The sequence below is a fragment of the Rhododendron vialii genome, chromosome 10a (genome assembly GCF_030253575.1).
Source record: "Rhododendron vialii isolate Sample 1 chromosome 10a, ASM3025357v1".
Lineage (NCBI taxonomy): Eukaryota > Viridiplantae > Streptophyta > Magnoliopsida > Ericales > Ericaceae > Rhododendron > Rhododendron vialii.
The window spans coordinates 13,373,963-13,516,995 of record NC_080566.1 but is presented as its reverse complement, the minus strand read 5'-3'; the positions used below and the strand labels follow the sequence as shown (position 1 = coordinate 13,516,995).

The 143,033-nt window shown below is 38.8% G+C and overlaps 9 protein-coding genes, 1 long non-coding RNA gene and 1 other non-coding gene across 16 annotated transcripts; 6 read left to right on the top strand and 5 right to left on the bottom strand.

Moving 5' to 3' along the window:
* The first annotated feature begins 38,515 nt into the window (after positions 1–38,515).
* Positions 38,516–39,724, top strand: LOC131304096 (probable protein phosphatase 2C 78). The gene is made up of 2 exons (XM_058331200.1): positions 38,516–39,373; positions 39,653–39,724. Exons 1-2 carry the CDS (start codon positions 38,873–38,875, stop codon positions 39,683–39,685), a joined length of 534 nt encoding a protein of 177 aa, XP_058187183.1. The 5' UTR covers positions 38,516–38,872; the 3' UTR covers positions 39,686–39,724.
* An 11,670-nt stretch (positions 39,725–51,394) lies between these two features.
* On the top strand, positions 51,395–55,999 carry LOC131303560 (GPN-loop GTPase QQT2-like). 3 transcript variants are annotated; one of them, XM_058330489.1, is made up of 7 exons: positions 51,395–51,519; positions 52,064–52,259; positions 52,350–52,449; positions 52,538–52,764; positions 53,090–53,380; positions 54,960–55,165; positions 55,384–55,999. In XM_058330489.1, exons 2-7 carry the CDS (start codon positions 52,161–52,163, stop codon positions 55,664–55,666), a joined length of 1,206 nt encoding a protein of 401 aa, XP_058186472.1. In that variant the 5' UTR covers positions 51,395–51,519; positions 52,064–52,160; the 3' UTR covers positions 55,667–55,999. The 3 variants fall into 3 exon arrangements, with proteins under 3 accessions (XP_058186472.1, XP_058186469.1, XP_058186470.1); XM_058330486.1 differs by lacking the exon at positions 51,395–51,519 and adding an exon at positions 51,604–51,740 and having other exon boundaries at positions 52,118–52,259; XM_058330487.1 differs by lacking the exon at positions 51,395–51,519 and adding an exon at positions 51,719–51,930 and having other exon boundaries at positions 52,118–52,259.
* Positions 56,000–57,719: 1,720 nt separating this feature from the next.
* Positions 57,720–62,880, bottom strand: LOC131303561 (probable protein phosphatase 2C 78). The gene is made up of 4 exons (XM_058330490.1): positions 62,355–62,880; positions 60,686–61,068; positions 58,901–59,137; positions 57,720–58,272 (listed from the first exon to the last, which is right to left on the bottom strand). The coding sequence occupies exons 1-4, from the start codon at positions 62,617–62,619 to the stop codon at positions 58,015–58,017; spliced, it is 1,143 nt and encodes a 380-aa protein (XP_058186473.1). The 5' UTR covers positions 62,620–62,880; the 3' UTR covers positions 57,720–58,014.
* A 96-nt stretch (positions 62,881–62,976) lies between these two features.
* LOC131302905 (uncharacterized) lies at positions 62,977–69,158 on the top strand. Its single transcript, XM_058329695.1, has 6 exons — positions 62,977–63,035; positions 65,304–65,355; positions 66,771–66,918; positions 67,045–67,182; positions 68,387–68,471; positions 68,839–69,158. Exons 1-5 carry the CDS (start codon positions 62,977–62,979, stop codon positions 68,431–68,433), a joined length of 444 nt encoding a protein of 147 aa, XP_058185678.1. The 3' UTR covers positions 68,434–68,471; positions 68,839–69,158.
* Positions 69,159–84,435: 15,277 nt separating this feature from the next.
* On the bottom strand, positions 84,436–84,945 carry LOC131304728 (uncharacterized). Its single transcript, XM_058332069.1, has one exon. The coding sequence runs from the start codon at positions 84,897–84,899 to the stop codon at positions 84,618–84,620; it is 282 nt and encodes a 93-aa protein (XP_058188052.1). The 5' UTR covers positions 84,900–84,945; the 3' UTR covers positions 84,436–84,617.
* Positions 84,946–87,522: 2,577 nt separating this feature from the next.
* On the bottom strand, positions 87,523–92,407 carry LOC131304725 (protein CONSERVED IN THE GREEN LINEAGE AND DIATOMS 27, chloroplastic). 3 transcript variants are annotated; one of them, XM_058332065.1, is made up of 7 exons: positions 91,980–92,407; positions 90,880–91,032; positions 90,044–90,121; positions 89,155–89,250; positions 88,574–88,609; positions 88,149–88,312; positions 87,523–88,060 (listed from the first exon to the last, which is right to left on the bottom strand). In XM_058332065.1, exons 1-7 carry the CDS (start codon positions 92,214–92,216, stop codon positions 87,898–87,900), a joined length of 927 nt encoding a protein of 308 aa, XP_058188048.1. In that variant the 5' UTR covers positions 92,217–92,407; the 3' UTR covers positions 87,523–87,897. The 3 variants fall into 3 exon arrangements, with proteins under 3 accessions (XP_058188048.1, XP_058188049.1, XP_058188050.1); XM_058332066.1 differs by lacking the exon at positions 88,574–88,609 and having other exon boundaries at positions 91,980–92,366; XM_058332067.1 differs by lacking the exon at positions 89,155–89,250 and having other exon boundaries at positions 91,980–92,366.
* Positions 92,408–94,722: 2,315 nt separating this feature from the next.
* Positions 94,723–104,313, top strand: LOC131304726 (probable prolyl 4-hydroxylase 9). Of its 2 annotated transcripts, none has more exons than XR_009192457.1 (8): positions 94,723–95,098; positions 95,228–95,353; positions 99,153–99,310; positions 99,465–99,567; positions 101,470–101,565; positions 102,936–103,001; positions 103,083–103,225; positions 103,946–104,313. XR_009192457.1 is itself a non-coding variant. In XM_058332068.1 (8 exons), the coding sequence occupies exons 1-8, from the start codon at positions 94,964–94,966 to the stop codon at positions 104,030–104,032; spliced, it is 891 nt and encodes a 296-aa protein (XP_058188051.1). In that variant the 5' UTR covers positions 94,723–94,963; the 3' UTR covers positions 104,033–104,313. The 2 variants fall into 2 exon arrangements, 1 of the variants encoding a protein (XP_058188051.1); XM_058332068.1 differs by having other exon boundaries at positions 103,106–103,225.
* LOC131304724 (uncharacterized) lies at positions 104,101–111,585 on the bottom strand. Its single transcript, XM_058332064.1, has 9 exons — positions 111,314–111,585; positions 110,106–110,250; positions 109,310–109,478; positions 108,833–109,091; positions 108,170–108,258; positions 105,978–106,160; positions 105,773–105,858; positions 105,550–105,634; positions 104,101–105,060 (listed from the first exon to the last, which is right to left on the bottom strand). The coding sequence occupies exons 1-9, from the start codon at positions 111,525–111,527 to the stop codon at positions 104,926–104,928; spliced, it is 1,365 nt and encodes a 454-aa protein (XP_058188047.1). The 5' UTR covers positions 111,528–111,585; the 3' UTR covers positions 104,101–104,925.
* A 1,349-nt stretch (positions 111,586–112,934) lies between these two features.
* Positions 112,935–130,891, bottom strand: LOC131304723 (casein kinase II subunit alpha-2-like). The gene is made up of 10 exons (XM_058332062.1): positions 130,411–130,891; positions 126,608–126,737; positions 124,546–124,740; positions 123,260–123,417; positions 115,842–115,932; positions 115,614–115,679; positions 114,572–114,654; positions 114,311–114,374; positions 114,116–114,184; positions 112,935–113,303 (listed from the first exon to the last, which is right to left on the bottom strand). The coding sequence occupies exons 1-10, from the start codon at positions 130,662–130,664 to the stop codon at positions 113,244–113,246; spliced, it is 1,170 nt and encodes a 389-aa protein (XP_058188045.1). The 5' UTR covers positions 130,665–130,891; the 3' UTR covers positions 112,935–113,243.
* LOC131305833 (small nucleolar RNA snoR100) lies at positions 127,683–127,790 on the top strand. The gene has a single exon (XR_009193390.1). It is a non-coding gene; the product is annotated as a small nucleolar RNA snoR100 (small nucleolar RNA).
* Positions 130,892–137,159: 6,268 nt separating the features above from the next.
* LOC131303964 (uncharacterized) lies at positions 137,160–139,425 on the top strand. The gene is made up of 3 exons (XR_009192270.1): positions 137,160–137,294; positions 138,488–138,554; positions 139,175–139,425. It is a non-coding gene; the product is annotated as an uncharacterized LOC131303964 (long non-coding RNA).
* Positions 139,426–143,033: the final 3,608 nt, after the last annotated feature.

Genomic DNA, 143,033 nt, shown 5'->3' with positions numbered 1-143,033 from the left:
GGACCTTTGGGGCTCTTTTAATGATGGAGATTAAACATTGTTGGGCCACTTTCTGATTGCCTCTAAGTACCTCAACCCCATTCGATCCTGGGAACTTCACCATCTGGTGATAAGTTGAAGAGACTACCCTCATCTTGTGCAACCACGTCCTTCCTATAATCGCGTTATAGGAAGAAGGAACATCGACGACTAAAAAGTCTGTACTCAAAACCACTGACCCAACCCGAACAGGTAGTGTTACCTTCCCAAGAGGCCAGACTGCTCCTGCACCAAACCCGATTAGAGGTGTTGTAGATTGCTCTAAGTCCGTTTGGGCCAGTCCCAGCTTCTTGAATGCATCGTAGTACATTACCTCTATACAACTTCCTGAGTCAACTAAAATCCTCTCAATGTCATATTCCCCAACTCGTAGGGTTATGACCAAAGCATCATTGTGGGGTATTTGGACCTTTCCCAGGTCATCATCACTGAATGATATGCTCTTATTGCACACATCAATTTCTCGCCCTCTCTTGTTTCCTAATCGCATCACATGCTGATCGTGCTTGACTTGCCTTTGTAACAGCCTAACCTCATATCTCGTATAAGGTGTGGCCAACCCATGTATCATATGGATTACTCCTTTAGGGTTTTGCTCGTAACCCAATTCCATAGCTTTCCCTTTCTCCTTTGGATCCTCATGAATAAATTCCTTGAGATAGCCTCGAGAGACCAAATCATTAAGGTGTCTCTTGTACATCTCACAATCCTCAGTCATGTGGCCCCAATCTTTATGGTAACTACAGTGCTGATTCGTAGCACGTTTTGCATCCTTGTCTCCGCCTAGACTCGGGGGCCACTTAAAATATGGCTGATTCTTTATTCAATAAAGAATCCTGTATATTGGTTCCTTCCAAACCGTAGTGATAGAAAAGAAAGATTTGGGGTCAGGAGCTTGCTTATCCTTGTACGGCTCTTTTTTAGCCTACCCATATTCCCTTCTCTCTCTATATGTTTTGGGTTCTGGCTTATCCACCTTTTTGGCAGGTGCCTTCGGCTGTTCGGCGACAGTCCTGCCATCCTCACGAAGTATGTCATCCTCCATTCTGACGTGTTGCTCTATCCGTTCCATCAATTTAGCCAATGTGGCTACCGGATGTTTATTCAATGAGCGACGCAGTTCTCCCCGAACAGGCAAACCAGTCTTGAAGGTGGCAATTGCATACTCCTTACTGCAACTTTCAATCTCGCTGAAAGTTTCCCAGTACTTCTTTGCATAATCCCTGATCTGCTCGTTCTCCTCCTGTTTCATGGTGGATAGACTCTCTCAAAGGTCTTAGGGGCCTTTCTGCTCGTCAGGAACCGAGCAGTGAATTCCTGGGCCAACTGCCTCCATCCTCGTATGTATCGCGGGCCCAGTTTATGAAACCAGGCTAGAGCCACCTTACCAAGGCTGGAGGGGAACATCTTGCATAAGATGGTATCATCTCCCTCGTGCATGAACATAGCCTGTTGGTAATGATGGATGTGAGCTACGGGATCCGTATTTGTCTCGTAAAGTACGAACGTACCGTGCTTCACTCTGCTCGGCAACCTAGCCTCTTGTAGCCTCTTTGCAAAAGGGGAGGCTGCAATATTACTTAGGGCCTTTCGTGCTGCTTCTCGTGCAGTCACTGTCCCATCCTCATGTTCCTTCGATTTGTGAGCCGTAGCCTCGACCCAATCAGCATCAGGTCTCTCGTACCTATTTCGATGATGCTTCCTTTTTTCCTCCTCTTCTGGGGTGGAACTTCGGTCTCTGCTCCTCCTTTTTTGTGAAGAAGTCCTTCTCACCGGTGTTCGGCTTCTACTTCTGCTTCTCCTTTTTCGTGGAGAAGCTTCGTATCTCCCTTTGTTAGGACTCCTGCTCGTTCTCCTTCGTGAATGAGCCAGCTTATGGATTACCAAAGTCCGTCCATCCTTCTGGGAATTCCTTCGAGAAAGTCCAGAATCTTCTAGGTGCTCTCGTACCCGTTGCAATTCCTGTATCTCGTATTCTCGTTTTCTGATTAAACGAGCATACTCCTCAATTTCCCTTCTCTGGAGTTATCCCCGTTATGTCTACCAGTGGGCTTTCTCGGAGCACCTGGTGGGGATTTATCTCTTCCCCCACCCAACTGATCCTTCGGACTAAACGGAGTAACTGGATCTTCTTCCATCATAATTATTTTTCTAAAAAGCTTGGTTCGATTCCCACAGACGGCGCCAATTGTAGGGGGATGAAAACAATTGATGCTTCGGATCACCTTGGATTGCAAAGGCTTATTCGTGCCTTTTCACCGGAACCTTAATTCGTCGTCTGAACCATAATCTGCAAAATAGACAGGGGGTGAGCGCACCTTTGCCTCTTGTGGCAAAGGCCCTCCGATGGCAAAGTTAGTATCACGTACTAAGGAAACCCTAATTATCAGTAGGAAATATCGATTAATGCAATGTATTGCGTACCTTTTGCCTCTAGGTTTACCTCATATTTATAGATTTGCGAATGCTTGTTGCCCAAGCATTCCTGTTGCCATAGGATTCCTAACTCGTATAGGAAACCTAGGATATCAAGGATTCTCGTTTCCTTTATCAGTTTATTAGAAAAGAGTTCTCTTCGGATTCTTTTCCATAAAGAACCGAACATCCCATACTCGTTGGGTATCCTTCTCAGATCCTATATTCTTGGGATCTCATCCCTTAACGGAGTACCACTGTCTCTGGACCCTTCCAGAGTGTTCCCTTTACTCCAACATCTGATTGGATCTCTTTCTTTGTTTGGCTGTCTCATCGCCGAACAGACTGCCTGGACCAATCACTTCTCATGTCATTGGTCCATATTGCCGAACTTTGTCTAGCACGATGACTGTCCCGTCTGTATTCAAATTATGGTCCTACGTACCATTTGTTCGGATATCAATTGCATTGCTTTCAACCCGTCATCCCTTGTATCACGTGCTTGGTTCTTACTTCATCTGTTCGGCTGTATCATAACCGAACAGTCTGCTTGGACCAGCTGCTTCACGTGTAACTTGGTCCAATGTAATCGGAACGTCTCTATCTGCCGAACAGTCAGTTTATACCCATGACTTCTCATGTCACTGGCCCTTATCGCTGTTCAATGCACTGACCGACGATCAGTCATGTTCAATTTCTCACGTGTTCTTATACACCACGTGTTCGGCAACTAGATGTACCTGTTCGGGAATACCTCCCTACATGACCCTGACATCTTGTGCCAGACTTAGAAGGCGAATAGAAGGCATACTATAATCTGAAGCAATATGGAGCTGAACAAAATATCACTGAAGAAGACAATCACCATGAGGAGTAGAAATTCCCATAGCACCTCTCCCTATCCTTAAATAAATGTAATATTGATTTGAGAATAAGTTGGGATGTAATGATTGAATATTCTACTTTTATTTATTAAATGTTAAGTTGGAATAAAATAGTTATAAATAATGTTTCCAAAAAATTTGGGGCGTTACACTCTGTAGATGGATCCGTACTAGCGATCCGCCCTTTGCCTAAAACATTTGTTGGGTTGGCTATGCTCTTAAAATTAACATAATCCCCCACCTAGCATCAATCAATAAGAAAATATCATATTGAAATTTTGCAATATCAAATTTATGCTAACAAATTATCCATGCCTGCGGCATTCACCATCCATTTTAGCTACTCGTATCCTTATGGAATTCACACTATAAGCTTAATGCACTATTTAGTTCACTACAATTCCAGTTCATGGAAAACAAAATATGCATAAGACTGCCTCAAACTCTAGTAGTGGGAATAACTTAAACCCAGACATATGCGAGCTCGTCCCCCCTCCCACCCCATCAAACAAAAAGAGGAGGAGAATGATGCCACATATTTTTAAGTTCAAGCTAATATCAGCACGTCTAGCGTAGGTGTTCTACAATCAATTATCATTGTAAGTGCTAAAAGAATGAGCTACACTTAACGCAATATCAGATTCTACAATTAAGCATGCATGTTTAAAATGTTAAATGCCATCCAACCAGGGAAACTGGATTTTCATTTGATAACCCATAGACTATTTTTGTTTCCCCGATGATGAAATGGAAGAAAAACACCCCAGGAATGATAAGTGGTTAAGCTGTAAGTGTTTTTGAAACCCCAATAAACTTTTCAGAACCCTACTGCCACGCGTTAGTTGAGAATCAGGGCACGCGGGTCAAAGTGCCAGGTGCTGGTCAACAGTCAAAATTTGACTGTTTACCCACGCGTGTTGGTTTGGCTTGCGTCCGCCAATCTGTGGCCTGCGCGCTCGTTAACGTTGCAGCTGACCTTACTTTCCATTTCTGGAAGGTTTCCATTAATGGAATATTTCTAGAAGGTTTCCATTAATGGAGGGTTTCCATTAATGGAAGGAGTTCTCCCTATAAATACCCCCTTCACTCTTTCTTCCAAAGGGTTGAAAAAAAAGAAAAAAAAAGTTACAAGCTTACAATCATCCAATCAACCCATCCATTCAAAGCTCAATCCACTCTTTCAAGCCTAAAACCAAAGGTATAACACCTTTATATTACTTTGTTCGGATCCCTGAGGGGGGCTGGCAGGGTCAAGCCTGGTAATCAATACCAGTCCTTACCCTAAGGTTAGCAGGTTTAAAAAAACCGTGTGGACAAGAGACCAGAGCGCGCCAGTCGTTAGTACTTGTGCGCCACTCTGTGGCTACGCGTGCAGATCTTGCATGGGGACTGGGACCTATTTGGGGCCTTTCTGGGACATATCTGGAACCTGCGTGCATGGGTCTGGGATCTGCATGCGCGGATTTATAAACCTGCGCGCGCGGGTTTGAACACACGCGCTCCACTTTTGGACTAGCGCACATATCCAGTGTGGGGTCAAGATACCTGTTTTATGATTTATTTCTTGTGTATTCATCACTGTGAGCATGTTTTATGATTTTTTCTTGTCTATTCATCACTGTGAGAATGATTAGTAACCAATTTACTTCTTTCCTATGTGAAAACTGCTAACTTGTCTTTCAATACTTATTACTGTTCTATTGGAACACCAACTGGGGTATATTTGGACATGTCCCAGAGCCTCAGTCATGCGAGAACAAGTACTGGAAACAGCTTGGATGGGCGTGAGCAAGTTACCATCCCGCGCGCGTAGGTGTTCTTGATCCAGTGGCTTTCCATTGCGTTGCTTTTGTATAAGTGACTTGGCCTTAGGCCACTGTTTTGTCCCCACATTGTTTATGGGGTGTTTTGTTCATTTGTTGGGCTTTTCAGCTTTTAAAACTGTGTAGTGTAAATACTATAAACTGTTTAGTTTGTTCTAGGTGTGCACTGGTCCTTCCAAAGCCCAGATGGGGATAAAAACCAAAGCCTGTTGGCTCAAGCGAACACGCGCGCGCTGGTCTGGGTTCGGGTGCGCAGGTCTGATTGCATGCAGTGATCCACGTGAAATGGGTCAGTGCATGCAAGCTTTCCCTGTTCATGCCAACTCCCAGTAATGCACTGTGTTGGCTCTTTCATGCTGTATTTGGCTTTTATCTCGTTTATTACTTATTATAACATGCAATCCTGCAAATCTGTTACAGTTTAAATCTCCTTTAAACTATTCTTCCCCCCTTAATTGGCTAAAAATTGATTAATAAAGAAGAATCTCAAATATTTTCATAAAATGCTTAAGTAGAGACCGATCTCCAGATTAGGCGAGAGGGGTGCTTTAAAATCCTTCCCCTCTCGTAACTTGGCTCCCGAACCCAGATTTGGTTATGACGGACTGATGCCTTCACTTTTTCAAATCAAACAGTGTAGAAAGCATTTCAAGTTTGGTTCCTTGGGTGTTGGACCTTCAAACCCAAGTAGCAACTCTGAATTGAGCACTCGTCCCGCTAGCGCTCCCTCGATCCAGCCTCTTTAAACTGGAATTTTTAGGGCATGTTGCCCACAGTGGCAACTCTGCTGGGGATGTAACCAATATTGATCTATACTTAGAGATTAATAGACTTAAGAATAATCCTTTAAAAGTCTATCAAAATGGTGAGCTTCGCAGTGCCGAAGAGTGAAATGGTAATTTAACAGGATCTTTAAGTCCGGCCAATCCAATCTGGGACTTTTTCGATTATTCAATTGTGTAGTTTCCTCTAAAGATTTATTAAATAAATTGAGCCAAATTTGAAAAGGTATTTTTCGAATTTGCGATTCTTCTTCATCAATCAAACTTTTTAGCATTTGTCATTTGCATCGATGTGAATAGCCGCGTTAGAGCGTTTTGGCAAGCCAACATGGTTTACCAGAGCTCGGGGACCCCGAATGCCCAATAACCTTCGACAATGATAAGTCATTTTACCGTTTGACTATTGCTCTGCGGTTACGCGGGCAGCGAGAGGTATATCTTGGCTTTAAACTGAGGAACCCCTTTAAACCAAAACTGGCCTTTACATATACAAAGCTCTAGAACCCTCCAAAACTAAGACAGGTACCCGTAGGGTAAGATTATGTGCATCTAACCCCCATATATTGTCTATGTGTTACCGCTTTCCCTATCGCATGTACTGTACATACATACTTTCAATCTTCCGTGTAGGAGCATGCTTAGGGCAACTTTTAGGGAGTCAGTCTTTCTTTCAAGTATGTCTCACGCTTATTAGGATGTTGCTAGGCCCGATGAAGAGTCGTACATCTTGATGGTGCACGTTATCAATTTTCATAGTCCTTGGATCAATGGGACTTCGAGAAATCAAACCTTATTAAGTCCTTGACTCATGCCCAATTGAGGATTCAACCAAAAATAAGGAACCACAAAGTAATGATGCCTTGACACTGATATCATTTAGGTTACAAGTGCGAAGTCACTTACAGGCGCCCCGGCTAAAGCGCATAGTCACTCACGCCACCCTGGTTAAGGTGCCACGAATCAATACCGAGTAGTTCCAAGTTCAAAGTTGAAACTTCGAAAAGGAAAAGTTGAAGATTTAGTCTGTTTTGACATCTCTTAGGATTAGTCGATCTATTCAAGGATACACCCTCGAAAAGATTTCCAAGGATTCTGGCAGCATTCGAACATCAAGAGACATACTCATCTTTAGCAGTAGAGTCGAGGCTCCTCTGTTCCATGAGACTTAGGGTATGTTTGTATCTAAGTTCTAACAACCTCCTTGCATTGTCTCGGATGGTCTATGATAAGGAGATTGGCTCTAATCCTACAAAAGGAATTTAACCTACCTGACGCGGCTTACCCGTGGTTGTTGGAGCCCTTGGTACAAGCATGTTCCGAGTGAGATTTGGGGCTGAGGTTGGTTTTGTAGAGTCTAGTTCGACACCGACGGCGACAAGTACACTTGCACTTCCTTCTTTCTTTCAAAATAAACTATTGCAGGGACACTTTTTGAGCCTCCAATTGCTTTACTGTCTAGCTTTGAGCCATTGCACCGTCCAAGAAAGTACCAAAAAGAAGAGAGCCAAACTTGCTTGGGAACATCCACCGGGTCCGTATAGAAGAAGACTTGCTAGGCTTACTCCTTAATCAGTTGCAATAGAGGCTACTTGAATGATCTGATCACTACTTGACTTCCGCCAGCACCCAAAGAGGAAAGTGTGGACTCGGAGGATGAGGACATCCATGTGGAGCCTATTTTGGTTCCGGATCCAAACCGTGAAGGGTGCCTCATTGTGAAGCGTTTACCTAGAGAGGCTCTTGTGCCTGTCCCAAACCCGAATCTTGTTGGTGGTAGACCTATTTAAAATCCTGAAATGGCTGCTCTGATAGCCAAGATGGCCAAGCTTTAGGAGACTGTCTCCAAATCTGAAAAACTAGGGGCTAGCGGTTTGGACATGGATCAGCTCTGCCTCTATCCTAATGCAAGGCTCCTTGAGAGGTTTAAAACGCTAGACTTATCCAAGTTCGATGAGACTAGTGACCTGAAGTCTCATCTGTTGGGTTATCATGCTGCTATGAAGCTGCTTGGCATCGAGGATGATGCAATGGCCCAGATGTTCCCTCAAACACTCTCTGGCCTGGTTTTTCAATGGTTTCTGTCTATCAACATCTCCAAAAGAAAAACTTGGAAAGATATAGGGACTGCCTTTGTCTTGCAGTATAACTACAACTCGCAGCTCAAGATAACTACTTGAGAGTTGGAGTCGACCAAGATGGATGCAAAGGAGTCCTTTACTGATTTTATCAAAAGGTGGAGGGGCAGGTCCCCCTAATGACTGATCGCCCGAGCGAGAGGGATCAGATTCGTATCATCTCCCGCAACCTGCAACTCAACTATGCCAGGCATCTCGTGCTGGTTCAAGCATCTGCAAACTTTGAGACTTTCTTTGAGTCTGGATTGGCTATTGGAGATGCACTGTAGAGTGGAATTTTGCCTAAGGGAGAGTCCTCCACACAGAAAGCAAAGCCGCGGCCTTATTCTGGGAATATAATGCGCTGTTTGGTAACAGTAACTACTCCAATACAGCTACAAGTGGGAGTGATGCTTCGGCTTTCAACTCCAATCGCACTGCCGATATCAACCAAGTTCAAAAAAGCCGACACCGAACCCAACCTCAGAGTTTCTCTATCTTCGAGACACCTATATCCGTAATGATGGAGAAACTTTTCCAATCCGGGCATCTCAAGCTTTTGACCCTAACTCCCTTACCCAAATTTCTCCCTGCCAACTACAATGCCAACCATTTATGTGCCTTCCATCAAATGCATGGCCATGTCACTGATAATTGTTTGCGTCTCCACCACGAGATATAAGATCTCATTGACAAGGCACTGTTCAAACTCCACCAAAGCCCAATGTCATCTCCAACTCCTTGCCTCAACACATGTCTAGCCCTCTAGTTGGTCAGATATCTATCACTTCCACTCAAATCAACCCAAGCTCCACCATATTCAACCCTAGCTTCTATATCGTCCCTCAAAACCAACCCAAACCAACTATGTTTATCCCGTCAGAACCTGAGGTTAGCATGATAGCTGTAGGTTGAAGAGTAGAAGATGGGGCTGAAAGTTTGAAAGCACTGGCTGATGATTTGATCGATCAAGCAAAGGAAGGGACTAACGGGCTGAGGTCCATTGATCATGGGAGCACTGAGTAGGTTTGGTTGAAGAAGCTGATGAGGCAGAAATGTTGTTGCTTGGGCCTGACGTCCTCTAGATCCTACCCCTTTTTGTGAGGAAGCCAAGGGTAACTTCAAAAGTTGCATTTTCAAGTCGTGTCTATTTTGCATTAACACTTTTGAGTGGCAGTCTGACTCAGTGTCTGTCAAGTCGTCTAAGTCTAGCTCTGAGTCGGAGTTTGTGTATATTTTATTTTCAATTCGAGTTTTTTGCTGTACTTGGCAACCGCAAGGGGCTTTCTATTTGAATGAATTATCTTGCTTCTAAGTACTTCGCTAGCTTTTGAATAAACTATGTCGACCCTGACAATGAAGGGATAGATTTCGATGGGAATATTCCCAAGGAAATGTGTTCTCTCGCCGAAAGGGAAGACAAAAGGCATGCTCAGCCTATTAAAAGAAGAAGTAGTTTTAATAAACTTGAAAGATGAAGTAGACCCTCGGAATGTCAAAATTGGTTCAACATTGTCCCCAGAAGAGCAACGCGCCCATTCAGACAGGTTAGAAGAATTCATTAATGTCTTGGTATGGTCCGACAAAGACGCGCCTGGCGTTGATCAGGAGATAAAAAAAGAAAAAGCATCGAATCCCTTTGCTACAGGGGGTCGAACCATGTAAAGCAAAACTCAGAAGGCTCCAGGCCTCGTACCATGTTCAAAACAACAACGGCGTTCCACCAAGCACAAGTTAGAAAGTGTAAAAATGGCCCGAAGCGAGACATTTCCAACCGAAGTAGTCTAGACCCTGCGTTATCAAAACCATTTTATCTGGCGTTGCAGCCATGTCATCGACCTCGATGGCAACGAATTCAAACACCTTGGTCAACCTAGATCAACGCAAGTGTTGCTTTTCCCTGAGAGAAGCTCATTGGGCTGAAAACCCCAAGGGTGGGCAATTCCAAACAAAAGTTAGAGCAACCTGCTAGATCGAGAACCTATGAAAGCGGTCTAGGCAAAAGTAAATAGGCAATATTTGAAAGCTTGCTAGACCGAAGACCCGAATGGGCGATACTAGGCAAAAGTTAGAGCGTAAAAGGTGAGGTAAACACACGAGTGAACCTTGGCCTGAACTACATTTTGACCTGATTCCTTGAAATGGGATACGTAAGCAATCTCTCTTTGAGACTCGGTCATAATCAATCAATTTGATCCAAGGCTTTGGTGCATCGCCATAGTTGAGAAGAAGGCAAGCTTCGTTGGAGAATCAGAAGGGGGAAACCTTTCGTCTTTCAAGTTTAATGCAAACTATTATTTCAATTACAAAAGCTGAGAATAAGGCCTTAAAACATTTGAAGTATGAAAAACAGAACAAAATGATGGCGAGGCCTAATGGCTCACAATTTATTCTAAGTTCAGCAAAGTCTGGTGTGAGCAGCTGCAGCAGGCTTGTAGTCACGCGCGCTAGTTTGAGGTTCATGCGCGCTTGTTAAAAGTGATGCGCGTTGGTCTCAAACCTTCGCGCAGTTCTTCAATTCTAGCAGCAGTTAGAAGCAGTTAGCTAATGCCTCTGACTTATCTTTTTTCCATTTCAAGTTTACAACACCTTGAATGTCATTCAAGGGTTTCTGCCAAGTTTTGTCATGCCATGCAAGTCATATGGACCTAATGTGATTGCACGGGGGTGTCGGTTTCAGTCCGGGCCTATATGAATCATCATTTGCGTCCCATGTCCGTCTTTGTGATATTTTTCCAGTTTTTCAATACATTGTTATATCGAGATGCTTTTCTCGATTCGTACATGTTGTACATTTGTTCGACCATACGCAAGTGTCAATTTCATCTGTCTAAGGGAGATTTGAGTTTTGGCTCATTAATGCCAAAAATTTCATTATTTTCCATGTGTCTAAGAGTCCGTGTCGTATTTTGGGACTCTTTTTCCTTTATCGCCTAAGCTAGGCAAGTCTATACGTGTGCATGTGTCTGTGTGTCACCTCAGTTCGCTTGTCAATGCAAGTTGGATATTAGTGGTTGGTTTATACTCTCTTTCAAATGATTTCATACAGGGTCAATAAACTGAAGGTAATGCAACTTTTACAGCGCCTCTATGGCATCCATAGTCAAAGCAGCAAGACATCAAGCACAAAGGGATACATTGGCCCAATGCAAAAGCAAATCAAGCAAGTCAAAGGGTGCGCTGACTAGTGTAGGTGGATAAATTCAAGTAGTGCTTTGAACAGCACTGGAATGCAGCGGCTCCACGTGCCTCTTGAACGTAACCCTAATTCGTCAGAGAAACCCTTATCCTGCAAAACAGACAAGGAGTGAGCGCACCTTTGCCTCTCGTGGCAAAGGCCCTCCGATGCCTTTGTTAGTATTTCGTACTAATGATCAAACCCTAATTATCAGTAGGAAAGCAATAAGATTGCAGTGTATTGCGTACCTTTTACCTCTAGGCTTGCTCTGTTTATATAGACATTCGGATGCTTGGTGCCCAAGCATCCCTATTGCCATAGGATTCCCAACTCGTATAGGAAACCCAGGATATCAAGGATTCTCGTTTCCTTTATCAATTTATGGAAAAGAGTCCTTTTAGGATTCTTTTCCATTACTGACCGAACATCCCATTCTTATTGGGTATCTTTCTCAGACCCTATATTCTCGGGATCTTATTCCTTAACGGAATACCACTGTTTCTGGACTCTTCCGGAATGTTCCCTCAAATAGTACTTCTCTCTCTGTTCGGCCATCGCATGGTCGAACAGATGGCCTGGACCAATTACCTCACGTGTTACTGGTCCTAAGGAAACAATTTGAACCATATCCTTTGTAAGGAACTCTCCACTTGTTCGGCTCTCTCTTGCCGAACAAGTTTCTATGAATAGTGGCATCTCATGTCATTTTCCTTGTATCTGGTCCAATAACGTCTCATGTTATTGTACCGAGAATCGTACAACCTCTCTGGACCATTGACTTCTCATATCAGTGGTCCACAGTGCGTTGACCCTTTGTTGACCGTGCTCGGGCTCATTTTGCACCTGTTCGGGAATACCTCCCTACAATTGCTCCCCAGCTTTGCTCGTTTATATTTTACTCAGATGACGAGTAAAGCTTTTAACCGAACAAATTCACTTTGTTTCTGCACCCTGTTTCACATATTGGTGCAATGTTTCATCACTTTGCTTAAGAAAAAATCATCTTTTCTTGTGGCCGTCACAGGCTTTTAGCCCTAACCTTTACACGCGTCGATCATCGTATTGCGTTTCATTAAATACGAACAGACGTGTTTATGGGAAAACGGAACGCTCAAACGGCGTCTGGGATGACGTTTCACGTACGCCACCCACTTTTGGGGTATTTTTGGGTTTTCGTCCCATTTTCAAAAATCTCAATCTCTCTCTTAGACTTCCTCAGCAGAAAGAGGCGATTTCAAGGTTTACCCGCCATTGAAGCTCTGTTCATCATTTCAAGACCTCCTCCTTTCTGCTTTTAGGGATTCAATCGACTATTTTTCGTAAGTCATCATTCCTCTCCTTACTGCTCTTTTTCTCTTGGTCGATTGTTCACAATCTTTCGTTAGGGTTTCATCGTCCCCATTGCTTTACACTTTGTAGAATTCCAAAATCCTATCTGGTAATGGGTAGATTTCGAAGGCACTGTAATACTCCTCAAGCCATGGCTAGTTTCAGATCTCGATATGGGATTCCTAACGATGTAGCCACTGTATTGGCTCCTGAGGATGCCCTTTGTGAGAGTTTCGATTTCGACACTCTTCACATTCCTGTAGTAGCCATTGTTGAGGGTGGGGTTAGATTCCCCTTGGCTCCTCTGCTTCGCCAAGTTTTGGCGTATTATAGACTTTCCCCAATGCAAGTCTCTGCCAACTTCTTCCGAGTAGTTATGGGCATCAACACCATAAATAAGATGTTAGGGACCTCTTTAGGTTTATACGACATTCATCACCTATACAGTATCTCTAGAACCGGGGATACCCTCACATATTATTTAAAGAGTAGGGATTCTAGGAAGAAGCTTGTCCTTGAACTCCCTGACTCTGCTCGAGGGGATGACGACGACTTCCTGATTGTCACGGGCAACTTCGAACCCAGAGATGAGGACGGCCAAGTGATTGGTTTTCACGCTCCTCATGTATTCGGGAGCCCACGTTAGTGCTTTCCCCTAATTTCAAATCCTTGTCCTTTTTCATAGGAAAAGCTTTTTCGTGCTTTCTAATTATTTATGCTTTGCTCGGCTGCAGCTTCGAACATTAACCGGGGTTATAATATCATAACCCCTCAAGTGCACGTAGCTGATATCAAGCGAGCACTTGCTTTCAACGGCGAAGGGACTTACCTTGCTGGCCGAGCAAGAGCGGCTCAGGTTCTGCTGAGTTACAAAGCGTCATACGAGGGGTTTATTGATCGGCGTACCCGAGCAGCAGACAACCTTGCAGCGGCTGGTCCTTCAAGACCTGTTCCCGAAGAAAGGCGTTCTCGGACACCTCCAATCTCCGACGAACCAATTCCCTTTGCCGAAGAAGCCTCCAGTCCCACATCAAGTTCTTCTTCCAGCGGTTACACGCCTTCACCTCCAGCAATGAACCAGCCAATTGATTTAGGGAGTCTTCTCACCATACCTGGTCGAGGTCGTGGCCGCCGTACTCAGACTCAGACTGATGCTCCTCCTGGCTTTTCCCCAGAAGAAATCGAGGCCATCCACAGAGAGAAACGTCAACGGGTGGAACAGCCTCAAGAAAGACCCCCACCTTCCTCCTCGTCTCCTGCTCCAATATGGGCTCCCTCCTTCTCTCATGGGAACCGAGCTATCACTGCTCGGGACATTGTCGAGACCGAAGGGACTGCCCTTGCACTGTCCCAGGCCTTTTTGTTGCCTGGGGACATGCAAAAAGAAGTTGCAATGTCTCCAGACAATCTTCTCAGTTCCTTCATGTCCCACAACGCCAAGGTAAAATTTCTTTTTGTGATCATAGTGTACACAGAACTTAACAGTTATGTTTATCACAATTGTTTTGAATGTTTCCAGGTGATGCAAAAAATGGTGGCCATGGCTCAAAAACTTAGCCAATCAGAGCCCCAACGAGCAAGACTTGTCAGTGAAAACTCCAAGCTCCAACGTACCATCATCAGGCTTGAGAGAGAAAGGAACCAGGCCCAGGGGGTTGCAGATGGCCTGAAAGGACAGTTGAAGGGGACTGAGGACAGTCTTGCCCAGACTTTGAAGGAGCTCGAGACGTCCCAGAGTGAAGCCAAGGCTGCCTTTGAAAAGGGATATAACGAAGGAATCAAAGTTGCCACAGAGAGCTACACAAACCAGATGCCTGGAATTCAGGATCAAGTTTGGGTGGCGTCTTGGAGGGCCTGCCTTGAAAAAGCAGAGATTCCTGAGTCATCTCCACTTTGGACCAACATTGAGCTTCCAAACGCAGCAGCTGGTGATCAGGAGGAAATTGTTGAAGAGGGAGATGAAGAACAGGTCTTGCAGACAGCGGAGCCTCCTGTTACCGAAGTGGAGCCTCAGAGTGATATGACCAACTCTGGCCAAAAGGAAGCCAGTGGTGGTCAACTTGAAGATGAGAATCTAACTGCAGCTGAAGCTCCTCCAACTGTTCCTACAACCGTTCAAGACCTGACTGAAGATGAGTGAATATGTGTTTGTATTGTGACAATATGTTTGGCTTTCTGTTTCTGGGCCTAGCCAAAGTGTTTAAAACATTCTAACAGTATTTCGTACTTGTCTTTAAGTATTTCGTACTTATGCATATATTTGAATGCTTCTAAGTCTGTGCACATTCGTTGTATGATTTGAACAGTTTTGTGCATATTCTCGTATGCTTATGCATGTATTCATATGCTTTGCATAGTCTCGTAGAGTTTAAGTTTCACGTACTTTAAACTTTTAAGTTTCACGTACTTAAATGTTTGAAATTTACACAAGTATTTCGAACTTGTGTTCAATTTACACAAGTATTTCGAACTTGTGTTCAAGTGTCACGTACTTTAAATGGATGTCATATACCCTGCTCCCCAATACGAATGAGGGAATTTTACTTCGTAATTCGTATTTAAAACAAATACCAGAAACAACAATAGTTATAAAAAAAGGCGACTTTATTCATAAGCTATAGAGCTCAAGAGGGCGTTTATTCGTACCCCGTGCAGCTAAAATAACAGAACTAGAACATAAGAGAGTTTTATTTGTAACTCTCACACAATCACGATGTGTACAAAGAAAAAGTATTTTTCATATAAAAAACTTCCTCAAATTATGGACATTCCAAGGCCTTGGCACCATGTTCCCATCCAGGTCTGCCAGTCGATAAGCCCCAATGCCTACAATCTCAGTAACTCGATATGGGCCTTCCCAATTTGCCCCTAGCTTTCCCTCATTAGCCACTTTAGTATTGCCGAGCACTTTTCGTAGCACAAGGTCTCCAACACCAAACTCTCGTGGGTGTACATTCTTGTTATAACTTTTGATGAGCTGCTCTTGGTATGAGGCCAAGTGCACCAAGGCCCGTTCTCGTCGTTCCTCGGCAAAGTCTAACTCAATCTCCAAGGCTCTGTCATTTCCTCCACTTTCAACCAAAGTGGTCCTGTTGGTCGGCAGACCTATTTCCAATGGAATAACAGCCTCCGTTCCATATGCCAATGAATAGGGGGTCTCTCCCGTAGACCTCCTAGGCGTTGTTCGGTATGCCCATAGGACCAATGGCAATTCATCGGGCCATTTCCCCTTTGCTTTATCCAAACGTTTCTTAATCCCATCAAGGATTGTTTTATTCGAAGCCTCTGCTTGTCCGTTGCTTTGAGGGTAGGCTGGAGTCGAGTAATAATTTCTTATCCCATACTGGGCACAGAAAGTTTTGAATTTCTTCTGAAATTGCGACCCATTGTCTGTAATCAACGAATAGGGTACCCCAAAGCGAGTTATGATGCTTTTCCACACAAACCTTTCTATCATAGGTTCAGTAATCTTGGCCAACGGCTCAGCCTCAATCCATTTAGTGAAGTAATCTGTTGCAACTAATAGGAATTTTCGATTCCCAGTTGCTTTGTGTAGTGGACCCACTATGTCCATTCCCCATTGAGCAAACGGCCAGGGACTTGTCAGTGGCACCAGGTCCTCGACTGGTGTTCGAATCATTGGTGAAAATTTCTGACACTTCTCACAAATTTTTACGTACACCTTAGCATCTTCTTGCATGTACGGCCACCAATACCCTTGGGTGATTGCTCGGTGGGCTATGGACCGACCACCAGCATGGCTTCCACAAGTCCCCTCGTGAATTTCGTGGAGGAACTTTTGCACCATCTCAGGATGCACACAAAGCAAGTAGGGTCCTGTAAAAGACTTCCTATATAGTTTTCCCTCTGGGGATAACCAGAACCGAGCAGATTTTGTCCTGATTTTATGTGCCTCCTTTTTGTCCAAAGGGAGTACTTCATCTCGTAAAAACTCCACTATTGGGTCCATCCAACTTGGTCCTTGGTTCACGTCCAAGACCATCTCTACACTTCTGCCAATGCTCGGCTCAGTTAAATACTCTACGGCTATTTTTCTTTTAAACTCAGATGGCATAGCTGCAGCTAACCATGCCAATGAATCTGCATGAGCATTCTTCCCAGAACTTATCTGTTCAATATACACCCTTTCGAAGGTATCAAGTAGATCTCTGGTCACCTGCACATATGCCGCCATCTTCTCGCTCCGGGTTTCATATTGCCCGGACAGTTGATGGACCACGAGCTGTGAATCAGAATACACCCTAACTCGTTCAGCTTTTAGGGTTTTTGCACTTCTCAAACCAGCTAAGAGTGCCTCATACTCTGCCACATTATTTGATGCATTGAACCCTAGCCGAACAGATAATTCTAACATTGACCCTTCAGGGGGTAAAAGCACAACTCCAATACCCGAACCGGTGTTGCAAGCTGACCCATCAACAAACAGCTTCCATTCCAGGGGATCTTGTTCGGCTAACGCCTGTTTCTTCGTTATAGGAGACTTTGCTTCACACTCCTTTCTCGTAGGAGGCAGAGGTGCAACCGCAGGTGAGAATTCTGCCACAAAATCCGCCAACACCTGGCCTTTGATTGCTGTGCGCGGCTGATAGTCGATGTCATATTGGCTCAACTCAACGGACCAAGTTGAGATCCTTCCCGAGAAATCTGCCTTTCGGAGCAGTGATTTTAATGGGAACTCGGTGTAGACCACAACCTTATGGCTCTGGAAATAATGTGGCAATTTTCTAGTTGCTGTCCTTAGTGCTAGGACCAATTTCTCGAGGGGCAAATACCTTGTTTCGGCATCTAACAAAGTTTTGCTCACATAATAAACTGGGATTTGCTCGGATCCCTTATCTCTTAAAAGTACTGCACTTACAGCATGCTCAGAAACAGCTAAGTATAAAATCAGAGACTCACCTGTTTCTGGAGTCGAAAGAAGGGGAGGAGAGGCCAAATATCCCTTTAGATCCTGAAAGGCTTGTTCACATTCTGCTCCCCATTCGAACCCTTCCCTTTTCTTCAATAACTGAAAGAAAGGTCTGCACTTGTCACTTGATCGGCTAATAAATCGATTAAGAGCTGCTGCCATCCCAGTTAATCGTTGGACTTCTTTCGTTGTCCGAGGACTTTCCAGATTTTGTAAGGCTTTTATCTGGTCGGGATTTGCCTCTATTCCCCTTAGAGTTACAAGATGGCCCAAAAACTTTCCAGAGCCGACTCCAAACGCACACTTCGAGGCGTTGAGTTTCAACTTGTATTTCCTCAAAATCTCGAAAGCTTCTCTCAAATCTGCAATATGGCCTTGCCCAGATTTACTCTTTACCACCATGTCATCTATGTAGACCTCCATAGTTTTGCCGAGCAATTTTCTAAACATGATGGTCGCCAGTCTCTGATACGTTGCCCCTGCATTCTTCAATCCAAAAGGCATGACATTATAACAGTACAACCCTCGTGGTGTAATAAAAGACGTCTTCTCCTGATCTGGCCCAAACATTGCAATTTGATGGTATCCTCGATATGCATCGAGAAAACTCATCCGTCCATATCCCGCTGTTGCATCAACCAACTGGTCAATCCTTGGAAGAGGAAAACTGTCTTTAGGACACGCCCTGTTTAAATCTGTGAAGTCAACACATACGCGCCATTTTTCGTTCTTTTTCTTGACGACAACAGTATTTGATAGCCACTCTGGATAATAAACTTCCCTTATTGCCTTGGCTTCCAACAAGTGATCCACTTCTTCGATTACAGCGTCAACGTGCTGTACGGCTGCCCTTCGTTTCTTTTGAATGACCGGTTTATGCTGTGGATCTATATTCAAGTGATGGCAAATAACATCTGCATTTACCCCAGGCATCTCCTCTGGTGTCCAAGCAAATACATCGACATAAGTTTTCAAAAAACTAATCAGTTCATTTTCTTCCTCTTCTGGCAGTGATTCCCCAATTAGAAAATACCTATCTGGATCAGTCTCGTTGATCTGTGTTTTCTTCAAATCCTCAACCACCCTCTCGGTTGGGTCTTTTCCGATATCCTCAATGGTCGGCAGATCCGGAGTTTCCACAGTATTAATATGGTGGGCATTATGGACTCTTTTAATGATGGATACCAAACATTGTTGAGCTATCTTTTGGTTACCTTTGATGTGCTCAATCCCATTAGACCCTGGGAACTTTACCATCTGATGGAAAGTTGAAGAGACTGCCCTCATCTTGTGCAACCATGTCCTTCCTATAATCACGTTATAGGAAGACGGTACATCCACCACCAAGAAGTCGGTTCGTAGCACCACTGTCCCAGCCCGAACAGGCAGAGTTACTTTGCCTAACGGCCAAACTGCTCCTGCTCCAAATCCGACCAATGGAGTTGCTGATTGTACCAAATCTTCTTGTGTGAGCCCCAGTTTCTTGAACGCATCGTAGTATAGCACTTCGGTGCAACTCCCTGAATCTACCAGGATTCTCTCCATATCATATTCCCCAACTCGTAGGGTTATGACCAAAGCATCATTGTGAGGTACCTGGACTCCTCCCAGATCTTCATCAGTAAAAACTATGCCCTCGTTGCTTGCCCCTTCGTTGCGACCTCTTTTCTTCCCCAACTGCATTACATGCTGGTCATGTTTCACTCGTCTCTGAAGCAATCTCACCTCATTTCTCGTATAAGGTTCGGCCAATCCATGTATCATATGGATTATCCCTTTTGGATTTTGTTCGTAATCCAATTCCATTGCCTTGTCTTTATCCTTGGAATCCTCTTGGATAAATTCTTTGAGGTAACCTCGTGAGACCAAATCATCAAGATGTCGTTTAAACATCTCACAGTCCTCTGTCATGTGACCCCAATCCTTATGGTAACTGCAGTGTTGGTTCGTAGCACGTTTTGCATCTTTATTCCCACCAAGAGTTGGGGGCCATTTGAAGTATGGTTGATTCTTTATTCGATAAAGAATCCTGTAAATGGGCTCTTTCCAAACCGTGTTTATTGAAAAGAATGACTTGGGATCCGGGGCTTGTTTATCCTTGTACTGCTCTTTCTTCGCCTGCCCATAATCTTTCCTTTCACGATAAGTTTTGGGCTCTGGCTTGTCAACTTTCTTTATAGGCCCCTTTACTTGCTCGGCGGCCAACTTTCCATCCTCTCGTAGGATGTCATCCTCGTTCCTGGCGTGCTGCTCAATCCTCTCCATTAATTTTGCCAATGTCTGCACGGGACTCATGTTTAGAGACTTACGCAGTTCCCCCCGAACAGGTAAACCCGTTTTGAACGTGGCTATTGCGTACTCTTCACTACATCCTTCAATTTCGTTGAAGGTTTCCCAGTACTTCTTTGCATAAGTCCTGATCGGCTCGTCCTCTCCTTGTTTCATAAAAGAAAGACTCTCAAAGGTTTTGGGAGCTTTCCTGCTCGTCAAGAACCGTGCAGTGAATTCCTCGGCCAATTGCACCCATGTTCGGATGGAGCGCGAGCCCAGTTTGTGGAACCAGGACAGAGCAACCTTCCCCAAACTCGACGGGAACATCTTGCACATGATTGCATCATCCCCTTCATGCATAAACATCGCTTGTTGGTAATGCTGTATATGGGCCACGGGATCAGCATCTGTCTCGTAGAGGATGAATGTCCCGTGCTTTACCCTGGTCGGCAATCTAGCCTCCTGTAACTTTCTTGCAAAAGGGGAAGATGCTATATTCTGCAGTGCTTTCCGTGCTGCTTCCCGTGCAGTCATGGCTTCATCCTCTGGTCCTTTCTTGGACCTAATTCGTTCCCAATCGGAATCAGGTCTCTCGTACCTGTCCCTATGATGTTTTCTACTCCTTTCTTCTTCGGGGGTAGAACTCCGACCTCTGCTTCTCCTCTTTCTTGGAGATATCCTCCTTCGCTCGGGTGTTCGGATCCTGCTCCTCCCTTTTCGTGGAGAAGTCTTATGTCGCCTCGGGGTCAGACTTCTGCTTCTGCTCCTCCTTCCTCGCGAAGGAGCCTTTTGATACTGCACCAGAGCGTATTCACTACCTCTAGAATTTCTTTGAGATAGTCCAGAGTCCTCCGGATGTTCTCTGATTTTCTCTAATTCTCTGATCTCATGTTCTCGTTTTTTGATCAAACGAGCATACTCCTCGATTTCTTGTCTCTTCTTATCAAGAACGTCTTCGCTACGGTATATACTCCTGGAGTGTGCAATCGATTCATCCCCTCGATGGGATTTAGTCCTTCTCGTGGACTTCGATGCCGTCTCTCCATCTCTATTTCTGGAGTTGCCATGGATAGTAAGGGGGTGGCCCTTACTCGTGGTCCTTCTGTGTCCTCCTTCGGGCTTTCTCGGAGCCCCGGGTGGAGACTTATCCCCTCCTCCAATTAGCACATCCTTCGGGTCGTGTGGCATTACTGGCTCTACTTCCACCATGGTCGTATTTCAAAGGGAACTCTTTCGTTTCCCACAGACGGCGCCAATTGTAGGTGGATAAATTCAAGTAGTGCTTTGAACAGCACTGGAATGCAGCGGCTCCACGTGCCTCTTGAACGTAACCCTAATTCGTCAGAGAAACCCTTATCCTGCAAAACAGACAAGGAGTGAGCGCACCTTTGCCTCTCGTGGCAAAGGCCCTCCGATGCCTTTGTTAGTATTTCGTACTAATGATCAAACCCTAATTATCAGTAGGAAAGCAATAAGATTGCAGTGTATTGCGTACCTTTTACCTCTAGGCTTGCTCTGTTTATATAGACATTCGGATGCTTGGTGCCCAAGCATCCCTATTGCCATAGGATTCCCAACTCGTATAGGAAACCCAGGATATCAAGGATTCTCGTTTCCTTTATCAATTTATGGAAAAGAGTCCTTTTAGGATTCTTTTCCATTACTGACCGAACATCCCATTCTTATTGGGTATCTTTCTCAGACCCTATATTCTCGGGATCTTATTCCTTAACGGAATACCACTGTTTCTGGACTCTTCCGGAATGTTCCCTCAAATAGTACTTCTCTCTCTGTTCGGCCATCTCATGGCCGAACAGATGGCCTGGACCAATTACCTCACGTGTTACTGGTCCTAAGGAAACAATTTGAACCATATCCTTTGTAAGGAACTCTCCACTTGTTCGGCTCTCTCTTGCCGAACAAGTTTCTATGAATAGTGGCATCTCATGTCATTTTCCTTGTATCTGGTCCAATAACGTCTCATGTTATTGTACCGAGAATCGTACAACCTCTCTGGACCATTGACTTCTCATATCAGTGGTCCACAGTGCGTTGACCCTTTGTTGACCGTGCTCGGGCTCATTTTGCACCTATTCGGGAATACCTCCCTACAACTAGCTCAAAATTTATCTACTGGGGCACGTAGGCCCGGATCTAAATTCAAAGTAGTAAAGCAAAAGTGTGGCTCAGTGGTAGCCCTCAATCGGCAAGTTTGTCCTGGTCGACATTTATGTCATCCTTTCCCTAGGAGCCACCCTCCTATACGCTTGCATTTTCAATTTGTACATGTGTTTAACATACATTATCGTTGCATATTGTATATCAAATGTCAAAAGCAGGAAATCAAATCAACGTTGAGGCGTTCTACCGTTAGTTTGAGGCATTGGCAAATTCAAGAGGCATTGAGGCGTTCTACCGTCAGTGTTATGGCATTGTCAAATCAAATCAACGTTGAGGCATTCTACCGTCAGTGTTGAGGCATTGGCAAATCAAATCAGCGTTGAGGCATTCTACTGTCAGTGTTGTGGCATTGGCAAATCAAATCAACATTGAGGCGTTCTACCGTCAGTGTTGAGGCATTGACAAATCCAATCAGCGTTGAGGCATTCTACCGTCAGTGTTGTGGCATTGACAAATCAAATCAGTGTTGAGGCATTCTACTGTCAATATTGGGGCATTGGCAAGTTGATTCAAGTATTCCAACGGAGGAGATGAAAATGTTCTGTGGAGTTATTACCTGTGTTAGTAGAGGCGATAGAAATCTCCCTAACTTCTGAAGGAGGCGATGGAAATCTTCTTCGGAGTTGTTACCAGTGTTAGCAAAGGCGAAAGAAATCTCCCTAACTTCCGAAGGAGGCGATGAAAATCTTCTCCGGAGGCCTGTGATAGTGGAGGCAATGGAAATACCCCTAACTTCAATTTGTTTTGCCAAAGGAAGCATTGGGAATCTTTTTGGTTGCGCTTATCTTTCCCCTAGCTGGTCTGACAACATCCACAGCACTTGCAAGGTCATCTTCAATAGCTTGAGAGGCAATGGGAATCTCTCATACCACCCCAACAATGGTCTGCTCGTCCTTGTCTGTTTGTTAATCGATATTCTATTTTACATGTCTACTTTTCTAGCATGCTTTATTCTGGATTGCCTTGAGGAGGTGTCTAGGATCTTTGACGTTACCCGTACCAAGTTCAATGGTGCTCCGAATTCCGTCGAAGATGGGCTACTGTAGACACCTCAATCTGGGCTTCCAAATTGCTTTTACTTTATTTTTGGTTTTTGTTTCCCCAATGATGAAATGGATCAAGAACACCCCGGGAATGATAAGTGGTTGAGCTTTGAGTGTTTTTGAAACCCCAATAAACTTCCTAGAACCCTACTGGCACACGCTGGTTAAGAACCAGCGCACGGGTCAAAGTGCCAGGTTTTAGTCAACAGTCCAAGTTTGACAAGTGACTCACGCGTGTTGGTTTGGCTCACGTGCACCAGTCTGCATCCTGCGCGCTCTAGTTAAAGTTGCAGCCGACCTTACTTTCCATTTCTGGAAGATTTCTGGAATGTTTCCATTTTTGGAAGGTTTCCATTAATGGAAGGAGTTTTCCCTATAAATACCCTCCTCACTCTTTCTTCTAAAGGGTCAGAAAAAAAAGAAAAAAAAAAGGTTACAAGCATATAATCATCCAATTAACCCATCCAGTCAAAACTCAATCCACTCTTTCAAGCCTAAAACCAAAGGTATAACACCTTTGTATTACTTTGTTCTGATTCCTGAGGGGGGCTAGTAGGGTTAAGGCTAGTAATCAATACCAGTCCTGGCCCTGTGGTTAGCAGGTTTCAAAAATCTTGTGGACAAGAGACCAACGTGCGCCACTCTGTGGCTACGCGCGCAAATCTTGCATGAGTATTAGGACCTGTCTAGGGCCTTTTTGGAACCTATCTGGAACCTGCGCGCACGGGTCTGGGATCTCCGTGCGTGGGTTTATAAACCTGCGCGCATGGGTTTGGAACCTGCGCGCGCGGGTTTGAACACGCACGCTCCACTTTTGGAATAGTGCGCAGATCCAGCGTGGGGTCAAGATCCCTATTTTATGATTTTTTCTTTTCTTTTTTATTCATCACTGTGAGCAGTGAGCATGCTTCATAACCAATTTACTTCTTTCCTATGTCAAAACTGCTAGCTTGCCTTTCAATGCTTATTACTGTTCTGGTATATTTGGATATGTCCCAGAGCCCCAATCATGTGAGAACAAGTACTAGAAACAGCCTAGATGGGCGCTCGCAATTTACCAACCCGTGCGCGTAGTTGTTCTTTATCCAGTGGCTTTCCATTGCGTTGCTCTTGCTTGGGTGACTTGGCCTTAGGCCACTGTTTTGTCCCCACACTGTTTACGAGGTGTTTTGTTCATTTGTTGGGCTTTTCAGCTTTAAAACTATGTAGTGTAGATACTATAAACTTTTTGGTTTATTTTGGGTGTGCACTGGTCCTTACAAAGCCCATAGGGAGATAAAAACCAAAGCTTGTCGGGTCTAGCGAACACAAGCGTGCTGATCTGGGGTTCTTGTGCGCAGGTCTGCTTGTATGCAGTGAACCACGTGAAATAGGTCAATACATGCAAGCTTCCCTTGTTCATGCCAACTTCCAGTAATGCACTATGTTGGCTCTTTCGAGTAGTATTTGGCCTTTTTGCTTATCATTACATGCCATCCATTCTATTGTTCACACCCTATAAATCTGTTACAGTTTAAATCTCCTTTAAACTGTCCAACCCCCCCCCCCCCCCCCCCCCCCCCCCCCCAATTGGCTAAAAATTGATTAATAAAGAAGAATCTCAAATATTTTCACAAAATGCCTAAGTAGAGACCGATCTTTGGATTGGGTAAGAGGGGTGCCTTAAAACCCTTCCCCTCTCTTAACCTGGCTCCCGAACCCAGATTTGGTTATGACGGACTGGTGCCTTCACTTTTTCAAACCAAACAGCGAAAGCATTTCAAGTTCAGTTCATTGGGTATCAGACCTTCAAACCCAAGTGGCGACTCTAAATTGAGCGCTTGTCCCGCTAGTGCTCCCTCGATCTGGCCTCTTAAAACTGGAATTTTAAGGGCATGTTGCCCACACTAATACACTTATATGACTTTAACAATAGAATAACCATCTAAGTCTTAGTATGCTTAGTTGCATTTAGAAACTCAGGTTACATCAGTGCATGGGCTAGCTCCAATAAATTTGACTTTAATTGCAAAATAATCTCTACCATGAAAATAGTTTTACCTTAACTCATCCTCATTGAGAAAAAGATGTAGAAGAACCAATCTGTTGGTTTGGAGATGTGATTGGAATGTTTGGAGATGTGACTGGAATGTTTGAGGTGTTACCCGATTTTTACGACTCTACAAATATAAATTCATTAGCTCTTCCAACGTTTTGTTTGTTTTATCTAGCTCAGTCTTCCACTCCATTGACATCCTATAAGATATGCCACTGATTGGCACTTTACCCCAAACATCAGATGGGCAAACCCCTAGCCCATGCATGCGCACACTTCCAGATTTCTCTTTGCCCATAGCTTGGGGAAATACATCAATTCGACCAGAAGAATCAAGTTCACCCTCTGGAACTTGTTTGGATAACTCTTTCATTTTTTCCTAGTACAAAATAATTTACGTTATTATTTGAATCTAAGGACATAAGTTTATGTATGAAAGAAGTTTGAGAAACACACTATTTTTTTTCACAATTCCTCATTTGAGATATTGCCATTGTCTGTGAAGCAAGTAAGGAATAAATGCGCACGCGATGGATCATGACTGAGGTTTTTTGCCTGTGAGCATACCAAAAGTAAAATATCATACTACTTATAAAGTTTTTTATTCTAGTACAAATAGTCAACAAATTTATAAGATTACGTACCTCAGCCTCTCTTACTATGGCTAGCGGAGTTTTGACCATCCTATAAATGGTAGATTGCCCTGCTCAACTATCCTTATTTTTATCACTAACTTTTTGAAACAAAAAAAGTTTTCATGAAGTAAGGAAAAATTTTAAGATTACTTAAATTGGTAAAGATCAAAGGTCTCGTACCTTCACATCACCATGCCAATACTTAACAAGTTCTTTCCATTGGTTTGCTTGCACTCGATCCAGAGGACTATGTATTTGCTCCTCAATGGGTAGGTCATAATGAAAGTTGTCCCTCTTCACTGTAGCCTACTAGTTTCTCCACTTTTTCGAAAGTGATCTTACGATCCACCTCTTGTGACAAGCAGAGAAATCAAATTTTTGCTACAAATCCACGACATTTTTAAGATCATTTAGCAAGCTAACAAGTCCAAAATTTTCAAGATGTAATGCACTCTAAATTCATAACGTTGGTGATGGCATTTCACATACAAAGACATCTCTCACCATATGCTTCCAAATAAATGATGCTATAATTATCAAACTTACCAATACCAATGCAAACATATCGTCCTTGTAAACTTGAGGCATCTTGGGCCAACTCTCGTAGTGGAGAGGTGCATATTTCCATTTCTTGCTATAGTTCCTAAGAGGTGGCTCAAGATGCTATTATTGAAAATCGGTTGTCCTTTGTCGTTGAATGAAACTTTCATACGTTCATCTTCTTGCTGGCCCCAAACTTTACACATAAAAGTGGGACCTCAAACTCTATTGCATTTTTTCCTACTACCTGCAATTTCTTCAATTCCAATTTCTAATTGAGGGCAAGATAGTGAGTTAGTAACAAAAAAGAAAAGAAAAAGGATAGCTCTATGCACTTGTGAGTTTATCATTTACCTGGTTCGTTAAGAGGCTGAACAACGGCAGCATCATCCATAGCGGCTTGGTGTGGCAGAGAGAAATTAGGCTATACATGGACTCGTCCAGTATTACGAGTCATTAGGGCCATGACCTAAAAACATATTAATGAATAAAGCATAACACAAAGTTGAGGTCTAAGAATATTCCCAAAAAAAACAAAAAGGAATTAGTATTAATCAAGTTATAGAAATCACAGAACTCAATCATTTGAAGCTGCAAGAGAAGCTGCACTGCTACACAACTATCTACTTCAGTTAAACAGTTACTACCACCTAAGCTCTATGGGTATGCATACTATTTCTGGTCCTCCAATTCTCTGTCATTCTCAAAAACCCACTTTATATCATTTTCCAACGAAGATTAATGGTTATTATGTTCCCGTATTTTTATCATATCACATATAAAACCAAGAGTTTTAGTGAGTGGAAACAATTTCTATGCCTTCCAACTTCTGGATCCAAAGGGAGAAAGGATGTTGTGGATTGAATGGGGACACCCTAACATGCAATGGGATAAATCAAACAAAGGCATAAAAAATTTAGCCACCAACCCACGAAGGCATAAAAAATTGGTGAAGTTCATATTTAATCCCATGGAATAAGAATAAAGAAATACCCCCAGGTTTAAGAAATCAAAAAGAATGCAAACCCATTCCCCAAACATGATACGACAAGAGGTATAAAACAAAAAGAAACATTAAAATCTAATTAATCGTTTACATTAGCTATCTTTCAATCAGCAAACCCATTCTCAACATAAACAGAAAGAAAGGCTAAAACACTAAAAGAATGCAAACCCAAAAACATCCAAAAAAACATATTGCATCCTAATCAAGGAGCTTTCTAAACCCCATCAAACCAGATTTCTACAATAATGATTTAATCACAGCAAGAGAAATGCAGTCATCTACTCTTGAGCAACAAAGGTCCACAGAAGATTCAAAACTTGATTAAAGACTCATAGGCCTCTTAGCACATCCAAACAGAATGGACAGCTTCCAATCACAGTCTAACTTCATCCTTCCATTCCAGATAGAGACACATCATGAATGTTATCCCATTAAGAGTGACACAGCAGTAGAAGCTCCAAATATAACAAACCAAACTCAGATTAGGCTTATCATACAGCAGCCCCAAATACATCAAATGCCACCTTTAGCAAACAGCCATACAGCTTGAGGGAAAAACGTCAAAACCATTACTATTTTAGCATCTCTTAGCCTTCTACTGCAGCAATCTCAGTCAAACAAGAGCTCAACCTTTTATATCTTTTAGCCCTCCCAAACATTAGGAGTTGAAAAGAGAAGATTGGGGATGTGCCCCAATAGAAAATATCTAGCAACCTCACCTCAAAATGGTCACTGCATCAAACGCATAAAACACCAACTTCCAAGCATATTCTTTCCAAATTTGACCAAACATGTAAAAAAAAATTGGTAAACAGACATGCATAGTCCACTTATAAAGCTCTTAGCCCTCCAGGAATAGGAGTTGACAAGAACCATCCAAAAAACTCCAGAAATTCACGCATAAGAAAGAAACTCTTTAACCCTCCAAGTCTTGGGAGATGCTAAGAGTAACTTGAACATTCCTCGAGTGAACTAATTGCTGATGGGATTATAGAAAGTTACGGTAAGACCTTTAGTCTAATTCTTGATCTGTCTGCAACAACAAAACGAACAGTGCAGAATTTTACAACTAAACTTAAACAAGAAAATAATCTAAACTTTCCAGTATCCACTCAGTCATAATTTAAAACAAGAAAATAAGGAATCATACCATCACATAAAAAAGAAGGTGCATGCCACCTGCTCAAGAGATACAAAAGAGAAAGAAAATGTATGCCACCTGCTCAAGAGCTTTCACTATAGTTGCCATTTTTTTGCTTGAGAATCTGAGTTCAAATATATTTATGATTAGACACAGTGAAATAAATCAAGAAAGCTGAAGAAACTCAGCTACATATTCTTTGTATTCAAGGAAGAAAAAAATCTTCATAAAACTCAATCGTTTGAAGCTGCAAGAGAAGCTGCACAATTAATTAATGGCAATAATGTAACCATGCATCAGTGTTTAACAAAAGCAGAGAAAACAAGTATCTATTTCAGCTAAACAGTTCTGCAAAAACTAGAGAAGTAAAACACTATGCTACTGAAATGAAATTCAAGGTCTTCGAAATAACATCTACTTTCAAGAATAAAAAGAAAAGGTAAGGCAACATATTCCTTGAAAACATCATATAAGCATTTAGAAATGGATTCTAAATCCCCTCGACTCCATCACCTTCTACCACTTAAGTTGTTGTTGCATCAATCTGCCGTTGCATCAATCGTGTCTACAGTTGTTCCCTGCACATCTTCTCTAACCAAACTGATATCACCTTGATCATTTTGCAATTGACCATCACATGACTCACTCTGCAAATACGTCTCCACATCATCGATACATGACTCTGTGTTCATATTAAAACCGTCTCTAGCAGTTGTCCTTATCACAACATGCCACCCTTTGTCAAGGGGATCTTCAACATAAAATGCTTGTTGTACTTGAGAAGCAAGAACAAAAGGCTCATTGACATGTACTAATCGTGCAAAATTGACAAGAGTGAAACCATGTTTATTTGGCCTTTTGTTTTTGCCTTCTGACATCTAGTCGCACTTAAACAACACAACCTTCCTCCCTCTGAAGTAACTCAGCTCAATAACATCTATCAAAACGCCATAGTAAGCTATATCACCAACTACTGGATTACTGTCACTAGCACTTGAAAAACTTCTTGTTGTTGCAGTAACAACTACCCCACTATTCTGAAATTTTATTTTCCTCTCAACTTCTCGTGTGTGGAACCTAAAACCATTTATATGATATTCTCTTTATCTCTTCCCTCCATCATCTGGACCCTAAGCTAGAGCTCTAAGCTTTTCAGAAAGTTGTTCATCCTCTGCAAGTTGCAAGTCTTGAACTTATTTCGAACAACTAATAGATATTTAAAAAAATGCTTATCTATAAGGAATGAAAAAAAGGAAATACTTATCATCAATATACTTATGTGGTTGTCAAACCATGATGCAAACTTTTCATTATGCATACATTGGATTTCCCATAAACGCAGATGAGGATTTTGTTCTCTTATCATGGTCTGGTGTTGATTGCACGTTCAAGTTAATTATATGAGTAATAAAAATACAACTTTACTATGATACAACTAAAAATAAATTACTTTTGGTGAGTCTCTTACTTGGAAAATTTGTCTACCGCGTCACAATTGAACAACACATATTGATGTGCCTTCACTAACGTTTCTTGATCCAAGGTTTCTATCACTACTTTTTCAAACGGCTGTCCTTATGTTGAGAAAATAGGCAACCTTACAGCAACAGCACTACACTCATCATCATTTCTACCCACTCGACTAAACCTCATTCCAACATCCTCCAAGTACCTATAGCAAAACCTCAAACACTCCTTTGCCAATATCCTTCCGCAATGGAACCCTTAGGACAATTTTTATTTCGCACGTCTGACTTCAATGTTGTTAAATACCTATTATTAGCAAAAGTTGGCAATACTAAGTGAAAACTAAATGAGATATCATGAATAAACGAAATTGAAAATAGTCTATAAGATAAAACATACCTCTCTATGGGATACATCCAACGATAATGAACTGGCCCCTCAAGTTAGGCCTCAGTATGCACCATGATATCAAAAAATAATGGGGGGGGGGGGGGGGGAAAGGAGTAATCCTTTCTTACTCACATAAGGTTAAGATTATTGCAATTTGCTTCTCCAAACAATTCAAGTCACGAGCATGAAGAACCTTACTGTACAATTCTCTAAAAAAATTGCACAATTTAATCAAAGGGGGCCGCACTTGCTTAGGCAATACTCTTCACAATGCTAATGGGAGCAATCGCTGCATCAGAATATGATTGTCATGACTCTTCATCCCAGAAACTTTATGTTCTTTGTCCTGGAAAGACCTTGAAATATTTGAAGTATACCCATCTGGAACTTTTATATTTTTTAAGACTTTGTAAAAGATATCTTTCTCCTTTTTAGTCATTGAAAAGCATGTAACAGGCAAGTATGTTTGACCTGATTCATCTTCCATGGGATGAAGTTCACTTCTAATGCCCATATCTTTTAAATCTTCGCGTGCCTTCCAATGATCCTTTGATTTCCCAATCAAATTTAACAATGTCGTAAGCACACCGTCGCAAACATTTTTTTCTATATGCATCACATCTAGATTGTGTCGCAATAAATTATCTTTCCAATATGCTAATTCGAAGAATATACTAGGCTTCTTCCAGTTGAATGGCAACTTAGGATTATCCTTAACTAGCTTTCCAAACTTAAATTGAACACCTTTTAGCTGATCTTGTATCATAGTTGATCTTGTATCATAGACCCAGTTAAGCGACAAGGTGCCTTCCGGCGTTCTTCCTTTCCATTAAACGACCTTTTATCTCGTCTAAACATATGCTATCCTCCAAGAATCGTTGATGGTCCATGTAAATGTGCTTCCCACTATACTTCAACCAAGAAGAACATGTTTTTTTATGGCATGATAGACATGCAAGACGCCCTTTAGTGCTCCACCCAGACAAATTTGCATATGCAGGAAAATCATTGATAGTCCACATTAAGGCAGCATGCATCTTAAAATTTTGATTGGTTGAAGCATCAAGTGTATCTACTCCGACCCCCCATAACTCTTTCAACCCCTCTATCAATGGTTGCAAATAAACATCAATGTTATTTCCAGGTGCTGAACAACCGGGTATAAGCAACGACATTATGAAGTACGGTTGTTTCATACACATCCAAGGTGGCATGTTGTATGCATCAAGATGACAGGCCATGTACTATAAACATTATTCATCATCCGAAAAAGATTAAATCCATGGACGCTAATCCAAGTCTAACATTATGTGAATCTGTAGCAAATTCCATATGTTGGAAATCAAAAGTCTGCCAAGCAAGGGAATCGGCAGGATGACGCATGCAACCATCTTTGGTGCGACTTTTATCATGCTACTTCATAAAAGATTCAATTTTTTACGACATTTCAATGAAAAATGGCATAAAACCTTTATGGGGACCTTTTTACACTTTTTTGCTGACATTCCTTCTGCTCCTTCATGATTGTCAATAATTTTGTACCTCTGTTCATGACATACATGACATTTTGTATCATCAATATGTTCTTTCCAGTACAACATGCAATCATTAGGGCAAGCATGAATCTTTTCTTACTCACATAAGGTTAAGGTTATTGCAATTTGCTTCTCCAAACAATTCAAGTCACGAGCATGAAGAACTTTACTGTACAATTCTCTAAAAAAATTGCACAATTTAATCAAAGGGGGCCGCACTTGCTTAGGCAATACTCTTCACAATGCTAATGGGAGCAATCGCTGCATCAGAATATGATTGTCATGACTCTTCATCCCAGAAACTTTATGTTCTTTGTCCTGGAAAGACCTTGAAATATTTGAAGTATACCCATCTGGAACTTTTATATTTTTTAAGACTTTGTAAAAGATATCTTTCTCCTTTTTAGTCATTGAAAAGCATGTAACAGGCAAGTATGTTTGACCTGATTCATCTTCCATGGGATGAAGTTCACTTCTAATGCCCATATCTTTTAAATCTTCGCGTGCCTTCCAATGATCCTTTGATTTCCCAATCAAATTTAACAATGTCGTAAGCACACCGTCGCAAACATTTTTTTCTATATGCATCACATCTAGATTGTGTCGCAATAAATTATCTTTCCAATATGCTAATTCGAAGAATATGCTAGGCTTCTTCCAGTTGAATGGCAACTTAGGATTATCCTTAACTAGCTTTCCAAACTTAAATTGAACACCTTTTAGCTGATCTTGTATCATAGTTGATCTTGTATCATAGACCCAGTTAAGCGACAAGGTGCCTTCCGGCGTTCTTCCTTTCCATTAAACGACCTTTTATCTCGTCTAAACATATGCTATCCTCCAAGAATCGTTGATGGTCCATGTAAATGTGCTTCCCACTATATTTCAACCAAGAAGAACATGTGTTTTTATGGCATGATAGACATGCAAGACGCCATTTAGTGCTCCACCCAGACAAATTTGCATATGCAGGAAAATCATTGATAGTCCACATTAAGGCAGCATGCATCTTAAAATTTTGATTGGTTGAAGCATCAAGTGTATCTACTCCGACCCCCCATAACTCTTTCAACCCCTCTATCAATGATTGCAAATAAACATCAATGTTATTTCCAGGTGCTGAACAACCGGGTATAAGCAACGACATTATGAAGTACGGTTGTTTCATACACATCCAAGGTGGCATGTTGTATGCATCAAGATGACAGGCCATGTACTATAAACATTATTCATCATCCGAAAAAGATTAAATCCATGGACGCTAATCCAAGTCTAACATTATGTGAATCTGTAGCAAATTCCATATGTTGGAAATCAAAAGTCTGCCAAGCAAGGGAATCGGCAGGATGACGCATGCAACCATCTTTGGTGCGACTTTTATCATGCTACTTCATAAAAGATTCAATTTTTTACGACATTTCAATGAAAAATGGCATAAAACCTTTATGGGGACCTTTTTACACTTTTTTGCTGACATTCCTTCTGCTCCTTCATGATTGTCAATAATTTTGTACCTCTGTTCATGACATACATGACATTTTGTATCATCAATATGTTCTTTCCAGTACAACATGCAATCATTAGGGCAAGCATGAATCTTTTCTTACTCACATAAGGTTAAGGTTATTGCAATTTGCTTCTCCAAACAATTCAAGTCACGAGCATGAAGAACTTTACTGTACAATTCTCTAAAAAAATTGCACAATTTAATCAAAGGGGGCCACACTTGCTTAGGCAATACTCTTCACAATGCTAATGGGAGCAATCGCTGCATCAGAATATGATTGTCATGACTCTTCATCCCAGAAACTTTATGTTCTTTGTCCTGGAAAGACCTTGAAATATTTGAAGTATACCCATCTGGAACTTTTATATTTTTTAAGACTTTGTAAAAGATATCTTTCTCCTTTTTAGTCATTGAAAAGCATGTAACAGGCAAGTATGTTTGACCTGATTCATCTTCCATGGGATGAAGTTCACTTCTAATGCCCATATCTTTTAAATCTTCGCGTGCCTTCCAATGATCCTTTGATTTCCCAATCAAATTTAACAATGTCGTAAGCACACCGTCGCAAACATTTTTTTCTATATGCATCACATCTAGATTGTGTCGCAATAAATTATCTTTCCAATATGCTAATTCGAAGAATATGCTAGGCTTCTTCCAGTTGAATGGCAACTTAGGATTATCCTTAACTAGCTTTCCAAACTTAAATTGAACACCTTTTAGCTGATCTTGTATCATAGTTGATCTTGTATCATAGACCCAGTTAAGCGACAAGGTGCCTTCCGGCGTTCTTCCTTTCCATTAAACGACCTTTTATCTCGTCTAAACTTATGCTATCCTCCAAGAATCGTTGATGGTCCATGTAAATGTGCTTCCCACTATATTTCAACCAAGAAGAACATGTGTTTTTATGGCATGATAGACATGCAAGACGCCATTTAGTGCTCCACCCAGACAAATTTGCATATGCAGGAAAATCATTGATAGTCCACATTAAGGCAGCATGCATCTTAAAATTTTGATTGGTTGAAGCATCAAGTGTATCTACTCCGACCCCCCATAACTCTTTCAACCCCTCTATCAATGGTTGCAAATAAACATCAATGTTATTTCTAGGTGCTGAACAACCGGGTATAAGCAACGACATTATGAAGTACGGTTGTTTCATACACATCCAAGGTGGCATGTTGTATGCATCAAGATGACAGGCCATGTACTATAAACATTATTCATCATCTGAAAAGGATTAAATCCATGGACGCTAATCCAAGTCTAACATTATGTGAATCTGTAGCAAATTCCATATGTTGGAAATCAAAAGTCTGCCAAGCAAGGGAATCGGCAGGATGACGCATGCAACCATCTTTGGTGCGACTTTTATCATGCTACTTCATAAAAGATTCAATTTTTTACGACATTTCAATGAAAAATGGCATAAAACCTTTATGGGGACCTTTTTACACTTTTTTGCTGACATTCCTTCTGCTCCTTCATGATTGTCAATAATTTTGTACCTCTGTTCATGACATACATGACATTTTGTATCATCAATATGTTCTTTCCAGTACAACATGCAATCATTAGGGCAAGTATGAATCTTTTTGTACGAGAGCCTAATTCCACCAACACTTTTTTTGCTTCATAGTATGAATTGGGCAATTTCTCACTCTCTGGAAGTGCCCTGTTTAACATCCGAAGTAGCCGGGTAAATGAGTCGTTAGTCCATTTTCCAAGGCACTTATTGTGAAATAGTTCAACGAGCAATGAAAGTTTTGAAAACTTTTTACACCCAAGGTACAAAGGTTTTTGGGCATCAGTTACCAACTTTTAAAAAAATTTAGCATCTGCGTTCGACAACTCTACATTATTTGGCACGTCATCCATGCTAATATCTCTATTTGAGATCCCGAATGTATCATACAGCATCTCCCGCATGCTATTATTTGTGCCCAAGGTATTACCAGAATTATTGGGAATCGGAGCAGTTGTAGTAGATGACAAAGCTTCTCCATGAGCTATCCATTTTGTGTAACCTTTGATAAAACCATCACATATGGTCTACTGTCTCAGATCGTGTCACCCATCTGCAATTTTCACACTTTACTCATGGACGAACAATTTTCCCATCGATACTTGCGTTTTGGAATGCGAAATTCAAGAATCCCTTTACTCCGTTTAAATACTCATTGGTCAACCGAGATTGATACATCCAACTCCTATCCATTACGTTTCTTCGTAAACTGGTATCAGAACTCTGTAGGAAGGCAACATCATTAAGCAACAGAATAAATAGATATTTATACAATAAGGAAAAATGGCTGTCATGTATCATGTATAAGAACACAAAACCATCGTGCTACAAATCCCTAAAAGATAACATAAAATTATAGAACATAGTTAAACTTCATAATCTATGTAAGGGCTTTCATATGAAACTGGAATGTATTTTTTATACGGAGGATAGCTTCTTATGCCTCATGTTAGGTGGACTTAAGCACGACAAATTGATGAAGTTTTACATGTAACGCCCCTAATTTTGGGATTTTGGGAACGTTAAATAAACAATTTTATTAAATATCTAAATAAAGTCTGGCTCATATTTACAACATAACTCTCACAAGAGTACTTTTATTCAAACATGGAAGGAAAACTAGGGTTCCTATCTACAGCTCCGCCTGCTCTTCCATCCTAGCCAACTCTTCAGCTCCAAAGGCCTCCAAGGTGCACAGCTCACCCTGTTCATCTACAAAGTCTGACACATTATACCAGCGTTGCCACCAGTATAATATGTTAAGGTCACCAAAAGTAACACCAGGAGTTACGATAGCTCAATAGAATAATCCATACCCACTAACCCTTAACTTACAAACATTAGATCATAATATTAACGATTTCCACATAGTACATGCGTATCTAACAAAACAGTTAACAATGACACATCCACATTCACTTATCCAATCTAACATTGGTGTCCTTGATTTTTTAAGTTTCTCTTACGCGACATTTCGTAGACCGTGTCACTGGTTTCTCCTTTCATTTACCAAATCAACATTTTCAAAATTATTTTTAACACACCCAACCTCGGTTCCGTCACACCGGGTTCCCATTGGCACGCAAAAACATTGAATTTGGCATTGGCTCCTATCCACGGATAACCAATCCACAATTCAAAACCCTCGGTTCCGTCGCTCCGGGTTCCCGAGTATCCCACAATGGTTCCGTCACTCCGGGTTCCCATGTGGGTTTTCGAAAATCATTAAACCAATTGTGTTGGCTCCTCTCCGCAGATAACCAAACCACAATTCATCCCTCGGTTCCGCCCGCTCTAGGTTCCCGAGTATACCACAATGGTTCCGCCGCTCCGGGCTCCCATTGGTTTTTCGAAAATACTTTACACACGCACTCCTCACAATGGGCTACAAAGTTCGGCCACATTACAATTTCTAAAATATTTCTCTTTTGCAAATCACACCATTCCATTAACCACAACCTAGGTGTCATGTTTCTACTTTCTCAATTTTTGTGTCGCGTTTTCATTCAACAACTCTGCGGTAGGACTTTTCACATACGTAATCATAAATCATTCATTGTAATCTTGAAACTAAACTAGCAAGATCATTCCACTTTATATTACTACTCATGCTCAAATCACCACTTAAAGCATAACGCTATATGTACGGACGCCTTTGGAGTGAAGCTCATTTATGCTTTACAACAAGACAAATAATACAAGTAATTCAAGTATACATGTTCATAACCATCCTAAATATCAAAAAACTCACTTTATTACTTAAGATAGTCATTTTTACAATGTTCACCGCATCAGACTCTTTACTCTTACTCTCTTCTCAAATAAATATTCTTATATAGGATAAAATGATAAAAAAATAAGATATTCGTACCGATTCAAACGAATTGAAAATTGGGTAACTTAATTTTTTACATTGTTTATATATTAAAAAATATGGTTAAAAAATTACATGTTTTCAATTTTTAATATGTTTGAACCGGTGCAAATATCTTATTTTTCTAATCTTTTTGCCCTAAATAATCATAATGAATTTTTGGCTTTAAGGTTTTCAACGAGCTCCTTAAGAGAACCCTAAAACCAAATATGAAAAGTTTGAATTGAAAACATTAAATTAATATTTAATTTGTGAACAGTTCATCTTCATTTTCCAGGATGAACCGTAGCAAATGTTAGTTTGATGCCAAGAGAGGACAGACTGATGCAAGGCCAATTTCCTCTTTTGGCTGGTTACTATAGTAGCATTAGGGAAGTAGCGTCCCTGATACGAATTCTCTAAGGGCACAGCTCGTTTACAACTGGGCCGGGCTTAGTAAACAAGCCGAGTTCGAATACTACGAAGCTCGGCTCGTTTACATCCCCTAGCTGAGACAAAGCCCGTATGGACAAGTCCCAAAAGAGTTAGACAGCACTCAGGGTCGGTCCAAGAATTTTTAGTACCCAAGGCCTAATAAAAAAAAGTGTATCATTAAAGATTTAATACTTAACAATTTCTACGACAACAATCACATATTTAAATGGTGAATTTAGTGATCTAGAGCGATATCAGGGTCTTTCTTTAGAAATTAGAGCGAGTAGAGTTTTAGCGAGCTAAAACATAAGAAATTAGAGCTAGTGGAGCTTTAGCTCTCTCACACATGCAGAATGTGAGGATATCATCAATTAGAATTGGTATGTAATCTGTTTGGATTTTTGGTGTATTTGTTAAAATCTTGTGGTTGTTTTGTCTGCTAGTTACAAAAAAAATTTCTACCATAAATGACAAATGCACCTTAGTGGGCTTGTAAATGTGGCTAGACACAAGGGGAAGTCTAGCGCGCTCGGGGAAATGGGCCAAGACCGAGGCAATTTGAAAAAATTGATCCAGAAACCAATTAACCGAATGCACGTCACGAGTTACTCACACTCAGGGGGGTGCAAGTCCGGGATTTGAGCCTTGCGCATATTTGAGTGCTCTTAAAACTTGGAATTTTGGAGATGCCCAAGGCCCGGGCCTCTTGGGCCTTGGGGGTGGGCCGGCACTAATAGCACCTGAGAATTGTTGAGACCTAGCAAGGTCTTAGGAGGAGCAAATCCCAAGTCCAAGGCCTTGACTACCAACTCAACTCCTTAGGTTATCTCTCTCTAATGGTTTGTGGGGCTGTTTTGTTTTTTCTGTTTATCTGTATCTTTTGGGTACAATTTTCCGTTGTTTTTTTTGGTTGTTTGAGGTCTGTTAGGTCTTGCCTGTGGCCTGTGGGGCTATGTTGTTTTGCCACTACTAGCTTTGTTGGCTCTGACCTCAAATGTTATTCCTCCTGGGTTTGGTGCAATGAAATCCTAAATTACCACCCACAAAAAAGGGCTCAACAGTTAACGATCAATTTTTTATTTATTTTTTAATTACCGCAACCTAAATCTGAAGCCTATTGTAACCATCCTTTTCCTGAAAGAATGAAGAATTTCACTCTTATCCTGAAAAGCTTCTTTTACTAAGTATTGGAATAAACTTGGTTCTTCCTTGATTTGATATCAATCTTTTGAAATGGTCGGAGCACATGTTTAGTCTTTCATGGAGATGCTTAGTTAGGGTATTGAGGATTCAAACTTTATAAGCTGCATGTTGTGTGATTGCAGGGAAAACAGAGGACGTGAGGAAGCTACAGTCTTGATTATTGTACTTGTTATAGGGAATTTAAATTCGGAATTTTATACATTTTTTGATTTTGGTTTCCCAGGGTTTGCTTTAGAACAAGGAGGATTATCAGCTGAGGTGATAAGGCGGGCGTTTGACACTACTGAAGAGGATTTTGTGCATTTGGTGACGCGATCATGGGTAGCTCGACCTCAAATTGCATCAGTTGGGTCTTGTGGTCTTGTTGGGGCGATTACGGATGACATGTTGTACTTGGCGAATCTAGGGGATTCAAGGGTGGTGCTTGGACGAAGAGTGTCTAATGGGCGGATGAGTAACTCCACTGCTGTGGTAGCGGAGCGCTTATCAACAGATCATAATGTCGGGGTTGAAGAGGTGAGGAAGGAAGTTGAAGCGCTTCATCCTGATGATGCCCATATTGTGGTGCATACTCGTGGAGTTTGGAGAATTAAGGGCATTATTCAGGTAGCAGTTACGGTTTTCTTTTGTTTGCTGTAATGATTGTTATAGTTCAACATCTTCTACAAGTGGTATTCTGTTGACCTTTCATTTTCCTGTTATGCCTTATTTCTGTGCTTTCATTTAGAAGGGATAAACTAGTGTTGGCTGGGATTAAGTTGCTATTGTACTTTTTTTTGAGGGAGGGCAAGAGGGTAATTTCACCTACCAAACTTACCTAGGCAATTGCTGACTAGGAAGAGGTAGCAATTAAGTTGCTATTGTACTTTGTTGAGATCATAGGAGGATAAATCTTGTTTCGAAGCTGACATCGAGTGAGGATAATATGATTAAAATGACGCTCTTCATATCCTTTTAAGTGTCATGCGATGCACATCAACGCCAAAAAAGTGTAGTATTGTTCCGTGTCGACACTAGTGGAAATATTTCATTTTCCTCTTTTAAGTCTGGGTGATTTGCTCTTAACTTGCCTTTGGAATGTGCGATGCATTTTCTTATTGTTTTTCTTTTCCAAAGAACATATTTTGGGATTGATCCTCCTGGTGCAATAACCTTGATAATAAGTTGTTCAACTTTATTCTCCAGATAGACAACAATAACACCAGGAAGAAATTTAATTTCTTTTTTCATCGCATCAAGGGTACTACTCATTACGATGGAGGATTAACCTGCACGGAAAATACGTACTGTTCCTATGTTAGTGCTCCTTTAACTTTCTCTTTTCGACTATTTAGAAGTCCATCATCTTCCTTATCATAAACAGTGATCTGCATTTGGAGAGAATCTGATAATAGTTTCTTTCCCCATTAGCATTGATTTATTTCTGTATACATGGCATGCGCTGCCGTGTGGGCCACCTTTCCCCATCAAAGTTGAAGTGTGGTAGGTTGATGAGGCTAAAAAGTGGTTCCACATTCCAAAAAAAATACTTAGAAAATAAAAAACTTATTTTCAAACTTAAAAATAATGAATTTATGAAAATAATTTTTTAATTTTTTTTTTTGCAGGGTTTGATAGATCTTAAAACTAAACCTATTATAAAATTTAAAAATTATAAATAAATATTTATTTTTTAAAGGATAAACCGAAACGGGGCCTAAACGTGTTTTGAGATGCACATCAAGACCTAAAAAGTGGAACATTAATCATGCTACTGGTACTAACACTACTTGAGTGTTCTTTTCCTCATGTGTCTTTGTCCTAGTGATTTGCTAAAAGTGTGCTGATAATGTTGTATTACCTTTCCGTACAGGAGATGCACGTTTGTACAATACTTTACTATTTTGGTATCATTAGATGAATCCATTGAAATGATGCTATAACATTGATAAGTTGTTCAAGCTATCCTTAAACATGAAAATAACAGGTTGACAATAAATTCCCTTTTTTCATCTGTGAATAGTGGCAGCAAAGTACTCATGGTGTGTGTTCGACGGTTCAGATTGAAACATTCTTTCTTCTTTTTTTCTCTTCAAATCCGAGCCGTCCAAAGCTAAAATGGAGGCCGGATGCGTGCTCGGGCATCACGTGATACTCACTCGACACCCAAAAATTTCTCAAAACTCCTATCTGTTTCGGCATTCTCATCTCATTGTAAAATCAATTTGGCTTGCTAAGTTGCTATTAGTATGAATTATTTAAAAAGGTTACGAAGTCTCTCGAGGTGAATGTTAGGAATTGTTATAATGCAATTATAAAAAATAAAATAAAAAAGTCGTCAGAAACTTTTGGAAATACTTTATACAGTGTCTATTTGTATTACGGAAATGCTGCTGGTACAACAGTTGGAGCACAGACAACGCGTACAACACGCGCTTGGATCCGTCTCGTGTCCAACAAGGATAATTAGAGCCGCTCATTTTGTTTAATATATTTTACTTAAGTTCCCCGTAAAAAAATTCAGCTCCATCGGACATCGATAAGGGCATTTACGAAGCGTCCAAAATCGCTTTAGAATATATTGAACAAAATAAGTAGCTCCGATTATCTTTGTTGGACCAGAGACGGGCCCAAATATGCGATGTACACTCTGTCTGTGCCCCACTGCTATACCAATAGCAGCACTCTTTGTATTATGACATCATGACACTTATTATAAGATTGTTTTGAAACTTTTTTAACAATGTTTTAAATACAGTTTAAATATAGAATTTGGGTCTCGTTTTTGGCCAAAAGATTCGCAACATGATCTTAGTCTCATAATTCTTCAACATGGCATTTGTTTTCACTCTTAAATAATTGTCGCTATGCTACTGCCCTCGCTATCTCAATCTTCATACACAAAATTTGTTTTTGAAAGAAACTTTCAAGTTCGCGCTCTCGCACCCGCCTGCGCTTTATGTGAGTGATTCACTTCATTTTACCCAACAGTCAACTCAAGATGATCGAAACTCATTCACGAGCGAGAGGCATTCCTGCGATAATCGATGTAGATGTTCACGGTGAATGATTCTGGAAAAAACACACTAAATATTGAATACAATTGGAGTGATCCTTAAAAGGATCATAGAACAACCTGTGTGATCCTTGAAAATGAGAAATTTTTGGGTGCCGAGCAGGTACCACGAGCTTTAGGGCTGTTACGAACCCGACCGGACCGAAAAAGACCGAAAAAACCGACCGATCGGTTCGGTCTTCGGTCGGTCCAAGGGAGTTTTTTTTCGGTTCGGGGTGGACCGAACCGAACCGAACCTAGGTCGGTTCGGTCTCGGTTTTCTGGAAATCTATACCGACCGAACCGAACCGAACCGAATGCGGACCGAACCGACCGAACCGACCGAGGCCGAACCGACCGAATTATATATTTTATATATTTATATAAATTATTTTAATTTTCTGGCTCTTATTGTTTTAATTTGTTAACTTCCAACAAAATTTTGAATGGTTAACTTTTGGCTCTTACTTTTTTTTTTTGGAATTTCATTGCTTGATTTATTTACTTTGTTACTCTCATTGGTCAGATCAAGTATAGTTTTTAGGACTTGACTTGAAAGAGGGGGCCTAGGGGTGATATTACTTACCAATCCAATTTCTTCTGCCTGGATTGGGAATGCTGTTCCACACATTGGCTCAATTTTACACCTTAAATAACCGTGGCTTTTTCTTTTCCTTTTGAATAAAGCGGAGTTGGGCGAAGATGGGGACGTTTTTGCAAAATTTTCCAATCGATTGCTCTCTGTGTTCTAAATTACTTTAAGTCCTCCAAGTTATATATAGTAGTGTAGAAGATATTTCCAATCGATTGGAAAAAAAAAAAAAAAAGGTGAAAGAGTACTTGTGAAAGTTGTAATTGTTTGAGCATACTTGTTGACCACTTAAATAGGAACTTGCACAGGTATTAAATAGGTTATGCACTATTGAACTAGGAGAAAATTTTGTTTCTAGTTAGATGACCCTTTTACTCTTCTATGCTTTCTTTTCAAGTTTCAAGTGCCTTTTATTTTCCTAGGTCTTTCAATTCCAACGAGTTAAGCAAAAAAAAAAAAAAAATCTCCCATGGCTACTCCATACGATACCAGTAAGCTTTCTGAAGGTTGGAAAAACAAATGGATGTTAGTATTGTAGCACTTCTTTTTATACTCTCCCTGTTGTTGTATGTTAATTTTTTTTTCAATTGGTGTTTGAAAAAAAAGAAAGAAGGTACAAACCGTACAATGGCCCAAATATGGGTGAAAAAATGGCCCAAACATGGGTGATTGACTTAAGGTTGAAAATTGCCCAAATATGGGTGAGAAACATGTGAAAATGGCCCAAATATGGGTGAAAAAATGGCCCAAATATAGCCCGTAGTCTATTGTTAGTATTTAGAATGGCCCAACTAAGGCCCATTTCGGGCGGACCGAACGCCCCGAACGCCCCGACCGAACCGAACCGAACCGAACCGAACCGAAATTAATACCGGTCGGGATCGGTCTCCGGACTATGTACCCCGAACCCGATCGGGGTGCGGGAAATCCACCCCGAACCGAACCGAACCGACCGAATAACACTCCTAACGAGCTTGTACTTGTCGGCGATCTTAACCGTCCAAACATATTTTGGACGGTCCAGATCTATTCATTCTTTCTCCCCTCACCCCATCACTCTAGTTCTCTCCTAGCCTCTTTTTCTTTCTCTAAAATCTGAAACGTCCAAAACACGTGTGGATGACTGTGATCGCCAACGAGATACCATATGTGTCGTACCCGGCACCCAAAAACTTCTCAAAACCCAAAACCATGAAAACCAGGATTTATTAACATCTTTTTAATCACAAAAGATAAGGGAATGTCACACTTGACATTATGTCATGTGAATAAAATGTGGGAGGTGGAAGCGTACAACGGGGTTGTCAAAACTTGTCATTTTTTTAAAAATAATTTTGGCGCTCCTCTTTTTTATAAATGCACTCCATAATTTATTTATTTTTAAGTGCTTCTGTTGTGTGTAATTCTAAGTACTAAAAAAAGAAAACATTTGGAGTACTGCATTTATAAAAAGGTGAAATTACACGGACGCCCCATCATCTATCTGGTTTGGATACGGATACCCCCTAATATTTAAAAATGCCCATACATACCCTCTCATCTACTAAAAAGGAAAAAACACCTCAATGCCGTTAACAGAATGAACGAAATGTCAAATATACCCTTGGTGAAATTATACGAACACCCCCTCATCTATCTGGTTTGGACACGAACACCCCCTAACCTTTAAAAACGCTCATACACACCCCCTCATCTATTGAAAAGGAAAAAAAAAAACCTCAACGCCGTTAACGGAATGAACGAAATGTCAAATATACCCTTTGTTATGAAATGGAGCAACAAGCATACGCCACACTTCACTTGATCAAAAAATTCTCTCCACTCTACTCGATCATGGCGCCTCTGTCTCTCTTCCTCTCCTTCTTCAACTTGCATTGTAGATCATGGCTAACCCTAGATCGTGAAGAAAACCTAAGTTTCGAAGAACATCGGATCGTGTACACTGTAGAAAAGCTGTAGATTGTGGCAAACCCTACTTTAGAAGGTATGTTTTATATGTAAAAAAATCCTAAATTTTCTTACTAAATGGTGCAAATGTAGATGTATATGTTCATATTATATGATATATGAATACATTAGGGTTTTTGTTTGGGAATAATAAGGTTTTTTGAAAGGTGTGGTACAGTGGTGATTTCGATAACCTTTAAAAATTGGGGCTCTTGTTGTTTTGCATTTACTTGTCATCCATTTTGTATTTGAAGTCCTCTAGGGGGCTTTTTCTCCACAACGGCAGTAGGAATCGACCCAATTTTGGGTTTGGTTGGAGTTGTAGCTCTAACTGCAGCTATTAGATCTGTTGTTGGTGTGGCTATGGTGGCTACTATAGCTATTGTTGCCACTTGCTACCTTCCACGGCTGCCGTAGGAGAGAGAGAGAGAGAGAGAGAGAGAGAGAGAGAGAGAGAGAGAGAGAGAGAGAGAGAGAGAGAGAGAGAGAGAGAGAGAGAGAGAGAGAGAGAATCTCTGATATAAAATGAGAATGAGGAATGAGGTATGAAAGACAACTGGGTATATATTGCCGTTAAAGGGCATTTTTGTCTAAAATTTGGCAAAAGTATTGACATTTGCCGTGCAACAAACGGTACTCAAATGGAAGGGTGCTCCTTGGGTAACGGTAGAAGATGAGGGGGTGTCCATGGGCGTTTTTAAAGATTAGGGGGTGTCCGTGTCTAAACCGAATAGATGAGGGGATGTTCGTGTAATTTCACCTTATAAAAAAAGTTGAGTGCTCTTTTCTTTTTCTCTTGAGAAAATTAAGAAATGTGGAGACAGAATAAATACCGCTCCAGCGGTCCAAAGTATGGAATAACATGATGACATGGCCTGACCATTTTAGAAAATAAATTTAATTTTATTTAACATCATAGAAAAAAATTATATATAAAAAATTAAATGCATAGAACAATTATAATTATGGATGTCAATGAATTGATTTTTTCAGTGAAAACTAGACTAAAACAAATATTATATATCCTTAAAAGACTGCTCGGTATCTGATAAAAAATTGCTGAAGAAAAACATGGATATAAATAGCGGCTTAAAATTTAAAAACTGTTTACAAGCAACGTTAATGAGTACTTGTCCTTTCAAAAGCCAAAAATAATTGAAAACAAATACTCCTTCCATTCTAAATCATTAGTCCATTATGAAATATCGTGTATATATTTTAATGCGTAATATGTTTATGTTTTTCAAGAAATTAAAGATCTCAATTATTTATTTAAATAAATGCTTAAAGATATGAAGAAAAATAGTTTATACTTTCAGTCGAATATTACACAAAATTTCACATGTAGAACGGAGGATTAATTAGACCCTCTCTGGCCTCGGTTTTTGAACTTATTTACAGAATATTTTTTAGTTGTTTTCTCAATTGTCTCGACGAAAAGAATTTAAAAGGTGTGAAATATATAGACTAAAATTGACAAAAATTCAGTTAAAATGACTTTAAAGACACTAAAATACTGAATTTTTTTTTCAGACTTTCATCGTATTGTTTGAACTTTTTTCAACTTTTGCATATATTTTGATACTTTTCTAATTCTCTTATTCGAGAAAAATGCTGTGACATAAACTTTATAATGAAATTCTAATAGAAGATAATAATTAATAACTAAATAATACCAACCATGTTACAGCCAGCTCTTATGAGCGGCTTAAAAGGTTGTACACCCTCCGTTTCTAATTGTCGACACGTACAACAAAATGGGGATTTACGGGCACTTTCAAAATGGCATTTTTTCTACACTGCCTTATCAAGTTATTAACGAGGCACCACCTCCTAAAGTGCTCCATTTGATTCTCCCAATTGCGGCAGTCAGCCTAGACACCAAATTTAACATTTTTTATTATTTTAATTTAATACGATAGGGCAGTTGAAAGTGCCTCAAAAACTGGATTTAATAGGACACTTATTTGGAGATATAAAACTACGCCATTTTTTTGTAATAAACTTCTTTGTTTCGAATTTAACATTTTTTATTATTTTAATTTAATATGATAGGACAGTTGAAAGTGTCTCGAAAAAGATAGGGTTAATAGGACACTTATTTGGAGACATAAAACTACGCTGTTTTTACAATGAACTTGTTTTATTTAAAATCAACATTTCTAATAGGGCATCTTTGCCCACAACGTCCTTCACAATCTGCCAATCTGGACTCCAGATCGATACAGCTTCCTCCAAAGTTTCCAGCTACGTACTCAAAGGAGTCTTGATGATTGGAAGAAAACGGCACCACTCTTCCATCTCTATCCGCAACTCGTTTCTATTTGAAGCTTTCTCTCAAGCTCAATTTGTCGCCGCAGGATATGAGGTATTTCATAGATTTTGGTCATATTTTTGCAAATAATGTAGGTAAATCACTATTCCCTGTTAATTGATTGCCGATCGAAAGCTCTTTCCATCTGTTTACGTTTAATTAGGTTTTTTAGTGTTTACGATCTGTTTACTCCCCTCTCCTGTTGACGCAGTGGAATTCACGAGAGAGATTAGTTGCGTACTAATTAAACGAATGATAGGTACTCGATCGTAGCCACGAACAGTTCTTGAACCCTTAAGAGAAAAAGACAAAAGTCTGAATATTATTAATAAAAAGCTGCTTAGACATTAGGTTAGAACCCCTTTTATAGGAAAAAGGCGTAACCCTAGCAAAACCCTAACTCAAAAAAGAAAATTCCCAAAATTTGGGAAAAATAATAAAATTGGAAAAAGGAAAGAAAAACATGACTTTCCCAAAAAGAATCAACTTCTATAAATTATACGCTAAAAGTTATTAACAAAACAAATATTTTCTAAAACGGCAAAAACGTCCAATTTGAGGCCTAATCGAAGGAATTAGGCCCAAAAACACCATTGATCATCAACTAGGGTTATGCGTATTGACCGCAACGCGAAAATAAGTCAGCCCACCAAGTTTGGGCCCGATCCGAGCTCGTTCGAAAGTTGCCATATTGGGTAATTTGCAATTAAACAACATTTGGGTTTCCGAGGCTTCGACCGGTCTAATTGATCATGAAATTGGGCCTCCACGTGTTCTACATCACCTGTTGTGTGTTTGGCGGTAGAAGATTGGAACTCTTGTTCTTTGATACTGCTCTCTCCCTCTGATCATGTAGTCCGGTACTGTGATTTATGAGTTTCATGCCCAAAGGTAATACTCATCCATGGTGTCGCTGATGTATGAAGATTGATGGATAGTTTTTGCAAGTGTCATTCCTGCTATATCATGTGTTTACTGAATATTTGATGAGGTTGCCGTCCAATATTCCAATAAAGCACCTGGATTGGATGAGGTTTTGAAGTTCACAAAGTCATCAACAATGATCAATTCTCAAATTTTCAAATTGTATCTGGCAATATGGACTGATGTTGGTTTGTTTTGCGTTCCCCTGTCTATTTTGGGGTTTATATGTTCTGCTGGTTTTTCGATCTTTTTCTGGTGGTTGGCTTCTTGCCAACTTTCCTTTCTTGGGTGACAGGTGGCATATGATTATCCGCGATCTAGGTGCCAACATAGTTGGGATGTAGGTCGATGATTGTGATGTCTTTTTCCCGTTTCCTATTAATCTTTGTACCTTCGGTTCGTGGATTAATAAAAAAAATTGTGCCGATCAAAAAAAAAAAAGGTTTTTGTGTTTCCTTTTGTTTTATACCTACCCCATGGTCAATCCCCGGAAAAATATTTTCCCAAACACAAACAAAGCGTTAGTGAACTTGGCTCTAAAATGTACTAATATTTTCCTTGACACGAGGACGACATTCTCACAATTATCGTATGCTTGATCTTCTTGTGTTGCCTTTCCCTTGCCTTTGTGATTCATATGTTATTGTAACTAATGGTGTATTCATAGATGAGAATTCTGTATTTCTAATCAGCCTTCTGGCTTGCAATTTTAATTTTGATTTTGAAGCTAGCTTTCATATAGAACATTCAAATAATTTGCATAGCTAAGTTCATACCTTTCTAGCCCATTTTAGTGGTTGTTTAGCTGCCAAATTAGATTAGCACACACATGTTATAAAATATTATCACATGGGCAAACTCATCGCCAGAGATAGTTGACTCTCCAACCAAACTCTGGAACTCTCTTTTTGGATGAATTGTAGGGCTATTTTCTTAGTTTTTGTGAGAGGGGCTGTATTTAAACTCTCTTTTTTTGTCGTGTCATGCTTGAGGAATGTGTTTGCATTATTTTTTATTTCTTAAACCTAGGGGTATTTCTTTATCCATACTCCATGGGAATATAATATGAACTTCACCAATTTTTTATGCCTATGTGCTTAGCTCGGTTAAAGTTATTCATTTATCTGTTGGTTTTTTAACCCAAGACACAACTCCCATAGTCTCTACAAAATTACTCTATAGCATATGTTATCATACCCTTCGAACGTATCCCATCTCGTAATTTTTTGTATAGAAATCCGTATGTATTCTATAGTTAGTATCGCTTCCTTCGAAAAGCTATGAAAGGTTTGGGGATCTTTGTTTGTGGGAGAAGAGGAGATTCTATTTTTCCCACTTAATTAGTTTCCTATGTACAAAACCTTGCCGTTTAATGAAATTCTTGACCACAAGAGGAACTTAACATATGTTGTTTCTGTCCATCAACTCCACAAGAATATATACAATTTTTTTTTTGCTTTACTGAATCTTATTGTTGTGAAGCTTGTAATGTAACGACCCTGATTTTTGGTAAACAAAACTTTCGTTATATATTTAAATTTTATTTTAATTACTTGAATTTTTGCTCTTAAAATTTTCTTTTAACTTTAATAATCTGTCATAATTAGATTTGAGACTTACAAAATTTTATCTTTTCGCACCGAATAATTTAGTCATTTTCTAAAGACAAGTATTCTTATAAAAGCACTTGTATATTTTTCTAGCGAGTTAAATAAAATCTTTAAATTACATTTCTTGACTAGAAATCCTACTTGGCTAGTAGAATTAGTTTCCAACCAGAGAAACCTAATTACCATTTAACCTAGTTACATTCTCCTAACTTTAGATGGACCTTTTTGACCATCTTTGAGCCTTATGAACCCCTCCAACCCTTATGAACCTTCTAGGCTTAGGAAGGTCATCATCATGCTTACTTGGTCAAGTCACTTTCCTAGAAAGTGCTTTGTCCTTTCTCTCAATTGAAAGGTCACTTTCAAAAGAATATTCCTTCCAAGAATATATTCATTCCCATCATTTTCCTCTTTGCCCATTGAACAATAGTTGTTAGGGTAATTTTTGTCCTTTGAGTAATAGGAGAAGAACTTGCCATAATGAGAACTTAGATTTGATTAGACATATTAAAGTCATACCTATCATCATTATCCCTTGGTTAGTAAATGCTAGGAAAAATATTATCTCTTGGATAATAGCAACTATACTTACCAAAGTGTATATATATTTGATAAGACAAGTCATACCAAAAGAAGTCATTATTTTGGTTCTAAAAGAAGCAACTTTAGCCTTGCCATACATACAAACCTAAGACTTATAGCCCTAACTCTAAAATTACCCACCAAAGTTACTTTTCTAGATTCTCTAAGTACACATATATGGTTATACTACATATATATATATATATGTAGTACAAGAGAGAGAGAGAGAGAGAGAGAGAGAGAGGGAGGCCGAGAGAGTGAGAGAAAGAGTGAAGTGTGTGCATGTGTTTGGTCACTCAAGCAAGCTATCTCTTTTACCATCTTCACACTCAAGCCTAAGTACAATGTGACAACCTATTTCTAGTATTTTTCAAGCACACAATCCTAGCCTTAATATCCTAGATTTGCTTCCAACCTAGACCTAAGATTGACTAGACATGGGAAGACTACTCTTTAGCCTAAATATCATTTTATCCTTTCTTGCAAGAAAGCTTTCTTAGGACAAGACAATACCATACCTATCATAATTGCCCTTTTAACCATTGGACAATAATTATTAGGGAAAATTTTATTCATTGGGTAATAGAATTTAGTTTTGCTATAAATAGAACCTCTCACTTACCATTCAACTCACACCTTGAAACCTTACAACTTCTCTCTCTAGAAATCTTGTATTCTTACTTTGTTCTTCCTTGTTCTTGGTGTTCTTGAGTTTCTTCTTGAGTTATTCAAGAAACTCATCCTAAGCCGCCACTAAACAGCTACTCGACCACCCTTTCGATCCAAAAAGTTTAGTAGCTTAGCCAAGATCTAGTTTCGAGAGAAACCTTTCTCTTTCGAAGCCACCTGAAGCTTACCGTAGGAAGTCACTCAGCCCGATCATCAACTCATTTTCCGTAGCCGCCCTACTGCCAAGAAGAACGGTAGATATTTTTCGTTCTCATTATCTCTAAGTATAAGTAGAATGCCCTTACTCTCTAGTTGAAAGTATAATATAGAATATCCTTAATCGCTTTCTCTAAGTATATAAGGTTATCTATCACTTATAATGTTTGGAATGCATGATAATTAACAAACTTATTTTGCTAATGGAAGTATGAGTATGTTTAATAAACGACTTTTACTCTAGTAAACACATGTTGTTTTGAATTTCCCACAAAGGAAGAAAGAACGGCTTTCGAAAGATAAGACTTTGCCATTTGATAAAGTATAACTTGGTCAAAAATTTAAAGAGTCCTGTGCGGATGCCCTTAACGAGCCAAGTCAGACTAATTTACTTAATAAGTCTCTTTAAACCAACTGAGCCTACACAAACAAGCCAATCTTTTGCGACATAAGCCAAGCTTTAAAGTATTGAGCTTGAATCGTTTAGTAAACGAGCTAAAAACTTGAGCTCAATTTAATTACTAAATGAGCCGAGCCAAGAACTGCTCACGTGAAGCTTGGTTCTTGGTTCGTTTGCAGGCTTTAATTAGGGCTCCGCTAGCGGAGTTCGATTAGTTCGTACACGTAAGCGCCGGACTCCTGAGCTATTAAAAAAAAAAGGACTTTCTATGGGAAATTGCATCCAAAGTTGAAAGAATTGATGGCGGTATAACACAGTGAACAACCATACAAGATATACATATAATCATTGTAACGGAAAATTGAGGAGGAAATTAGGGTTCGGTGGTTACTGTGTGGAGGTAAGGGAAGAGGTGGGAGTTGATGAACCGAGACGCCTTGGGGCCGTCGTAAACGCCGACGTAGGTGGCGGAAGGGGAGGTGAACACCTGCCCCTGGTCCTCCAGCGAAGAATTAGCTTGAACTACCGCGATCGAGTAGTCGCCGGAGGCGTGCGGCTTCAAGTCCATGTGCCAAGGAAGTCCGTCTCCGTCGCCGCCGCCACCGAAGCACCGCTCTAGCGGCCTGTAACACGACTCCAACATCTTCAACATACTCTCTGTCTCTCTCTCCGTCCGAGAATTGCAGTTACTCTCTCTCTCTCTCTCTTTGTGAGATCAGTGGCGTGTCTGTAGTTGTTGAAAGCAGGGTTGAGGTGAAGTGGAAGGGAAGACCTGGAATTGAAACTGAGAGTTCCTCTTCGTAGATCTCATTGAAACTGAGAGTTCCACTGTTTGATTCTGCCGCAAACTTTTATTTTTTTAACATTCATTGAAGGTTGTTAGGCTTGGCAGTTTGATTTCATCATTGTCTCGTTGTGATCTTTTTATTTCTTCTCGCTTCAGCAAAAAAATAAAAGAAAAAAGGGAACAACAAATTAGCATTATCATCTTTTTTTAATACCTTTTAGGTTTAGGGTTTGTGCGTGTTGTCTAAAGTGTTCCAAACATATTCCGTTGTTTAGGTATCCAAGGACTGAACGCAACACGCAAAAACCGTCGCTTTAAATGGATATTGATTCTGATACCGTTAATAAGAACTCGAAAACCCCCGAGGAAGCTGCGTCAACTATGCAAATGGATTCCGGGGGATCATCCAGCACTGCAGTAAGCAACTCACCCTTGCTCCAAAACCCTCTATTATGTCCCCTATTTTTGTGACTGACATCATTTTGGTGATTTTTGGTTGGTGAAAAGAAAGACGATATTTCCAAGTCAATGGAGAATTTGGGCATCGGGAATTCATCATGCAGTTTCAAAAGAAAGCCAGTTATTATTATAGTGGTTGGAATGGCAGGTATTGTGTATTTCTGGTATAGCGATACAACTTGTCTAAGTTTTCTAAGTGGGTTATAATGGTCTGAGTACTACGTCATGTTTCTTAGGGAGTGGAAAAACAACATTCTTAAATCGTCTGGTGTGTCATACCCAAGCTTCGAATATCAGGGGCTATGTAATGAACCTCGACCCTGCTGTTCTTACCCTCCCGTTTGGTGCCAACATCGATATAAGAGACACTGTAAAATACAAGGAAGTGATGAAGCAATTTAACCTTGGTCCGAATGGTGGAATTCTGACGTCACTAAACTTGTTTGCTACGAAGTTTGACGAGGTAAAACTTTTGTTCGAGAAGTTTCTAGCTTGAAAATTGCTGTTTGAATTGGTTGTGTTCTGTTTCTACGTATGTTAAAATCTAAGGCAGTCCTACTGTGGTTTTATGATAGGTCGAATTGCTGATTGAAAACGGGACAAGAATGCTTAACTTGTTTGCACTTTTTAGAACAAATTACTAGTTAAGACAGGAAAGAGTTGTGCTAACTTATGAAGATTAGTTTGTACTTCATCATTTCTGGTGATCAAGATTTGCGCAAATGTGTCCTTGTCATACTTTCATTGCCTCGTCAATGTATACTAATTGTTAGTAATGTACATTTCAGGTCATCTCAGTCATTGAGAAACGGGCAGATCAACTTGATTATGTTTTTGTTGACACTCCTGGTCAGATTGAGATCTTCACCTGGTCTGCTTCTGGAGCAATAATAACAGAGGCCTTTGCTTCGACCTTTCCCACCATAGTTACGTACGTAGTCGATACGCCCCGTTCTGCCAGTCCGCAAACTTTTATGAGCAATATGCTTTATGCTTGTAGCATCCTTTACAAGACGCGATTGCCTTTGGTGTTGGCATTCAACAAGACTGATGTGGCTCAGCACCAATTTGCTTTAGAGGTACCGTTTTGCCTGACTACGTGTCTGATGTGTATAATTTTTTCAGTTATGGTAGTTTGCATTCTCTTTCACTTGAGCTGTTAGGTACACATTCTGGTATTCTAATCTTTTTTCACTTATTCAAATAGCATATTTGGTAAAAGATCAGAGAGTTGTAATCGTGATTCATTGGCGATACATGCATTGATGCAAAAAGTCAAGCCGGCTCTCTTAAAATCCCAATTCCAACTAATTAATCTCCTTTGAAGTCTTGTATTGGTCTGGCTAATGTTCCATGGTCACTCGGTTACGTAATAACTCCGATGATGGATGGATACATGGAACATGGATATTTACGGTTCCTGCTATATATGATACTGTCACTATGTGACTTCAAAAGTTAGATTTTCTCATGTGCCTATAAGGCCACGCTTGGTTAATTAGAAGGATGTTTGGGTTCCAAGAAAACAAAATATCCTTCTAGATGGCAAAATGTCAATTCGGAGAGTATGTGGATTGAAAGGAGTAGTGTATGAGGAAAGGGGAGTAGTATGTGTGTTTGTGACATGAATAGCATGACTTGAGGATAGGATGGGGAAATTGAATGTGTACTGGCCTTCTAGGCTGAGTTATGCTCGGTTATTCTGTTTGTCAAAGGCTGAAAACCCTCCATCAAAGATCAATATCTTGGTGAGAAGTTGAAGGTATCAATGAATGGATTTATTGAAGCCAAAGAGGCTGATGGGTGATGACATATGAGAAAGTAGGAACTGACTAATTCTTTGATAGCCTGCTTTATATGATGCTAAATGTGGTTGAAATTTGAATAGCAACATGTGAAATAGTTGGTCTTGTGAATTGAAGAATGAAGACCCATAACTGTGAAAGCAAGTTGCAAGCACTACAAGGTTACGTGGAAGGCAGAAAGCCAATAGGCCAGGATTCACGGGAACTTAAATGTAGATGTAATAGTGGCTGATGAACAATACCATTAGACACCTTTTAGCTGGATAAAGCATTATCCATTTCAATTCCTTACTGCCATGCAATACGTTGAAAATTTAGAATTCCTGGTAGTTGCTGCTCCATTTGTGGATGCCATACATTCTCTTAAACTGTTCAATAATGTATGTCAAATGGTTGTGGAGACGTAATGACGAAACATTCCATAATATGATGGTACCATGCTCAGTCTCAATGTTGGTTAAATCTACTTCCCTCGTGATTACAGCCCAAAGGATGCACATTTTGAGATATTTGGTATGCACTGGACGGAGGCAGAAGTTTTATAATCTCTAAATAAAAGACATGCAATAAGTATATGGAGATCATTATTTTTCTTCATATCAGAATCAGAAATGCTGCCCAGTGCCATACCTAGTAATAATGTGGATGAGTCCCGAGTTTCTTTATTTGTATTTTGTTCCGAATTTTTAAATTTTTTTTCAACAAAACGACTATCGGAACTGATGCTTCAAAGTGAAGTTGAACGTGCTTCGGTACTGTGCATGTGGCTTTCTCTCTCCCTCATTTTTGGTGGATTCCTTTAGTTCCTTCGTTCTCTGTTTGCCTATGTATTATTACTTTGCCTGCGATGCAGTGGATGGAAGATTTTGAGGTATTTCATGCGGCGCTAGATTCAGATCAGTCATACTCATCAACCCTTACTAGAAGCCTCTCTCTTGCACTGGAGGAGTTCTATAAGAATCTAAGATCCGTAGGAGTGTCAGCCGTTTCTGGGGCAGGAATGGATGCTTTCTTCAAGGCCATTGAAGCAAGTGCAGAAGAGTACATGGACACATACAAGTATAGCCTGCACTCGATACTTTTTCCTACTATTTTCCTCAAGTGTAGGGTGAAGCCATGTTGAGCAATAAATGTTCACTTTTAATATGGTTAATTTTTTATTTTTTTTATGTAATTGTCCCTGAAAGGCGTTTTAATGAATTGTTTCCCACTAACGACATTTATGTTTCTGAATACGTGATCAAATACCGTTGTGTTGTAACTGTTTGATATTGTAGGGCTGATCTTGACAAGAGATGGTCAGAGAAGCAGCGTTTGGAGGAAGAGCGGAGACGAGAGAACATGGAAAAGCTGAGGAAAGATATGGAGAAGTCGAGGGGGGAGACTGTGGTCTTGAGCACCGGTTTGAAGGACAGAGAAACCAGTAGCAAGGCCATGATGGAGGAAGATGGCGAAGTGGAAGACGAAGAAGACGATGATGAGAGGTTGACAGAGGAAGAAGATTATGGTATAGATGAGGATGAGGATGAAGATGAAGAGGTTGCCAGTTTTCGATTTTGACCTTTTATTTTAGGATTAAATGAATCAAAACTATGTAGGACTTCAGTTCAGTTCCAGAAGCGTTGAGTTTTATCGCAGGACTCGCAAGCAAGTCACTGTCAGTTCAGTAAATCGTATAACTAAATCTGTATTCCGGGGGGGTATTATAGGTTGGCTTTGGATCATGTTAGGGAAAGGAAATTTTCCTGGATGTCTGGTTTGGATGCCTTTATGAACAACTTTTTTTTTTGACAAGACTGTGAAAGCTGCAAATGCTGGTAGTTAAAATGCTCTTTAAGAACCTCTTCACCACAATAAGGAATAACTTATGCTTTGCTATTTTGTGACAACGAAGTTGGGCAATAATGAATCATCACCTTTACTCCTATTTCATTTCATCACGCGCTATGAATTGTTAGTTAAAATTTCCTGTGTATCTCATTTCTTTTGTGTATCTTTTCTTGTAATTATGCTGCCCAGAATTCGAAGAACTTGTAAAAGTTAGTCGTGATAATGGAGCTCTTGGGGCGGATGGGCTGGTGGTGCAGTTGCCTTGGTTAAAGAGTCTTTAGTACTTGGTTCATCCATCCTTAACCAGGTTATTAGGGTGGAACCCTAAATAAGATCACCAGAGATACCACCAGATGTTTCTAGCTCGGGCGGTTAAACGAACCAAGCTACTCAAGTTTGAGTTTGTATTCGTTCGTTAAAAGCTTGTTCAAGATTCTTTTGTTACATAAATAAACCAAGCTTGAACATAGTTTTAAAGTTCGGTAATATATTTCAAGCCAACCTTGAACAAGCTAGTACTCGGCTTGTTCAGCTTATTATGTATAAAAAATTCAAACTACTTGATATCAATTCATGTTTGGCTTGATTAAAGCCCGTTTGAGATCGATTTGTCTCCATAATAAGCTAAGCTAAAATATATATTTTAAAACTCGTTAAGTTATCAAACCAAGCTTCAACTACTTGCTTGACTCATTTATGTTCGTTCTTTCCTAAATAATACAAGTCAATTTCACTCTCTACCATGAACTTTGACTCCATTGTCACTTAGGAGAAAACTTTCAATGCAATGGTTATTTTTTAATGGTTCTCTCACATGGTATGAAACTTTGGGATCCATATCATGTAAGAGAGCATTACAAACAACTCTTGCATTGAAGACCCTTATTTTTCAAAATGTCACACTCTAAACCCTACGCCTCGGATCAAACTCCACTTCACCACTTCCGTTAGATTCCTTCCAAAAGATAACGGAAGCAAAGACATTTATGGGGGAAAGTGAAGAAACGCCAATGCGATCACCAAACAGGTGCCATGTGTGTTTTTCGGTTCTTTGGTGATTCCAATCACCAGTGAAAGCAGATTAATCCATCACCTTGATGGCTATATATGAACATGAAAATCATAGGACAACTTTGTCCAATTTTTCCAATCAAGTCCCTCAATTTGGTACACGTCACCTATTTCCATAGGCATCCACGTCATTTCACGCATTTTTTAGGATTCCTAATATGCCTTTCCAGACTTTAATACTTTTTCCCTGTGTTCTCTCCACTCTTCAGTATTCTTATTTTTATTTATTTATTTTCTAGCCGGGGGTACTATTGGTTTTGTGTATGATGTCGCTATCCTTGAGAGGGTTGGAGTTGAAGGAGACTTTGACGTTTCATTTTAATGCAACCATGTTCAACCATGGGGTAAATGCAACTACAATCAACCACAACACCATTGAGGTGTTGCCTTAAATTCGACCCCATTATGATCGATGCATTCTATAAATACCAATGGAGAGAGATGTGTTTCTACCAACGGTTTTCTTTGATTTCCGTGTTTTGTTGGTCTTCCTTGTTGGGTAAGTGATGTTGAATGTGATTTTGAATTTAGTTTTGATTGCCAAAGGTGTTTTCTGTTTCGATTTAAATTTTGATGCGCAAACGTGTATACAAATATGTCAAGAATCATCCGAGACATGTGGCTCCATCCCAAAAATAAGACCCACTTACCGGATCTGTGCTTCCAAATCTATGTGCTAGCATTGTGCTTCCGGATAAGAGGATCAAACGCCTAAACCACCAATAATGGTTACTAATATACAAATAAATGCTCAGATACAGAGGGAACTTTTCCAATTGTGCCAAATGTGAAAGATTCTGATACAATCTCACTTGAGAAATACATACAAAAGAACAATAAACAAAGCAACGAGGTCAAAACCCAAGCTGGGGAAACCAGCAGCTTCAATCTATCATATCCCTCCACATAGTTAGTTACAACACCTCCTTCCTCTAATTATCCCCCCGCTTTGAGAGCCGGTGGGCGTGAATTTTTTCATTATCTATAGGGCAACGCCAAAGGATTTTTTAGTAAGTAGTGAGTGGTGTATCATCTGCTTCATCTGAATTAAGCGAGAAAATATCAATAGGGGCACTAGTGCAATCAACCGTGCATTTCCCATTTGCTGAACTGCGTTCACGATCCAGATATACCACCACTACTGTGATATCGTCGTGGAAATGCCGCCTTACCCCTTTTTTTATTCTTTTGATGTCGTCGTAGCTCATTTCTCTTTTCCTTGCCGCCTCCCCAAGGGCAGCTCTAACCAATTTCTTGGCTATTCCCTAAAAAGGACAGCCGAAAAGGAAAAACATCAGTATTCCACCGAGAGGTGCTAGGGGCACATCACCTAAGAGGCACATCAACCACACTCCTCTCACATATTGGTGGGTCCCGTTGGTGGATTCCGTCAACGGGACCCACCAGTATGTGAGAGGAGTGCGGTTGATGTGCCTCTAGCATTTTTGCCACCGGAAACATTAGGAATGTAACTATCTATGCTATTTCAAAAGGAAACCTCAATTGGTATCCTGAAGCGTCCTGTCCTTTTTCTTTCTTTCTTTTTAATGCCCTTGCCACGGTACTTGCAAAGTTTTAAAATAAAAGGACAGAAGGGTCATTCAACTCAAGATTATGCCTATCCACTACTTTTACTTACTACCCCACAAGAGAGACTTTTAATTTCTCATAACTACTGCAAGAATTTAGGCACATGCATGGCATGGACTCAAATATCTGCTGGATTACTGTTATAATCCGTTTCTTTTTGTTGGTAGATAATAGATATAGCTCTTGAGAGTTGAGAACATGAGTTGAGAACATGAAAGGGTAATCCCAGTTCTCAGCTAGCAACAAATTATCTCAATGCAGAAATGAAAAGAGAGAATAAGAAAAAGCAGTGACAGGACTTACAACTCTCGGATTTTTCACGACAATTTCAACAGCTAAGTCATCACTCAGTTGCTCCCAGAGGCCATCTGAAGCAAATATCAAGAACAAATCTTGTGGCCTCAGCTTTCTAATCAATATAGAAGGCTCTGCGGACATCACAGCTCGTTTTAAAGGAACGGGTGATCCAAATTGCTGGAAACGCGGATCTCTATGAAACTCGGGTTTCTTCAGATATACATCTCCTATTGATCTGGATACCTATAAAAGGGGAAAGAATTAAAAGAAAAATCCAAAAGATGTTTGGCCAAGTGTGATTTCTATTAATTGCAAAACATCAACATACGGTTGAACTAGCAGCTCTCAATCTAAAGAACATCGGATGCGTTTATTAAAAGTTCTCTTGCACAAGAAATATCATGTGACCTTCAAAAGTCAAATCCAATGGCAGAGAAACTAAAACCATTAGAGTCATGTAACAACTTTTATTTCTGCTTAGCTGCAACAATTATACTATAGCACCCTGATAGGAAAAGGAAAAACATGCATCTCATGGTTGGAAGGTGAAGATATCATCAGCAGTAGACCAAGCAATCACCTGGACTTAAAGTAGAAACAGAAATACATCAACTACCTAGGATAAGGAAGATGAAGACTTCCAAATAGTCATAAAGAGACAAAACCGATGACAAAGCACGAATAATGTTCCATGACAATGAGTACTGGCGTACTGCTGCCACTATTCACAGAAGAAAAAGGAAATTTCTTGTCAACCTGTTATTTTCATGTTTGAGGATATCTTGAACAACTTATCAATGTTATAGGCCCATGTCGTCCTCAAATAGATTCATCTTTTCATACCAAAATTAAGTATTACAAACGTGCATCTCATAAATGGAAAGGGAATACAACATTATCAGCATACTTAGCAAATCACTATGACAAAGACACGGGAAAAAAATACTCAAGTATTGTTAGTACCAGTAGCATGATTGTTCCACTTTTTAGGTCTTGATGTGCATCTCAAAATATGTTAGCCTCATGAACCTACCACACTTCTACTTTGATGGGGAAAGGTGGCCCACATGGCAGCGCATGCCAATGGGGAAAGAAGCCATTATCAAATTCTCCAATGCAGATCACTATTTATGATAAGGAAGATGATGATTTCCAAATAGTCAAAAAGAGAAAGTTAAAGGAGCACTAACATAGGAACACTATTTTCCGTGCAGGTTAATCCTCCATCATAATTAGTAGTCTTGATGTGATGAAAAAAGAAAATTTCTTCCTTGTGTTATTGTCTTTCTGGAGAATAAGTTGAACAACTTATCAAGGTTATTGCACCAGGATCAATCCCAAAATAGGTTACTTTGAAAAAGAAAACAATAAGAAAATGCATCTCACATTCCAACGGCAAAGAGCAAATCACCTGGACTTAAAGAGGAAAACGAAATATTTCCATTAGTGTCACAGCACAATACTATGCTTTTTTGGCCTTGATGTGCATCGCATGACACTTAAGAAACAATAAGAATAGAAATGACTGAACTTTCTTATTCTACTGAGCAATGCATATCAGTATTTCAAGCTAAAAGGATATGAAGAGCGTCATTTTAATGATATTATCCTCACTGAATGTCAACTTCCAACTTCCAAACAAGATTTATCCTGTTATGATCACAACAAAGTACAATAACAACTTAATCACATCCAACACTAGTTTATCCCATCTAAACAAAAGCACAGATTGTAGAAGATGTTGAACTATAACAATCATTACAGCAAACAAAAGAAAACCGTAACTGCTACCTGAATAATGCCCTTAATTCTCCAAACTCCACGAGTATGCACCACAATATGGGCATCATCGGGATGAAGCGCTTCAACTTCCTTCCTCACCTCTTCAACCCCAACATTATGATCCGTTGATAAGCGCTCCGCTACCACAGCAGTGGAGTTACTCATCCGCCCATTAGACACTCTTCGTCCAAGCACCGCCCTTGAATCCCCTAGATTCGCCACGTACAACATGTCATCCGTAATCGCCCCAACAAGACAACAAGACCCAACTGATGCAATTTGAGGCCGAGCTACCCATGATCGCGTCACCAAATGCACAAAATCCTCTTCAGTTGCGTCAAACGCCCTCCTTATCACCTCAGCTGATAATCCTCCTTGTTCTAAAGCAAACCCTGGGAAACCAAAATCGAAAAATGTTTAAAATTCCGATTTTAACTTTCCTATAACAAGTGAAAAACAAGTACAATAGTCAAGAGTATAGCTTCCTCACGTCCTCTGTTTTCCCTGCAATCACACAACAAGCATCTTATAAAGTTTGAATCCTCAATACCTAACTGAGCATCTCCATGAAAGACTAAACATGGGCTCCAACCATTTCAAAAGATTGAAATCAAATCAAGGGAGAACCAAGTTTTTCCCAATACTTAGTAGTTAGTAAAAGAAGCTTTCGAGGATAAGAGTCAAGTTCTTCATTCTTTCAGGAAAAGAATGGTTACAATAGGCTTCAGATTTAGGTTGCGGTATTTTAAAAAAAAAAAAAAAAAATTGATCGTTAACTGTCGAGCCCTCTTTTGTGGGTGGTAATTTAAGATTTCATTGCACCAAACCTAAAAGGAATAACATCTAAGGTCAGAGCCAACAAAGCTAATAGAGGCAAAACAACATAGCCCCACAGGCCACAGGCAAGACCTAACAGACCTCAAACAACCACAAAAAAAAAACAACGGAAAATTGTACCTAAAAGATACAGATAAACAGAAAAAACAAAACAGCCCACACAAACCTTTAGAGTGCTCTATATCAAATAAACTTTCGAGTAGAACTAACCCTAAGGAGTTGAGTTGGTAGTCAAGGCCTTGGACTTAGGGTTTGCTCCTCCTAAGACCCTCCTAAGGTTTCAACACTTCTCAGGTGCCATCTAACTCTTTCAGGGCTTGTCCATACGGGCTTTGTCCTAGCTAGGGGTGTAAAAGAGTTGAGCCGAGCTTCATAGTGTTCGAGCTCGGTGAGCCTAAAACTCGAGCTTGGCTGTAAACAAGCCACAGCCCTTAACAAGCCAAGCCTGGCTAATTTACTTAACGAGCCCCTTTAAACCAGCCAAGCCTATACAAACGAGCCGAGCTTTTGCTACCTGAGCCAAGCTTTTGAGTGCCGAGCTCAGCTCGTTTAGTAAACAAGCCAAAAACTCGAAATCGGCTCGATTACTAAACGAGCAAAGCCACGAGCAGCTCACGTGCAGCTTGGTTCTTGGTTCGTTTGCAGGCTTTAATTAGGTCTCCGCTAGCGGACGGTTGGATTGGTTCACGTACACGTAAGCGCCGGACTCCTGAGGGTAATTGCATCCAAAGTTGTAATAATTAATGGCGGTCTAGTCTATAACACAGAGCACAACCATACAAGATATACATATAATCATTGTAACGGAAAATTGAGGAGGAAATTAGGGTTCGGTGGTTACTGTGGAGGTAAGGGAAGAGGTGGGAGTTGATGAAGCGAGACGCCTCGGGGCCGCCGTGGCCGTCGTAAACGCCGACGTATGTGGCGGAAGGGGAGGTGAACACCTGCCCCTGGTCCTCCAGCGAAGAATTGGCTTGAACTACCGCGATCGAGTAGTCGCCGGAGGCGTGCGGCTTCAAGTCCATGTGCCAGAGAAGTCCGTCGCCGCCGCCGCCGCCGCCGCCACCGAAGCACCGCTCTAGCGGCCTGTAACACGACTCCAACATCTTCAATATACTCTCTCTCTCTCTCTCTCTCTCTCTCTCTCTCTGATGTCAGTGGCGTGTCTGTAGTTGTTGAAAACTGGGTTGAGGTGAAGTGGAAGGGAGGAACTGGAATTGGGAGTTTTCTAAAAACTAGTGGGAGTTTTGTTTTTTCTAAAAGCACTTGATTAAGAAATGGGAAGTGTGTGTGTGTGTGTGTGTGGGGAGAGAGAGAGAGAGAGAGAGGAGGAGGAGGAGGAGGAGGAGACGGAAAGCCGTGGGAAAGCCCCGTGAGAGGTAGAAGAAGTGGGTTGTTTTTGGTTGAAACCGGGCCTCTCTGGAGGGAGAGACTATTTACTGCAAGTCGAGTCTGCTCCAGTTATGGGCCGTTGTGGGCCCACCATAACAATCGGAATCGTTCATTTTGTGGAGCTCGTCGAGTATGTTATTCACGCCAAAAAATTAGGTTGATTGAATATCAATAGGTACATGAACGAAATATATTTGTACAAGAAAAAAATGGACAATTTTGAGTTTGGACTTATTTTTTGTCATCGCATTTTTTCCGTACAAATCTGTTTTGTTTATGTACCTATTGATGCTCGATTAACCTAATTTTTTGAGTGAATGACATACTCGACGAACTTTACAACATGAACGATTACGATCGTCGTTACGGGCCCAAGAGGGGCCCACAACAACTCAAAATTGAAACTAAATAAAACTAGACCTTGACCCAAGTTGTGCTGAGTTATTTCATTTGAAATTCATCTGTGCCAATATAACAAAAATCATGCGGATCAATATATATATATAACAAAAGTCTTGAGGATTGAGTTTTGATAATATAATTAAGATGTGATTTTGACACTCCACTTTTAGCCTGTGGCACTCCATTTTTTATTTTGCAATCTCACATAATCAAGGCACAAAGTAGAGTGCCAATGGTTAAAATTGAAGTGCCAAAACTAATTTCCATATAATTTCGGAATACATTTATCTTTAAAAAATATATATAAACTCATCATCTATTTTAAGTAGGGCGCAAACGAGTCAAGCTAGAGCTTAAGTTTTAGGATTAATTGCTCGAGCATTACAAAATTTGACTCTTTACTTAACGAGCTAGCCTTAAACTCGAGCTCAAACTTGACTTATTTGTAAACGAGTCTACATAAACGAGTCTACTTTTAAAGTGTTGAACTTATCTCATTTACTGAAAAAGTCAAAAACTCGGCACATTTACCAAGCAAGTTGAACCGAGCTAAGCCTCAAGCGCGAGAATCTCATTTCGTTTGCAACCCCTACTTTAAAATAAAAGTCCCATGTTCTCCCTCCGTCTAAAGTGTCTCCAATATTTTTTATTTTCGGATGTACGTACCAAAATATTTGTACTTTTAGAGTCAAAAGAACAAATGCAAGTTGTGACAAACTTGTTAAAGTAGATATGCATTAGGCCCCGTTCAGAAAAGCCCCTTAAAAAATGAATATTTATTTATAAATTTTAAGGTTAAAAATAATTGGTTTATTGAAATAAAAAAATATGTAATATGGATCTTGTTTGATAGTTCTGTTTCCCGCAGAAACTTGAAATATTTTGCACAAACTAAGTAATGTATGACGGAGAGAGTTTGCACAAAATTACTTTTTACTTTATTACCATCTAAGTTTTTGATGTCTTAATATTAATATTGATGAGCGCAAATGAATGGCTGCCTCAATAGTGAGGCCTTATGCCCCATTCTTCTGGATAGAATTCGATTCTCGTAAGCTCTATTCTCCTTCCTAAGTTTCCCAGGATATCATAGATTAGGTTTGGTTTAAATAATGAAAAAAAATGTTATTGATGAGCTATGAGAAATTAATGAACAAATTCCGCTATCAAAACGGGTCCAATAAGAGCTTCAACAGATCGAACGGTCTAGGCCGCTAATGGACTTGGAAGTTAGAATATTGGTCCAACCGGAACGGTTCAAAGTACACGGTCGGGTCACATGCAGAGCAGAGGTGGCGTTGACGTGGACGGAGAAAGTTGCCCCTTCCTTAAGCTTTCCTTTGTCAAGGGAAAAATTTTCAGTGCCCTTTTTGGTGCATCAAAGTTGTTTATTGCGTTTTTTGAGGACTCGAATTTGGAGGGAGAAAAAGAAAAAAAAAAGTGTTGTGGTGAGAGTAGAAAGAGGGTCTCAATCCGAGCCATCCAAAAGTATATTAGACAGCTTAGATGTGCCTAACAAATACCACTCGGCAATGAAAAATTTCTCTCTCTCAAGGGTGCCATGGAATCTTTGTTACATTGACCAGCATTTTCCACCTCAACATTTTCTGTTTTCTAATGGAGAGGTATTGTTCACGAAATTACAACGATTTTTTAATTAAAAAAATAAAACTTGTTTAGTACTCCTAGAGTGGACGGGAAGTTATCTTGCAAGTGTATAATTTCTTATGAATCAGGGGTATTTTCTTTTTTTTTTTAAAAAACACAAAAAATTTGACACATTTTACTATTTTGCTTCCATCATTATTCACCACCAAAAACAACTTGACATTTCTCATCAACTTATTTACTACCGAAAACACCTAACAACTTATCAACCACAAATAAAAATCTACAAATTTTTCACTACCGGAAACACCCCCTCGATCATACTCTTATCTTTTCGAATTCATGACAATTGTTTCTATTCAAAATGAGGCTAATCCTTGTTTTGCAGGTTTAGTTGTATCTTCGGCGTTGAGGGGATGTTTGTGTTTCTATTGACTTTGGTGAGGGTGTTGTTCGATCGAACCCTGTTTCTCTGAACTTTTTGAGTTTTTTCTTGTTTTGTCCGTGTTTGTATTTTATTCTAAATTTTTAGTTTTGCGTCAATTTTTTTTTAACTTTTTGATTCATTTTTCGACTTTTTGAGCTTAAAAGTGGTCCTTATTCAAAATATTGGGGTAAAAGTAAAATTTTTTTTTTTTTTACTTTTCTGGTTCGTCAAATCGGAAAGTCAAAAGAATTGGCACATAACGAACAAGCATGAAAAAAAGTTAAATAAAGACAAAAATGTTAACTTTTAAAAAAAGTTAACCAGAATGGGTAGTTTGTTGGGTCTTTGTTTGATTGTCGGGTCGTTTTTAGCTAGTGTTTTTTGTATATGGTCTTGTTTGTATGGACAAGTATGGTTGTACTTTCTTGTTTGATATAATGGGTGATTTTGTTCGTCGAAAAAAATGAGGCTAAGTTCCGCTGAGGAATTTTTAGGCTTTTTTTGTTTTGTCGTTATTCAAATTTTTTCCGCGTTTGTTCGTTTTGCCAAAAACTTTTTATCTCTATTTATTGTCTTGACGAGAGAAATCGGGAAAAAAAATCTATGACTTTTACCCAAATACTTTTGGAAATATCTAAGATAAAACCAAAAAATTGGCTTTTTGAGTTTTATCTTGGATATAAGTACAATAAAAATTTGGGTAAAAGAAAAAAAAATAGTTTTCCGATTCCTCTAGTCGGAATAAATCAATAGAGGTAGAAAATTGGTCGCAAAACGAAACAATGCGAACAAAATTTGAGTAAGGACAAAACGAAAAAGACCAAAAATTCCTTAGCGGAACTACATTTGATTTTTTTTTTTTTTTTCATTTTTGTTTGACAGCACTTCCATGAGTCGGCCAGACAAAAACAGAAAACAGGTATTTGATACGATTGCAGACTCGTTTATTTATTTATTACGTACTTTTAGCTCAACTCGAGCTTCTTTTTTTCAAGACAATATAAGGTCGGTAAGTTAAATTAGCACGAAGGGCCGATCAGTATTATTTGGTACCTTGCTGACAGATTTTTGTTGCGCAATCTTGGTCAAGAATTTTTTGCAGGATTATCAAGGTCAAACGTAAAGACACCCCACCAGGCTCACTGTCTTGCGAAGCGGGCTCTTAAGTCTTGGATGTAGCCACCAGTTGCAGGAGGAGATCGGCTGTTTCGGAATAGAGCTAATGTTGAATGTACAACTAATTCTTGCACTTTCCTTGTAAACTGTTTATCTATATATGCATTTCTTGCACTTTCAATATATCCTACTCCTCTTAAATAAGAATCAGTTTTGGTGTGGTTTCGCTTGGCTTTTTTAAGGGTTGCGTGGCAGAAAGGGGGGGTGGACATTTGTTTGTTTTTGGGTGAAGTTTTGTATCTACTATAACAGATGGCGACAACCACGAAGAAAACCCTCCTCCTCTTCACATCTTCCCTGCTATTTCTCTCTCCTCCGCCTCCGCCCAACTTCCTCCGGTTCGCTCCGGACTCCGGAGACCACCTTCTACGGCCTCCCCTTGAGACGATACTGCTCGATGGTATTGATTTCAATCACTGGCTTCTTTGTGATGCCTTTTAGGGTTTTGAATCGATTTCTCGAAATGTGTAGACGATTATCCTTGATTGTGTGCCTATTGGTTAATTTTGGGTTGTTCTTTTTGCAGGAAAGGATCACGGATCACTAGCTTGTGCAGGTAAGGTGAGAGGCCAAATCCCGAAGGTGGCCAAACAGGACAAGACGAAGAAGCCAAGTGGCAGGGCTCACAAGCGCATGCAGTACGACCGCTGCTTCGTTACCGCCAGTAATCATAATCTTTTAATATTTTAGTTTCTGATGTTTTTCCCCTTCTTGATTTCTAATGCATGTTAGTATTGATGGTTTCATTGTTTCGAAATCATAGAGTACTTTTGATTTGTTGATTTTGTGCCAGTTTTTTCAGAAATTCCTCTGTTTGTTATGCTTTGCTGGTTTTGATGTTTTTTTCCTTCTTCATTTCTATTGCATGTTTGCTTTTTCCCCCTTCCTAATTTCTGTTGCATGTTAGTATTGAGGGTCTTCATGTAGGGTTTTCCAGAAATCTCACTGTTTGCTATACTTGATTGGTTTGGTAGGAAATTCTTTAAAACTTTCTAAACATGCTCAATAAAACTTGGTAGATGGGCTATGCCAAGAAATAACTTGTTCTTTAACTCTAATTGGAAGGGATAATATGTTCTTGAAGTTACTGTTCAGGTTCCCACAACATTAACTGTGTTGTGTAGACTATGTGTATCAGACTTATTACGATACAATTGTACAATGTGGTTATGTTGAATGTGAATTATTCTGGCAGGACTTCTCAAAGCTGAATAGATATCCTTCAAGATTCTCAAAGCTGAATAGAATCCAGCCTCCAGCCGGAGAATTGTGTTCCTGTCAAGCCGTGGAATCTTGAAGCAGATGATACTGCACTCGTGGATCTTATTCCATTTCTCGAGTGTAAGCATTGTTGTAATATGGTTTGATCAGTATGCTTTGCTTCTGCAGATTATTGTACTCTTTATATTTTTTTGTATTCTGCATAATGCTGATAGATTATTGAATTTGATTTTGACGAAGTTGTGCCCGCCATCCACGAGTTGATATAAGACCAGTGGATGGATTCGAAACAACTAGACCTAGGGCTCTTTCAATTGCAAAGCTCTGATTCCTATCTCACCCACCACCCTCCACTCTGATGAAAAAATACATGTACTTAAGTTCTTTTGAATTGATCTCATTCTTTTTTGTGTTAATTTTTTTTTTAAATTGTACTTTTGAGTGGATTTGGTTACTCTGAGTTGAGGAATGTATTTGTCACTGAACAAGGGTTTTCTAGCCGCGGAAGATCCATCGAAGCATACCTCGAATCTTCGGTTAGATGTTCTTGCAAAAAAACAAATCAACAAAAAAAAAAAACTCTCTTCCTCCCAAAATCTCTTTTATTCTGCATTTAATCTTTGCATGTATGTTTTTCTTGGCTGTAGAGAGGTTAGGAAGTGCTGGAAGCCATCCGCATCTTGTGGAGAAGTAGAATCGTCTCTCCGACCATATTAGCAAACATAATTATAGGTAAGTGTATCTCTTTTGTTTGCTGGCAGAATTAATTGTTTCATCTATAAGTAATTTTTATTATTTTAATTCATAAAAAATTGTAGATCTCCCACTGATGGTAGGACAGTAATTCATCTGATAGTAACTTAGAAGTTAATGTTGTAGCGATTGATGCACCAGGGGGATTTCTCTTTGAATGGTGGTCTGTCTTTTGGGACATCTTCATTGCAAGAATGAATGTCAAACATTCTGAGAATCTGATTCAGTAGCAGCTCATATAGAGGTGACTCTTTTATATATTTTTGGTTCAATGCTCATTTATATTATATGTATGCTAACTTATGTAGATATTATTTACCTTAATTATTCTTAAAATAAAATTCAGACTCAACACATGAAAGCAAGAGAGCACCAGCAACAACTATAAATGCAGCAGCAGTTGCATCTCATGCAACAGTGTAATGTCAAGTTGCAGCGAATGGACCCTGACCATCCTGCCCATGGTGGCCCTATCAATGGTATGAACTGAAGGAATGATAGGGCAGCCATCAGCCATCTCTACTTGCTATAAGAATGTACGAAGAAAGAATTGAACACCCTCAACCGATGGATTCAAGGAATTCTTCAGGTCTTATGAGTGCCAATGGGATGGCCGTACTTAAGTCAGCAACGAATAATCAAGGGTGAGGTGTTTGAACATTTTTGTCAACTTCAATATTGTTCTTTATGAGCTCAATATATTTGACTACCTTTTATGTAGTTTGAGGTCATTTTTATCCTGTTTCTTTTGATTTAGTTAGTTAGCCCAAGGCAACTCTGAGACCATGTTTGGCTTTACAGCAAATGCAAGTACGACCTCAAATGACCACTGTAATTACTCTGACCATACTCCTGTGCACTTAGTCATTCGTTCTGGTACAAACATGTCCTGCACCAATCTCATCCTGTTTCATGCTTGGAATTAGCAAGACATCATTCAAGAAGTTAATATGGGTGCATCCCAGAAATCTATGGCAATGGATCCTTCGTCAGTTTACGGACAAGCAACTTTACAATCAAAAGCTAGACTAGGTGGTGCAGGTAGATTACCAAACCCTTGGGAATGAAAGTATTATGTTATAGTATGACATTTGTGCATGACTTATGAGAAATTATGACTTATGAGAATATTATGGTTTTCATTTTTTTATCCTATCGGAATGACGATTCGAGTTTAAGTTTGTACTCTCATCCTCCCAAATTTTGCAATGTGACTGATATGTAGGTAGATGTGAGCATGTGTAGCATAGTACGATGGATTTTCTTTTAAAGTAGTTCCCTTCAGTTGGTTTGGGTGGGTGGGTGGGTTGTAGAGTTTGAGTGTGCGTGTGTGTTTTAATGGTACGTGGTGTGTGTCTATGATCGATTGGATGAATCATAGGGTGATCCTGTGGATGAATCTGCTGCTTCTAAGTAGAAGAAAGAAAAAGGAAATTGTGTGACATGGGGAGGGATCCCCTGTGATTGACACACACATGGGAGAAAAACCCAACTCCGTTCCTCGGAGAAACAATGGCATTTACGGTATTAATTAGGTTAAAAGTTCAATTCTTATGCTACTATGTTTTTGCTGCACAACAAGGAAGATCAGTGTTCTAGAGTTATTCCAAGATCGGAATGTACATTAGAGCACACCAGTGGTTCAGAGCACCAAGGAGGCGATCCAATCAGTGTTCATGTGGTGGTAGATGGTGCATGGTTGAAGGATAACAAACAAAGTGGTGTTGCTTGGGTAATCAGACATGGTAATGGCAACTTAATATTATCATCTGTAGCAATGAAAATTTGTCTTTAAGTTTTATCTTTTTTGCTTAATGCTTTTTCTTAGCCAATTCAGTGTTGTCCTTGGAATATATGCATGTGGGATGTAAATTGACCATGCTGTTAAGTGACTAAGTTGGGAGATTAAACGTGAATTAGTAGACGATTACAAGTGAAAATTGTGGTGCAGAGAAGTAAAGATTTGGACACTCCAGAATTGCTTGAGTATTTACTAGCTTAGCAGTAGCTTTTATTTCGTGTTGTGCTACTTGCTTTTCTCTTAGTTTCATAATTGATCTCTCTTCTTCTTTCTTTCAGGAAAATATCTTGCGGCAGAGGATTGATGGGTTATCTTGGAAATAAGGTATATATCTTTTTGATTGGTTGTTGCTTTAAGCTGTGAAATAAAGTTTCGAAATAGGAAGTTAAGGAAATGAAGGAATTCATGGTTTGTTTTGCAGGGATTCGTTTCAGTCAGCATGTTGTTACATGAAACGAGCTTTTGCTTCAGTCGGCATGTTGTTACATGAAACGAGCTTTTGCTTTGTGTGTAGTCAGCTTCTTCCATTAGCTTCAAAACTCTAACTTTGATGCTAGCCCTTTGCAATTGTATAGATAAACCTATAGCCAAAGTCGTGTAGTTAGTCATAAATAGCAGCGACTTATGTATAACAAAATTATTGCAGACAGCTACATATGATCAAACTTATGCATACAATTTTTGCTACGTTTATCCACATTTATAATTTCAGAAACAATCAAAATCGATCCCCACAACGGGCATGATGGACGTGCAATGCACGTCGCAATGCACCTAGTATATATATATGTTTTATCTTTGTCACGCCAAATATTACCTATAGCTTTTTGTGTAACGCTATTTTTTTGCAAATGTGGATTTATGATCTAGTGAAATTAATACTTCCATAGATTCGAACATGGTTAATTTACAATTATAGTTTCCATCCCTATTTTTTTAATTGGGGATCATGTCTCGTGGATAAAGAAAGAGTCGAAGAAAAGCAATGAATCAAATCAAGATTTCTCTAGTATTCTACTGTATGTCATATCACCAAATTAATGAATTTACATCTATAAGTGTGACATATACTTCACATACATCATATAGCATTTCTGATGACATGGTCTAGGGGTGCTACCGTCGTAACGAATCGGTACTAGTAATGGGAGGCATATCTTCATTCTCATGGAAATGAAGAGAGAGTTATTTGAAAGTGTGGTTAATTACACATATCTTCTTTTACTCCCTCCGTCCCATAAAGTTGATTCTCTACAGAATTATGTGTAATTTTTAAACTTAAATGGATACTGGGTCATTGAAGTGGTTGCCCCTCGGCCTTAGGATTGGGGTCAAGCTATGTCTAGCTTGCTCTTCACTCCAATAGTTGGTACAAGACTGATTCCATGTGTTCCACGCTCTGCGTAGACCTACGCATTCTAAGAACGAATGTCTTCTTGTCAATTTTTAAGTAGATGAAATTTACCAATGACTTTAGGACTTGACCCATCAATTTGATGTTTTGGTCGTTGGAAAAAGCTTTAGAAATGACATAAAAAAAAAAGGGCAAAAGAATGATCCATTAACTTCTAATTATGGAGCGAGGGAGACAAAGAAAGTTAAATCAGGGCCTAGTTTTCTATGAGGCGGGACAATAATATTGACAAGGATTGGTCAATTTTTTGGAGCAAAGCTTTTGGCTTTTGACCCTAAAAGCATTTTGGCCAGAACCATCGAAAATGATAGGATTTATGACACTGGATCCAATAAATTGTTCATGACAAAAACTAGATGACTTAAATTCACTTAAAATCTAGACGGTCCAGTTTGTGTCATGTACAAGTTTATGAATCTAGCGTCATAAACTGTACCAAGCCTGTAAAACCATTGCTATAGGAGCCAACTTCAATGACATTTGGCAGTCCTCGGTTCTCCTCTTGACTCTACGAGGTCGTATAGTTTTCTGGCCTCCATCGATTGCCACTCCCTTTTAGTGTGCCCATGCACATAATTCATGATTGTATGATGTCATGAATATATCATCGAAGCATGTAGTCATGACGACCCTCTTCGTTTTGTGTTTTGAAGAAGATTTTTAAGACTAATGAGTGGATATGCCTCTCCCTAGTCAGCAATTGCCTAGGTGAGTTGGTATGTGGAATTATCTTCTTGCCCTCCTTCAAAGATAGATAAAGAATATTTATTGGGGACCATGCACAAGGGTTTTGAGTACCGAAAACAACAAGCCCGATGTGTTCGTTATCCCTATTTTCAACTCTAATTGTTTGCTGACTCCATCAAATTTTTAAATCTTCTTGTGCCAAATAATCAGAGGCGGCTCTAGTCTTGTGATTCCATGGTCAACTGAACACCAAAAAAAAAAAAAAATTTACTTAGAATACATGTAAAATTTTTGGGTTAACCTTACTTTAAACACCCAATCCAAATGTCAATGAACACTCAATTCTAATAGTCTTGAACACTGAACCCAAAAAGAATTGAATATCCAACCCAAAATCAATTAAACACTCAACCACAACCATATTACTGCCCATCAATTCAAGTAATTCTCATTTGAACACCTAACACATTACCTCAAATAAAATTCATAATCATAATGAAAACATTTGAAAAATGAAAGGGCAAAAGAAGAATCTATATGGGTAAGAATTATGCTCTGCGTTCTTTCTCCATCTTTATTGTCGATGGTCTAAATGTGTTAATTTCACATTCATGAAAATAACTACTTTTTTTTCGTTTAGTTAGCTTATAGAATTACAGACAAAAGCTTTAAAAAATTCAACTACATTCCAAAACCATGTTAACTTGAATAATATTTCTTCGAACTTAAAGATTACGATAAAAAATCTCATCATGTCATCCTAAAAATTAAATAACATATTTTTGAGAAAGCCAGCCCCAACATCTCGCTAAATTTTCTTTTAAAAGGGTTTTAGTAGGTTAATATGCTGGTTAAACATGGACACAAAATATGAGAAATCGTTTAGGACAATTGTAAATTTTACCCCCTCCATTCTCGAAACACTGCCTAGTACGCAATACGACAACTTTCAACAAAAATAAAATTTTTGTAAAATAAATATAGTATATATTTTTCAGTTCTCATTTCACCTCTTAGTTAATTTTTGTAGAATAGAGTTTATGTTTTTTTACTGCAATATTTATACTAATTTATGAGATTTTGTACATATATCTTATTGGTTAATAAATCAGCTAGTAGAGTTAAGAAAATTTCTTAACACCCTACCACAAATTCCTAAAACCATCCCTGCAAATAATCTCACATTTAATTTCCTTTAATTGCAACTTGTTTGTTAATTACCACTGTCCATTTATTCTATCAGCATTGGTAGTATGCGATCATCTTACTTATTTGCATGTTTCAGTTCTTTCAATCCCTTAATCATTAGTTCTCAAAAACTAAAAATCTCCTTAATCATCACTATTGGTTGTAATCATGCCTAATGAGATTTATTACCATCATTACGGATTCCAATATTTTTTAAGTACCTATTTTCCGCTTTAATTACGAAATAGGTCATTCTCTCACAATACATCACCTTTAATTTAAAAAATAAGTAATTATTTTCCTTAACGGAATGAGACTTAAATTCGCTGTACTAAATGCCCACCTCATCAAAAACAAATACTCCCTTAGTCCCTAAATATGTATCCGATGCGCAAATCTAGGCCTTCAAAAAGATGCATTTGTTTTGTTAAGAAAATCAATTTTTTTTTCACAAATCATTAGATAGCAATGAGTTCTATTAGATTGTGAAAAAAAATTAAAATTTTTAATGAAAAACATGCATCTTTTGTAATGCTTAGTTTTGCGCGCCGGACAATTATTTAAGGACGGGGGAGTACGTAATATTAATGATTTATATGAAAAAGTCAAACTTGTACACTTAGTTTATGTTATGGTTCCACTTGGAATAGCTTAACAAGATGATGACATAATGCATCTTGGCTAATTTCATCCCTGGTCTAATCACTAAAAATTACTCCCTTCACTCTAATTTTTTTGTCCATTATTCCATTTTGTGCTATTTTTCAATTACTTATATCGAGAACTAATATAACTAATCGAAAACTATATATCAATTCATATTGCATATTTTTTTAGAGCTAGTATGATCATTGAAATAGACAAACAAAACAGGACATAGAAAGTACTTGCTTGCGGCCTGCCCCAAAAATTAAACCCCGATCGATTATGTAGGAAACAAACCTACCAATCAACCACATTAACCCATGGGGCTACAAGTTCTGCTTTTATCGTAGGTGGTAGACATTCTCCAAATATATAATCGCTTGCATCCTCTCACATGATTTTAGAATAGGAAAATAATTTTTGTACTCTTTCTTGTGAATTAATGCACTCCCAAATTAAAATTATAATATTTTAGTAGTACTTTAAAATTTAAAGAATTTTTTATGAAAACATTACTCAAACTATCACTCATTTTTCTACTTCGTTCTCGAACTATCAAAATCACCTATTTCATCCTCTAACTATTCATATCCCACCTATTTAGTCCAGTTCTTAACTCCATCCAAGATTTTGGATGGAAAAGTAACCACATGCCAATCACGTGACTTTTTGAAGGGCAAAAATGAGATTTCATCTCTTTACTCCCAAAATCGGTAGAACGACCAACCACTTTCCTCCTGGTATGAGGAGCAATTGCCTCTCACCCTTTTCCCTCTCTTACCAGATCGTGAAATCAACAAGAAGCTACATCATAATTAAGTTCTTGACAGTAATTACTCATCCATTTCCTCATAACAATAGTTAATTACTCTTCAATTTTTGCTCATCCTTCGTTTCTTAAACTCCATTTGTAAGACCCGGCGCGGGAAAAAAAACTCCATTTTGTGAGACAAAATAAGCACCCAATCCCCTCTTGAAAAATTGAATTGATGGTGATTAAAGAGGTGACTATGATTCTATGAAGTTGATTTTTCGTCAGGTGGATGAAATCCCATTTTTGCCCTTAAAAAAGTCACATGATTGGCATGTGGTTACTTTTCCATCCAAAATCTTGGATGGAGTTAAGAATTGGACTAAATAGGAGGGATATGGATAGTTTGAGGATGAAATAGGTGATTTTGGTAGTTCGAGGACAAAGTAAAAAAATGGGTGATAGTTTGAGGGATATTTTCATAAAAAAAACTCAAATATTAAATCACACACAATATATTTTTTAAAGCACACAAGAAGACTAATATTTAGGGTGCATTAATAAAAATAATAGAGTGCACAAATATTTATCTGTAGAATAGAATATGTTATAAAGGAGAACAAGTTCACACATTACCATTAAGCTAGTGCCAAAGCTTGGCAAGCTTTTTTTCTGCAAAATTCAACTCAATCCATTGTCATTTTCTGATGCTAAAAAAATGACAATACCATCTTTGAAAGATGAATATCGCATGCCATTTCTTCTACATTATCTAAGTTTTTTGATTTGCACCGAAACATGAAAGATGAATATCGCATGCCATTTCTTCTACATTATCTAAGTTTTTTGATTTGCACCGAAACATGTGACGTGTTTCGTCTAATTATCTTGATTTGAGATTGTGCCAAATAACTTCAAACGTGTGCAATAACGTTGATATCTGTTGACTTTTGATACGGTAACAAATTATATATATATTTTTGACATAGTTATTTTAGCATCAGAAAATGACATATTGGCATATTGTGCAGAATTAAAATAATGTAAACGTAGTACAAAAAAAAAAGGATGTCACTTTCTCACCTACCCATGATCTACAAGGCCTTAGGAAAATGAGAAGGACAAGGAATTGAAAAAGGCAAAGGGAGAATATCTATCCTATTTAAACTTTCAACAACATACAGATAAATGTCAGATAATTGGAAAGATTCATGAATAACTTATCATTACTTAATTAAAAGTTCATTTTCAATGACGGAATTACAATCTTACATATGATCCACCATTTAGTGGGAATAAGCACATTTAAAATTAGATTAGGATCTTTCCCAGAACATTCATTCTTTGACTATCAAGATATATATTATTTCTTTTTTGGCAAAACATATTATTATTATTATTATTATTATTATTATGTCTTGTTAAAGTCGTTCTAGAATTTTCGGTTACCATTTGATTGTGGCTACAATTTAGAGATACTGAAAAAAGAAAGGAAAATTTGACGAGAGGTCCTTAAATTAGAAAAACCTATACTAACGCATACCATTAAAGAAGACTATTAGTTGATTAAAGTGAAAATTAAGGACTCTAGATTAGAGAACTCCTCAATTCTCTCAAAGTATTCTAAGTAGACCTTAAGTTTTCTCAGTTTATTCTTGGTACCTTTAAGAACAAATCAAGGGCGGAAGTACATGTAGTGAAGGTTGAGCTATGGCCCAAGTGAGGTTAAAAGAAGTAAAAAAATTGTTTGTAAAAATTTTAGCCCAATAAATTTTAGCCCACTTTGTTTTCTTTTTGTAGCCTAACTCATCCTATATGGATTATCTACATTAAAAGAGAACTAGTTGAAAATATCGACCCAAATTCAATAATAAATGATTTCTACCCTCTAAAACAATGTAGAACAATGGTACCACTTCAATAGTGTATGTTTTTTTGTACTTTTCTTTTGTTTATTTTTGAACATTTACGTATTTTTGTACAAGTTTGTTGGATATTAATTATAAAACTATTTTTTATTTATATATTAGTCCCCTTTTACTAAGGGCGACCTTATTCTTGTAAAATGCGGACCTCATGAGTTTGAGATTGTTCCCGATCAAATTTTGATGATTCCATGCATTTTTATGAAAAAACTGCTTGAAATTAAGCCATTTCCGATCATATTTTTTGCTGATTTCTCACGTACGTGTACCCTTAAAATTACGTACTACACACATTGAACGGTTCTGATCATCAAAATTTGATCAGGAAAAGAAAGTCATTAACTTAACAAGTTAAGGGCACCCTTAGTAGAAGCTTTGTGTGTGTGTGTGCGCGCGCGCGCACGCACACATACCACGGATCAAGTGAGGGATCACATATTTTGTTAAAATGCGGACCTCCCATTTCCTGATGAAATTTTGATGATCTAAACCGTTCAATGTGTGTAAAATGTGATTTTAAGAGTTCCCACGAGAAATTAACAAAAAATATATGATCGAAAAGTGCTTGTTTTGAGCAATTTTTAATTGAACCATTCAATGAAAACCACTCAGATCAAGCATTTTCCGGTTATATTTTTTGCTGATTTCTCCCGTGGACTCTTAAAGTCATGTTATAATCACATTTAACGGTTCGGATCATCAAAATTTGATCGGGATTGTGAGGTCCGCATTTTATTAAAATAACATATCCCTTATAGGATCCTGATATATCCATACGATTGAGTCCTTGGGTTTTTGAAATAGTGTAAAAAGAAGTGCTTCGAATCATTGCTATTTGACTCAAACCTGTTCTAAAAAAGTCAAGATATTTCGAATTCTTAGTTGACACGGACAAAATCAGGAAAAACCTCTGAAATTATTTCAATATTGGACCTTGGACATATAATAGTTCCGAATCGAATTTCTTTAGAAAGAAGATCTTTTTTCTCGTGGTAGCCTGCTCTAGTTCCCTTACGAAACTTACGTTATTGAGTTAGCCATACACTTCACATGTTTCTAGCGATTCACATGGCATCATCAAATGATACAAGTGTGTGTGTGTGTCTATATATATATAAAAGTTTCGGAAACAACTAATTAGACACCTAAAATACACCTCATAGTTTCCGATCAAATTTTGATGATTCGAACCGCTCAATGTGATCAGAACGTGATTTTAAGGGTATTCGTGAGAAATTAGCAAAATAAATGACCGGAAAGGCTTGATCTGACCAGTTTTTAGCTTAGATTTGATGAACGATTCAATTAAAAATTGCTCAAAATAAGCACTTTCCGGTCATATTTTTTGCTAATTTCTCGCGGGCACCCTTAAAATCACATTCTATATATATTGAACGGTTCAGATCATAAAAATTTGATCGGGAATTATGAAATTGAGATTTTAAATTTTTTTAAGGTATTTTTTTGGGTGTCCCTTGAACTGCCCCGTATAATACACACACACACATACACACACAGAGTCCACTTCCCTTAAAAACCATCTTAACTTTTAAAAAAAGCAAACGTCTCTTTCTTGATAGAATTTCGATGATTTGAGCCGCTCAATGTGTTCAGAAAGTGATTTTAAGGGTACTCGCGAGAAATCAGCAAAAAAAAATGACCGGAAAGGGTTTCATCCAAGCAGTTTTATTTGTTTTTTATCAAACGGTTCAAACAAAAACTGCTTGGTTGAAGCCCTTCCCGATCTTCTTTTTTTTTTTGCCGATTTCTTGTGGGTACTCTTAAAAATTACATTTTGAACACATTAAGCGGCTCGGATCATCGAAATTCGAACGGAAAATGGGAGAAATGGGGAGGTCCTTATTTTAACTAAAATAAGGATCTCCTCATTTGAAAATGGTTGTGTATATATACACATACACACAATTGGCTTCTTATAGGGATCCCTTATATTGCTTATGTAAGGACTTTTAATCTGGGCCATTGGATCTCATCTAAGGGCTGAGAAAAAAGAAAGGAATTCGCTGGTATACAACTTGGACTTGTCGCGGATCTACGACTGTACACACACACACACACACACATACATACATGCAGGGTTGATCAAGTCAGGGCGTCCGGATTTTGTTATGGTCCTGATTTTTTGCTCTAAGCCGTTGGATCTAATCCAACGGCTGGGAAATGAAAGGGGAGCTTGCGGGTCTAAGTCGGGTAAAAATAGACACGGGTCATGGGAATCGGGTAACCAAGTCACACACGGGTCAAGTAAAAAAAAATCCCTTTCCCATTCATTTGTTCTAGATGGAGAGAGAGAGAGAGAGAGAGAACGCACAAACGACGATGACAAAGAAGATATTATTATGTCTTGTTATAAGGTCGAAGAAGATATTAGGATCTTTCCCCGAACATTCATTCTTTGACTATCAAGATATATATTATTTCTTTTTTGGCAAAAGATATTATTATGTCTTGTTATAAGGTCGATCTAGAATTTTCGGTTACCATTCGATTGTGGCTACATTTTAGAGATACTTGAAAAAGAATGGAAAATTTGACGAGAGGTTCTTAAATTAGAAAAATCTATAATAACTACCATTGAAGAAGACTATTAGTTAATTAAAGTGAAAATTAAGGACTCTAGACAAGAGAAGTCCTCAATTCTCTAAAAGTATTCTAAGTAGGCTTGGCGGTGAAGTTTCCAACTTCTCGTCTCGATCGTAATCCTGGGGGTTTGTGGAGAGGTGGTGTTTGGCAGTTTTGGCGGTAGTTCTTGATTTCCCACTGCCCTATCTCTGTTTTCTCTCTGTCATCGTAGGTCGTGTGTTTTACCTTAGTGGGTCTGTTAGGTTCCTTCCTGCCGCCGGTCATATACATCTGGGTGTGACCAGATCTACTTAATAGTGAGGCAGTTGGGTGGTGGTGCTGGTCCGGGAGGTGATGCCGACGGTATTTTGTACGGCGGTGGCTTGGAAGCGGTTTAAGGTTCTGTGGGGTTGGGTCTGTCAGGCAGGTCTCCTTGGACCTGTTTGTTTTTTTGGGCTTTGTTGTATATTTGGGTATCGGGTGGGCTTGATTGTATTATTTTTGGGCTCCCTTGTTAGACCTTAGGGGCTGGGCTTCGGCTCGTTTGATGTATTGTCCAACTTTTTGTTGAATTTCTCTTTCACTGTCTCCGTTTTTAAGTTTTTTAATAAAATTTTGTCTGAAAAAAAGAAGAAAGAGTATTCTAAGTAGGCCTTAAGTTTTCTCAGTTAACAATTCTTGGTACCTTTTAGAACAAATCAACAAATTCTTCTAATCCTCATCTATAAGACGTGAGAATGTCTTCTATAAACTACAAGACATGAGTGCGAGGTAAATCTCCCAATAGATAAAGGAATTAAGGTCATATTGGAGTTGATAATTAATTCCAAAACCCAAATTGTTTCCGCCAAAACTCAAATTGTTCCCACCAAAACTCAACTTCATCTTGACTTATTTGCCCACAGCTGCATCAATGACTTTTCAATGGAGACGAAGCCGAAGCCCGTGGAGACACTTAACGAAATGATCCTATGTTACATTTAATGGTGGTTTGGATGGATGATCAGTTAGCATTGAATGTGTTGTACGTTTTGGGTAGTCTTGGCCCTTTTCATTTGCTTTATTTTGATTTTTTTTTTCCCAATTTGATCCATATTTGTGTAACGCCTCAAATTTTGAAAACGTTAAATGGATAATTTTATTGAAAATAAAATGGAGCCTGGCTCAATATTACATCATAATCTTAACAAAAGTACTTTTATTCAACAAAATGAGGGGGGTAAATTAGGGTTCCTATCTACTGCTACGCCTTTTCTTCCATTCTGCCCAGCTTCTCGGCTCCAAAAGCTTCCAAGGTGTAGAGTTCACCTTGTTCATCTATAAGATCTGACACATTATACCAGTGTCGCCACCAATATAATATGTCAGGGTCACCAAAAGGTAACACCGTGAGCTACAAAAGCTCAATAGAGTAACTCATACCCATTAACCCTTAACTTACGAACAAATGATCACAAATTCAATAATTTCCACATAGTTCATACATATTCGACAAAATAGTTAACAATGATACATCTGCATTCACTATTCAACTAACGTTGATGTCCATGATTTTCTGAGTTTTACCTTTCATTAACCAAATCAACATTTTCAAATTGTCATTTTAACACACCCAACCTCGGTTCTGCTGTTCCAGTCTCTCGAGTATCCTCACAATGGTTCTGCCGCACCGGGTTCCCATTGGCACATAAAACTTTGTATTGGCTCTTCTCCGCGGATAACCAAGTCATATTACCAATGAAGCTACCACGTCCGGCCCCATTGGCAATTTTCACAATGGGCTACCAAGTCCGGCCACATTATGGTTTTCACAATCCACGCAATGGGCTACCAAGTCCGGCCACATTGCGAGTTTTCATTCACACAACGGGCTATCAAGTCCGGCCACGTTGCGGTTTTCACAATCCACATAATGGGCTACCAAGTTCGGCCACATCGCGGTTTCCACACACATAATGAGCTACCAAGTCCGGCCACATTGCGGTTTCAAGCATACTTTGCTATTAACACACTATAGGTGTCATGTTTCTACTTTCTCAGTTTTTGTGTCTCGTTTTCATGCAACGACTCCGCGGTAGGACTTTTCACATACGAAACCATAAATCATTCATTGTAATCTTGATACTAAACTAGCAAGATCATCCAACTCTATATTACTAATCATGCTCAAATCACAAATTAAAGCATAACGCCACATGTACGAACGCCTTTGGAGTGAAAATCACTTATGCTTTTACAACAAGACAAGTAATGCAAACAATTCATAACACATACTCATAACCATCTAAAGATCAAAATACGAATACTTCTATCAACGATAAAGTCTTATCTTTCGAAAACCGTTATTTCTTCCTTTGTGGGAAATTCAAAACAACACATGTGTTTATTAGAGTAAAAGTTGATTATTCCAACATGCTCATACTTCCATTAGCAAAAACAAGTTTGTTAATTATCATGCATTCCAAACCGTATAGGTAAAAGATAACCTTATATACTTAAAGAAAACGATTAGGGACATTCTACATATACTTAGAGATAGGGGATAAGGATAATCTACTTATACTTAGGGAGGTGAGTAGAGAAAATCTACCGTTCTTCTTGGCGGTAGTAGCGACTACGGAGAGAAATGGTACGTCGGACGGAGTAACTTCTTACGGTATGCTTTCGGAAGTTTCGAAAGAGAAAGGTTTCTCTCGAAACTTGATCTTGACTAAACTACTTGAACTTTTTAGATCGAAAAGGGGTGTTAGGATGAGTTTCTTGAAGAACTTAATTAGGAAGAACAAGGAAGAACTAGGCAAGAACAAGCAAAACACAAGACTTTCTTAGAGAGAGAAGTTGCTAGGTGAAGGTGTGAGTTGAATGGTGAGTATGAGGTCATATTTATAACAAAAATTTGGGCTCCTCTCCTCCCCCCATGGCCGGCCGCCTCTCCCTCCCATTACCCATTGGATTTTACTCCATGTCTTGTCATTTCAAGCATGCCATGCCTTCCATGACTTGTCACTTCCATCCTAGGCCAAATCTTAGGTTATTATGAAGGGTTCATGGGTTGTCTTATCCTAGAAAGGGCTTGCTTGGAAGAAAGAACAAGATGATGGCTATGATTGTACTTTGGAAGACTAGAAATGGGTTGTAAAGTTGTCAAATAGGCTTAAGGCTATAAGGTTGCTTGTTGGAGTGTACAAAACACTACACACACCTCACTCCATCTCCCTCTCTCTCTCTCGGCCTCCCCTCTCTCTCCTCTCTCGGTCTCTCTCTCTCTCTCTCTCTCTCTCTCTCTCGTACTACATATATATTTACATATATAAGGATATATATATATATATATATATATATATACACACACACACACACACACACATCTAGGAAAGTAATCTTAGAATAATTGGCTTAAGACTAAAAACTAGGTTGGCATGCATGTCATGGCTAGTTTTGCTTCTTTTGGAAGCAAAATGATGGCTATGACTTGTCTAGTCAAGGTTATATACATTGGCAAGTCAAATGTCTATTATCCAAAGGATAATATTTTTCCTAACATTTATTGTCCAATGGACAAGGGAATATTGGTGATAATTAGGGTTTGAAATGACTAGTAATGGGAGTAAAATGGTCACTACTATGGTCTAATGGTTCAATAGGGTTTGGAGGGGTTCATAAGGTTTGAAGATGGTCAAAAAGGTCCATTTAGGGTTAGGAAAGTATAACTAGGTGAGATGGTAGTTTGGTTCCTCCAACTAATCGGTTGGGAGCTAACTTTAATTGCCATGTAGGACTCTTAGTCAAGAAAAACATTATTAAGGGCTTAAATCTAATTATGACGGATTATTAGAAATTAAAATGAATTTTTAAAAGTAAAAACAAGTAATTAAAACAAAATTTAAATATTTAACGAAATTTTTATTTACCAAAAATCAGGGTCGTTACAATTTGCGTATAACTATTGAAGTTAGATTAGGATTGTGTATATTTTTTGAACTCTTTTTTGATTGAGAAATGTACTGATTTTTAGAAACGTTAATTTAATATTTACTAAATAGAAAGGAACATAAAGTCCATTACAAGCTATAATATTATTTCCAAAAATTCCTGTTACATTTATTTAAATAGATAAGAGATGAGTACTAGGGTAATTTACTTCTCTTGGCATCCATCTTCTTCAACATGGCTTGGGTCAGCTCCGTACTCTTCCAACTGATAAAAACTGTCCCTATCTGTCTCCAAATTCTGGCATAAAATGCCAGAGCCACAAAAGTAACACCACAAACACTTAAGCCCAATAGCTAATTCCTATCCCTATGTTTCATTCTAAAGTTAACAATTTTTCCAATTTCCCAAGTGATGTTTCATCTTTGAAGACATTAGGGTAGATAATCTAATCAATGATTTTTTTACCGTCCCTTTTAATTCACTATATTTTCTTTATAACTTTTAGCATCGTGCGATTAGCGAGTTGTGAAATGTTAAGATCGTATCCTGGAAAATTAGTAATTGTTTGTGCTTATAATATTTAGCATCGTTGCATATGATGTATCTTGAAAACGCAATTTGCATGCGCATCGTTGCATAAAACATGAAATTAAATTAGGCTAATCATAACGGATGTGCAACAATTTCCAGATTTTTAGCAAAAATCAACTTTCCTTATACACATATGCCTAGCCTATATAGGAGGCTCTTGAGATGTGCGTGCCGTTTGTGCCGATCTGCCGGTCTCTGTAAAGGCTGTTGCCAACTTGCCGTTTGTGCTGGTCTCTATAAAGGTTGGGCCCGGAATGTCCTATGAATTTGGTTACACAATATCACTCTTTGCGATCGCTATAAAAACAGACTTGCGGATGCGATATCGAATACCATAAAAGATTTAATTGAAACCATTTCTACCATCAATTAATTTTAGAAGAGATGGTAGAAAAGCGGTTCCACAGCACCAACAATGTCATTAATCTTTAACAAGATGTCATTATTAACTAGTAGTAGATTAAAAAGTGGTGAACCACTCATACATTAGGAAACCATACAACAAGCGGAACCCCATAAACAAATCTCAAGGGCCCACACAGAAAAAGTTACTCCAAAAGCTTAAAACTTAATAACCTTTACACATGCATATCAGCGGTGAAGTTAACTAAGAAGCGCGGCGGCCGGTAGCAACGTCAGTGGGGAAGAGCTGAGCCTCGGCGGCAGCGGTGCCGGAGAGGGTGGGCGCGTCGGTGGATCCACCGCCGCGCCCGCCCTTGGGCTCCTGGTGGCCCTGGGTGCCGTACCCCTGACGCTTGTAATCCTCCACGTCCTTGTACTGCGTGTAGGGGCTGCTCTCCAATGGTAACCCTTCCAGCCTCTTATCTTTCTTCTCTTGATCTCCCTCCAGATCTGCTTTCCTCACCTGCTGCTCCCCACCCTTATCCATCTCTCTCTCTCTCTCAAAATGTATTTTTGGATTTGCTATTGGTTCGTTTGAAGGGTGGGTTGGTCGTTATATGGCAGTTTCTGGTTGTCTGTGAGTTTAACACGTGTCGTACACGTGTTGTTCTGTTGTGAGAGGTGTAAGCTTGAGAGGAAAACACGGCCGGCTTGAAGCGTGGAATTAATTAGTAGTATGTCAAGCTAATCTTTATTATGGGAAATTCTCCTAATCTCCATCTTATCTTCTTATCCCTTTGGTTTGGCCAGTAATTTTATCGGGGAGACAAGTTAATTGATTAACCAGAAATTAATCTCTTATGTAGTGACAGCTAATCTCTTATGTACACGTCCTTCCATGCAAAATAGCATGTGAGTTTAGTTTTGTTGTACGGAGTAATAGGGCCGCACATGTTTGTGCTAAACAGGCGATTTCTTGTGGTTTGTCCGACATGTGGACTTTCATCTTGTCCCCATGAGATTCGTCACTTTCTGATGTATAAACGTTTCTGCCTGTCAGATTAATAAAATCTTCTAGCTCACTTTTGTCACAAAAAAAGAAAATAAGTTAGAGATTAAATTCTTTCTACCCGCAGTGAAAAACTCCACTTTTTCACCACCGCCTTTTTCGGTCATACCGTGTTTTTATTGTTGATTTGAACCGTTCATTTTGTAAATCCCACATAATTAATAGTGTATCCATGCAAAAAAAAATATCAACTTGATCGGACATCGATAGGAGTATCAAAAATTGAATTTTGCATTGTAAAATAGACAGTTTATCTTTATTATTATTGACAGAAATCTGATCGTCCATTTTATAAGCCAAAATTCAAATTTTGACATATCTATCGACTTTTGATGAAGCTAATTTTTTGCATAGCAATACTATACGGCGGGTCTTATAATATGAACGGTTCAAATTACAATGATAGACGCTCGGTGGGGCCCATAATGGGCGGTGGTGGATAGAATTTATTCTCAATAAGTTATGTTCGGATGAGGGGCTTCCGCCATCGCCATTTGAGAGCCCTAACGTACGTTCAATGCATTAATCTAAAGATTCTAAACCATTCATTTTGTAGAGCTCGCAAAATAGTACTGTATTTACGCAAAAAAAAAAAAAAAACAGCTTTATCAGACATCTATATATACGAAGTGGTGGAGGGACATAGAGGGGTGGCAGCCGACCCCACTGACTGCCAAATTTTCATAGAAATATGTATAATTTTTGGCTGCTAATTTAGCCACTCACACAAAAATACACTTGTAGGGGAGTGGCGTTAACAAAAAAAATGGAGTGACAAAATCATTTCCCTAATTTTTACCCAATTTTTACTAATTTTACCCAACTTTAAAATTTATTTTTGCCTTAGTCCATATAAGGGGTTTGTACTTAAGGGGAAAAAGAGTCAAAATACAATCTCTACCCACAAAATTCTCAAACGTAGCGCTAGTTTGTTTGTTCCTCAAAATAAATCAAGGGTTTCGTTTATGAATTACACATAGTTCAAATTTCTGACCTTATTTATCGAAAATCTTGACTCCGCCACTGTCTATAGGTATATAAAAAATTAAATTCTAGTTTATAGAAGTCCCATTAAAGGATCCTCCTTTGATCCCGATTCGAGATGAAGTCATTAGAAGGGGAAGCACTCAAGTGGAACAACGGACGGCTTTGATTTTGTCAATAATTTTTAAGTTAAAATGTCTATGACCGTCTATTTATAAACTAGAATTCAATTTTTGATATACTTATTATTGTGCGATCAAGCTGGTTTTTACGCTTATAAACTTATAATGTACGAGCCCCACAAAATAAATGGTTCAGATTACCGCAATGAATACACGATGGGGTCCACAATGGGGTTTCTACCTCATCTGGAAATAACTTATTCTCACGTAGTGCAATATACTTTGTGATGGAAGTCTTCACGTAAGTAGTGTGGTGCATTGGGACGCATCATTTGGATTTATTGTTTCCATGGGGAATTAGTGGTCAATATCTAAAAATGTAAAAGAATTCACATTTGGGTTTTTCTTGTAAGTAATATAATAATTTTGTTCTTTTTCTGTTTTTATTATATTGTAAAAAATTTGTTTCTCAAAAGCAATATTTGCATAGTATGTCGACCCCACTTTGGTAATCCACCCCGAAAAAGGAATGATTTTATCTTTTTTTCTTCTTTTTTGGTACAATTTTTATGTTTCTTTCTTTTTGGCAAGTCTGTGCACAAGTAGCACAGCTCTTAAAAAAGTATGAAACGTTTTATTTTTATTTTTTTTCAGGTGGTCTGGTACCTGAAGGATCTTACGTTCAATGCGTGACCAGGCTTGAAAGCCCAACCAAATCTTCCAAAAAAAGCCTAACCAAATTCACCTTTTATTGGGCTTTCTCATAGCCCAACCAAATTCAAGGCTGGAAAATTAAGGCCAGTATACCTTCTGCACTCTTGGACGGTCGCAATTGGCTCCGTAAACAACTATTCACGGCTTCGCCAGTTAAAAAGATTTTCTCATTTACATTAATCAAAATGAGTTCCATTATCGGTCTCAATCATTAGTAAATCACTTCTCCCAAATCTCTGACGTTGATTCCTTTAGCAATTTGATTCCAATTTGCACCAAAATGACGAAGTAGTGACTAGTGAGTATATTGAATTTCCTTTAACCCTAGGAGCAATGCTTACGGATACAGATGGAAACACGTAGATTTGGACAGTTGCACGTGGATATCACACAGTAAATGTGAGGTTGGGTAATGCTACATGTACAAATTTGTGTGGAAAAATCTGAACACACAGATATATATCCGAAACTAGCTCATGCATGTGGCCCCTCTCTATGCAGACCAAAGTGCATCAAACAGTTCCGGACACGTGTGTCTGGATCTTATGCATACAAATCTGTGCACGTAGACTTTCTCGATTACAGATAATGAAGCATGTATGCAGATGACTTGAAATGTGAAAGTGATTCGATGCGTTTCCTTTCCTCTTGAAGTACTACTTCACTAGGTCTTCCCATTTGCAGTACTGGCCACCTGCTAATGCACGATAAAACCTATCTCTGCAGTAGACCGGCCTTCCATCTGCAGCCTCAGCAGCAGCTGCTGCTAGATCATCGTCAGCCTTCACCTCCACTGGTAACCTTAGCAGCTCCTCCTTTCTATATATTTTAGATTGAGAAATTAAAAAAAGTAACATTAGTAGATGTGAGCTGTAGTTTTGGAGACTTGATGTGTGGTTTTAAGTACCTTAAGTTGAATTTGCTGTTCTTGGATGCCGGAATTGGTGTTCCGAAAGTGTTCTGAATGAAATCCTCTGCCGGGGTAGCAAAGATAAATAACATGACGGCTGAAACGAGTAATGCCCCTGTTCCGACTAGCGTTTGTTTCAGCAATTTGATGACTGGTTTGACCTGGAGGCAAAAAGAGTTGCTATCAGTCTTTTCAGTTTCTTTGTGTGTGGTTCTGTTTGTATTGCCATTAAATGCCGATATGTGCACATGGAGGCCCCTTTATACTGCTTGTTAACAGAAAGTCGCAACCAATTGGCATGCATTTTTACATTCAATTTGGTTTGGTATGTAACCTCTTCTGAGAAATATAGCGTTACTGTGATGTTCTGCAGTATTACAAATTGGATGAATCCTGATGATTTATTAAGTAGTTTTTAGTACCTTATATGAGCCCAACAATCTGTCCCGAGCCAGGATCTGCAAAGAGTAATGACAGTTAATTAAGTTATCAAGGGTAGGGTCCAAGACACCTAGATTGTTCTTGTGCATGTGCTAATTCTCACCCTTCTTATTGAACTGATTCATTCTATTTATCCTCCGTGGTCTATCTCTAACTCTAGTTGACAGTTGTAACACTTGGTGTACAAAACAATCCTGTTACACTAGACAAGATTTTTTATGTCTATGAGTATAGCGAATAAAAAGTCCGAGAGAATTCTGGGGGGGGGGGGTGGGGCGCGCGGTTTGGGTTGTGGGGGTTGTTCCTGCAACAATGGAACACTGTCTTACCTTTTGTCAAGAATTTAGAGGCTGCCACTGAAGTGGATGTAAAGGTAAAAGCTTTTTGATTTTGGTTTGGTATATTTGTTGATGTTACCAGTGGCATTCCCTTTCTGGATGCTCTTATGTACCACACCCAAAATTTTACCTGAATACTTAATCTTAAGGAAATGTGAGTCCAGGCCTCCAAAGCCATTCCCCCATAAACGATAGTGTGAATGACCAAATGAAAAGCCACTAACCTCAGGTGGCTTTACCCACATTTGTCCATCATACCATCCGGTCTCTTCATAAGGTATCACAGCTGATAGAAGTCTGTCACCAACATAGCTCCATCCCTGTGAGACGGACAATTTCATTACCAAGACAGCCACAAACCTTAAAGTTAGGAGGTTTTATTAACCACTGCTGACAAGATACAATTTCTGTAGCAATAAGTTTTCCAAATGGACGAACATGTGTAGTTACAAGTACCATCACTACTTTTGAAGCATACCCATTAGGCGTTAGCACAGAGGCTTGCTTCATGTGCACATTTGCTTGGGCAAGGAAACTCAATGCTATTGTAATACCCTTCTTCCCTAGAGAGCTTCATACATGGCATCTTGTCTGGATATGACATCATGTCTTTGCTTTATGTAGAAGAGACTTACATTAAATCGTTTGCCTCTTTAGATAAACCATGAGTGAAGGCATGTTCAACTTCAACCTCTTGGTCTTAATTTTATTCGGCATAACATTTGAATTCAACAGGACTTTGTTTGAATGCAGTCGTCCCCTTTATTGGTTATAAGAATTTCAAATTCTGTGCCTTCCTCAGATTAAGTGGGTACGCCTAGAACAGTCGTCACTTCATACACGTTGACCGGTAGGATATATGGATAGAGAATCAAAGCAATTGAACATATATAGCTCAACAAGGAGAAGAGAAAGAGGAATGGAAAATATATTTGCAGTATTCGAGCTCATTGTAGTAGTCTGCACTAAAGTTGCTCAGCCATTCTAATCTCATGGTGATATAGTCTGCACATGACTGATGCAGTTGTTTCTCTTCAACGGTTTTCTGTAATCTCTCAATTAATATTCCACGTACTGCAGTAAGAAATGGCTTTAACATGAATGAGAGGATACCAGGTAAATTCTCAGGACAATTAGTGACACAAGAAAAAGGGTCCCCGTTCCAGCTGCAAGCGCAAATCGTAGAGGTTCCTGCAAAAGTAGGAATATATAAACTACTTGATTTACTTTGCAGCATTATGTTGTTTCATGACCATACTTGTAGTTTATCCCTGAGTTGTGATGTGTCTGCATTTCAATGTCTTTCTTCTCGATATCCTTTATTCACTTTTTGAAGCATCAATCACCTATGATTCTACAGGTGATGAGATATTAAAATGTGAGATTGCTGCTCAGGCTGATATGGATTAAAAACTTTATTTGATCACCAACTTGGGATGGTTTTAGCATTAAAACATACTTATCAAGAATTTTTGTATGGGCTGTTCAAACTTCAACCATTGAGTATGAATTCAGAAAAATGAAAGACAGTATGCAGAATCTGTCTTTGTGCTTCAATCTAGATTGAAAATATGGAGTTTCTTTTACAACTTCTCCTCTTTATAGTTCAAGGTAATTTTGCTGCTATGTTACTTGGACTCGGGTGGGGATGTCGGGTGCGGGTACTTGCCTAGGCATAATATTTGATTTGAGGATTCAGAAACAAGCCATCATATGTAAAATACTCTATAAAACTTCTATTTTCTAGCTTAAATGGTGTTTACTTGTTGTCTTAGACCCTTTCATGCATGTTAAACGGGTTCTATATGTCCATAGCTCGTGAAGAATTGAATTCAGAAAATCTGCTTGTTAAGTTATTGTCCAAGCAAACATGTCCTATATTCATGTCATAACCTTATCCGATACTGTACGGATTTTGAAGGATCCATGGACATAGATTGTTATCTTACCCTTGAAGGATTGAAGCTTGCAGCTGCAATTGGCGCCCCAAGAACAGTGAAAGTCACCAGCCAGAGACCTCCTAGACGCAGGAAAAATGAACCTGGACTCAGTTCGCCCCATGAATATAAACCACCATCTTTCAGGGATGAATACTCGTTAACCTATCATATAACCAGATTACTGTCAGTGGTGATTTGCTAATGGTAAGACTTCATTTTCCGCTTGACCAAAAATAAAAAAAGGTAAGACTTCATTAACAAAAATCTCACTTTTCTGTACGGACTTAAGCAAAGGTTCTTAATTATTTTCTCCCCTTGCATTCAGTGAAAACATTGCAAAAAAAGAAGCCTAGTAGAACCAACTATTTGGTCGTTCAAGCTTCGTTTGTTAGTTAATGAGGTTTCAAAATGTAGGCATGCTTGGATTGCTACAGGTTGACATCATCTCCATTCTCCATTTCCACTTTCCGAATGGTGAAGTGTGTTTGGAAGATATCAGAAAAATTTCCGAAAACACATTTCATGAAACACCAAAATCCAAAATGATGTTTTCAGATTCTCAACAATCTTTTTCTGCACAAAAGTATAAACGATATCAATACAATGGGTGTTTTCAAAACTCGTCATTGCTCGTGCTTCTAAAACCCCAAAATACAAAAATGGAAGCCAAAATGAAACAGGGGTTGGAACAACCTCACACAAGCTGATAAACTCGAGTAACTTGGCTTCTATACAGTCGTACGGCTACATGTCATACCTACTTTCTGAGCTAAGCTCGGAAAAGTATCAAGCTTTAACCTCAAGCTTAATTTGTTACATAACGAGCCGATCTAGGACGAGTTCTTAACTAGCTGAACTTAAGCCGCTCTCATGAGCAGAAAGAGTTCATACATTAGATGGAGAAAAATACCCCAACCCAAGACGGCTTACTCAGAGACTACTTTTACATTGACTCAAGTATTGGTTTTCGGATGTATGAATGTATCTGCAGCCGAATTCATCCATTTTCCATGATGAGTCAATCTCAAACGAGTTTTTAACAAGCAGAGTACATGAACGAAAAGAACTATTCAAGGGAGTCGTGCGAAGTTGCGAGTGCGTATACATACCGGCCTTTGCTCGAAAGGGACCTCGACTTCGAGCCCCGGGTCCCAACTCGGACTGGGTAATCCTCTTGTGCCTCCATCCATCTCATCTTTTACAGCCTTTGCATTGATCCTCTGAGGTAGCTTCTGTGCTCTGTGATACCCAATTACCCATGAATCAAAACTGCTGATTCCAGTCTTGACTAACGGTGATTGTCTTGGACCAGGCACTAGAGAGCAGTACAAGTTCAGCCTCAGCATTTATTCCCCCAGAAGCTGAGCCGGAATTGCTGCAGGAAACCTGATGAAGATGGAAGAGGAGAGAGTGAAGAAAGCTACTGCAGTGAGCTTCTCATAGTAGGAGTAGTTGAAAGAATGGCTCTGGACATTGTTTGGGGACCATTATGCATTATCCTTAGTTGCGTGGAGGGGGAAAACGTGGACTTAAAACTGCAAATGATTTTTTGTGGTTGAGAAAGAGAGAGTGGGAAGGGGGGTTGGGCAACGTGACATGTGGTTCCTCGCACGCTATGCTGTGTGGTTTTCTCACGAATTCACGAGGATTTGGCTTGTACAGTAGTGGCACTGATTTCCTTGTTTGGAAAGAGATTGCTGTTGTAGACTTACTAGGTTTTTTTTTTTTTTTTTGTGTGACAAAATAGACTTATTAGGTTGGCTTGATTTATTAGGGTTTTTTCTTTTTCTTTTTCTTTTAAACTAGTGTGACTCCATATGGAGTCGGGGCCGGGCAAGGGATAAGCACAGCAAACCCGAGGGCCTTCGGGCTTGGACTACCCCGGGTATGGGGAAGCCCAAAAAAAATTGTAAATGCAAAAAAAAAAATTTAGTTTGAGATTAAACAAAGTTTTTTGGAACACAACCAACATGGTGATAATTAGGAGATGAATTATTCCAAAAATTTGGACATTTGAAAACAATAGGTCGGATCAAGGGGAAAAAAAAAAACAACAGGCCAAGGGAAGCAACAAAATGTCTGATTGACATCCTTGATTTTATAAATTCTTCTTCGGAAGATAATTTTTTCCAAATGGTATGGGTTGCTTATCTTATCGAATTTTGTTAACTATGCGGGTTACAGTTACTTCAGCGGAGATAAGTTTTCTAATTTGAATTTGGCTATGATCTAATCTTAATTGAAAAATGAGTACTTTGATAAATTAAGGTACTTAATTAAAGAATTTGCTCCAAAAAATCCAAGAAGTTATTTTCTTTGTATAGCAGTATTAATTACTAATACAATTATTGTTCACATTGGAATTAAGTTAGCTGTCAAAATTTAATGTAGCACGAATAGCATGCATGCTTGTATATAGCAGATTGAGAATTGAGAAGTACGCAATTAATATGGAGTATAAAACAGATGGTTAATTATCACTATATTAGTGGTGCAGCAAATTGGTTTCGGTAGATTCAATTTATTTCTTATTCTCTAACTTGGGGTTGGCAGCTAATGGATTCAACAATGTTACTCACACAACAATCTAAACACAAAAACTTACACAACTTCTCACATACATGTAGGGTCCACACATAGTAGTGTGTGTGGAGCTCACCTGTACGTGAGATGTTGTGTTTAGATTGCTGTGTAAGTATCATTTTTGTAATGGAATACTAAACAAGAAATAGGATTTATGGGAGGAGCAAGTTTATTCGTTAGTTGCTTATAAAAAAAGTTTATTCGTTAGTGTAAAAATAGCATTGCCAAAGTTATTTTTCAGCTTTCTACAGTGTCAACAAGCCATAAATAGCAATGTTATTACAGCGTGTTTTGGTGCCATTTTAGCATAGTTTGCAACCAATACCATTAAACTCGTCTTATTTTGATGCAAATTAAGTAGCTTTGATGATGTGGGAAGTTCGATATTTGTCAAATTGGATGCAAAAAATTTCACAAAAATAATCGGAATTAATAAATTGGTCACGTACAAAAATAATGTTGATCGATATGGTATGACTTGTTTTTGAAATACATCTATGTTAAAAAAAAAAAAAATTATTCTCCACTTTGGACTGGAATTTAGTTAGTTTCTTTATTGTGAAAGCATATCAAACAAAATCCGATCCACGTTATTTTTCGTGTAGTTAATGTTTTCCACGAGTTTTAACAAATGAACCGTAATGATCATCGAACCTCAAAGTGAGCTGGAAAACAATTCACAAAGGCTGAATAATAAGATGGATTAATCGTGGTAAAGATGTGCTGGATCCAACCTAAAAAAGATACTATACGGAGTACCACTCCAGTGGTAATGCACTCCCCACCCAAAAGGAGAAATTCGGGGAAGCAAAAAAAAGGTGGAGTCCACCTGTATGGGCATTCACATGTTTCAGTCTCGAAATCACTCCAAGACCAACCAATTAGGGGCACTGATAAACGAGTCAAACGAACAGAGCAGGTAGTTGATTAAGTTTGATTTGATAACTTAACGAGTTTCAAAAATATGTTTGAACTTAACTTGTTTAAGACATGAGCAGATCTCAAATCTCAAATGAGTTTTAATTAAACCAAATACGAGTCGATCTCGTGTAGGTTAAATTTATTTTTACACATAATAAGCTAAACAAGTCAAGTAGTTTCAAACTTTGGTTTGAAATTTCAACGAGTTAAAAAAAATTGTTCGAGTTTGATTTGTATATGTAACAAGCCAATTTTGAACATATTTTTACCAAACAAACACGAATTTAAACTCGAATAGCTTGGTTCGTTTAACTGTGCTGCTAACCAAACCAAACCAATCCCCAGTTTCAGTTTGGTCCCTCCCTTCTCCTTCCCTCCCAAGTCGTTGCTAGTCACCACGTAGTTATTATTTTCACACGAATCACACCAAACCGTTGGCGGTTCCAATTTCCCGCCGCCTTCTAAGTCAATTGCGACCGTCATCTAGTGGCAGCAGGCCGGCAGCTCTGTTTTCGTACAGAGAACAGAAACACAGAAAACACAGGAGAGAGAGAGAGAGAGAGAGAGAGAGAGAGAGATCGCTTATCAAATGAAAATAAGAGGTAGTAAAGCAGGAAGTGGTAGTAGGTGGAGCTTGGGATGGAAGCTAGGGTTACCTGCAGTCTTCCTCTTATGCTCTTTCTTCTTCCTCGCCGGCTTCTTCGCTTCTATCCTCTTCCTTCAGGTCTCTCTCTCTCTCCTCTCTTTTTCATTACTCCATTTTTACTACTACTTCTTTACATGAACACACAATTCCCATTAGTCAGCTTTACCTTTATTTCTTTATTATGAAATTTGGACTGATCGTGAGCAGGAGGAGGACGTACCTATCGTACGGCCAGCACCGAGGTTGCTGGAAAAGGTGGATGAGAGTTTGGAGTTTGATCCTTCGCCTCATGGCCAGACCGGAGAAAGCTCCATCACTTCGATTCCATTTCAGGTGCTCCATTTTGCTTTTTTCCGCAACGCATTTTGTAGTTACAGTGGTAATGGCATTTGTTTAACGTCCTGTTCTTTCTAAATTATTGCTTTCCGTTTTTTTTTAAAATTATTTTGGATTCAGCATTTGTTGGGAAAAATTACGACCAAAAGCACCAAAAAAAAAATTTCAGAAAAAACAGTTGTCTTTCTGTCTTTAGTTTTGGGGAAAAAGCCGGTGGTTAGGCAGACGCCCCATTGTTCGAGGTCTTGCAATGAATCCAGTGGATGATCCTCATGGAGGAGGTGAGGAGCGCACGAAAGGAGGTAGACCTTCGGTGTCACCTTGGGGGAAGCCCACCAAAGCTGGATTTCGGGCCGGAGTAATAGGAATTAGACCTAACACGATTCCAAATAGAAAAACTTCAATCATTTTTATTAATTTGTTTAAAAAGAAAAAACGAGGGAATATCTATACCTAAATAGTAATACGAATTGCCACGAATCGCAATGATCAAGAATTGGCATAGCAAATATCGCAATTTGGGCATTTTGGATTTATCTGTTCAAAAAAAACCGATCTCAACGTATTGGCCCTGAATACGCTGGCCCTTTGGGAATTCTTCAAGCTCTAGCGGATGGGACAAAATTGATTTTCAAAGAGAATCTTCTTCCATCTAGAGGAGCAGGGCCGGCCCAATGGGGAGGCCCAAGAGGCCGCCGCCTTGGGCCTCCACATTTTGGGCCAAAAATGGGGCACCCCCTTCCTAGATAAGTATATATATTTTCTGTGTGTAATTACAATACAAATTCCTTTGATGGTTCAATGGTAAAGTGTTTGCTCTTTTACATAAGTTGCCTAGGTTCAAATCTTGGTAAGGTATTTTTTTGTAGTTTCTTTTTGCCAAAAAAATTTTCCTCCTATCACACAAATTGGGGCTGCTGTGATTCAAACTTGAGTCTATTGAATATTATTGCAACCGTACAAGCCATTAAGGCCAAAATATTTACCAAGTTAAATAGTATGAAAGAAAATTATATATAGAAAAGTATTTTTGTTTATTATTTTTAAATTAGAAAATTTATGTAGGGCACTATTCCATCACTTGGCCTAGGGCATCCAAATACATTGGGCCGGCCCTGTAGAGGAGATGCTCGTTTATGATCCTAACTAGAGATATCGATATACATATGGATACAGAGACTTCCATCCGCCAATTTGAGTCTATTTGAAAATAGCTCGAATGCATTTCCCCAGGACAAAAATGACTATTTATCTCAGAGAGGTCTGCGAAAAATTGTGGGAAAACGTCAACGTCTGGTTGTGATAGAAATGAACAAGAACAAATAAGTTTTAGCTAATGTAATAAAGATACCCATTATTGTTCCAAAGACTCTTCTTGCTTTATTTATTTCAAAAAGCTCAGGAACGTCAACAATACACATCCCTTAAATGGTCGTACCATATGCATCTATTTTATGGTTCATTCATAACATTTTAGTGTGTTTCATAATTTTTGTTCTAGAATTCATAACCTTTCAGCAGTACGATTCGTAACATTTTCATTATGATTCATAACATTTTGGTGTATCTCGTAACTTTTATACAATTCGTAACTTTTTAGCAATACGATTCGTAACATTTTCTCTATAATTCGTAACATTTTTGGGGGTGCATATGATACACACCCAAATAAAGGGTGTGTATTGTAGTCTTTCCCTTCTATAGAAACTTTTTTCAACTTCCATCTATAGTTTCATACTTTTCTGATTTGTCTCGACATTTGATTAATCCAAAAATTGTGACAATAAGCTAAAGTGCTAAACAACAAATTACGAAATGGAAATAATACCGGAGAAAAATACATTGTAAAAACTTAGGAAGAACGGGATTTTTGTAGCAATTTAGCTATGTTTTATTGGGACTGGTTCTTTAGCTGTGTATCTGCGATTTGAAGTGATTCTGCTTCTTGTTTCCTCTAATTGCTGTTGCATATGTGTAGCTGTAATGCAGTTCTCAGATTTGTTTCTCTCACTAACGTAGTTCTTATATTAGTCTGTAATTAGTATTGGTAGGGATTTGTTGACTTCAGTTGACTGATGGCTTTGCTTGGATATGTACTCTCTCACTAAATGTTACATGTTAGATGTAGTGCTTTTCTTCAAAAGAGAAAATAAATGAAAGATGCTAGAAGTCGTTCTCTTACCATAAAGCTCTCTCCAATTCTTTTTATTTTGCAAACCAACTTGTTTGAAGAAGTTCATGACACTAGCAGCACTTATCTCTGGTCAGTTTTACGATTAGAAATGTGAGAATAAACTGGTCTAAACAAAGGTTTGCTCCTACCGGATGGTGAGTAGAGGTGCAGTAGTTTTTCACTTGAGATTCTTTTCGTCCAACCACAATCGAATATTTGATATTTTCATCAGTCGGTTTATATATTTCACATCATGCGAGTTATGTATACGAGAAAGTAAAAGGAAGTCCAACACCATATAAGTGTGCAAGAAAACCCCAAAACAACAAACCTTGAACAACCCTAGGTGGAGTAGAACAACTGTACAACTCAAGAAGAAACTCTGAATTGTCCCGTAATGGAGAGAACTATGAAATCTTCCATTTGGCAAGGATTGACTCCCTAAACTCCTAGATTGAAGTGTTCACAATCCCGTGGTTTGTAGCAACTACTGTTTTTCCGGGAACGTAATACAAGCATGGAGCTCTTAATTGATTTCTTGTTGCAGACAAAGTTTCCTGTTAAATATATGTTTCTTCCTAAGTCATCGCTGCTATGTTCTGATCTTCTTGGTGCCGTTTCGTTCATTAACTGTGCAGCTTAGCTCTCTGATTTGTGTAGATTTAGATTATGAAAGTCACTTCTTTCGATAAATTATTAGTTTGGTTTTACTTAGTAGAAAACACCTCAACTCTTGTTGACTTCATTGAATCAATCACCATATTGTTTGCAACTCATTCCGGACTATTATAGAAGTGATGATTGATACTTCCTCCGAACAAGTATAGAACATAGTCACATTTTCAAAGGCCCACACACTTTTGCTATATTTCTTTACCTAATCTTACTCAATGTTCTCAAACTTGGTACTCGGTACTCGCTCGGCCGGCCACCTTGTACCTTGTAGGCCGAGTACTCGGCAATTACTCGGCGAGTAGAAATTACTTGGATTTTTTATTTTATATGTTCCCCAAATAATATTCATAATGCATAATGAGAAGTTCAATGTTCATAGTTCAAACCAAATGAAACTAAGTACAAAATTACTAGTCCATTGCAAAGTTTAACGTTCAAACCAAATGAAACCAAGTACGAAATTAATAGTCAATTACAAAGTTCAACGTTGGAACAGCAGCAGCCGCTTCGAACAGCAGCAGTAGCTTGATTGGTGTGTTCACTTGATTAGGGTAAGTATAAAACTATACTGAAATTACACTAACGACCCTTCAAATTTAACATATTATGTATTTTACCCCATTTTTTCAGTTTTTTTTCTATTTTCTCCCCACTTCCGAGTAATCTCGTTTTACCGAGTAATCGGTACTCGCCGAGTAATCGGCTGGCCGAGTAATTCCCACCTAGTAGCCCTAACTCTACTCGGCTAGGCACCGAGTACCGAGTACTCGCCGAGTATTTCCGAGTTTTAGAACACTGATCTTACTATAGTTATGGGTTGCGAAAATCTCCTTGGAGATATTGCCAGCATGTCTTTACTAGTGGTGCTATGTTCGTACATTCTTTATTTTTTTTGGTCCAAACATTTCTGCCATACTATTTACTTCAATCTTGAATTTTCTTATGTAGATTTTAAGCTGGAAACCACGTGCACTATATTTTCCCCATTTTGCAACTGTAGAACAATGTCAAAGCATGATCAAAATGGCAAAGGCACAGCTTGCACCATCAACCTTGGCTTTACGCGAGGGAGAAACGGCAGAAAACACTAAGGGGATTAGAACAAGGTACATACAGTTTATATACATATAGTGTGCTATAGACAAGCATATAGTCATGACATGCAGAAAGTATATTCTTCTTGTTTTTTCTCTCCTGTTTTCTGCATGTTGTTTACAGTAAGTGATAAACATGTTGTTGACACCCTTTCTTTTCCATCAGTTCTGGCATGTTTATAAGTGCATCCAAAGACAAAACAGGGACCTTGGATCTCATTGAGGAGAAAATTGCAAGGGCTACCATGATTCCCAGGAGCCATGGTGAGGTAATTCCACTCTAACTTGAATCATTATCATTGTTCCCTTCCTCCTACTTTTAGTTTGAAGGATATGCTTATTTACTTTGGTAAAAATCAAAATTAATGTTTCTGATTAGGTGCCATGGAAACTGTGGATGTTCTAGTTGATATTTGTTATAGAATATTCATGGAAACCTGAATTTTATAAGTTATCGAGCCAAACCAAAACACATGCTTGAAAATTATCCTCACATGCCTGGTCATTGTGTGCATGCAGTCGTTTGAAAAAAACAAAATGAAAAGATAATGAAGAGCAGTATGAGTGATCTTGCAAAGTGCAAACTTCAGTTGAAACCAACAACGAGCTCTGAATAATGTCTCACATTGCACAACTTCATCCTCTATGATGTGTTGTGTAATGATTTCTTGATTGGTTTCTGATCTTGTTAACAGTGTGAGAGTCCTACATCAGCAACAAAATATTTGTTTTGGCTCTAGGCCAACGCATTTCTGACACCCCAAGCCATAAAAACTTTTTGAAACCTAAATATTGGCATGACATAGACTAGGAATTTAATAGGCATGCCTTTAGTACCAGAACACCGAGAAAGAATGAATGAAAACTGCTTCTGTATTTGTGTTTGTGAGGAAAACATGGGTGCAATTGGAGTTCTTGGGAAGATCAAAATTAGCAAAGTTAAGTCCAAAAATTTCGTATAGGATGATGAAGTTATTCGAATTATAATGAAAGGGAAAAAAAAAACTAATTGACACTTTAGATTAATAGTAAGGCTTAGTAGAATCAACTAGTGGACTGTAATTAGTTTCTTTTCGAATATTGATGAACAAAATAATAATTTCCTCTTCTTTTTGTGTTGAATTAAGATTTTCCTTGCTAAAGGCTGCTTATATATCAAGTTCTGCTTAGTTTACTTGAGAAGATATTTGTAGCGTTAACCTAGATTTCTGGTAATATGTACTCACATTATTCGAGCATGCATAGTAGCTACACTTCAGATCTAGATTTATCTTTTCGAAGTAATTTTGTTAATTAGTGCTATCTGAAATATCCATGCATTTGATACTTTGTTCCCAAATGCTGGATATTTGTGAGATAGCAGGATTACCTGTCATAACTGCTTGCTCATAAAAAGACCCTGATTCCCCTGTCATATTTACTTGCTAGCTTCTTGTAATTCATATCCTGATATACATAGTGATACTAATGTCCTGGAAGCCTCTTCCTCTAATCTCTCATCAAGTTCTTACCTTGATTATGATGATTGATAGATATTATGTGACCCAAATTTGTCTTGTTTCCATAAGTTATTTTCTTTCTCTCTTTTCTTTTGGTAGAATTTGGTCACCTGTAACTTGAACAGCAAGTCAGTTAAGCCATCCTCACATTCCTAGGACTAATCTTACTCAGGAAAGTTAGAATGAGGAAAAAAGCAAAAGAGAATTTGTCCTTTTCAGGTCAACTGAATTCAATCTTGTTGTGGAAAAGGTAACAAGTAGACAAGGAAAATTTCCAAACGCTATTTACTCGTATCATGTCCTGAAGGTGACCCTCTAGTTGAGGTTTTGAAGGGATGTTACGAGCTCATAACATTTGAACTGCTGTGTGAATAAGAATCTCATAATTGTAGTTTCTCAAATATTTGTTTGGTCTCCTTGTCTTTGGTCGTACTAGAGGCTTGCTTGATCTATTGGATAATTTAATTGGGTTTCCCCTACTTTATGGAAAATGAGTGGTTTTTCACTTGAAATCATGATTATCTTGATTCAACTGGTTGAGCTCTTTTCAAAAAATAAGAGGATCAACTTATTTCTGTGGTATGTGACTGTCATTCTTCGTTGAACCGGTAACCATTCATTTCACGGCTTGTTAAAATTCTACGAGTAATATAAGGCTGTCACATGTTTCAGGCATTCAACATCCTGCGGTATGAGGTTGGACAGAGGTATAATTCTCATTACGATGCATTCAACCCTGCTGAATATGGACCGCAGAAAAGCCAAAGGGTAAAACTAAGTAACAATACGGATATTTATTCGACCATGATCAATTCCCTTTCTTTTGACATGCTTTTTCTTTTGACATGCTTGATATCATTGATGCTAATATTGAACTACCTGCTACATATGTTTACTCCCAAATAATCACCAGAAGTCATAGAATCAATGATGGCAGTTGGACTATCCTGTGTATAGCGAGAGTAGGATGTGAAATCCAACAAATATATGGAGTTCTTTGAAAACGATGAATTACATTTCCGCACTTAAAACACATTGTTCTTGGTTCCACGTGGACTTTGAAGTATCTACCCACAATATATCACTACTTTCCTTTATGGCATTTTCAACCATGGGAAGTTGCACATGGACAGCCAAGCATGCCAACCAGTGTTTGACTATAATCATCTTATGGCTATGCTATGATCACTGCCAAAGCAAAGTTTTCAGAGGGGAAAGCGCAAGGGGAGGTAGTTAACTTCTCAGGAGGCGAGGCGGAAGTCAAGGCATTGAGGCTTAAGCCTTTTGAGTTTTTATATTATATGTAAATAGTAAAACTATTTTAAAAGCCTGTAAAGAGAGGAGATAGTGTTTGCGCCATACAAAGGCGCCTTACTAAAAATAAGAAAGTAGTAAATAGAATTCACAAAGAAGCATGTGAAGGCATAAAAACATAGTGCATTATTAGATCCCAACATTTAAAAGCACTCTAAGTCGTCTCGCGAATGCACGAAAACCCTTTGTCTTCGCTAGAACAAATTAGATTGGATCGACTCTTCACTTACCTCACTTACCAAAAACAAAAGGACCAACTCTTCTGATATGTTCGCTGCCATCATCTGGGCTGAAAAGGTGTGAAAAGTGTACACCTACGTACACCTCAGATGGATGGGTGACTTTGTGATTATCCACTCAAAAATCAGTGCCAAGGAGCATTACTGTTTTGCCTTGGCTCGCCTTTGAAAATATTGGTCAAGAATTCCAGTGGTTTTGATTAGATTTTTGTTTTGATGGATCATGGATGCATAAAAGAAGTAGCTGCGGCTATAACTGTCTGCTATGTTTTTTTCTTATGCTTCTGTATCTTACCATAGTGTTATTATAAATTTGTAACTAGCGTAAGTGTTTTCAGTTCTTTGTTTTCGATTTCTCTTGCTTGCCAAAAAAAAATCTTCTAGCATCGCAAGTGCTTAGTTCTACGGTGCACTTGTAAGTTAAATCTTATGTGAACGTTACTACTAATATGAAATGTCACGGACTTGACCCAAGTGCTTATTTCAATTCAGTTGTCATAGTTTTCACTCCAAAAATTTAACTGCACACCATTTGTGTCACTGATTTTATGAATTTGTGATATCATCTGGTTTCCTTTGATGCAGATTGCTTCTTTCTTGTTGTATTTATCTGATGTTGAAGAAGGTGGTGAAACCATGTTTCCGTTCGAGGTAAGTTGAGGGAGCTTATTCTAATTCTTTAGTTGCCTTTTGATCTATGTTTTTGTATGAACATAGTATTATGGTGGACAGTCACTGGACACTTTGATCTGCAGAATGGATTGCCCAGTGACTTGAACTACGACTACCAGAAGTGTGTTGGGTTGAAAATAAAGCCTCACAGAGGGGATGGTCTTCTATTCTATTCATTGTTCCCAAATGGTTCGATTGATGTGGTAAGTATTTCTACTTTCTTGTGGTTGGCATTCATCTAAATTTTTGTTTCAAATGTATCTTGCCTTGTTTCTGTATACTTCTTGGAGTACCTATCATGAGACACTAGCTAACTGGAAATGGCAAACACATGATATAATCAACCAGCTGGTGAAGTACGCATTGACGATGCCTCTTAAGGTAGTAGGTGGTAACTAACATATTGATGATCGTTGGATAACTGATGGACCAGAATTTTCATTACTACCTGAACATGGGACTTACTCAGAGCTATTAGCTAATGAATGAAGTCCAGAAAGATGGAAGAAAATGTTTGGAAGCTATGACTGACACGGCACTGGCATAGCTGGCTGGGTGGGACCCATCTAAAGATAGGAAATAGGGATGGAAAAATTTAGGAAGCCCTAGCGCACCAAAATCACTAACTGATGATGTAATCACTTGGATCCTTAAGTCATACCTGATGGTTATGTAATATGGATTTGGTATATGTGTTCATACGAATATGTGTATGTCTATACTCTTTTCAAAAGCTCTGTAGGAAGGAAAAGTTGTAGCTTGCAATGGTAAAACCTTAAGCTAGGCATCACATGAGCGCCTCATCATCTAACCATTTGTCATTTTGGTATTGGTTTGGATCTCTATACACAAAATGAGTTTCCTCTTTATGCCATAGCTGTTTGCCGGCTTCTGATGGTTGCCTTTGTTAACTGTTTATTCAGACATCACTTCATGGGAGCTGCCCGGTAATTGCAGGGCAGAAATGGGTAGCCACAAAGTGGATCAGGAATCAAGAGCAGAATGATTGAACTTACATTGTCAAAGCATACCATGGAATTTTGGTGATCTGGGACTCGGCATCAATTTTTTGTACGGAGTAGTACATAATTGGCCTTCTCATTGCAATATTTAGGCATGTGTGCCTTGAGCAACATTTCAATGTCACGCTGAACAATTAACTTAGATGTGCATATGGCAGTTTCAATGGCAAACATTATTCATTCAGTATTTGCACATGAAATACCAATAACTTTGTTTGGCACAGGTGTTCTGAAATGGAATGATATAATGACAATTTTTGTAATTGGACACATGATAACATTTCAATTCATGCAAGCTTTTGCATAAAGTAAAGCTCACTCTCCTTGAAATGTTTGAATCCATAATCGATAATGCTCCATAAGCTTTTTGAAATGTTTCCAATTTGTCATTTTGTCAATGAATGGATGAATAATTGAACTAAAAATATGATTCCATCCGCGAGGGACCATCTCATGCCTTTGGGGATTTACATCAGACTGGCTAAAGTTCAAGATATCTATCAGCAAACCCTCTAATGATAGACATGAACACAATAAAGCCGCCATCCGCACATCGGAAGATCAGTAAATCAACATGTAGATCTCTTTATCCTCATTAGTTTTGCTGCAGTGATTTCATGGTGTAGAAGGGAAATGAATTAAATCCAGGTCTCCAGAGACCAATTCAGTAGTGAAGTTTCCTATTTCCATCTGCCCTTCACCTTCAGTCTATCTCCACCATGTCTTGATCGGCAATGGTGAATATTGAACCGTTTTTTGCTTTTATTCACCAGGATCCTTTGCATGATTTAGAGGGTTTCCAAATATTTGTGGTTTCTTCAGTTTCAGTGTCTCTCCAATCTCCTCTTATCAATCTAAACAAAGATCCAAAGCATATGATATCACGGCTTGTGCCAGTTTTGGTGGGGTTGCTTACCCCAGAACTTCAAAAGATGCAAGCAACCTGCTGCAGAGAACAGACCGAGAGCAGCAAATGCCAAGATTGTCGAATTCTCAATGTTCTGATAGTAGCCTCTCTGCACCAAGGCAGCAACCAGTCAAACTATTGATGATAAATACACATAAGAAAGAAGGCCAAAAAAAATGGCACCGCCAAGACAAATAATTATCACGAGGTTGAAGAAGATGCCTTTAATGCTTTAAAACAAAAAACCTGAATAAGTGACACGTCTAAAGTGCAAACATTCTGAGAAATAACAAGTGTGTTCTGTGCTTCAAACATTGGAAATGACGAGTAACACAACCATTCTGCACATCATATTAATGAACTGGCAGGAAACTAACAAGAACATAGGTTCTCGATGCTTTCAACCAATGAAAGTGGCGATAAAACTTAAAACATGCTTATATCAGGTAGGATATAAGCGTAGAAAATCTATCCATGCTCCGATGAAAGTGTGGTCCATGCTTATATTGAAGTGCATGGTTCTTAGCCGAAGATTATTGTGAATGCATGTCAAAATATGAGATGCCGTATCATTCTAATTCAGGATAAAGGTACATACTTGCAGTAGAAGAAACAGAATTGCTGCATTAGCAGGGGCTAGAGAAAGGCTAATCATCCCTCCACGCAACTTATCCGGTACATACCTGTGTACCAAATATGCAGCAGGAGATATATATCAAGAACTCGAAAGCAGATGGGATAAACTCCCAAGTTCCCAACCAGCAAAAGCCACGAGCAATTTGTAGTTAGATAAGAAAAACATAAGCACAAGTACGATTTACATTGTCCTCAATCTGGCAAGCGAAGGTAAAATTAGGCCAACACAAGCATGAAATAAACAGAATAGGGTTACAAGAAGTCCAATTTCCTGCACACACAAGTACAAACAGTCAAGTTCAAAACCACTGATCAGAGTCTGTACAATAAAGAGAAAATTAAAACCGACAAAAGAGTTCTCCAGACAATATACTGATTAAAGCATCATACCTGATAATCATAAGCCAGTATGGACAACACAATACCCATTACCATGAACACATACACCAGGCAATCCTCTGTTCGAAGAGATAATGGTCCAGTGAAAAACCATGGGAATGCTGTGCTTCCTAGCATTCTACCACCCAGCAAACAAGGATATATCAACCCTAGCTTCACTTCTCGTCCATCAGCCTAAAACCAAGAGAATAGCAGTTTAAAAATTTGGCGATTTCAGCGAGACTTGTACAGGGTCACTATTTGAACTACCTGCCACCAGCACCAAGCAGTCAAAGGGAAAATCCTTCCATTCCGAAACATTACAACACACTGAAGTAACTCGTGACGCACATTCTCTAATTTTAAATGGTTAACAGGTGAAAGCATAAATAATGGAAGAAGTAACAAGCGAACATAAGAGTCACTCACAATGATTCGTCTCACACTTTCCAATACAAAAACTGTACACTAAAAGGAAATAAATGAAAAGAGAATAACAAGTTTTAACATTCGCCATGGTTTAGAAAGTTGCATAGAGGTGTGAATTCAGAAAACACCAAAGGTATCCAAAAAAAGAGTCACTATCACCTACTTTAAGTAGAAGGCAGAAGCCATGAGAGAGAAAGAGAGAGAGGGCATCACAACGTGGGCATATCTAGGGCCCCCTAGGAACATGCTAGCCATTATGGCCTTGTTCAGTTGTTGGGAAAGGAAAGGAGAGGAATGAACAAGAATGTCTAACTTTCCTGCATTTTTTATGTGTTCGGCTAGTAGGAAAGTTGTGGGACCCCCGTCTCAAACTTGCCCACTAGGATTAGTTTTCCCAAAAACTTGTCTTGTAAAAAACACAAGATTTCACAGGAATCTTGTTTTTCACTTATTTTCTGCAGTCTGCACAATTAAACTACAATTTTTCAACTTTCTCACAAATTTCTTCCATCAAACAAACTTATAAAACAAAATACATTTTCTTTTCCTTTACTTCACTAATAGTTTCTTGGGAGCAATTTTCATGTATCAATTTCTTGGCATGTGAACGGAGCCTAATATTGTGTTGGATGACCGGAGGTTGAGAGGGAGTGAGCTGAGGCAGCTTTAGACTGCAAAGAGAATGGCAATGGTGAGTGAAGCTTCTGATGAGTCCAGGCTTACTGCATATGGAGGAAAAGACCTACTTACTTTTACAAGGAAAAGGAGCCATGATCACCAGCTCCCTCTGGGGATACCTGCTGAGTAGGTATTATATAGTTGAGGTATCACGTGACTTGGTCAACTTGTTGCTAAGGCGTCTCTTTCATGTCTAAGATTGGTTAGAGTGGGGCCACCTCGAAGGGGGATCCAAGCAGTTTAGACAATCTCAGTCACGGTTGTTACATGATTGAAACAAAGAAGGAAAAACAGCTATACTTCCAGGTTCTATACAGTACAATTGTTTACATTACTCCTGACTGTGTTAAACATAATATCAAAGAAATAAAAAGAACGGGCTCGATCACTGTTTAACAAGGTTCTACGCCTTTGTTTTTGGGTTCCTTCAATAAATATAAATACTCTATAGGACAACCTTCTACTCTTCTTTTCTTAGCAATAGGTGAACATCTAGTAGTGTAGGTCAAACCCGAATAAAGAGTTGAAAGTACCTTAACAAAACAACAATATCTAGAATAGACACGATGATGTACCTCATAATTGCAAACTCTATAGAAACCCGTAAAAGTTGGGCTTCAAACTCCCGAAACAATATGTATGGTCACCTAAATAATTAGAAACCTCAGGTTTTTAGTTGCAAATCTATACGATCATTTTTTTTTTTTTTATCGGCAAAAACTATTTATTAATAGGGAAAAGGGGAAGGGGATTCCAACCAAAAGTTGGAAGTACAGCCAGTTGGGAACAAAGCCCAAGCACACCTAAAGGCTAAAGGGACAAAGCCCAATACACCCGTGGGCATAAAAACCCAGATAATACAATAAAGCACAATTTGCCCCTAGTACTATTCGATCAAAATTTAGGGAGCAAATTTGCTCCTAGTAATTGTCTTAGTTACTAGGATTATTGGGTTTCAACTTCTGAGTATAACAATACATATACAATAGAAATGCCTTCACATTCAACAGTTTGAAATGTCAAAGATGAAAGCGATCAATCAAAAAACCAAACTAAGATCAACAAAACTTAAACTCAGGTGGAGATGAAGAGTGTACCACTATGGCAGGAGCCCACAGAATCCAGAAGACTGCAATGGAGAATTGAACAGAAGCTTGTGCCCATGCTAAAATCCATACCCGTTTATCTGACCCAACAGAAGTATAAAACAGAGGAAAATATTGTTGATGGGGTCATTGTCTAACAGTTTCTCAACCAATAAGAAGAAACTTATGTTGTAAAATGCCTTCAAGGTAGCAAGTAGAGAGGCAGGCACAATGTTCTCTCATGCATTTGACCGGGGTTCAAGTCTCACTTACTACAACTAACACTACTGACTTTCGCTGAGCCAAAAAAAAGTGCCTTCAAGGTAACTTCAATTCTTCCCTAGACGGTTCCATGATGTGGATTTTCTATGTCCATGCAAATAGAAATATGTTGTTTTGAAAAATATGTAAGATAATGGTGATTGCAAAAAAGGTAAGCACAGCACTAGAGGAAACACAATGTCCACAACACTGATTTCACTTTTACATTGCTTTAAAATTTTAGCATCTTGTAGAGTCACCTCTACTAATTTTTTATTCCAACAATTTGAAATTCCCTTCCATATGCTGACCCACTAGGTGCTCACGCTCATCTAAGATTCAACTGATTTTGTGCAGTAAGCACTCAAAGAATGCAAAAAAGTATGAAAAAGACAGAGAACAAGCATTGCATACCCCCAAAGATATATGCAGTGAAATCTCTTCCATAATCTTTAAAGGCTGATGCTTGTGGAACTTCTTTCGATACTCGAGTGACAAAAAAGATAGAGAGAATTGCCAGCAATACTGCTGCAGTGGAAGGAGAAATGACACTAGTCTCCATACCACGATGAACCAGCCAATTTGCCATCATTTGGCTACCGACGAAAGATACAGACTCAGTGAATGTCATTAACCAAAACGTATCATTCAATGTGTCCTGCCTGTGCCCTAGCTGCAATGTAATACCGAAAGGATAATTCAACAGTTACGTGTCACTTGTTATCTCAGAAAATGTTTACGAAACAGGACCAATTGGACAAAAATTTAAAAGCACAAAATAAAATTCATCAAATAAACAGACATCAACACTGATTTAGCACTCTTTTTCAATGCCGAAATGGTGCCAACTACTAATGCAAAAGAGAAAACCTGATATTCTTAAACACAAACCTTGTCATGCTCAACCACCATCCATGTCTCAAAACTGAAGGAAAATATTGAACTGGCAAGAGAGAGACAAATGCTTGCTAACCAGACGCTTGGATGCGCAAAAAATCGCTTCCACATGCCAACAAAGAGGTGCAGGATGCAATACATCAAACACACTTTCTTGTGGCCTCTGCATTAAATAATAGAGTTCACTAATAAGAAAAATAAAACAATGGCATTTGAGTGTAACTCGTAATGCCTTGTGCTTCCTTCAATTGACATTAAAAAAAGAAAACAGAAAAAGAAAAAGAAAGAACTGTTAAGAGTTCATAGTATACTATAGCTACTAACGCATTGCCTAGCATGGAAGCAGGGAACACCACAAGAATACTGTAAGTAATTTGTGGCGGAAACTATAATGCATTTTACTTAATTGCAATGCCAGTTCCATATTATTACGAAAACACAAGTATCTACTGCTTCATCATGAGGCCAACGAATATACCACATAATTCTCATAGTTCCCAAGTAATTCACGGATGACCCCAAGCAACATGAAATATCTCAAAATGACCAGAAAAATCTAATGTTATCTGTAATAATACACAAAACAAGTATTATTTTAAGTATCAAATAGAAAATCCATTTTTCTCTTCCCAAGCCTTATGCTAGACTTCATTTGTTCTCAGAAATCGGTCAAGATATTCGCATCACAAACTATCGCATGGACAACAAGATAACCAACTAAATGGATTGAACTTTCATTAGCGGGAAGATAAACAAATCAATGGAACTAAAGGAAACAAAGTGCCCTTACATTAGGTCAGATAGTATTCCCAAGAAAGTACCAATGAAGAGGGCGGCTGCATAACCCACACAAAGAGACAACACCATCTTCTCCTTATTAACACCATAATATGCCAAATCATATTCCCCAAAAACAGACCACAATCCTTCCATCACTATGAGAGAGAGAGAGAGAGAGAGAGAGAGAGAGAGAGAGAGAGAGCAATAATCAGATACCGATGAAGATGAACATTTGAAGCAACATCATTTATTAAGATCAAGGTTTAGAATCCATTTTTTTCTCAAAACAACAAATAGCCCCGTTTGGTTTCCAAAAACATCAACTATAGCAAAAGATGTTGGGCTTGTCACTAGTGAAGCCTAATCCCATTTCATTCGCGCTTCGCCGACTATTTGGGGTTCATCCTGCTGGCAGGGGTCCAAAGGGCAGCGCCCCAATAGCTCACGTTCAACAATTGGGGCGGCACCCAAAACCTAGACTTAGGGTATTCCGGTAATTGGTGATTGAACACAAAGTTATAAATACTTGTTATACACAGCAGCCGCCAATGTATCATACTCTATCTTGTACTCTATTCATTCAATACATAGTAAAGACTGATGTAAGTCGTGGATAGGGGTGTAAACAAGCTGAGCCGAGTTTTGTAGTATTCGAGCTCGAGCTCGGCTAGGTTGTAAACGAGCCGAGCCTAGCTAATTTACTTAATGAGCCTCTTAACAAGCTGAGTCTATACAAACGAGCCAAGTTTTTGCTAACCGAGCCGAGCTGGGCTCATTCAGTAAACAAGCCCCAAAACTCGAGCTCGGCTCGATTACTGAACGAGTCGAGCCGAGGCCAGTGTTTTAAAATGCATGCTAGGCATCGAGGCGAGGCGAGGCACACTAAAAGTGCCTCGGGGAGTCGAGGTGAGGCGCAAGTACGTGAAGCGCACTTGAGACGCCTGAGGCGCATTTGTTTGTGTTGCTAATTTGGCCTATATCGGTATTCTAATTATTTTCTACAAATTGCGCCTTGCTTTGATGAGGCACATGCACATGCCTCACCTCGCGCCAAGGCTCTAGGGGGCCGTGGTGCCTCGGTGCGCCTAGTGGCTTTTAAAACACTAGCCAAGCCTTTAACGAGCCGAGCTAGTCGTGGATATACGATATTTTTCTTCCCATTGTGAATTCAACAGAAGTTCACATCAAAAAATGACTTTACGAATACAGAATGCTGACCTGAGGAGAGAGAATAGAAAAGAAGGAATCTCCGCTGGAAGCGAAGGAACGAAGAAGAAGACGGGAGAGATTGGTCGAAGAGAGTGGGAGCTCTGTTGTTGGAGTTGGTCGAGCGGCGAGAAAAGAAGGAGATCGAGAGGAAGCATGATATTAATATGAAGAGATACAGCAACTGATTTGGCTCCCATGCTTCGCTCTCGATTACCAGTCCCATTGCCGTTGTTTGGGAAGAAAGAAAATGAAGGAATTTTTGTCCAGATCTCGTTTCCCTAGATCGGTAGAGAAGTTGTCTTCCGTTGAGAGTGAGTGAGAGAAATTACACTTTGCGTCCTTCTAGTATTGCCTCTCTTTTTTGATAACTTAAGCGCGCATCCTGACCAGTACCTCGATTAATCATGAGGGTTCCATTCCACCGTTCTCTTACAGAAAGGCCAATTAAAATTGGAGCAAAGTTACATATGAACTGAACTTAAAAGAATTGATACCACTTGAAAAAAATTTAAACTTAAAACTTGAGGGAGGAGCAAACTCCTAGACCTTAGTATTGCCTCTTGCACATTTTTGTGCTTAGACTTCAAGTTTCCAATTTATTCCGTTACGATTTGGATTTTGTAAGGAGAGACTTGCATCTAAGTTCAATATTAATGAATGGGTCTTTCGAGGATAATGCTCAAAATAAATTATGTAAGTACTTGAAAAGATAATCCAAAATAAAAATGAAAATACTCCTCAGGGTTAATTCTCAAATTGTGCATCTAAAAAAGTACTATAGTTTTGAGATGCATTGTGAGATAATGCATTCTCCAATTTGGCTCACAAACAAGAAAAACCAAAAAAATACAAAATAACCATCCATAATAACAATCAATAAACAGGGTCCCAAACAACCCCAAGAAGATTTGCACGTTCGAGTCTAGTCCGAATGAACCCAACTTCCCTTTTATGGTATGCGTAAAATAAAAATGGTACTCATGTCATCCTTTTCGGAAGATGGTAAAATTATTAGTGTGTACTGTTGTAAAGAGTATAATTGATATTTATTGTTGGTGTAAAGTAGTAGTAGGAAAGTTTGCATAGCAGATGTGATGTAATCCTTTATGAATAATAAATGCTGTGAATAAATAGAAAAGTCTATGTGTAGTAAATGCTAGCAGAGGAAAAGTGTCAATAGTTACAGTAATTGATGTCTTGTAATGTTGTCAGTAGGTTTGCAGACGGACGTAGGACTAAGAACAATAATGTTCAATTATGAGTACCATCTGTATTGTCTGTAACTTTTAGTTATTGTTGGGAGTTGGGACTATACCCCAGTTATTCAAATTATCATACTTCCATGTGTAAATTCTCACACTTCCGCAATAATGTTGATCACACTTTCTATCTATGCGAACTCTAAACGTAAACTATGTGAACTACATATGTGAATTGTAGATGTGACCCGAGGGGTATTTTTATCGAAAATAATGGGCTGAGACTATATTGGGTAGCAATAATATGCGCGAGGACTAATTTAGGCCTAACTCCTTTTCTAAAAGCTGATAAAAAAAAATTCCTTTTCTAATAACTATAACAGGCATTTCTTTGAGTAAAAAGAACAAAATAAAAAAGAGTAACACAAAACTCATCAACCAAGACAACTCTTCCATAACTTACACCATACAGTTCTGCGAACATTCAATTTATTTTCAAGAGTACCGAGGCAACCATTTCGGCCACCCTGGATGTCCTATAACACCATCTGAATTGTTATGCGGATAAAACTAATATTTACAAAAAGATGAGCTCAAATGCTTAGAAGAACAATCACGACTGTAAATCATATCCAACTTCAAATACCCAAATGATCATTTGGGTAAAAAACTGGATAGAGTTCATGAACTCCTTATATTACAGACTTTGGTTTTGCGTTTGGCCTGCAAGAACACGGACGCTAATGTGTCCTCATCCTGCTATTCTCAGCAGCCCTGACCTGAGAAAAGTACGGATGAGCCTGGAACAGAAAGTTAGACTAGTCAGTAACATATTCGTAAATGCAAGACCAATAATATTGTGCTAGTTAGACTAGTCAGTAACATATTGGTAAATGCAAGACCAATTTCCTTCTGATTCACTAGCACAAGAAGTATAAAAAAAAAAAACCTTTCTTTCAAATATGAAACTCCTCAAAAACAACTCCATGGGGTTCGCATGGTGGAGAGCTGAGTTGTGATTAGCACTGCAGGAAGCATAGGTCACGAGTTCAAATCCCATGAAGCTCTCAACCCCCTTGATGCAACCCTCAGGAACTACCCCCGAGTAATTACCAAGCATGCGCAAGACGGGGAATAGCATTTCTCAAATATTTTTTAGTGAGAACATGCGGATCCCTCAGTATTAAAAATAAATAAATAAATAAAAAGCCATCCCAAAACAAAACATTAAGCAAACAACCATACAATCCTAAACTTAAAAATCCCAAAATTACCAAGGGCAACAGGTAACAAGCGAGACTACTTACCTTTTTTTTATGTTGAAGTAGAACAAGAGATAGAACTATGTACACCCATATGTGTGTACACGAATCAAAGAAAGGTGTATTTAAATTTCATTCATGCATATTATTTGACATGTGGTTGACATGGGGGGAGAAGGGGGGCATTTCTAAGAGCATTTGAAGGATGCACTATTTACACTATGAAACAAGGTCACATATTCATGCAAAGGTAACTTGAAAAGAATGAGAAGACTCACAAAAAGGCCAGTCAAAGGTTAAGCTTAACTAAAGGGGGAAAAGGTAGAAGCTTGTTATGACTGTACGATTACCATTGCTTCTTTTGCTGTAAGCCTATCCTGATGGTCATAACGAAGAAGCTTGTCAAGAAAATCAATAGCCTGCACGTAACAATACTTGAAATAATCATAACCAATAACAAGGTACAGCATACTTTGCAAAGAATAAAGACTCCACATCAATCATCTACATGTCCATGAAGCCAAAAAGGGGAGAAACAAACTAACCTCAGGAGACACAATATGTTGATTATCTGCGTGAATAAATTTGGACCAGGGCTTTCTACTGTGCCTGCAGAAGAATGAAAGGAGAAATACATGGAAATTAGGCACTATGCTACGTCATCTTCTTTTCAAGATACCTAGTAAGCATCACACTTCTTGGGAGATATGGAAGCAACTGCTACCCGAAATGTTACAACAATTGGCCAAACTTTAGAAATCACAACTTGTTTATGGTACAAATTGGTTAAATAATGTCAATCACACCTCCCAACAAGGGCGTCGAGTTGAGGATCAAGCTCCAAATGATATTTATTCAGGTATGCATTTAATTCGTCTGTCCCAAGTACCTGCAATTGCAGTGTAGAAATGAGCTATGGGTTGTCATACGCAAATGCTATACCTTGGCATTTGCAGGTCCTGCTCTGCAACCACTTAGGAAAATGATTTGGTCGTATGTGTTAATACCACAGAGTCACAGACAAAGATGGACACAGGATAATTCGGATCAATTCCATATTAATGCATTATATGGTATCACTAAAGTTACAATTACTTGAATATACATGAAAAGAACTCGTACATAGTTTAAGTACCCATTCATTTCTCCAGTCTATGCAGGGTTTTGAGATCCAAAATTGTCGTATGGTTATTTTGTCCCCCTTCAAGAACTTATTATCAAAGTTGTTTAATTATTAATGTGGGCTTTGACGCCAATCACCAAAAATTTAGAGACACATTAAAGAGCATTTCTGGATCACGAACAATTGTTTTCGGAGCATTGTCCCGCAAAACCAGACACATTAACAAAACTTGGAAGTTTCTAGCATATGAATGTTTTTTCGCTTCACCATACTATACATTAACAAGTCAATACAGATTTAGGCCAATCCAAACTCCTCTAAGTCAGCCAATGCCGGGATTTAAGTACTGCGGCACAATAACATCAAACAAACTGTATCATTGCCCAAAGATGTATAGCTAATAAGCATTCACATGTATTCAAAGTCTCCAATAGAGTTCTATTTCAAATCCAGGATCTTCACTTGATCAATCCCAGCCAAAAAAAAGATACAACAAACGATAAAGAGTTCAGCGTGGTATGCCACCCCCTAATTTTGATTCTAGGTGAAGAAAGAGGAAATGTTTTGCTACTAAACATCAACTAGAAAAGTAGCAAGTAAGAAACAATAAAGAGGACATAAAGCAGGTTCTTTAGTCCATTCTGCAATGTGGCACAAATCGTAGAAGTAGGACTAATAATCTTTTAATTTAAGTTAACTTCAGTGAATTCTACAAATTCCTTTACCTTTGCAATTTTGACGAGCTGATCATGGTTGTCATGTCCATAAAAGAAATGGTCCTTGCGAAATATCTATAAATGGCACCAAAGTGTGATAAGAAAACAAGTTTATTTTTTATTTGAGTGAAAAATTGCAGACGCCACTCATGACTTGAGGAGAAAAATGGTCTAAGTAGATTAATCTGTGTAGGTAAGATCAAAGACTTTAAAAGGAAATTGAAGGTGTAACCATACCATTCCAGCAAACATGCAGCCAAGGCTCCACATATCCAAAGAATAATCATAATCTTGCAGATCAACTAAAAGTTCAGGTCCCTTATAGTATCTGAGAATCAAGGAAAAGAATCTTAAATTTTGTAAAGATAAAGTCACAATTTTAATTAGGAACCTAAATAAAAATAGAGGAAAATTACAGTCTCACGATCATCCAAACAATAATTCAAATATCTGATTAACGTCTAGCAACATTAATGTGTATATATGCATGATGCATTATTGAAATGACACTTTAGATGATCAATTTTATGCTTGAACCGAGTAATATTTTACTACGTCTTCAAGTTTGCTAATTTAGTTTAGTTTAGGTTTCCTAAGTTCTATCAGGCACTGATTAGTATACGAATTTCATATCCATGGTACAGTGCCTCGGGTTTTGTTTGGTCAGTAGATGGTAGAGTTACAGCACTAAGTATTTGAAAATCACCTTGAGTGGATCTACACTTAATACTCTATCAAAGCAGTAGAGACCACTTCACTAATCAATGAAAAAAACATGGAGACGTGGACTATGAATTGCTGAAGCATTCTAGGAACTGAGTGATGCAACCCAAACTCTAGCAGTGATTTACAACGACAAGGGGAGGGGTGGTTCCCATAGTAGTTTTCCTTCCTCTTCTAATCGTAATTGATATATTTTCTGTCACAACCCATGCCTCTGTTTGCATTATTTTCCACATAAAAGGCCAAATACTATCATACAAATAATTTTCTTGCCCATTAGTCTTTAGCCCAAGCCCAACATCCAAAATCCCTTATTAATTCTTGGAAAATATTCTCCAACAGAAGTCTTGAAATAAATGTAATACCAATCACCATCGGGTCTAGATCTATTCTAGCTCTTTTCCATCTACAGAGCACACAAAACCTTGTTCCGTCAATAACAAGGTGAGGCTCTTGGCCTCTCATGAGGCGAGCCGTAAGCCTCTAAGGCGTTGAGGCATAAGCCGTTGGAGGTTTTACTTTTTATTTATATAACTAAAAATACCACAAAAAGAGGGGATAGTGTTTGTGCCATACAAATATGTGCCTCACAAAAAACAATAAAATAGTAGATAGAATTCACAAAAAAAAACATGTTAAAGCATAAAAACATGGTTCATTAAAGATCCAACTTTTAAAAGCACTCTAAGTTGTCTCGCAAATACGCGAAAACCCTTCGTCTTTTGCCCCAACAGCTTATAATGAACCGATTCTTCACTTACAAAAAGAAGAACCGATTTCTCTAATGCGTTCACCTTGGTGAATACGCCTCCCACAATCGCCTTTGAAAATATTGGTCAGTAGAATATCGCAGGTTGCAGTATTCTAATTTTTTAAATTCTTACCAGATCTGCCATAAGAGTGTTTCTTTACACTTATCCTCATCACAAAGCTTTCCTGAGATACTAACACAATCTCCGGAATGACTTACTTCAGTTGACATACAAAATATTGCAAGTTTCCAGAGTTCTTTTAAGTCCACCGCGAGATGCCAGTAATATCTTCGATAAAAACTCGAGGAGAGGCCTATTCTAGAGAGAGAAGGATATTATCATGACATGCTTTTAACTCTTATGGGACAAGTGATCACTTAATATATATAAAATTGAGTCAAGAATCGAGAATCACGCAAGTGCACAACATACACACCTTCTAACCACCGCCCCACCACCACCAATGCACCCCGCTCCCGCCACCATCATCTCTCACAGGGCAGGGGACAAACTTGACGGTGGAGAGTCAAGAATCGAGAGGAGTAGAGTGGGAAACTTCAATGCCTACGCTAGGGTTTGCTGCTTCATCTTGCTGTTGATTCATCTGATGGCGTCTACGCTCTCGGGTAACGATTTTGCTTGCTGTTTTCCACCATTGAATTCGTATTGCTCCACTCCTGCTTCGAAACTAGGGTTACCTAATTCTGGTGTTCCTATTATATTACAACATGAGAATGCTGTGACTGCCTCTGGATCTAAGTCTGTGAATCACAAGGATAAGTCTTCGTGTGTTCCTGTAGTCCATAATTCATCGGGGAAAGTGAATTTGTTTGATTTCTTAGCAGCTGTTACGATTCCTGATAATGAACATCTTGAGTTTCAAGAGGGTGATACTCCTACGGTTAAACAGATTAAAAGTCTTGCTAAAGAGGTTTCTTCCCTTCGTAATGAGTTGAAAGCTAAGGATCAATTGATTAAGTCACTACAGGTCAAAGATTCAGTTCCTATGGCTGGGCAGAATTCTGAACTTCCCTGGAAAGACAAGGTTTCTTCGCCTGAAGTGCATTCTAGGCTGAAGTTACAGTACTTTCCCCCTGCAGTTGAGGGGGAAAAGGTTAGGGTTTATCCTCCTAAACATGTTGAGACTCATGGAGCAGAGAAATGGAAGGATTGTATCGTTGGTCATTTTGTGGATAAAAAACTCCCATACTTGTCTGTAAGATCCATTGCATTCAGTATTTGGCGCAAGTATGGTCTGAAGGAAGTACTCTCTAATGAAAAGGGCTTTTTCTTTTTCCAATTTGGGGCTGAAGGGGCTTATCGTCAAATTTCTGAGGTTGACACTTTGGTAATCGACTAATGGTTTTACAGGAATGGCATATCCTGACTTGGAGTTTGAGAAGGAAAGCCTTTCAAAGCTACCCCTGTGGATCAAACTATATAATGTTCCCCTTCAATATTGGTCTGCGGAGGGGCTTAGTTACATTGCCAGTGCCATTGGAAAACCCCTGTATGCAGATGAAATGACTGAATCAGCTAGGATAATTAGTTATGAAAAAATATGTGTAGAAGTTAGTGTTCACTCAGAGCTGCCTCACTCTATAGATCTTACTTCAGCTGGGTGGTTGGTTAAAGTTGGAGTGAAGTACCCTTGGAGGCCTTTTCAGTGTGTAGCTTGCAATGTCTTTGGTCACTCTGAGTGTAATCAGCTAGCTTGGGGATCTGTTCAGCCTGAGATTTTGATGAAAGTTCCTCAAGCCAAAGTCTGGGCTGTTGAAAGTGTTTAGACTGTGACTGAGGCTTGTGCTGTTCCTGACATCCCTGGGATTCAGAATACTCCCAAGGAACCTGCAGCTACTATTCCTTGTGCTAACCAGTTTTCAGCTCTGCAAGGAGGGATTATTGGCACTGAAATGGAGTTATCTGGAAAAGGGGCTATTCCTGCTCCCAATGTGCATAAGAGTAGTAACTTTGGATGCTTCTGATCCTTTGATTGTTTCTTGTGTTGCCTTAGTTGGTAAAGGCAATACAGTAGAATCAATGAATCCAATAGTCAACCTTGTTGACTCTTGTGATGATCAAGGGGCTCTTCCAGCATATGATTTTCTGCCACATGATCTTGGTGTTGGAATCTCTGATCCAGATGCTGTGTTTGAAGGATTAAAAGAGATGGCACAAGCTTCTTCTAAGCAGGCTAAAGGTGCTAAGAAGCCAGGGCGAGGGGTGCAAACAAGGAAATCAAAAAAGAAATGATCAAACTAGCCTCCTGGAATGTTAGGGATCTAAATAACCCCATAAAGCAGGTTGAACTTAGAAAATTTATTCATGCTAATAGATTACCCCTGTTTGGGATTGTGGAGTCCAAGATTAGGAAGGACAATATTATAATTTCCATGCAGCATTGCCTTCCTTCTGGATGGGATTATATTCATAATTGTGATTCAGGATCTGTTGCAAGGATTATTGTGGCTTGGAGGAAACAGGGGACTGTAGTTAGTGAGCTTTTCAAGTCTGAAGAAATGATTCTGCTCTCTGTTGAAGTTGACATGAAATCTTTTCTCCTTTCAGTAGTGTATGGTTCCAATCACGTTCCTTCACGGAGGCAGCTCTGGGACGATTTGAGGAATTGCAAAGGGTTCGTGGGGTCTTTGCCTTGGATTACCGTTGGTGATTTTAACTCTCTTCGTAAACCAAATGAGAAATCTGATCCTTGTCATTTTGATTCTAGTGCTGCTTCTGAATTCAATAACTGTTTGTAAGATATTGAAGTAGAGGATCTAAATTCTAAAGGACTCTGGTTTACTTGGTCTAATAGAAGGGTTTTTTTTTTTATATAATTCTAATAGAAGGGTTGGATTGGATCATTGTAGTAGCAGGATTGATAGAGCCTTGGTTAACTTCCACTGGCAAAACCTGTTCACTGAATCTGAGGCCGCTTTCCTTGCTCCAGGTATCTCAGATCACAGCCCTATAGTTGTTTCTATTGTTCCTTATAAGGGAGGGAAATAAACCCTTCAAAATTTTCAACTTCTGGATGAATCATAAAGGGTTCTCCCCTCTCCTTCTTCAGTCATGGAGTCAACCAATAGAAGACCTAGCTTCTCCTATGCTGATTCTCTACAAGAAATTAAGGCGTCTTAAACCTTGCTTAAGAGCTTTTAATTATGAGTTTTATGGTAATACTCAAAAGAAAGTCCTGCAGGCAAAAGAGGAGCTTCTCTCCATCCAAACTATAATTGTTAACTCCTCAGGCGATCCTATCCTTCTAGCCTATGAAAAACTCTGCCTTCTTCATTTCAATGAATTGAGTGCTGCTGAAGAAGCTTGGAGGAGGCAGAAATCAAGGGTTAAGTGGCTTGAGTTGGGAGATAATAAGACTAGTTTTTTTCACAAAAAAAATGGCCAGTCACCGTATGAGAAATAAAATCCTGTCAATTTGTGATGATAGTGGGAATAGACTGGATGACACAACGGCTGTAAAAGGTGAGATTCTGGGGTTCTATCAGAAAATGTTGGGCTCTAAATTTGATCAGAAAAAGGCAAGGGGAGAGGTTGTCTCTCCCTAACACTGTCCCTACTTATCAAGCTCAATTAGTCACTCCTGTAACTTCTGAGGAAGTTAGGAAAGCTATATTTTCTATCAATGGAGACAAATCCCCTGGTCCAGATGGCTATAATGCAAGTTTTTTCCAAAAGAACTGGAGTCTAGTAGGTGATGAAGCGACTGCTGCTGTGCTTCACTTCTTTCAAACAGGTTATCTCCTTAACAATGTTAATGCTACAGCCCTTACTTTGGTTCCCAAGACTAGTTGCCCTAAGACAATAAAAGAGTTTCGACCTATAGCCTTTTGCAATGTCTTGTATAAAACCATTACTAAGGTGTTAGCAAACAGAATTCAACCTGTCCTTCCTCTCATTATCAACAAAGCTCAACCTGCCTTTGTTAGAGGGAAATCAATCTCAGATAATATACTTTTAATGCAAGAGTTAGTGCGGAACTATCAGAGAGATTGTGGCCTTCCAAGATGTGCCATAAAGATAGATCTAATGAAAGCTTTTGATTCAGTTGACTGGGATTTCCTTTTTGATGTCATGGTAGCTTTTGAGTTTCCCTCTCAGTTTATCATGTGGATCAAGACCTGCATTTCATCTGCAATGTATTCAGTTGTCGTTAATGGGGAACTTGAGGGCTTCTTCAAAGGAGAAAAATGGCCAAGACAAGGAGATCCAATCTTCCCTTACCTCTTTCTTTTGGTAATGGAAGGGTTTTATGCTATTTTACAAAAGAAGATATCTCAAGGCCAGTTTACTTTCCATCCTAAGTGCAATGATGTTTCCATCTCTTATTTGGCCTTTGCTGATGATCTATTCCTTCTAGCTGGAGCTGACTCTAGTTCCATGAAAGATTGTTCAAGAAGCTCATGATGAATTCTATCATTCTTCAGGCTTAAAACCAAACCTGCAGAAAAGTCAATTCTTCTTCTCTGGTGTTGGTATCGAAGTTAAAGCTGCCTTCTTAACATCCTCCCTATACCTGAAGGATCCTTGCCTGTGAAGTATCTAGGTGTGCCCCTCATATCTACTAGGTTGAAGTATGAGGATTGTATCTTGCTTAAAGAAAGAACACCTCCTTGTTTATTCTCCCCCATAAAATCTTAAAAGGAAGTGGAAGTTTTACTTAGAGCCTTTCTTTGGTCTGGTCTTAATCTCAAAAAGACGGGGGCTAAAGTGAAGGGATGGAAGTTTGCTCACCAAAATCTGAAGGTGATCTTGGTTTTAAGTCTCTGAAACTTTGGAACAAGACCTCAATGTTGCGTCACCTTTGGGCATTGAGTAAAAAGGAGGACACCCTTTGGGTTCAATGGATTCATAGCTACATTATTAAAAGCAACAATCTTTGGTACATGCCAGTCCCTCATGACTATTCTTGGACAGTTAGAAAGTTGCTAAAATTAAGATTAGCTCAGAACTTCGTCAGACATACCCTAGGTAATGGGCAAGCTACCTTTTTATGGATTGAAAACTGGCATCCAAGTGGGCCCCTGTACAAACTCTTTGATGACAGGATTATATCAAAGCTTGGATCCTCTTTCTATGATAAAGTCAGCTCTTGCATTTTGAATGGTGCTTGGCACTGGCAAAGACCTTGGAACAGGATTATTCAGCAAATCCAGGCCTCTACCCCTCCCTCTCTTTTAACTCTAGGGGATAGTGAAGACGTGATAACCTGGACACTCTCTCCTACAGGTTCTTACTCAACAAAACATACATGGGAAGCCATTCGGAACAAATATCCCAAGGTTCAATGGTCTTCTCTTGCTTGGTTCAATAATAATGTTCCTAAGTGGGCATTTATCCTTTCTATTGTCTGTCTTAAGAAGCTTCCAACAAAAGATAGACTCAGAAGATGGGGTATGCAAATAGACCCTCTCTGCATTCTCTGGTCACAGAAAGAAGAAACTGGTTCTCACCTATTTTTTTAGGGAAAATGACGGCCCCAGACATGTTTTGATAATTAATACCGGTCAAGGACATTTTCAGCATTAACAAATGTTCTCAACATGTTCTTGGCGGGTATTAATTATGAAAATACGTCCTTAGCCGTCATTTTCCCATTTTTTTACTGCATTTATTCTAGATAAATATGGGAATCTATTCTCAATAAATTTCAGATTCTTCGACCAGCTTGTGGATGGGAGAATGAGCCGAATTGTGCCATTAGCTTCAACAAAGGGAATTCATTCCGTGCTCTTGTGTTCAAGCTTTCGCTTGCTGCTGGGGTATACTTCATCTGGCTTGAGAGGAACTCTCGTGTTTTGGAGGGAATCCTAAGAATCCAGATCATATTTTAGCTTGTATAGCAGAAAATATGAGACTTAGAATTTGTACATGGAGAAACATCCCTAAAACTGTAGAGAACCAAAGATTATGTGATCTTTGGTGCATTTCTGCTAGTTTGCTAGGGAATACCGCCCCTTAGGAGTTTTGATTCTAGTAGTCTGTAGTTGGTTCTCTTTGTAAAGTTGTTTGTGTAAGGGGTTCTCCCCTGGGATTCTTGTTTGGTTGGCTATAAAATGCATCATTTACCAAAAAAAAAAACTCACAACCCATAAAAGACCATAAAAGCCAAGGCATACGAAGTAGAGAAGTTATGTAATTCCTAACCATATAAAATCTCACCTTGAAGCAACACGAACATTATATTCCTTGCCAGGATGATAAAATTCCGCAAGACCCCAATCTATCAAGCGAAGTTTTCGCAACTCGTGGTCTATCATAACATTGTGAGGTTTGACATCTCTATGCATTATACCTTGAGAGTGACAATAATCTAATGCCTGAAACGAACAAGAAAGTAGCTGATCGAGTAAACCCTTGAGACCTGTATTACAAAAACTTCTCGATGCCAACTTAACAAAACCAATATATAAATAACTACGAAAAAATAAAAGATAACATTCAGGATTTGTTATCTGAAGTACACAATTACATTTATTCTCTCACTGTTCAAAATATTATCTCAATCATATTCAGAATCTGACTAAACTCAATTTAACCTCCAAGGGCGGGTGAGTAGGGAATAGGCTTGAGTAACATCCACACCAAATTCAACTCCCACCAGGGGTAGCCACACAGGGACATGCCTGGTAGGCTGATGTGCACACCTTGTAGGGTGATGAGCACAACATGCGGCCTGGGCTCTCAGACGAATCCTACGTCAAAGACCTTGATGCGACAGGAGTCTATTCTCACAAATCAACCTGTTTAGGGTGACTTTATTCAGGGGCGGACTAAGGGGGGTGCAAGCAGGGGCCCGGGTCCCCTCACACCTTCCAATTATCCCAATATTTCTACTACATTTTAGGTTTTGTTTGAAAGAATTATGAAGAAAGGTCCCCTCACAATTTGTGTTATTATTATATGAGGATGATATTTTATTGTTAATTTATGAATACATGTGATTCAGTCCCCCCGCATCAAGAATCCTACGTCCGCCACTGACTTTATTAGACATAATTTTGGGAGGTCTGGTTTTATCAGATCATAAGTTACTGGGTTCAAGGCATTATCTTGTCCTCAAAATATTCAGAATGAATCAAATCAATTCTTACTGGGTGGCCTTTATTGCAGACATTCGAAGCATCTGTAATGACATCACACTTCATTCTTAATATCCTTCGCTCTGAACCCTCACAGACGCTTGTCCACATTAGAATATAGCACCAGTGTGCATGTTCGGGACGTTAAAGCAAAGAAGAAAAGTTGACCTCCATTTTGATTGCATAATCACTACAAATTTCTTCCTTATAAGTACTATATGACCATACGCGAGGTTATATAATATAGCAAAATAGCTAAAAATATGGGCTGTTTTACCAACCCTTTAGACTATATTGTGTAATGCTTATTCATTTATTTGGAGCAGGGTAATAAAGTAATCTGCAAGATTCTACTAATTGATTTACCTTGAGGAGCTCATATATATAGTAACGTATGTCATAATCCGTCAATGTAGGGTACAGAACTTTGAAATCTGTGCTGTTCACATGCTCAAATATCAAGCTAGGAGTTTTGGAGTGCTCATCTCTGACAATGTCAAGGAGTTTTACCACGTTTGGGCCCCCGCAAAGGTTCTGAAGTATTTTGATTTCTCTCTTTATCTGCAACAAATGACGAATAAGATCAGGAATTATACCTTCTAAGTTTCGACTTCACAAGTTTACATTGATACAACATGAAAACAGGTAAAATAAAACTTATAAAATAGTCAAATGTTTTTTCGCTTGATAAGCACACAACAAACAAAAGGCGAGTTAATAGCTTACTCCTAATGGCACTTTCAGTAGCACAGAGCATAAATATAAAACTACACCTCTAGCCCACATTACGTATCAGAAGCCATGGTGCAGAAAAGAGTTGATCACAACCAAAAAGCGGAGGTTTACTAAATAAACGGGGTCCCTAGAAACCATGGCAATCTTTTTGACAAACCAAGATGCAAACTTAATACAACCCTTGAAGGTTTCAGATCCTGTCTTAGGAAAGGGATGCCATGCATACGGCCAACATGGAGCAAGCATTCAATCACAATTTTTCAAGAAGAATATCAGACAACCAGGGTTCTTCAATTTATTTACATATCTATTTCTGGTGCGGTTTGCAAATTCTTGTGATAAAAAACTTGATGTAGAGCCTTAGGTGTTACCATAGATATATATATATATATATATATATATATATATATATATATATATATATATATATATATATATATATATATATATATATTGACGTCTACTAGGATTGGTCTAACTTTATTATACCCAATATTAGTCAAAGTCGTTTCTTTGTTAGGGGAAGGTCCAGAGTAGGTAAATGAAGCATGCAATACCTTCATGTAATGTATATGCAGTTATGAAACTGGCATTCCTTCTAGAAATTCAATAGCATATATGTTGCATGGACTCTCGTACTGTGCCCACAGTACCCATGTCTTATGGATATGGCATGAGTAAGGGTGTGATTCTTGTCCGACACCCGTACCCAATTTAAGCACTTGGGCCCTGTTTGGTTTGGGTTTGAGGGAGGTTTTTGAGAGTAATGAGTGAAGAGTGAGAGAGATAGCAGAAATTTATTGGAGACCGTGCCCAGGGGTTTTGAGACCCAAAACGAGCAAGGCCTTGGATTCTCTTATTGCTTACATTATTTGAAGAAAAGAAGCCACATTACCGAAATGAAAACTAATAGTCCCAGAATATGGATGGGGTATAAACATTCCATATTCTCACCTAATCCCATTAACGTTCATGTACGCTTCTGAATAAGGTACAACATACCATCTAAGAGTACAATGCAATATGCAATACTAATGAATTTCTACTTTCTATCAGTATCCTGTGCCCATACCCGACATTGCAACACATACCACAGTACCCTAAGATTTAAGTTCAAGGTCTCGCACCCGATACTCGTACCAAGTCCATGTAACATAGAATAGCACACACTGTTAGCTGGACTGGGGTAAGGGTGCCAGTTCAAGCATGAGTATAAGTATCGGAAACTCTAGTACAACAGTCCAAGGATAAGGGTACACTGCAGAATAATGTTTCATCCACAATATACATATGATGCACAATTGGATTATAAGTCAAGGTCATTTTTGTTTCCATGCATCCTGTACAGTTGAATTATACCTTTATTGGCACTTATGAACCAATGTTGTCCTATTCCCAAAAAGGGCGAAAAAGACGGGGAGTAGTAATAGTGGTAAATGTTAGAGGTAGATATTAGTCAGTCTTAGTCCTCTAACTGATGCAAATCATTAACTTATAATCAGTTACATATATAAAACCGTATAATCACCCCTGTTACAGGAGCCTGTGTCATATATAGTTGTGCCCTTCGTGTACCTGAAGAATCAAAACCTAAAGTTTTGTTATAGCAGCATCAGCATCTTATGTTATATACCCATGCCCACAGAAAAGCACAAGGCACATTATTTTTCTACGAATACCAATCCAAATATACCTTTTTCTTCTTCACAGGCTTTAGGATTTTGATTACGCAACGCTCATTGTTGTTCACATTTATGCCTTCAAAAACTTCACTGTATTTTCCCCTTCCAACTTTCCGTACAACCTCATAGTCGTCTTGGTCACTGAAAAGAAAAATGTAAGATAGAGTGTACAGCTTTCGAACAATACTTACAACAAGTACATATCAGTAAGACATAAGAACCATGAAAAGTATGGAAAAATCAAATCTCAAAAGGCTAACTACAATGAGCCTTTTTTTTTTTTTTGGTAAGTAGCTAACTACAATGAACCTTGAGATAGTGCATGTTATTGGAATGTCAAAAGGGCCAGATATTGAACATATTCAACCAACCACACCACTAGTAAGTTGGTCGGTTTCCGATTATATTAAGCAAATTCACCTTTCTTGTTTGTATTTAAAGTTGACGCAATCGGCAACAAGTGACAAATCACGAGAAGCGGTAATGAAGGAACGTTATTCAGTATAAAGGCAAGTAAAGGAGCCATGAAGTATAAGGCAAAAGGCATAATAGTAGCACTATGGAACTATTTTTGCAATTACGACCCCAAACATTTAAAGTCGCTTCAGCTTCTATATTCCCTGTACTTCATCTAATATTTAAAGTCACATCATTGCTTGAACTATGCGCTTCTGTCTTCAAACTGGAATGATGGAAATGAAATTGGTTTATTAACAATCTTTCAAGCTTCAGCCTCTTCTGAAAGAAGGTCCTTTCATGGATGTATAATGAACTTCAGAATACCAAAAATGAAATTTGCATTACCTAGCCTTACCCTCTGAGACCTTCTATGATTCCCTAAGAGAAAGGTTCAAAGAATGCTAAACCATGTTTAAATAATCAAGTCCATCAAAACAGAATTTAAAAAGTAGGATGCTTTCTAGAAAGCTTTTTATTGCTTTTCTGCTTTTTATTTCAAAGTGAATTGTCTAAGTGCTGCTCTCTCCTGAACCTTTTTAGTACTTGAAAGGCGCTTTCTAGAAAAGGTAAAATTTCCTTAACAATGTTAGTCAACCAGCATATTGTGCATACCGATACTCTAATTATCACTGAAGGAAGCATGGTAATGTGCACATAAATTGAATTGGATCTCTAGGCATGCCTTCTCGGATGCCATTTGGCTTTGATTTGGGGGCATGGTTTCCCAGCAAAACAGGTATAGGGGGGCCACTGTTTCAGTGGTATTCTGAGAGCAGCCACTTTGTGCATATTGCCAAAGGTTAGGTCCGTCTCCAATCCTCCTCCACCCATACCCCCAATGATTGGGGACTACATGGGTTCTGTTGTTGTTGTTGTTGTTAGTCAACAAGCAATGTTAGCCTACTGATCATGCAAGAGTGTTACCAACTCAACAGTTGCGTAGGCCATATGGTACTGAACAAAATAAGAGATCTTTGCATCTTAATAAACATAAGTCATAAGATGATGTCGTAACCAAAGTCAAAACGTCTATCAATGGCCCACCTAGGAGGGCAAGACATCACATTCCCCTACGTGTCTTCATTCTTCAATGACTCGTTCATATGTAATTTAAAATTCTTGATCCCAACAGCTATAGGGTTGCCCATCATGGATCATTCCTCTATACTCTACCATTTACGATCATTCCTCTATACTCCACCATTTACTGCAAATTTCATGGAAACCGTTGCTCTCAAATCCTACCCTTTTCTATCTTAAATTGGCATGACATCCAAGTATCTCATCATTGTGTTTTTCTGTCATCCATCCAATCCTTCTGTCCACAGTTATCAAAACAATGATGTCCACAAAGCCTTCAATTCTTTCCAATGGTTTCTAACAAGAGTCTCAATACCTAATCATTTCAATGTTTCTTCTACTCACACCCAACTTCAACTATGAAGAGTTGCAGCTTCCAGTAATTCATTTTCACATACATTTTAGTTATTATTTTATTCATTTTTCCAAAAAATTGAAAGTAATAAGTAGTAAGTGTTGCTAGATCCTCATTGGATTCATACAAAATAGACGTATACTTGACAGACACCTATATAAACATAAGAACACAAAAAAAAAAGTGGTACCTGTCAGGATTGGATTAGATACATTGTTGGAGATGGCAGAGAGACGTTTCTATGGACAGATAATTGGCATCCTTTGGGTCCTTTGTACAAGAGGTATGGTGAGGCTGTTGTGGCTGAAAGGGGGAGAGCGTTAAGAACAAAAGTGGACTCCATTATTGATCAAGGTTTCTGGAAACGGCCAAGGCAACGCAACCGATTTATTATGGAGATTATTAGGGAAACCCCAGTTGATTTTTTTCCTAATCCATCCAGCTCTGACAAGGTTATTTGGACTCTTACACAGGATGGTATTTTTACAGCCAAGTCGGCTTGGGAAGCTTGTAGGCATAGAAATGCCTTTCAGCCTTGGCATGCTCTTGTGTGGTTTGGCCGAGCAGTTCCCAGATGGAGCTTTATTGCGTGGATAGCTATCTTGGGACGATTGTCTACCAAAGGCAGATTAGTAAGCTGGGGTATGGAGGTATCTCCTCAATGCTCTCTCTGCCAAAATGGGATGGAGTCTAATACTCATCTCTTCTTTGAATGTTGTTTTTCTTCTACGATTTGGCGGCAAATTTTAGCTCGGAATGGTTTGGATAGGCCTTTTCTGCCATTTTCTCAAGAGTTGGAATGGGCTGTCTAGAATAGGGAGGGTAAAAGTCTTCGAGATACAATTTACAAGTTGTCGTTAGCAGCTTCCATTTATGTTCTATAGCGGGAGCGAAATCTTAGGATCTTCCAAAACAAATCAAGGGATGTGAATGGGTTGACTTCCGAAATTTTCAACTCGGTTAGAGCTAAAGCTAGCTCTTGGACTACCATCAAGTTTTCTACTCAGAATCGTCAAATTTGTGATACTTGGTTGTTGGACTCTAGTACTTTTGCACTTAACAATTTTGTGCATGTTGCCCAGGCCGGCCGTAGGCTTTGTTGCTTTTGTTGTTTCGGGGGAATGCCCCTTTGTTCTTTTGTAGCTTTTTGCGCTTTTGGTGCTTTAATAAAATTTGCTTACCAAAAAAAAACATAAGAACACAAATATGAGTACCACGTATACATATGTACAAATAAACTCCGCAGATTACAGATGATCAACCTACAATGATCTCCCATTCCAGCAAGATGTTGGAACACTCGAGCTCAAGTACGGACACAACATTTAAATATTGGGTGGGCAAAAATTAAAATGTTTTGGCAATGACTCGTATTTCTGTCAATACATATTACAAAAACAAATTTAAAAAAACATATATAGATGGTATTTTTGATCAACCAATTCAATTACATAAAAACAATCATTAATAATTTTAGATTTGTTTAATCTTCAGCATACACATTGTGTGTGCCCACCTTCTAGTTTATATTTATTTCAAAAGGTGAAATATTAAACGTATGTAGAATATAGATGTACGCTCTAAGGAGGATGATTATTGAATTGTTCAAAAAAATCTTGGATAGACGGATATTAAATTTTTCTAGAAAACATTGGGCGGACCAACTTATAGTTTTGACATTTTCAAGGAAAACACTCCTGTAATTCTACGAAATTTTGAAACTTGAGCAGGGTAGTTGCCCGGTCTCATCCGCCCCCCTTTCCGTCCCTGACTCAAGCTATCAGAAAGATGGATAGCATATCTCACTTTGATCATACTAGATCATCCACATCACTATTCTACACTAATCACCTATAGACGATGAAAAAAAAAATGAAAGAATAAGAACAACCAGACGAGAATTAAGGCTGTCAAAATTACCCCCACTGAAGAGTGAGCGACTCGTAATCCCAGTACTCTCTGGGGCGAACAACGTTGACGTCCGCGTAGACTCGAGCTTTGGACATGACCAAGATGTTTCTTCGACCGCCGCCGTCGATCTCCGAGAAATTTCCGACCTCGTCGTTTGGTTGAGTGGCGGTGGTGGGAGGATGCGCCACCGGCGCACGTGAGGCGACGAGGGCGCAGACTAGCGAGATGCGGAGAAGTAGGACGGGTTTGTGCGCATCTCTCATGTGCGGCCGGCGTTACGAGTAAGTACAGTATTGAGTGCAGCCCATAACCCGTTGGGATAGATAGATAGGTGGCTCCGTCGTGCCTCTGCAACGTTTCTATTCGTTCGCCGTCGAAACGACTCAGTACTCAAATGCCGTCGTAGCACGTGGCAGCCATTTCTTCTTTCTTTTCTTGGTTAGGGGACTCCAAGGAAACTCGGGTGTGTCCGAAAGAAAAAATAAGGAGTATTTCATCTATCTGTCTATTTTGTGTTATAATAAAACACAATCACGTGGGGCCAAGTTGTTATAATGGTTGAAATTGAATTATTTCAATAGTTGTGGTGAAATTTCCCTTTTTATTAAATTGTCAAGCCTCTTTCGTTTAATTACAGAATTGCCACCGATCAAAATTACACCCACTTTTAAATGGGAAATGATATCGGCATTTTAAAAATTGATGCAGGCACTCCAAAGTCATTAAATTGTCAAGCCTCTTTCGTTTAATTACAAAATTACCACCGATCAAAATCACACCCACTTTTAAATGGGAAATGATATCGGCACTCCAAAAATTGATGCAGGCGCCTGCATCAATTTTTGGAGTGCCGATATCATTTCCTTTTCAAATTTGAAACCCTACTATAGAAGAGTTCTCATTCTCTCACTCTCTCTCTCATCCCACACAAACACACTACCTCACCCAGACCATCTCTCTTCTTCTCATGCGCTCTTTCTCCTTCACCGTCCTCCACCACTCACGACGACACTGACCCGCCTTTCAAACTCTCCACAATCGAGACCCCCTCGCCCCTCTCTAGCTTTTGCTCATGGTTCGAATCTCGGAAGGGTACAAATTAATTTCAATCAGAATGGATAGTACCGTAAGTACGAATAAGTACTAGTTTTTTAATAAAGCACTTATTTTTTAAATTAAATATGAAGTATTATTTGTCTAGTAAAGAGAGAAATAAGCACTTATTTGTCTAAATCTCAGTATTGAAGGGAGAGTTTTGTAATTTACTTTTTCTTTTATTCAACTTTTTATACCCTATGGAAGAATTTTGGAAGGACCTATCATCTTTTTTAGAGATTTAGTCTCTAAAATGGAGATGTGGTCTCTGTTTTTGCGAACCTAAAAGTAAATTTGGAAACCAAATCTCTAAAAAGAACGATGAGTTCTTCCAAGTTTCTCCCATAAAGTACAAAAATTTGAAGAAAAATGAAAACTATGAAAAAAAAATTCCTCAATATAGATAGTTGGAGCATTACATAGCTTGGTTGGAGTTTCTCTTACTTAGTGATTTTCCACACCAGTTCCTCTATTCCCCTTGTCCCCCGTGTGTTTTGCACCGTTAGATCGTGTTTTATGTTACAATGTTTAATAAATCATCATGTAATCTAACTGTTAAAATTGCATGGAGACAGAGAAAATGGGTGCTGAGGATTTGACCTCGTGATTTTCACCATCTCTCCATAATCCAATCTTATTGATCCATTTTGAGCCCACAATCATGATGCAAACTGTTGATCTCGCAGAACTTATACAATAGGACACATTTGTGAAAAAATCAATTTTAACAGATATATCAATAAATATGTGACTAAATTGCGTTTTGTTCTGTTAAAGTGTAAAATGTAGGAGTATTTGTCAACTCATTTTACATTATAATACGCAATATAATCTTTGATCAAATTAATTTTTCAAAGACACAATTTTTCCACTGCGTTTTATATGATGAACGGTTTATATTATGGTTGTAAACCCAACAAAAAATAAGAGTATGGAGAGACGATCAAGAAACGGAGAGGAGCTTGTAAGATAATTTCCGCTATTGGCTCACATTATGTAATCGGCACATATGGTAATTATTAGGGCTGCAAACAAACCGAGCCGCTCGCGAGCCGCTCGCAACTCAGCTCGTTATTGGCTCGTTCAAGCTCGGCTCGGAAGATAAACGAACGAGCTCGAGCTGGTTTTATAAGCTCGTTTCATAAACGAGCCGAGCTCGAGTTGCGATGAGCTCGGCTCGAGTCGGCTCGTGAGCCGAGTATATATTTATATTTTTTATCTAGGGGTATATATACTTAAAGTTTAGGTTTTTTTCACATGCTTAGGGTTTTCTGTTTCCACTCTGCAATAAACAAGGATGCGACGGAAAACGTTACAACCCCGCCCCAAGATCGACGATCGCACCACCCAAATCAATGAACCCGTCGTCGATCTTCCACCGCCGATCTTCCTGGACCTCCTCATTCTCTGCACGGGTGATCTCTCTCTCTTTCTCTCTCTCTCTCTCTCTCTCTCTCTCTCTCTCTCTCGACCTCGACCTCGACCTCGACCTCTTTCTCTGCAAGATCGAACTCTCAACGTCTTTCTCTGCACAAACATGTTGTGAGCCTGTGAGAGTCAATTTCTAGTTGTTACCTCTTTCTCTGCCTCAACCTCTCTAACTATCGACTCAAGACATTTTGGTATTGGGGTTTTTTGAAAGATTGTTCAATTTATGATGCTATTGAATACTGATATGTAGTTATATGTTTAGAGATTGGAAGCAAAGACATTTGGTGGCTGACTGACTGGTTTTTTTTTTTTTTTTTTGTAAGATCCCATATTTTGGTGAACTTTGATATATTAGGGGATCTTATTTGTTCCAGGCTTGCACCATTGTTTTTTGAATGGTACTTCATGTATGTTCTTACTTTGGTTCTTAAAAATGATGGACTGATGGAATTAGGTGGTGGTTTTAATCGAATGTGAAAGTTGGATTTTAAAAAATGAATGTGGAACCTTTTAACGAGCTCGAGCTCGAGCTCGAGCCGAGCTGACTCGTTCATATACTACCGAGTTTAGACGAGCCGAGCTCGAGCTTTGCTAGTGATTGACGAGCCGAGCTCGAGCCCATATTTTCCAGCTCGATTCGAGCTCGAGCCGAGCTGACTCGTTCATATACTACCAAGTTTAGACAAGCTGAGCTCGAGCCCATATTTTCCAGCTCGAGCCGAGCTCAAGCCTCCCTATAATTGACCGAGCCGAGCTTGAACATGCTGAGGCTCGGCTCGACTCAACTTGTTTACAGCCCTAGTAATTATACATTGATGAGATTATGAGCCATATCTTTTTCCCTAAGAAATAATGTGATTGGTCAAATTGATGGAGTTGTTTTCTAAAATCTTACTTTGATAAAAAGTAGAATAAACGTTTTATTAGGAAACAGGTCCTCTGTCTACCTATAAAAGAGCATGTAGTCTACAATCAAATTAATTAAGTCGCTATATTGCTAAAAAAAGGGTCAAGAGAGAGAAACATTTTCCGTTAGGGTTTGCATGTATTATTGCTAAAGTTCTTGGATCAATAAAGTTCATAGCAATGGATTCTGGTACGCTTCGTCATATTGTTAATTTCCGCATTATGTTATGATTGTGAGAGCATGATAGTTCTAGTTCTTGGAATTAATGGGCTTGTTAATTATTTAACAGCATGATATATTATTTTACATGTGGTATCAAAGCATGGTTTATGAATTATGGTGTTCTTCTGATTAACTGTTTCCCGGTGTATGTAGTTGTCTGATTAGCCTCTCATCATGAATCTATTGACATTTGTTAAACTCGATTAGTATAAATTTTCTATGAGGTCGTTAATTAATTAACAAGCCCATTAATTCCAAGAACTAGAACTATGAGGAAATTAAACATATGAGGAATTGTACCCGAATCCATTGCTATGAACATCATTGATCCAAGAACTTTAGCGACAATACCTGCAAATCCTAACCAAAAAGGTTTCTCTATCTTAACCCTCTTTTCTAGATATATAGTGACTTAATTTGATGGTGGACTGCATGCTATTTTACAAGCAGAGAGAGGACATGTTTCTTAATAAAACGTTTATTCTACTTTCCATCAAAGTAAGATTCTAGAAAACAACTCCATCAATTTGACCAATCACATAATTTCTCAAGGGAAAAGATATGGCTCATAAGCTCATCAATATATAATTTACCTAATAAAACACAAAGGTGTGAGGACTATACAAACACAAGTTGAAAGAAGTGTTAAGATTCATTTGATCTAAGGGTTGACAAGGAACTTTGCAAATGTAATGTAAGTGCCCACATTATTTGTAGTAATTGCACAAAGGAACTTTGCAAATGTAATGTAAGTGCCCCACATTCTTTGTAGTAATTGTACAAATGCCACCGATCTTTCAATTCCAAAATCCTATACGCAAATTGATATTTCTTTGTAGCTAGCTTAAAAGTTTAGTTGGAGAGTGTCGTAAGCACGAGTAATTCTCTTTCATGCCACTAAGAAGAGGATCACATACTACACACTAATAAAATTGATTTAGTGTTTGAGCCACTAGCTAGCAAGTGCCTTAGGCACGAGCAATTCCAACTTGGGTGTAGTGTCGTAGGCACGGGCAAACACTAGTTACCATATATGTTGATTGCGTAATGTGGGCCAATAATGGAAAAAATCTTATATTCTCTCACTTGGCCCATAGATACTTATATCACATTTCAATGAAATTAACTATAAGCGCGCATTAAACCACATTCACCCCTATCATAATTTGGTCACTGTCATAATACAATTATTAAACTACTCACTAATGCAAGTCATGGTGGTTCTACATTTAATATACAACATAGTCCATTCCATATACTATAATACTAGCGAACTGCACGCCTAACACGATCAGTTAGTGAGGAGTATATTCAAAAAGGTCCAATGATAATGTCTTTTACAAAAGACTATTCCTGCACTCGTTCATTCTTTCTCATACATTTATGTACCATTAGAACAAAAAATAAATAACAGAAACACATTAATTGATATCAAAAGTGTCCAACATAACATAACCATCATAATGCAATCCAAAACATAAATAAACTGCTATGGGTTACGCTCAAGTCTCATCCTATTGGCATGCTCCTTAAATATCCTTGGCGGTAACCCATTAGTTAATGGATATGTGATCATAAGTTGTGTGCTCGATTGACATATTTTGTTTCTAAACCTCTCCTTTAACGACAAAGTATTTCAATTACATATGTTTAGCACCATTAGAATACTTGTCATTTTTGGAGAAAAATATTTCTGCGGAATTATCGAAATAAACTCTCAACGGCTTGGCAATAGAGTCAACAATTCCAAGTCCTGAGATAAAGTTGCACAACCATAATCCATGAACCGTGGCCTCAAAACATGCCACGAATTCAACTTCCATAGTAGATGTAGCGGTGAGTTTGTTTCGCACTTTTCCATGATATTGCTCTACAACATCAATAAAAAACCAAAAATGGACTTTCTACTGTCAATGCATCCATCAAAGTCTGAGTCTGAGTAGCCAATCACCTCAGATTATCAGACCTTCTAAATAAGAGCATGTAATCCTTCATTCCTTGCAAGTATTGCATCACTTTCTTTGCAGCTGTCCAATGATCCATTCCGGGATTGCTTTGGTATCTACCCAACATACCAACAACAAAACTTATATATGGATTATGGTCTAGTGCAGGTTTGCGCATACAACAAACTCCTAACTAGTGATGCATAAGGAATATCTTTCATTCTATTATGTTCCAATTCATTCTACGGGCACTGCATAAGACTAAACTTATTCCTTTTCTGAATAGGGGCATTAGTAGGCGAACACTTATTCATATTGAATCTTTCTAAAACTCTTTCAATATATGCTTTCTGAGACAACCCTAACAATCCACGTGATCTATTCCGGAATATTTCAATTCCAATCACGTAGGCTGCCTCACCCATATCTTTCATTTCAAAGTTCTTAGAGAGAAACTTCTTGGTTTCGTGCAACAAACCAAGACGCAAAATATCGACATATAAAATCAAAAATATAAACTTGCTCCCACTAACCTTTAGATAAATACACTGATCAACAGTGTTTTCCGTAAATCCAAAGGATGTGACGGTATCATTAAACTTAAGATACCATTATCGAGAAGCTTTTTTAAGTCCATATATCAACTTCTTAAGTTTGCAAGCCAAGTGTTCCTTGCCTTTAATTGAGAAACCTTCAGGTTGATCCATATAAACTTCTTCATCTAAACTCTCATTCAAAAAACTATTTTTCACATTCATTTGATGTAGCTCTAAATCATAATGAGCCACTGATGCCATGATAATTCGAAGTGAATCTTTCGTAGGCACACGAGAGAAAGTTTCCTTGTAACAAATGTCACCCTTTTAAGTGTAACCTTTGGCTAAAAGTCTAGCTTTGTATCGTTCTACATTGCCTTTGGAGTTAAGTTTGGTTTTGAAGACCCACTTGCAACCCACTTTCTTGTAACCTTCTAGCAACTCAACGAGATCCTAGACTTCATTCTGGTCCGTTGATTTCAACTCATCATGTAACATCTATTTATCTTTGAGGTGCTTAAATGTTATATTTAATAACTTAAGGGCTAAAGTGCAATTTTCTTCCAAAGTGTGGTGCATGTGTGCCGTGTGTTTTGTTTGGTGAGGTGTGTGTGATTCATTGAAGCAAAAGGAAAAACAAAAAAAAACAAACCCAAAGGAAGTTCTGATTTCTACGTTAGAGAGAGAGAGAGCAGCGTGGAAGAAGAAGAGGAAAAGAAGAAGAAATTGGGGTTAGGTTGATTGAAGCTCAATTAGGTATTTTCATCTTCTTAAATGCTGGGATTTCCTATTTCTCATGCTAGGTTTTTGTTCTGCATCTAATATGCTCTGAATTGAAGCCATGGGAGAGGGTTTCTAAGGTTGGAATTGAGTCTTCTTTCAGAAAATTCGTGTATCACATGGTTATACTTAACTGTGTTTTGAGAAAGTAGTTAATCTGTCCTGTTTTTGACAAATTTTTCCCATCGATGTGCCGATCATGTTATTTTCTGATAATTTTACCGTAGATGCCTCTGTGAGTGTAGTTTATGGTGCAAAAATTTCAGAATTTTCTGAATAGTATGGAAAAAAATAAAAATCATGAATCGAACTGGTGTCTGATTCGCGTCTGGGCAGACAGCCCAGACACGTGTTGGAAAAACGGGCATAACTTCTTGCTCGGGTACCAGTTTTACGCACCGTTTCTTGATTCCGAAACTAGACTCGTATATCTTTCTGAATATGTATGGGTTGTGTCGTGGTTCTTTCTAGATTATAGCAGTTTTTGAATTAAAGTTCAGGTTTTGGTACTTCTGAAATTCTGGACAGCTTTTGGCTTGTGTTCGTCATGAAATTCCTCAAGTTTAAGCATGCTGGGTGGACATGGGTTCTCATGAGTCTTAAACATGGATAAATTGGTGATGTTTTGGTGTTGGAATTATTGGAAAATATTGAGTATGTGATTTTTAATGAGCTTTCGATCACAGACTGTTCTGCTGAAAACTGTGAATTCTGCTTTAGATGTGTAACTTCATTTGAGCGTATCTTGGTCATTCGGACTCCGTTTAGGACAAATTTTATAACAAAATTCATGTACCGGAGGTGTACTTTCTAATGGTGGTGGTTTCATAATCTGGTTTTAACCCTATAAGAAGTTATAGGTCGAAATACAACAGGATGGTCATGGTTTCAAATCGATTTTAAGAGTTATATCATATTTATACTCTTACGTTTGATTGGGGGCACTTCTAAGCCTTAAGATGGACATATTTGTATTTGTTGGGTATTGTCTAATACCTTATTAGTTTTATAATTTGGTATCAAATGATTGTTAAATGGTTTAGGGGTGTTGGTGGCATTGTTAACCTCATTTGACACTTGTTAGCATGATGAATGTATTATGGGGTGTATCATATATTTACTTAAACATTCCAAGGGATTCATATGCTGATATGGTAGCTTGTGACTAGGTAACAAGCCAGTCAAATAGGAGGTGCCGAAACCGTAAGTTTGGTGTATAACTTGGTCGATGCAAAGGTGAGTGTGTCTGATATGGTTCTTCCCAATAAAATGTTGCCATGGTGGTGAATGTCTATCTTGCTAATCGTAGTAAGCTTTCGATATGGTTATCTTTAATGAGATATTGCTGTAATGGTGAGTGTATATCATGCTATTGTTGTTTAGCTTATGATATGTGAGTGTTTAATTCATAGATGTTGTTCTATATTGAATTGAACTTGAATGTTGGCTTAGTGCCCGGTAATTGGCTTTATGCCATAAGGCTTTATGCCTTAAACTATTGGCTGTGTGCCCGGTGATTGGCTTAATGCCATAAGGCTTTATGCCTTAAACTATTGGCTGTGTGCCCGGTGATTGGCTTAATGCCATAAGGCTTATGTCTTAAATTATTGGCTATGTGCCCGGTGTTGCTCTTAATTTCTCGATAAATTGTTGACAAGTTGAGATTATCTTTTAGCTGTTGGTTATTACTGTTATGTTGTAATTGGAGGATGTGGTGATTATATCTGTTACGTACATTTGAGTATCTCAGATATGTTGAGAATTTATATTTTGGTTGTTATTTATTCGGTTGTTGCTATATTTTGTTGAGCATTTCTATATCTCACACACTCTGGCTTTCCTTTTTGGTCTGCCAGGTAGCAGGTTGCATAGAGTGGGTCCACTACCGGTCAACGTGTTGAGAAGTGTTTGGGCTAGCGTCAGATGATGTGGATAAGCGAGTTGGTTGTAGGTAGTGAACTAAAAAATTGATTTATATAAGTAAAAAATATGTTGTTGGTGGATGTGTTGAAGTTTAGAATTTTTAAAGTATTGTAAAACTATATTGTGATTTAGTTGTGCGAGGTCATGGTTGGTTGGTCGATACGTCGACTCATTTTTATGTTAAGGTGATAAGTCTTCCGCTGGGTGTTATTCTGACAGGTTGTGAGGTGTGGTTCGGTTTTGGTGTGGAATGTCACGTGGTCGCGTCGACTCGGGCCCACATTGGGTGCCGTTTGCGGGGCGGGGCGTGACACATCATTCATAGCCTCAATCCACTTAGTAGAGTTATCACTTTCCATGGTTTGTGAAAATGAAACCGGATCCTTAATAGTTCCTATGTCAAATTCAGATTCTTGTAGATAAACCACAGTCATCTGAGATAGTTGATCTCCTTTCTTTTTGAGATCTTCTTAATGCTATTTCTTGTGGTTGTTCTACAATCTCTTCATTGGTAACAATCTCATTATGTGATTGATTATTCGTTTGTTGTTCCATGACATCATGTTGTTCAATAAATGAAGGAATAACAACATTAGGTGAAGCTATGGGTAAAGGAAATTGTACCCTTACTTCTTGAATAATTGCATTACGTGGTTCATCACTCTCACTGATTTCATCATTCTCAATTAATTTGGCATTACCGGTTTCTACAATTCTCGTACTATGATTAGGACAGTAAAACTTATACCCTATGGATTTTTCAAGGTAACCTATAAAGTAACCACTGATCGTTCTAAAATTCAATTTTCTTTTCATGTGGATTATAAATCCTTACCTCCGTTGGACAACCCCAAACATGCAGGTGTCTAAAACTCAGTGTCCTTCCTATCCACAATTCAAATGGGGTCTTTGGAACTGCCTTACTAGGAACCTAATTCAAAATATACGGCAGTCTTAAGAGCATGCATCCACAATGTAGAAGGTACTTTAGAATTACTTAGCATACTCCTAACCGATAACTGTGGTGCTAGTAAGCTCCTCTTTTGTCATCCAATTAATCGAAGGTCGATCATTGAAGAATTCTTTTAAAATTCTTTCGTACACGTGAGTCATAGGTCTAATAGATAATTGAACATTGAATACGTAATATAGATCTCCGAACTAACATGATTGAAATTATGCCTAATTGATCATATCCTCGGCATTTCTTCAAAAGTTCATTCGAAATAGTAAGTCGAATTGTTATTCTCAAGTTAAAAAAAGAGACTGTCTTATTTCTCATGGTAACATTATCTCGATCAGATTATGAGGAGTACCTATTTGTCTGTAAGGCACGGTTCTTCTTTGTTCCTTTAGCAAATATGAGAGGTGTTTTCTCTCTTTAGTGGAATTAAATATTCCCTCCGTCCTTTTTTAAGTGTTCCGCTTCGTAACTTTAACTTATTAAGAAAACATCATTATTACACATTTTACATCAACTTTTACCTCAACTTTCCCTACTTACCCTCCACTTTCTCTACTTACCCTCTATGGAGACATCATCATTACACTTTTACTAACTAACTTTTCAAAATGGAATCTATTTTTAGTGACAAAATGGAAAATGTACCAACTTTTACCCACTAACTTTACAAAATAGATATTTATTAAGAGACAGCCCAAAATGAAATATTGGACTTTAAAAATGGGACGGAAGGAGTAGTAGTCTTTGATTACTTGAGGATTCCACTAGAGTTAATATTTCTTTTGAATTTATTTTGTATGATTACAACCACTACGATTCCCGAAATCTAAATCTATAACTGAACAAAACAAGAGCGTATTTGTATTTGTTTTGGTACTTCCTTGAGCTTCTATTTAACTTAAGCAAATTCCCTTTCCCGGCGTACTTGTGCAAAAGATGTTGTGCCCCAGTAACATGGCTCATGTTCGGCTTTCTTTTTGTCCTTTCTTCTGCGTGTGTTGGTGCTATGCCACCAAGCATAGATTTAAATCGATTATTCGTCGTTCTATTATCTAGGGTGTCGTGTACAAAACTCACCTCATGATATGCTTGTCCTATAAATTCAATCAAGGGTTGAATGTAAGGGAATACTTATGCTTCGCACCAGTCTTGTTGCCTACTACTATTACACAATCCAATCCTTCTATTCAAATTACTACTAATTGATAAGAGGTTCATGTCATGCTTTTAAGAGCTTTCGAATTGATTGTCTTTATTTTTGTTTGCATTTTCATTGGGGATTGGGATATCATTGTGCTGCAATAAATTCATGCTTTCGTTAAACTTGAAGGGAGGGGGGCACTGCATTCACTAAGGTGAAAAGATTTATAAGCTCTGGCTTGCGTAAAGTGTGAATTAAGGGACGATGGGGATTGGGTCCTATGGATCTCAATAAACTAAGACAGCATGTACAAACAGATACTTTATATAAACAAACGGATGATGCTATGGTTTTTCCGGTTATTTTGGGGACATCGTAATTTTTGGTATAACTAAAACTCATTACAAGCATAACAGAACCTAAACAATGCATAACCAATGAATATCCAAAAAACCAACTAAGACGTAACCAAACCCAACCAAGGCATAACATGTCTTGCTATGGTTCTGTTATGCTTGTAATGAGTTTTGGTTATGTTCATAATAGTTTTGTTATGCCAAAAATTACGGTGTCTCCAAAATGACCGGGAACACCGAAGTCATTCTCTAAACGAATATAGTGATACACAATTATAGGGAGTACTTAATTTGAGTGTTTTTAATAATCAACCATTTTTTATGGTCTATCTTTCCGTTTGTGTGTATAATATGAGTGTTGTGAGAAAAAACAAAGATACCGGAACCGGACCCATAAGTCGCGAGTTTCATGTTTCTCTTCACTTAGTTTATGTAAGCTAGAGTTTGATTGTTTTGATAACAATCCTCTGTGTACATGGTGGACCATTGCCGGAAGGTGGTTGTCGATCTACTTCTTTCCAAAAAGTCCACTAGGAGTACGTACTAAAACCCAGCATGCATTTCCTTTGAGCAAAAACGGTCTTTCAATGATCACAATTGGCACGACGTGGCTTGTTGGCCAAAACGACGCACGAAAATCAGACCGATCGGCATTGTGTAACCTCTCTTCTTTCAACTGTCTCACAAACGGGACCGAGTTCAAGTAAAAAACAAAATTTCCTCTTCCCTGCTTGGTTACAGTTTAAGGGTTCTGTCTCTGAATAGAGGTGTGAAGGGCTGAAGGCACGGTACTCATACATAGGCCAATTGCACCGAACCGCATCCCATGTTCGTAACGTCCAGAATTCCCATAAAGCCTAATGCCGTGGATTTATTTGTCGGAGTTCTGTTTGGTTTCCAACCTTTTGTTCTATGATGAAATAGGGTTCGTGGTGGGACTGGTTGTCATAGACTTATTAGTCATTATCTCTATTGGTAGCAATTACTAAAGTCGACAATCTTGGTTGGCAAGAGATTAAAACTACAAATTAACATTATCGGTCATCCTCAAGATCAAATATCTCATCGGTGGTACCACTTAGTATCCACTATCTCAAGATTTGAGAACTATATTAACTTGTTTCTTTGATTGTTTTTGCTTATATACCAGGTTATTCATTCGTTTCTCATGGCACTATACAACAATTGGAGGATACACTAAAGAATGAAGTTATCGGGTGGCAACTGATCGATGTGCTAGAAGAGAATCTGAGAAGGTTGGCCAGAGAAGGATCAAGTGATCCTATTGGAAAATTGGTGGAGAAAAATTACGGGTATACAAGTACCATGGG

What these genes read in the sequence shown, in the direction of transcription:
- LOC131304096 (XM_058331200.1), top strand. Translation starts at nt 38,873, where the DNA reads ATGTTGTGTGATTGCAGGGAAAACAGAGGACGTGAGGAAGCTACAGTC. An exon ending in GAATTAAGGGCATTATTCAG is followed by an intron (nt 39,374 to 39,652) that starts GTAGCAGTTACG and finishes AGATCATAGGAG; the next exon opens with GATAAATCTTGTTTCGAAGC.
- LOC131303560 (XM_058330489.1), top strand. Translation starts at nt 52,161, where the DNA reads ATGGATATTGATTCTGATACCGTTAATAAGAACTCGAAAACCCCCGAG. An exon ending in TTGCTACGAAGTTTGACGAG is followed by an intron (nt 52,765 to 53,089) that starts GTAAAACTTTTG and finishes TGTACATTTCAG; the next exon opens with GTCATCTCAGTCATTGAGAA. An exon ending in GAGTACATGGACACATACAA is followed by an intron (nt 55,166 to 55,383) that starts GTATAGCCTGCA and finishes TTGATATTGTAG; the next exon opens with GGCTGATCTTGACAAGAGAT.
- LOC131303561 (XM_058330490.1), bottom strand. Translation starts at nt 62,619, where the DNA reads ATGTTGGAGTCGTGTTACAGGCCGCTAGAGCGGTGCTTCGGTGGCGGC. An exon ending in CCTCTTCCCTTACCTCCACA is followed by an intron (nt 61,069 to 62,354) that starts GTAACCACCGAA and finishes TTGGTTTCCCAG; the next exon opens with GGTTTGCTTTAGAACAAGGA. An exon ending in GAATTAAGGGCATTATTCAG is followed by an intron (nt 59,138 to 60,685) that starts GTAGCAGTTACG and finishes CCCCTTTTATAG; the next exon opens with GTATCCAGATCAATAGGAGA.
- LOC131302905 (XM_058329695.1), top strand. Translation starts at nt 62,977, where the DNA reads ATGGGCCGTTGTGGGCCCACCATAACAATCGGAATCGTTCATTTTGTG. An exon ending in TGAGACGATACTGCTCGATG is followed by an intron (nt 66,919 to 67,044) that starts GTATTGATTTCA and finishes TTCTTTTTGCAG; the next exon opens with GAAAGGATCACGGATCACTA. An exon ending in CCGCTGCTTCGTTACCGCCA is followed by an intron (nt 67,183 to 68,386) that starts GTAATCATAATC and finishes TCTTGGCTGTAG; the next exon opens with AGAGGTTAGGAAGTGCTGGA.
- LOC131304728 (XM_058332069.1), bottom strand. Translation starts at nt 84,899, where the DNA reads ATGGATAAGGGTGGGGAGCAGCAGGTGAGGAAAGCAGATCTGGAGGGA.
- LOC131304725 (XM_058332065.1), bottom strand. Translation starts at nt 92,216, where the DNA reads ATGCTGAGGCTGAACTTGTACTGCTCTCTAGTGCCTGGTCCAAGACAA. An exon ending in CAAGCTTCAATCCTTCAAGG is followed by an intron (nt 90,122 to 90,879) that starts GTAAGATAACAA and finishes CTACTTTTGCAG; the next exon opens with GAACCTCTACGATTTGCGCT. An exon ending in GATTGTTGGGCTCATATAAG is followed by an intron (nt 88,313 to 88,573) that starts GTACTAAAAACT and finishes TTTTGCCTCCAG; the next exon opens with GTCAAACCAGTCATCAAATT.
- LOC131304726 (XM_058332068.1), top strand. Translation starts at nt 94,964, where the DNA reads ATGAAAATAAGAGGTAGTAAAGCAGGAAGTGGTAGTAGGTGGAGCTTG. An exon ending in CTTCTATCCTCTTCCTTCAG is followed by an intron (nt 95,099 to 95,227) that starts GTCTCTCTCTCT and finishes GATCGTGAGCAG; the next exon opens with GAGGAGGACGTACCTATCGT. An exon ending in CAAATGGTTCGATTGATGTG is followed by an intron (nt 103,226 to 103,945) that starts GTAAGTATTTCT and finishes CTGTTTATTCAG; the next exon opens with ACATCACTTCATGGGAGCTG.
- LOC131304724 (XM_058332064.1), bottom strand. Translation starts at nt 111,527, where the DNA reads ATGGGACTGGTAATCGAGAGCGAAGCATGGGAGCCAAATCAGTTGCTG. An exon ending in TTTCTATTCTCTCTCCTCAG is followed by an intron (nt 110,251 to 111,313) that starts GTCAGCATTCTG and finishes TCTCTCTCATAG; the next exon opens with TGATGGAAGGATTGTGGTCT. An exon ending in CACTGCATATATCTTTGGGG is followed by an intron (nt 108,259 to 108,832) that starts GTATGCAATGCT and finishes CTGTTGGGTCAG; the next exon opens with ATAAACGGGTATGGATTTTA.
- LOC131304723 (XM_058332062.1), bottom strand. Translation starts at nt 130,664, where the DNA reads ATGAGAGATGCGCACAAACCCGTCCTACTTCTCCGCATCTCGCTAGTC. An exon ending in AGCCTGTGAAGAAGAAAAAG is followed by an intron (nt 124,741 to 126,607) that starts GTATATTTGGAT and finishes CATTTGTTGCAG; the next exon opens with ATAAAGAGAGAAATCAAAAT. An exon ending in AGCTCGTCAAAATTGCAAAG is followed by an intron (nt 114,655 to 115,613) that starts GTAAAGGAATTT and finishes CTGCAATTGCAG; the next exon opens with GTACTTGGGACAGACGAATT.